At 44.3% G+C, this 144,179-nt stretch overlaps 1 protein-coding gene across 2 annotated transcripts; it reads right to left on the reverse strand.

Annotated features, from left to right (window-relative positions):
- Nucleotides 1-52,890: 52,890 nt before the first annotated feature.
- MAF (MAF bZIP transcription factor) lies at nt 52,891-116,227 on the reverse strand. 2 transcript variants are annotated; one of them, XM_049806365.1, is made up of 3 exons: nt 114,255-116,227; nt 103,501-103,567; nt 52,891-53,988 (listed from the first exon to the last, which is right to left on the reverse strand). In XM_049806365.1, the coding sequence occupies exons 1-2, from the start codon at nt 115,385-115,387 to the stop codon at nt 103,534-103,536; spliced, it is 1,167 nt and encodes a 388-aa protein (XP_049662322.1). In that variant the 5' UTR covers nt 115,388-116,227; the 3' UTR covers nt 52,891-53,988; nt 103,501-103,533. The 2 variants fall into 2 exon arrangements, with proteins under 2 accessions (XP_049662322.1, XP_049662323.1); XM_049806366.1 differs by lacking the exons at nt 52,891-53,988; nt 103,501-103,567 and adding an exon at nt 101,497-101,507 and having other exon boundaries at nt 114,208-116,227.
- Nucleotides 116,228-144,179: the final 27,952 nt, after the last annotated feature.

Consider the following 144,179-nt stretch of genomic DNA (forward strand, 5'->3'; position numbering starts at 1 on the left):
CCCAACGAGACGTTCAAAGAAATTGCAGCCAACTTTGAAACTGAGTTGGAAAAGCTGCTGGCATGACCCTGGAGTCATACTCCACCTGAAAAATATTCAGGAGAAATATTTGAGTTCATGCGGGAGTCTTGAGGTACCTTCCAGTCTCAGAGAGCTCTGTAGACTAGGTCAGAGAACCAAATTTTTGTGCAGTTCAAAGGGAAATATCCCATTATGCATTGCCTAATTTTCTGCATTGCAGAGACACGGCAAGGCAAATGGATCTGCCATTTCACCTTGGTTTTGCAGAAGATTGTCTCTGCCTGAACAGCAGTGCCAGAGGAACAGCAGTAACCTTCCCCTGGCACCACTCACCAAAAACCTCTCAGCCAAAATTTCTCATCCAAATGAGCTAATTTTAGATAGGAGTACTTTAAAACAGAGAAAACTAGTCCTGCATGGTTTATGTACTACCTTTTTCTCCTGTTAGCTGAGAAAATTCCAAATCTGAATACATATAAGAACAAATAATCTATGCATGCTTTCCAGCACTCATTTGCTTTGAGCTTGAAGACAATATTAAAACAAATTCAGCAGAAAAGTACAGAGCTCAAAGATACCAAGTAGTTATGATTTTAAAAGCATATGGCAAGGTGGCATGGAGACTCTCAGACTGCCCCTTCTTAATGAAACGTTTGGGATTATGAATATTCAGCTGCGAGAAAAGCTTCAGCAGGAACTTATGCTGTATTAGACACTGGCTATAAGACGCACGGCATTCATTCCCCTCCTGCCTGAGCTGTTTTTTTTTTTTTTAAGCTGCTGTGATTACAAATTATACTGCTGTACAGACTGGAAAAGGCAGGTCCACTCCGGCTGAGGGACCTGCCCAGGGTAAACCTGAGATGCTCCGGTGGTGGGTGCCAGGCTGGCACTGAGCGCTCCCCCGCCAGAGGCACTGCCATACCAACCCTCTCTCGCTTTTATGGGCACAGCAATGGAAGACTCAAGGCCATGAGGGAAGAGTCTGTCTCAAGTTGTGTTATTTAAGTGTCAATGTTTCCCTCATGTTCCTTTCCTTAGCATGAACAGTCCTCAAATTTTTTATATTATTATTTTTGTGTGAAAACCCTTGGCCTCAGCAATGGCTCTGTAGCTGTTACTTTATTGTGTTTGTAGAATAATAAAAAAAAAAATCAGTTCTCATATTCCCTGGCGACACTTTAACCAATTCCACCATATGTGCTTAAACAGAGTCATGTGCTGTGACTCCATTTCCAAGCTTGATAAATGGGGGCTGCCCTGTGACTTCGAGTCAGATGGGCTGGGGCACCGAGGTCATGGGCAGTAAAGCCCCGTGGTCTCCTCAGGTACAGGACACACACTGGAAAATGGAGAGGATTGTAAAGCTGTTACGCTCCAGAGCCAGTTACCAGTTAATTCCCATGATTGGCCCGTTAGGCTCGTCAAAATTCCAAGACACAGACACTTGGATGTGCCAAGGACGCAGAGCAGGGATAACAACATCCCAGCCTTGCTGACGGAGAGGGGACAGGGTGGTGGGGACACCACACCTGGGTGCTGATCCAGCTGCTCCCTTGGCACTTGACGCACCCATCCGAGAGACTCTGAGATGCTTTATGAGCAAAGAGAGCATCCAGCTGCATCTTGGACAACAATATTTATGTTTTCTCCAAGTGTGAGGTAAAGATTCTTTTTTAATGGTTGAAATTGTTTTGAAGATGAAAAATGCCTTAAAAACATCAATCTGTTCATTGCTTTCTTTGTTGACGTAATTGCCGCTGGCAAGTGGCAGCAGAAGAGATTCGTGTACCTTCATGCTATGCACAGGTTATGCATGAACCACGTGATTTCCTATTTTATCCCTCCTTATTGGGCTCATGTTTCCTGTAAAGGGTTTTGACTAATTGTGGTTTTGACAAGAATGGCATCACGTGCTGCTTTGTGAGCGAACAAGCTCAGGTCAGTAAGTCAGACGGTCAGTCTGGAAAACAGATCCATACTCCTAATCCTTAAGGCTGATATAAAGCAGAGATAAGTGTATTTGTGATGTGGAGGTTACTCTGGGTAAATATCATTTGAGAGAAATGAACTCTTGAGAGAGAAGAACTGGAAACAAGATGTCCTAGTAACAAGGATTTCTAAGAAGTGGATCATCTGATTTTTTTTCTTCTTCTTCTTCTTTATTACTTTCAGACTTGAAAGCAACTATTTAGCCTCTCAATTTATGCTCAGGTTTATGGCCTTCAAGTTGTAAGACTTTTTTTTATTTATTTACTCCTCTGACCACTCCTCCACAGAAAGCTGGAGGTAAATAGGTTCTCAGCAGGAACCACAGAAAGATTGATTCTCTGTCTCTTTTCTTGCCTGGCCTGTGAAAAGCCTCCAACCAAAGCAGAAGAGCCTCCTGCCTTGGAAGAAGTATCTTTCCAGTTCAGCTTGTTATTCAAGCACAAAGTGGATAAGCTGTGTTTGAACTTTGAAACACCTGAACCTGAACTAAGCTTAGGAAGTTGCAAAGAGCTTGCAACTCACTAGTCTAATTCATATTTGGCTCAGTTACGTATTTTCCAGTTAAGGCATCAAATACCACATGACACCATATAATCTATCTTTCAGGCATCTTCTGCGGCAGCGCTCGCTAGTTCCTCTGCTTCCTCTGCTCATTTTAGACCTTATTAAGTACATCTTCCACCAAAGCATTTAACGGCAGAGAGATTTTCCAATAACTCACAACATGCAAACTTAAGACTCTTGTTCAAACAACTGCAGGCAGTTACAATAGCCCTGTGATCATTCTGCAGCTATTAAACTTTAGATCTTATTGTCTGATTAGCAGCAGAGGTATTTCACCTCCGTTTTTATTTCTCTCATTTTCCCCTCTCATAATAAAACATATATCCTGTTCAGCCACTCAACTTTCTACTTAATATTGATCAGCTATAGGGAAAGATTGATTTTTATATATATTTTTTGTTTTTAATTTCACCTGGGCCTTCTTGCTCCCAGTGCCTTGCCACCCCCACCTTAGCATCTTTGTCGGGTGTGTTGTGAAAGCCCTCTACAGCAATGCCTTTGAACTGCAGTGCTACCTGCTGCCAGCCACCGGGGGAGCTGGCTCAGCACCCTGAGGACCCTGATCCTGAGCACCCACGGCACACACACCACCACCACCGAGAGTCCCAAGAAATTAACGTTATTCTTTCCATGGGGAAAAAAAAAACAACAAAACCCCCCAAAAAACCCAGAACAAAACAAAACAAACCACTATTGTGTAGGGGGTGCTGAGGAATTGGGTGAAAAAGAAACTTTAAGAGCCCACAACTCAGCCCTCTTCTGCAGCCAGCTTCCGTAATTTTGCTCTTCACCATTACAGCAGTTCTGCTGCCTTAACGCTTCGTCATAACGACCCAAAAAGACCTAGAGAAAAGTCCACCAAATACTGAATCAGCAAATCAGATTTCTTCAGGGATCCATCTCTGTAACTAAATGAACTCCCTAACTAACCCAAAGGGTCTGAGAGATCAAAGTTTGAGCATGGCTTTGGAGATAACCACAGGGACTTCCCCCGGCCGGGATACCTGGATGCTGCTCTGGGCAGGGAGGTGCTAGAAGTGCAAACCACAGGGAAAATTACATGAAAGTAGCTGACAAAAAAAGAAAATTAATTACACAGATCACATCCACAGCATACAGACTAGGTGTTACGGGCCTATTTCTACATGACTCAGGGGTGCATAGTCATGAAAGCCTGTATAGGGCTGGCTCCTTCCTGGCAGCTCACAGAAACCCTGCAGAGCATCAGTCTCTGGCCCTGGGAACTTAAATACGTGTTTTAGAAACACAGATTAGGTTTGGATGCCTGCAAAAACCGAACTTTGGCATTACAGTGGGTCAGGGTGCCGCTCAGCCCCTCCTGGCTCTGCTACTCATCACACACACTGCAGTTCCCTGTATCACAGCAGAGCCACGGTGCCGCTTGCCATCGTACAGTTGCTCTAGAGGACAAATGATGTAAAATACAAACTTTCCCTTCATTCGGACAGTTTGAGTCCAAGAATTGCCAACACTCATGTGCTCAGTTCTAGAGTAACTCAAGTTTAATCGCTAAACGATTCTTCAGCCTGCAGATTTGTTTCTCAGAGACCACCCTCTTCTACAAATGTTTTAACTTTTTTTTTTTTTAAGGCAACAACTTACTGCAGGTGTATAATTTATTAATAAGTGCTTTTCTTACCAGGGAGAGTTAATCCAGGTTATCAAGGCTCTCCAAGGGAAGAGCTCAACTGAACCAGAGGCACTTCCAAGCACAAGCACCATTTATATAAAGTATCGCACAATATTATTTTATACTTCCAGTTTCGAAAGGCTGTGTACTTTTTCCCATTAGACTAACAAATTACAGCAATTGTGGTCAGTAGTGTGGAGGTTTCTCTGCAGAGCATTTGCCCCCTGGGAGGAAGGAAATCAGAGGGGTGTTAAAGCAATATTGTGCCTTCCACTCGGTGCGCTGAGTTGCCTGATAATGGTTAGCTAAGAGAAGCCATAAAACTGCCATTACTGCCACCAGTGGGTGTTACTGTATCTCAGTAACCCTCTTGCAAAGGGACAGAATAAAAAAAAAAATAAAGAAAATCAGAATAGGAAAAAGAAAAAAGGAACTAGGTGAACAGATAGGGGACATTTAAAACACCATTCTCTAGCTGAACTTGTTATTCCTATGGATTTTTTTAGAAGTACATTGCTTTGTCTTTAAATTCAGGTGCTGTTGAACCCGCTCAGGAGGAAACATTTCCCCAAGCTCTTCCCCACTGAGGTCCAAGCAGATTCAAACCCTTCTGAAGAGGCTGAAGGGCCCTCTTGTACTTTGATTTTGGGCTAGATTACAGCGTAAGAGCCAAAACAGCATCAAGGGGCTGCTATTCTTGGTTTTCCCAGCAATCACTAACAGCTGGAAGCTGGTGAGAAAGCCTGTTCTGGTGAGACTGTGGGTTCTCTTTCCCAGATTCAGAGTACAGCTTGACGGCTTAAATATTAGCTGAAGAACAACCACCCAAACACTTGAGTGCTGGTCCTAAGGTTCAGTTTGGGGTCCCTCATCTGTGTTTTGCAATACAGGGGCTTCTTTTCACTTTTGTTATTACAATGGGCCTGGCCGATGGGCTGGTCTCACCAAGTTTGCAGTGCTCATCTTTTTCTCTTCCCTAAGGGAAAGAAATCCCTTGCGTCTTCTCTGCAACGAAAAATGGATACCTCAAGAAGCTGTGGAAAAATTAATGGTTTTTCCCTTTCCACTGCAACACAACATTTTTATGACCCCATCACAAAAATAGAAAAGCTTTGCAATTTTATACTTGGTAGCCCAGAGATTTTGTGTCATGTGCATTTATATTTGCTATGTACTATGTATGGCACACAGCTTACAACATATGTATATTGTATATGATTGCAGTACTATACCAGGTACCTAAATGTCTCAATGACAGCACCTGGGTAGCATCTGTCTAAACACTAGACAGGTTCAATTTCAAATTGCTGCAAGTTTCATGTGCATGCAGATGTGTGGTTTCACTTCTGCTGGATCTCATTGCATGTCCTGATTTCTGCTGGGATAGAATTAATTTTCTTCCTAGTAGCTGGTACAGTGCTGTTTTGGATTTAGTATGAGAATGATGTTGATAACACACTGGTGTTTTAATTGTTGCCAAGTAGTGCTTATCTTAAGTCAAGGATTTTTCAGCTTCCTATGCTCTGCCAGGTGCACAAGAAGCTGGGAGGGAGCATGGCCAGGACAGCTGACCCAAACTAGCCAGAGATATATTCCATACCATAGGACATCATGCTTACTGTATAAACTGGGGGCAGTTGTCCAGGAGCCCCAGGATCACTGCTCGGGAACTAGCTGGGCATCGGTCAGCAGGCGGTGAGTTATTGCATTGTGCATGACTTATCTTTCTTGGGGTTTATTTCTCTCTCTGTTTGTTATCTCCCTTTTCATGACAACTATTGATACTATATTTTGTTTCAATTATTAAACTGTTCTTATCTCAATCCACGAGTTTTACTTTTTTTCTGATTCTCCTCCCCATCCCACTGGGGGCAGGGAGGAGTGAGCTGCGTGGTGCTTAGCTGCCAGTTAGGGTTAAACCACGACATTGCAAAAGCAATGTTACAGAACAGGTGTGAATCAATAATATTATTGTATTGCCTCAAGTATTAGAAAATGAGAGCATTTGAAATGGCACAGAAGTAAACAGGACATTTTCATTACATGCCTCACTACATGTTTCCTTGTTGGGCTATAAATTAAGTTTTGTAAACTTTTGTGTTGGTTTTTTTTTTCCTGAATATGTAAGAAAAATGCCTGCAGCAGTGAACCATTGCAGTCTCACTTGTAAATGAGAGAACATGTTTTGAACATGTAAATTATCCTGCTATAATCCATATTTATCAGAGCTATTCCAAGCTTTTAGATAAAGAAGTATGCACTACATAAATGCTTGTGAACACTTGCCCTTTAAGACATATCAAAGCATCATTTAACCACAGGAAGTTTCTTTTGAACAAAAAAGTGTACCAATATATACTTCACAGAATATACCAAAATATACTGGCATATACCCCATAAGATATACAGAACACAGACAAACAAATTCATTGTACTGTACAAACACGCAGATAACTTGTATCTCGCACAGCGACTATTTCATGTCAAAAAATGTTGACGGGACAAGTTTACTCACAATAATCACTTATAATTAAATGCATAAAGTAGAGGTGATTTTTAGATAATGTGGATAATGTCAGGAGTCTAATAAAACAGCAAAGGTCTGAAGCTACACACTTTGCAAACTTTGTTACTCTGGGTGCTGTTTGCATGCAGTGCAAGCTCACCTGGACCCCATTGCTTGCAGCCAAGACGACAGGTAGAGGAAATAAAAAATAGCACCTCTGCCGTTATATTTCCCCGAGTCTCAGGTCCATGCCTTCGAGCAACAACCCTAGTCTAACACAGGGTACCCGAGATGCAGCCAGGAGCTAAACACAGCTTTCCTGCATGCCAGCCTAGCAGCGACTCTCTCGCAGCACTCCACATCGGCACAGATTCTGCTGCTGCTTTTGAAGCCTGTGGAAACCCTCGTGCAGACATCAATAAGATCATGAATTTACCCTTCTCCTAGAGGTGGATTTCGGTTCTAAGAGAAGCAAATCTAGGTTCTTCCTCTCATTTCAGTGCCACCCAGCAAGGATGCTCGCTGGGCGGGAGGGATTCCCTCAGCCTGCTGACACCAGCAATATTTTGCAATTCCAGCTCATGCTTCATAAAATTTACATGTTACCCACGTTTATTATTTGGCCCCATTTCGGTGTCTCCGAAATTCTGGAACTAAAAATTACCTTTTATTGCCAGATGTTCATATGACAATGTGAAATGCCATTCCTTACCTTATACCCTTTTTAACATGATCTGCTTGATCTTTTCTTTCCTTTTTTTTTTTTTTTTTTTTAATCTGAATATAATGAAAAGCAATATTTTAAGTAACGTGTCCAAAGAGTGTGGTAAAATTGTCAAAGTCGAAACATTTTAATGGACTGGGAATTTGAATGTCTGTACTTGAAAGCCTGGTTTATTTTGACAATATTGCTTTTTCTCCATAGTTACCTCTGACCTCCAGTATTACTCTCAGTGGATTATTTTTTCACTGAGGGAGATGCTTAAGCATGGACCAGAGTAGATAAGTGATATGGTCAAATCGCTACTGGCAAACCCTGGAATTACTGACCACTTTAATAGCTCCTGCTGACCTCCAGATGAAGCTTCACCTTTAGTTATTAACATGTCTCTCTACTTTTATGATTTTTTGGAACATAATTTGTCACAGTTTTTATCTGCACAGAGCAAGCGTTAGGCTTTTAAAAATGTGAGTTATCTTTTTACAACTGCTAACAATTACACATCGCAGAACAGACCAGTCCGAAAACCAATTATGAAAAGACCTGCATGGGAAGTGCATTCGGTCTTGAAGTTTGAATTATAGATTTCTGAATTATAACTACATTACAGCCCGCATTCAGGAACTGGAAACCAGAAACCAAACTTCGAAAGGGCTTGTAAGATCAGGGAGATAAGATAAGGGTGTAGAAATTAATTGCCCTTGTTTTGTATTAAAATCTGATAAAGAGCCAGCAACGCTGCTCGAGATCAGAGCAAATGGCGGGGCCAGGTCTCCTGTCACAAATTAGCGTTTGCAATCTCAGAAGCACCTGGCTCTGCGCGCCGCGGCACGCGGTGCGGCATCCTTAGGGCGCGGAGCCGGGCTGCCCGGGCGTCAGGCAGGCAGGGCACCCTCCGAGGCTCGGGAGCTTTCAGGGAGCCCTTCCCACAGATGCCGGAGGGCTTGGCGCTGGCCCCGATGATTCAGAGCAATGACATTTTGCAACCAGATTGTACAAGTATGAGCAACTAACCTGAGCTGGGGAAATCGTGCCAAAAGGCTTTCAGATGATCAGAGCAATATGCTAGTCAGTTAGAGGTCGATTGACCAATTAACAATTAGATTTGGAGAGCAGGCATGTCATTTCAGATCATTATTTGCCAAAAGATCAACTATGTGGAAAGTTTTAATTTAAAAGAGGTAATTTATTTTTTATTTTTTTTTAAATACATACTAGCGTTTCTAACCCCAGCTTCATACCATGAGGCGCTGGCAGTAGGTTGCAGCCCCAGGGACCGATTGCAGCTGGCAGTGTGACAGCAGCACTTTGACAAAGCCTCCAGGAAACCAGATGGGGCTTCCAGTTTCGTTTGAACACCACTCGCGCTGAGCAAAAAAGGCACAAGAGCTAAATAAGAGCCGAGGAAGACTTTGCAATGGGATTGGGGATGAAGGCTTTCAAGGTGAAAACTCATCGGCAATTAGCGATGAGAGGCACCTCAGAGCAGGGTTTCTTTTCTACTGGTGCAAGGTTCAAAGCGGATGGTGGGAGTTTCCAGCCTCGTCCCTATCTAATGATAACCAATTAAGAAAGAATTAAAGTATCTTAACTCCAGCCCTGAAGACCTACACTTGTTCAGTCTCCTGTAGCAGTCTTGTTAGCTAGAGCCCCTAAATGGTGTTTTTCTGGGCAGGAAAAGTCATCTCACCTGCCCTGCCAGATGGATGGAAGACAGGACTGGCATCAGCTCACAGGTACTTAACAGCCTTCATAACAAACCCCAGCTACGGGGCAGCCTTGAGCCTTCCCCAAAGTCTTGGGTAACCCTCTGTTATCTTGTTGTCATATAGGTAGGAAACCAATGCTCTGTTCATCGAAAAGAAAATTTACAGTAAAAAGAGGTTATGAGTAAAACTACAGAGGTATCAATGTTATGGCAACCTTGCTTAGAGTGATTTTATTTGGGGGGGAAGGGAGTACTTTTTGGGAAAAAAAGTGCTCTTACAAGAGTATCTTAGCATTCGGGGCCATATAAATACAGGGGAACATGGGATTTGAAAGAGCTTTGGTCACATCTGCAGTGGGGAGGGACTGCTTCTTTGTGTAGAAATGTTGTTCTATGATATGTATGTGCAGTGCAAAGGCATCTCAAGTGATGCCATGGTGAAACATCAAAGTAATGGATGTGGTGCCACATGCAGTAATTCTCATGCTGTAGCAGCTCTGTATTTTTTTTCCAAAACCGTACTGATCCAGGGCTCGCAGGAATGGAGAAAGAGTCAAAAAGACAAATGAAATAAACACTCATGAAAGCGGTTCATGTCTGAAACTGAAATTTGTGAGTAACATCCTCTGAAAGTCTCTGACAATGTTATAAGCATTTTTTTATACAGTGGGAGAATACAAGAAACTGAACTCTGAAAGTTATAGTTGTTTTGGGTATCTGCTCTTTCTCCAACTTAGACCCCCCCAGCAAGGGCAGCAGCCTAGACCCTCCAAAGCATCAGGGCATCTCACTCTCCTACATAAAGTGAATCGCTCTGAAGATGCGAGCCTTCAGGCTGCCAAAGCAAGGCATTTCCCAGTGAAGCTTCGCACATGGCCTGGCATCATTCTTGACACTCTCTGCGGCAGACCCAGGCTGCTGTAAACCAGATGAGCAACAAGTCTTACCAATCTGGCCCCCTGTATAAAATACATTTTCAATCTGATTTACAGTCCAGAAAGAGAATTAATAGGAAAATCACCATGAAAAGCTATGGAATGTAATGGAGAGATAGTAGTTTGCTTTAGAATATTTTAATTGTCCTGTTTAGTTGAAACTCCCTGACTTTAGCCTGAACCTTGCTTCTGCCAGGTGATTAAAACCAGCCCTTTTGTGAAACAATTATACAACATGTGTATTGAGAATAATTTCTAGGAATTCTATTAAATCATAATAAATCACAACAGGTTGTGACAGGCTAAGCTTATAAGTGCCTGAACACTATTCATCCTGGACGTTTATAGACAGCCTCGCACACGAGGTCTCGCTAAGCCATACCCAGGCAATAACCACCACTGCACTTTTCCGGGAGGTAAAAACGTCAGTGTTAAATAAGATATGAGATTGGTGCATGTCCTGCAGCAATCCCTCTGCAAGCCACGCGTTGGCATGCTAGCCGGGGCAAGTGTGGCCAGCAGCGGGCCAGGAGCCCAGGAAACGCCACTCCGCTTGAGTAGGTGGTAGTCTTCCTTTGAGTCAACACTGAAACCTGTGTGCTAACACCACGCTTCTTAAGGTGTCAACTTGTGGATATAAAACTGACATCCTGACTGCCTCCGACTCTGAAAGGTTTCAGGTTTGAGGCTTTTTTCTTGTTTTGCTCTCTCCAAGCATACGGCCGCTTAACACAAGTGTTCTGGCCAAGTTCTGATTTGGAGAGTGACACTTTCCCCTGGTGATCCTTCCTGCCGCAATGTTGGATGCACAAGATGAAGTTGGTCCTTGTCCAGTGGGCTTTTGCTGCTCTGCCTTGCCACAGTGTTTTTCCCTAGACAAGTCTGCACGCAGGTACAAGGGACTGTGACTCCTTGATCTCCTTGCAGCAGCTCAAACACCCTCTTACTACAGACATCATTATTGCCTTGAGGGCAGATGTTGTCCCTTAATCCAAGTCGATGACCATCATATGAACAATTTCTGATATGTTAAGAAGCACCTTTATTAACCATGGTAACCTCAAGATTTCAGTGACTTCCAAAGCCCTCCAAGAACGTATTTCAAGATGAGGTTTTGGCAAGGGGCCCAGGCAGTCATTGCCACCAAGCCTTAGCAGCCTCCCACAAACATTCAAGGAGTTTCAGTGCCCGACGTCCTTTGCACCACTGTGCTTTGCATCTGCTGTCAGATATCTAAGGCACACCTTTGGTTTCTTTTCCAGAAGAGCAGTGGGGACAAGGCAGGAAAGCAAGACAGAGGAACAGAAGGGGGGTTTAAGACAAAGTGATTGGAAAAAAGATACATACATCTTAAATTTCATTTCTCTTAGCAGGCAAGCAAAGTTAGAAGAGTCAGGACTACTTAACCAATACTTTTCTGTCTAACCACTGATGTGTCTCTAAGTCATATTGAACTGGAAATCTTTGAGAAGCTGTGGTGCCCATGCTCACTTTTGAAAGCACTTAACACTTTTCTCCTGTGAGGAACCCTGGGCCTTGAGAGGAAAAAAAAAGTAGACTTTGAGAACTGAACTTACTGGTAGCACAATACGTAGGGAGATATGAAAACGATGCTACTCTGACACCAACAGCGTTCTCAGAAACTTCACAGACAGCGCTCGGGAGCGGTGATGCACGCCTGAGCTCACGTCCCAGTCAGTCTGCACCAAAAACTGCCTCCCACCCCGGAGCGGGAGGCTCTGCCCGATGACGGGCAGCAGCGAGCGCCCAAGGCCGGGATCTAATCTCATTTGCAGCTATGTAAATCGACAGGAGCTTCACCCACTTCAATGGAAGCCCTCTGGATTTATGCCAGAGCAACTGAAATTAGAAGCTTGCCCTAAGTGGGCGGGAGCTCATTATAAGACTAAATAAGGAGTGAGTCATTTTCAGAATTTTAGACTGAAAGGAGCCGCATTTGGCTGACCTCCTTTTTTTCCACACTGACGGCTTATTAGATTACAGCAGATAAGAACCGTGCTTTCTTACTGGTTTTTCATGGTGATGTGTTTGTGTCACTGACAGAGGTGGAAACACTGGTTTAAAAAGAAAAAAATCCAAAGCAATATGTTTAAATAGCATGGTGTTTTTAACTAGGAGTCAATTTTGATATCTGAGGAGGCAAACATTGGCTCAACTTACTTGTAAGTGTTCCCTTTTCATCCAGAATACATCAAGGGACAAGTGACCTGAGATGAGCTGAGCATGAAGAGACAGGAAATCTCTTAGTGCCTTTCAAGAAGCTGGACACTGCTTGGAGGAATGATTACCAGTCTGAATTATCGAGTTTGATAATTAGTTCTTATTAATACTGCTATTAATGACATACTTCATTAAAAAAGAAAAAAGAAAGATGAACAAAGAAAAGCCAGCTACCCTGCCCAGCTCCAAAGCCCAATTCTGACTCCTGCTCTGGTCTCCCAGGTCATAAATCAAAGTTCATCTTCATCTTGCAACCCTTTCAAGGAGACTTTCAGGCTCCTACTGCCCAGGTATTTTAAAAAGATGACTCTTACTGATGAGATTAGGCTTGAGAGCGAGACAGCCCCCTAAATCACGTTTGCCTTTGCATCACTCGGCAAAGCAGACACAAAAATTTCCAGGCAGAAAAGGTCCCCAGGGTAACAATTCTGAGGCTGCTTAATTTGAGATTCCAGATCCACTAAACCTTGTAACGTTTGGTTGAATACTCATTCGCCCAGAGTGAGATTGTATTCAAAGTAGTGGCAAATGGAAGAAGTAATTACAGCTGTACCACAAATGAAAACACTAAAGGCACATGAAGGAAGAGATAAAGGCCAGAAAATTTCTCTCCATCAGATTGGAAGGATGTGAGAACAGGGTATATAAAGTTTGGTGAACCTTCCAATACATTTTTAAACTAGGTCTTGAAATCAATCATGATCTAGAAAGCTATTGAATGGGATTCCTCTGTATCAAGGGCCCATTTCCTGCAGTAATGATTGACATAACCTGATATTGGCTCTGAGGTGATTGTAACCAACAGCAATCTGGGGAGGCAGTAAGGACTATGGGATTGTTCTCATTCACTCTTATGACCACAGTGCTAAACACCAGTTACATCTGGCACAAGCTACCTTTTCACAGACACCCTAAACAGAGATCAAAGATTGATCTGAAGACCTGAAAGCCTTGTTCCCATAATTTAGCTCAAAGTTTAGGAGGCAATTTGAAGATCCAGAAGGACCTACATGGGATATTTCTGACGCTCAACAAAGAAAAGCAGAACGCACCCCACGAGGCCCAATACATATAGATAAGAGGTAAATGCAGTTTGTTATCCTGCTATAACAGGACCAGATACCTGCCTGGAGTGTCATTTCTGCTGAACCAGAAGGTTGGGGACCACCTCTGAGCAGACCTGGCTGCCTGCAAAGACATCACAGATGCCAAGAGCTGAGCCCAGGACAAGGCACAGGCCAAGAGGATTTTCCCAGCCGTCGGGTAATTCCCCCAACACCACGCTCAGCTTCCTCATGGAAGCTTTGGGCTTTGCCTTTAGAGGACATTTCAGTCAGTTCCTAAAACACCCAAAGGTGGGTGGTTTAGGAATCTCCTCCTGGTTTCTATATATAACTGATGGTGCAAGCATTGCCCAACACCTGCCGCTGGGGAAGAGGGAGCGGTGTAGATGGGGAGAGCCATTTCTTGGAGGTTTGGATTCCTTACAGCTGGCACCTTCCAGCAAGCCTGGGGCTTTGTGGGGTGCACAGCACATGTGGGGAGGAACGACTGTATTTCACATCCCCAGCCCTTTATGGGTGTACCCACCTCTGATGGGGCCGTGGGGCTGCTCCAGAATGATGCTTAGATTTCTCCAAGTTATTGCTAGATTTCACCAAGGCATTGGGCAGCATCACAGAGGTATCTCAGCCCTCTACTCCTTCCCCAGCCTCCTTTCTACTAATTCCACCACAGTGCTATAGAGGCAGCATTTTCCTCCTCTACCAAGGAGAGTTGGGGGCTCCCCTTTCTTTGCAGCTTATAACTCCACAATTTTCTATCTCTTGCTGCAAATGGGAAATTGCTTTTGATTGGGAATTACACACAAAATGCTTCACGTCCTTTCTCCCTGTAATCTGAAGCGCCCCGTTCCTTTTGATCTTGGCAACAGGTCCCCAAAACCCCATAAAAACACAGCCCCGCGCCTCCTGTGGCCATGCAGAGCAGAGCTCCTGCCCCAGCGGAGGCATCGTGCTCGGAGCCCCGGGTGCTGTGCACCAGCCACCTGCATCCCGGGGGACATTTTGGTCCTTCCTATGGTGCCTCAGCCCAAGCAAGGTGCTGGCTGGGCACATCACAGCCAGGGCGAACACGTTGGCTTGGTCGCCCAGCTGAGGAACCTGCAGAACTTGCCTGGCTGCTGGAGGAGCGGCTGGAGACAAACTTTTTACCTCCTGGCATTGCTGCTTTTGATTGGGGTTGGTTTTGTAAGCGAGCTTTGCTGCTGACTAATAGCCTTGGGCAATTGGCAGGGGAAATGAGACCTCACTGAATGGCAAGGTATGGCGAACCGAAATGACAAGATTATACTAGTAGTTCATTAAAGCAGATGAGAAAGATTAGAGTGCTTGTTACTATGATAAAGCAAAATTGCATGTGTATGAAACATGCCTAGACAGAGCTTTTAAAAAAGTTAACATCACAAAATGCTACCCTTTTAACTAAAACCAAGAAAAGTCTATGCTGGTAGACGTAGAATTTTGCCAAAGGAGGAGGTTTTGGTATGAAATGCACCTGGCATATAAGACAAATTATAGAAGACACCATTTCTCCTCCAGTTTGTGCTTCCTCTCCTATAAAAATCCCCTAGATGGAACAAGCAAACTAGATCTGCTCTCGCCTCTTTATTTTTTGAGAACCTGTCATTTCAAAGAAAAGCAGCAGGCTCCACTGTAAGTGGACTGAAGCATGAGGGAATACTTTCAGTCACCCCTCCCACCATGGTCACTTCAGCCCAAGCCCTAAGTGCTTCGCCCAATCTTTGTGCTCTCAATCCCACTTTTATCCTCCCTTCACATCTCTATTCCCTCCTGCAACAGGACGTGGAAGTGCTACTAAGGAAAGAGCACATTGCTTGAGTGCTAATGTGTGGGATCCCAGCTTGGTGAGCCATCCATTAGAAAGGGTCAGGAACTAGCATAAATTGGCAAAAACACTTTATAGTACTCTGAAATAGCCTGTTGTCTCAGCGTACAGGAAAAACAGTTGTCAAACATGGCAAACGCGGCAAGCGCAACCATTTTCTCAGTAGACAGATACATCAGTGACCAATCCTTGGGGCTGAAAATCCCAGCCCAGGGTTTTGACCTTTCATTGTTATGATACAACCCCAACTCAATTTTTTCTAGAGTTTAGGGAGCTTTAAAACTTGGCTCAAGCCTGTATCTGATCTTTGTGATATAAACTGTCCTTCTTGTAGCACGAGGCAAACTGTAAGGCACAACCAATGCTTTGGGGAAGTTTGAACTGAGACTTGATTTCAGATCTGAACTTTGTCATTCAGGCCTATCTCTTCCCTTTCTTCTTTCCCTTTGTGTTAGCAATACGCACCGACTTTGTAGATCAATGCAGAAGGCTGTAAATGATGCATGAAATGAAAAATCCCTGTCCAGCCAGCACACAGAGAGAATACAGACAGTGCTATACTGTCATTGCTATGGTATTTGCCGCAATATTCACAGCTAAAAAGCCCACTAAGTCCCAGAACAATGCTGGACTATTTTAAAGTCTCAAGCTCTGTTTGGAGGGGGGGGAGAGGAAGGGAGAAATTAACTCCCCCTTACACCCACCCTCTTTCTTCCTTTGTTTCAGGAAGAGTTTTCACAAAAGCAAACCCTGCCCTCCCATACGAATATTTCATTATTCCTCTCCCCCCTCTAAATTCCTTCCCTTTCTCGGATGGGGTGGCAGGAGAGGAGGAAAGAGGAAAATAAAGAGATCATATCAAATAAACAAGCACTTTCATCGAGCCAGCTCAGAATGAATCATCAGCTATGCTGCATGGAGACTGGGACTTGCCCCTCTCGAGCAAAATACTCCTTGGCCCAGGCAGCGGCTGTGGACCACCAGCCAGGAAGCCCCACCAGCCAGTCCCAGCTCCTTGCCCTCAAGCACAACGGTTGTTTATGGTTGGACTCAATCTTAAAGGTCTTTTCCAACCTAAAAGATTCTATGATTCTACAAAGGAGGACGGCTGTGCTCAGAGGTGCTTGAGCTCATTCCGAGCATGCTCGCCCCATTCCTCGCACCTCTAATGCCCTGCACCGGCACCAGGGATGATGAGTGCTTGGCAGCACTATTCTTCATATGGAACATTAAGCTGAGGTCTTGCACACTCCTGAAGATTAAATATCCCATGATAGCCATGAAGAAGAGCTACGGGTTTTATTAACCTCAGTGTCCTGGACACATTGCGCTAGGAAAGTCATCATTAACCTACCTTAAGAATACAGGCAGGGGCCCTCTTTGCAAACTATGCTCAAAGAGCTACAACCCTATGAAACACCTTTAATAATTTAAAGCAACTACCAAATGTTGCTATAACAGATATAACCTCACCTCGAGGAAGAAAATCTGTAAAGACTTTGACACAGTAAAGCGCTCACAGCATTCGGGTCCAAACCTTGATTCTTTTACTAGTCAATGCTTAACCATCGCACCCAAACACTAATGCTTCCCATCTCCCCCATCCCCTAGCAAAAGCTGGTTCATCTGGGCTTTCAGATATTTTTAAGATACCACTTGCATCTCAAACTGGGGTATAAACCATTAACAACACTTCAGCACATGTTGAAAAACTCTTCTCAGAAGGCTTAGGACCAAATCAGATGATCTCCCACAACATAAATGTACATAATTCATTAAAAAGGTGAGACAAGGGTTTTGTTTGTTGGGTTTTTTTTTATAAAAAGACTGAGAAATTAGGTTTACTTGCTTGTGCCATGTTAATTTAAATACAACCTGATTTAACCCAGCAACAAATAATACTTGAGTGATAACAGATTTCAGCTGACAAATGTTAGAGGCACTCTTACATCAGTTGATTTATTTATAATTTGTGCCTCTAACACCAAACTCCAATTTGCCGTCAGTGCATAGGGGAAATAAAATTACTGGAGGAAATGGAAGAAGGGCAAAATAAGAAGCTCATGGTGTACCAGGACTCCGATGCCTCTGCTCAGTATTGCTTTGTGAACCAGCTTCTGCAAAGAAAAACTTTAAGGAATAACCAGTTAGATGTGTGCTATTTGCCTTGCCTGAGATGGATTCAGGAGGGACCCCACGCCTCAGCATGGGGATTTGCACGCTCAGCTCTTGAGGACCCCAGGAGCCAGGCGCAGAGCGCACATCCTGCGGCACCCGCAGCGGGTTGTCTGTGGAGGCAAAGCTTTGCCCCCACAACCCCCTCCAGATAGCTCCGCAAGTGTCCACCCTCCAATTTTCTTATTTGTTCTGTTTGCTGCAAAAAAGTGTATTAAAACGTTATTTTTGCCACTGAAGTTGGCAACTGTGAGCGAACAGATAAAGGGAGCAGAACTGAGGAGTAAGGACGTCCCATTTGCAGACTTTTTTCCCCATCTCCCAGAAGCACATCACACTTCTAAGGACTGTATTTTGTTTTTCCCTTCTCCTGCAGCAGACACTAAGGGTCTAACACTCAGTGGCCACACACAGGCACCAGCCAGTCAGGGAGGCACGTCTTATCCCTGGGCTTCAAACTGCAGCCACAGCCCAGTGACACCGGTGCCACAGCTACAGATCCCATTGACATCACTGGGAGTCAGACACCAAAAAAGCACACCTGGTTTCAGTCAACCTCCTTAAAATTTGCCCTGCCAGGGCACATCAAGGCAGAATTTGCCTTCTTTTTTGCAAAGTGCAAAGGGGATGTGTTTATATTTACCAAGATTAAGAAAGAACTTTTTCTACTCTCCTTCATTAATGTACTGTTGCCCGGAGTGGAAGGGTACATCTGCGTTTTCTTACAACAGCAAAGCATCCTCCAAACTCACGGATGCAGGAGGGAGACCCACGCTGGCAGCTGAGCTCCCGACACTTGGACAGGTTATTTCACCCCTCACCTGCACAGCCAGATGCAGCAGCGAGGGGATTACTAACAACTAACTATCAAAGGAAACTGCCTCTCTGGGCTCAGAGGGGGGAGAGTAGGAAGAAGAGAAAACAACGACCTGCAAAACCCATTTTCCATCCCTGTCTCACCAGATCCCAGCCATGGGCTTCAGGCAGCACCCAGTGCCTTGTCACGGGGCTGACGAGGAGGGTCCCTTTACAGACACCAGGGAAGGGTGGTGCGAGCCCTCCATGCAGGCAGGGACAACATCTCCTTCTGTGATAAAGCAGCGATGTTTCAGGTTCGAAGTGTTAGCACTTTGAAATGGTAAATCACAGAGTGCCTCTGTTAAAGCCTTACCCCACAGAGAATTATTGTAAAGTGCCGGCTGCTATTTACATTCTTTTTTTTTTTTGCGGACAGAGTCACAAAGGGAAGAGAATGACAATAAAAGCAGAGATACATCATAGGGGGGAAAAAAAATCCCAGCCTCGACCACTACATGCAAATGCAGAGCAAAGTCTGGTGACTTCACATGGGTTTCAGTTGCTGTTGCTGAAACGCTTTGGTTCCATTCATGAGCAGAAAGATCTAACAGACACACGTGATTATTAGACAATAAGACTTCTTCCTGTGTCTCTTTCAATTTGCCTTGATAGATATGCAAAACCAGGGAAGGAAAAAGCTAACCAGGCCTCTCTTATTGACAGAAGACAATTTCCAGACCATAACCCAGCTGCCTTTCTTTTAAGCTGCCTGGGAGAAAAACACTTAGGCTGGGTGCAGAGGCAGGAGGAGGGATGCTGGGAGGGAGATGCATGAAACACGGGAGTACCTGAAGGTCTCCTTACGGTCTGTCACACTGTTGTCCTGTTGCGACTGATACAAAGGAGAAGTTAACAAATGACAGTGCTTTTTAATTAGCACGCAGGGAATTCTCACCATGCAATAGACACGTCAATGCAACACTAAGGAGGTATTAAAGAAAAGAAAAAGAGAAAAGCGACACCACCACCACCAGCCTTCCCGAGACACAGCTTCAACTCCAGGCGCTGTAAACGGTGGGAGAAGTTTTTCAACTGAATTTTTTTTTTTCCAGGGGCTGTTGCTCACATCTGGTAAAGCTGTCCCTGGGCTACCGCCATATGTAAGGACACAAGGTTTTATGACTTATTGTCTGTAAGATTTATGGAGATGATCTATGATCAGCAATTTTTCATATTCTTATATCCTGAGCAAACACACAGAGGGCCATTCCCTGCATAATAGGAAGGCATAAAACAACATGGTCTCAGCACAGCAGGTCCACCAGCACAAATACCAAGCTCGGGGACCACAGTGGCAGCAGGCATGGGCCAAGGCACAAGGGGAGCTTCTTGGTTTCCATTCCCTTCAAGACAAACAAGGGGCAAGAAGAGAAGCAGGAAATTAAGGGATTAAGATGAGCTACTCCAGCTCTTTTATGATATATTAATGAGAACTATATTATCTGTATTTATTAAGTTGAATTCCAGAGCATCAGCAGCATTTCTCCAGGAAACACATAAGCTTTGGTGCTAACAAAAAGCCCAACAAACCCACGTGGCTTCTCCATATTCCCAGGGGAATCCCTGCAGGTGCCGGGGAGGGGGGGGGGAGCAGAGCTCCCTGACCCATGGCTCTGGGGCTCTGGCACAGACCCTGAGAGATAGCCTTGCCCCAGCCTTTGTGCATTTTAGAGGAAGGAAACGGCTTATCACAATGTTTCACTGATATGCTGCCCCGGTTTTCGGTGTTACAAGCCTTCACCTTTCACTTACATTGGGACCCGCACGAATAAGGAGATTTAGTGAAAACAATAAACAAGAGGAAGTGAAAAATCTGCCAAGAGTTTTAGTTCGCTGCAGCCATCAGTGTCGTCTTTGACAGGTAGTTTGGCTGTTAACGAAGGACAAGACCTCGTCAACATTAGCAGGGCATCACAGGAAGAAAATAACCATCTCCATCGATTGCTGTGACTGCTAATGTGCTCAGCACCTCTGTGCTTACCATCTCCCACCCCAGTGGTATTTTTCTCCACACACACATTTCCTCTGCTTTCAGCAATATTTTGCCTTTCAGGGAAAGAATAGTTCCTCTCTACCACCCCCCATCTGCTCTCAACCCCAACCATCAGTGTCAACTCATACCACCCACCTCCTTGGGACAGGAGGATTATAGCTAATGAACACAAGTTGTAATAAGAATAATAAGTAATTATCAGATTCTTGCAAAGTAAAAAAATAAACCTTAGGTCTATAATTTCCAAAGAACAAAGCACTGCACTGGTAAAGTGCAGAAAGCATGGTTGTTCCACCCATCATTAACACTGAAATCAATGGCCCAGTTGAGCTGTAACTTTGTAGTGTCATTCACAGGCATAAGGGCCAGATCCTTCTGCAAGTACCACTGAAGCCACTACTGATATACACCTGATGACAGCTAGTCCCCTGACTTATGCACCTGAACAACTACTTATTTTAAAAGATCATGTTAAATGCACTTCCCTTGTGTGCAAACAAATCATTTAACAGATATAATCAATTCTTTGCAACCCAAACAGATTTGCTCCTTTCCCCGAAAAAAAAAAATGCAGATGACACCATTAAAAAGAAAATTTAAAAAATGTACAGAGACCTGTAGAGGTACCAAAAGAATGGTATTAGTCCAATAAGGTACCCGCATGTTTGGAAAATGGTCTAGCACTGTGTGATCATTTTGACCGAGGCACTTGAAAGAAATCAATGAAATTGATCATTCAGCTGCACCGTTTATAGATGTGGATCAGAGTTCTAGGATAGCTAACAGTATTATTTTTGCATAAAAGTGTGCAAAAAAAAAAAGGCCCATGGGGACACAGAGTCCACTTCACAAGTTGGGGTGGAAGAGAGCCTACGCTAAGCAGTAGGATCTTCCAGCCAGCCGTAGGAGCGTGGCACGGCAGCAAACTTCCTCACAGAAAGAAATGGGCAATGAAGTGGAGACTTCTCCTGCCAAAGGAGCTCTCAGCATAAAGGGCTGCATTGGGCCCCAGCAGTAAAAATCCTGGGTGGAAGTGTTAAACTCGCCAGCCAGGCGATTAAGAGAAAACTCAAGGTTTAGGCCTTTTAATAACAGTAGGAATTGGTACCCTAATTCTCAGAGGAGACTCTTTCCTGAAACAGTTCTCAACCTAATCTTTGTTGAAACCACAGTGTTTAGCTGATATAAATTTGTGCGCCGACTTCAAGATGAGTTAAGCCACCTTGTACCCATTGAGGATCTTACCCACCATTTTTAATATGGTATTTTATCTTTAGCGGCTTATAGCAGAGATTATGCCACCCTTGCCACACAACCACCTCGCTTCTGGACCTTGCAAAATGATGCAGTTTCTGGGCAACTTTTCAAGGTGTCCTTAGGCCGACCTAAACTCGGACGGCAGTATTCTAGCTTTAGTCAGACCTAAATTCAGACAGCAGTATTTGAGCAATTATGACTTCCACAGTCACGCAGAGTGCCTCAACTTCTGTTTCCTCCTGGATCTGGGAAACAAAGGTATTTGGATGACAATTCGTCGGAGAAACTCAGAGAAGTACCAACTGTGTAACCTACTACACAGGACGGTCACAAGTAGTCCTTCCATCGTGTTTGCTTACTCTATACCATCCCAGTACAATGCAGTAATTCCTCTGTTAACATGCACCTATTTTCTTCTCTGCCAGTCACTGTATCATGCAGTACACGATGGCCTCCCCACTCTATCAGCACTGAGGACTACACATTTGCCATCTACAACGGTAACATTTAATACAGCAATGCCCCATTCTAACACTATGAAAGATTGTATCTGAACAGAAAATGCGCATTTGAAGTGCAGCTCACTTCATTCACTCTTGGTAACTACCTACTACAATTATCAGGAAATGAAAAATATGCACTTCACAGCCTTCTCTTTTCACATATTAAAAAAAACATATAAAGATCAGCACAAACACTACAGGATCACTCATGCACAAGGCAATGCTTTGCACTGTTTCCATGATATATTACTAAACAGACAAAAGTCTGGGGCTCTACGAACGTAGCAGAGAATTTCTAATAATCACACATTGTGCATACATGTCCACACACCCTTTCAGAGCAAACTGAGTGAACATAAAATCTATAACAGTAATAGACTATCTTTACTTTATGGCAGAGTTCTGGAAAGTTTGAAGCAGATACTGTCACCAAGTTGCCATTTAAAAGGCATTAAATGCAGAAAAATAAGAAAAATCATTATCCTTGCTGTGGATTCTTTTGGAATGAAAAAATTATAACTGTGGGAGTCAATGCATTTAGAAATGTTCATGGGGTACTATACAGTATATATACAATGACCCACAAAGTGGGAGTACAGATATGAAAAAGGGAGTGTAATACAGAATTATAAGAGAGGAGCATAAATAACACACAGTGTAATAAGCAGGGAGTCATTATTTTAGGGAGTCTATATATATACACCTTACCTTCCCCCCTCCCTCTCACAGTGTTTTTAACATTGCTTTGAATTCAGCCTTCCTGGATAGTTATTTAAACAGGAAAAGCTTCAGGTTTGTTAAGTAGAAGTATTGAAATTGGCAAAATACCTGATTTGGTTCATGTTATGTGGTTTATAACATTGTTAAGCTTCATTAGGATGTTGAGGCACTCAAATAAATTAAGACATATTTATTATTTCATAGGCTGCCACCCATTAAAACTAATACTTCCTCTGCTAAGAGGTGCAGACAGCAGAACCCACGATGCTCAGCATTTCTACCGTAGGTATTGTGTGAAACAGCTGGACACCAGACTTATAGCCACCAGATTCCTGGAAAGATCTCCATTTTACACAGAGAATGAGAAAAACACACCAAGCCAGTAAGCTAGATCAGGCTTGAATTTACACTGGTGTAAATTAAAGTAACACTGAGGCAAAGGGAATCCCATCAGCACAAATCTGGTGCAGGACCCAGCTCAGCCCAGGTGCCATTCCCACCACCAGCGAGATGCACACATGGGCTCTGCGCCAGAAACTCCTTATCACAAGCATAACGCCATTTTGCAAAGCCAGTCATTCATGGTACAAAGCAGTTTAGTTGTCTCCATCCTCTTACAGCAAAAGAAGCAGCCTAAAATTGGCCTTACCCAACACTCCCTTGGCAGAAATCATGCAGGAACGTGGCCACCACTGCTGCTCTGGACATCTCCTTCCCTGCCACGTATGACACCTGCCTTGGGGACACCTGCCCTGGGGACACCTGCCCAGCCTTTCTAGCCATGCTACATCTGTCTTGGCACATCACACAAGACTGGAAGTCCACAAAACTTTCTTATCAAGGAATTGTTGGGAAGTCACCTTCATCCGATTTCCATTTGGGACCTTTCTCTAAAAAGGAGAGCTGTGCACATTTCAGGTGCATCCGAACATTGGCTTTAGCACTCCCCCAGCCTCTTACCTTACAGGTATGATTCACGACGAACAAAGTGCCGATGACATCCGTCCTTCCTGGGCCAACTGGGCTGCGAAGCTGATGAGCCCCACAACTCCCTTCTCCCATCACCTCTAACGGGTGCTGAGCACACCCTGGGCCTCCCCACTCCCACAGAGGGAGAAGGGAGATTTCTAGTGCTCCTCACACAACAGCAAAACCCAGAAATACTCCTGTCCTGGTTGCCAATGGGGAACCACAAAGCTCACCCAAGCCTTCAGGCTGATGATACAAAGATATTGAGTGTATTACATGTCAAGGCTCAGCTCTGTCACCTAAACACAAGAAACCCCATGACTGCTAAAATCAGGTATATATAGGGACAGCATCTATAGGCATGAACATGGCTCCCTACAGGGAGCCGATGGAGAAGAGGCAGCACCTGCACCCAACCACCGCACCCACTCACACCAATTCCCTGCTTTACTGTAACACTTGCTTAATTGATGCAAGGTGTGATCAATTTATGTGGGACTTTAGCTGGATGCAGACTTCAACTGGACTAGCAGCAAATCTTGCTCTAATCTGCAGTGACTTGAATTTTCTCTATTCACTGCTCTTTTCCGGCCTGCTACAGGAAAAATGTGGCCTTGCCTCAATTGACTTAAATTTAAAACCATTGACATATTATATAACTCAATAAAAATCTTGCTAAAAAAAGGTACATTGTACTCATTCTCCTTACACATGGTAGGGAGGAAAATGGGTACGGGCTTCTTCTATGGCTTTTAGTTAATTTGCTATCAATGCCCAGCTGCTTTAGAGTAAATACAGGAACAGGGTGTCATATGGGTATCCTGAAGCAAAAGAAGAGAGGTTTCCTATTTCTTTGTTAGCAAGCAAAGATGGTATGCATGTTATCCAAAGATAATACAGGGGAAGAAATCAATTCTCCGTGTTGTTACACATCCTTGCGTGCAAATGTAAACTTGGGGGGAAAGGAAAAAAAAAAAAAGTACATTTCTATTATGCTGAGGTCATATGAAATCGTTAGTGCAGGCTGATATGATCATCAGAAAAAAAATAAAATAAGGCTTCTCCACGTGAGGAAAAGTGCATCAGCTAGAAGTTTTGGTGGGTGAAGGAGCGAAGGGTTTGCTCTGTTCAGCTCTGGGAGAGCCCGGATCTTTGGGGACGCAGCACAAGTTGTGCGCGGTGGATTTTAGTTACACTTCGGGGTTTGAGCATTAAACCCGTTGATGCTCCTCGCTGCCGTGCTCGCTCCAAACTGAGCTGAGCCTGAAAGGGGTGAGCGGTGTGCCGGGGATCCTCGGCAACGCGAAGGCGAGGAATACATCTCTGCCGCGGCTGCGGCATCAGAGGGCTCCCTCGCAAAGGAAAATTCGGATTATTGTATAATGAGTCAACGCAAATATCATTATCGCTGCTCTGATACCTGCTGGCAAAGGCAGGGCTGCGATACGGCTGCTGGCCCGAACACAAGCGCGCCGGGTAATTGATGGAGCGGCGCGCTCGCGGGCTGCCTCGCTCGGCTCTGCCGCCCCGCGGGGGTCCCGCGTTTCCAGGCCTTTCGCAGGAGGCATCCTCTCTGAAGAGAGACTCCCTTCCTGACGCAACAACATTAAGCAATTTGCTTTTAATTAGTACCGCAGTCATTTCCAGACTAAGCAGTGGAAAGAATAGAAAGCAGACTGTCTCTTTAAAGTTTAAGTGGATTCAGTGCACACAGTGAATTCAGAGCCTGCTGTTGGAAAAGTTCAGCTTTCTGTCACCGGTACTGTGCTCTCTGCTAATTTTTACAAGAGTTCAAGTTGTATGCACCAGTTAGCAGAGACGTTGCAGGGGGTAAAATGAGAATAGAAAGCGTGACCCCTTGCTGCCTCTGTTTATAGTCCCTAAATTATATCCAGACAATGCTCCAGGTCTCCTCCCTCGCTCTGCCAGGGCCCTGTGTGCAAAGCCTGTGTGCTGTTCCCCTCTGCTGCCGCCCAAAAAAAGGGGGGGCCCTTGGCAAACCGCCCGGGAATGCCCTGCAATAAGCTACAGGGAGACGAGGGGAAGAAAGGTTTGGGGGGGCTGGTGGAGGAGCAGCACAAAGGCAGCGGGAGAACATGAAGAGTGGGAACCCCCAAGGAAATTAGGGATCCCCAAAAGTGGACGCCTCACTTTCACCATCCTGGATGTCCGAGAGCATCCCAGCACGGTGTGCCAGCCGGGGTGCTCCCGGCTCCCCAGCCCCACGTTGCACGGTCCTGGTGTGCACTGGGAGGAGGGAGGGAGGGAGGGAGGAGCTGCAGCTTCATCTGCAAACCAGCTAACACATATAAATAATTGAATACCAAATTAAAAAAAACCCTTCCTGGCCAGGAGATGTACTTTTGGCCACTGCTTTTCTCTCCAAAGGACCTCAGCGATGAAGAGCTATCTTTCAATCTCTGAAGAGACGGCATAAATACCCACTCCTTTGTCCATGGCTCATCTCTTTTGCAAGCTCCCTGAAACATTAGCATCGCTTCTTTCCAAACATGCCCTAGCAAGAGCCCTTCAAACAGAGTGGAAGAAACCACTCCAAAAATAACAGTCCATTCAAGCTCCTGCTCCATCTGTCCCACTGCCAGCCTCTGTCCTTTGGGCAGCAAAGCGTGCGTGCACGCAGGAGCCACAAGGCTCTTTGTGGGGCTCACATCAGCCTGCCGAACCTATGGCTGCTGCGGCCCAAGCGAACACGCAAAGAAAATGGGATTTTTCCGCACATTTCTCGACGGTGGCAGCAGCGGGGGGGGGGGGGAATCCCCATGACTGGGACTGGTGCTATCTGGATGATTAGTATCTGGCATTCCTCTACCTTCAGCCACAGATGGTTTAGATTTGAGCTACTGGTTCATTTAGATTTATGCTGTTGGTTCAATAAACAAACACAGTACATAGTCCATCACGCTAACTGCATAAAAAAGCTGCTTACCTCCTTCCAAATAAGTAGCTTTTATTCATCTGTTCCTCTTTCGTTCCCCTCTTTCCCTCTTTTCTCCCCCTCATCAAACCCAAACCCAGCATTTTCTTTCTCTCCAAAACTGGACCCTATCAGAGATCAGATAATATCTGAAGTCTCTCTCACAGGCCTTCAAACCGGGCTTTGCTACAGAATATTTCCAGAAGTTGTCTGAGAAATTACTGCAAATACATGACCTCCTCAAAGGAAGCTGGGTTATCGTTTTACCCTGGCGCTTTCTATGAAAAACCCAGCTCTGAGCAAAGCCCCAGATTTCTTCCCCAGCTGCTCAGCCTTTGTGAAGGGCTGTCCAAAGTGGGGTTCGTGGGGGCTTTCAGGATCACTGGGGCACAACAAGAGGCCAGTTTCTTCCCACTTCCACTTGTTGGAAGGAATTATCATGAGGCTGGGAAACAGAGAACCTGCACACAAACCTTGGTTTCAAGACGTGCCCGTTGTCTGCCAGTGCCATCCACAAAGTCTCCGCTTTCATCCAGAACGAAAAACACCCTTGGATTTTTGCAAAATCCTTTTAAGTTGTTCTAATGGTAGCAGCTCTGAATCTGGTGAACTGCTTTGTTATCAATGCTGTGCAAATTGTTCATCTATTTCTCTCCTACAGTGCTTGCCTCCACTCACTCGCCTCTCTAATAAATTCGTTTGACCGCAAAGGGTGCTTTATGACTCTTGTTTAAAACGGCTTCCTAATGATGCTTGACAACATCTCCTGCCTTTGAAAGAGCCTCACTATGCAAGGCTCTAATCCCACAAAAGGAGGGATTCTTGTTAACCTGTGCCTCCGTCCTTTCTGTTGAGTCACCACCTTTAATGAAGCACTGAAGGGGAACCAAAACGCAGCTGGGAAATTATGGCTTTACATGATCGTCTCTTGCTACAAGAGAGTTATTGCCCAAGACTTAATCCTGTGACTCAGCCCTCTCCTTGGACCCCCTTTAATTGTCAGAACCTGAGGAAATCCGGGCCGAGGTAAATAACACTTCAGCAGCAACAGAATAGATTCACTTTAGGCAATGAATTTTTAATGAGCTGAGACTGCAGAGGGAACGCAGGGCCGAGATCTGTGCTGCTTATCTGATGGGGAAGGTCAGGGTCTGAACGGAGGGAGGGCATGGATGAGAGAACAGATCTGACAGGGCTCTTCAGCTGAGATTTCAGCTTGTCACAGCCTGGCATACCTTAACATATTAGGACCTTCTCTTCAAAGGAGCAAGTTACACATGCCCATGCTAACAGAAACGGCACAATATTTTCCCCTGGTAAAGGCAACCCAAGGGTTGTACTCTCGCTTTCTAAAAAAACAAAAAAAATGAAAAGCAGACAGAGAAAAAAAAAAAAAAAAGAAACCAAACCGAGAAAGATCCATGCAGACAGGTCATGCTCTTCATGGAAAATCAGGTAACTCTACAGACAACCTGCAAACAGAAACACGCGTAAGACTCTGAGCAGCCTGTTAGCATAATATCACTTATTAATTAGGTCAGCAGGCCCAGCTGAAGTCCTCACCAACACAACCATCAATACCAACTGGCTCAATAAATCTCAGCCATGGGGACTTCCATTTACAAAGAGTTTGGACTTCATACAACCACCCTCCAGCGCAGGTCTCCTGTGACGTTGGCCGAGAACAACACCTATCCCTGCTGTTGGGACTGACTGATCCCAGGCCCTTGTTCTGTCTCGGAAAACTCAAAAACCATCTAAACCACGTCTAACTCCAGGCACAGGTTTATCCTGCTGCAACTCAAAGCTCCCAAGCCTGGCAGCTCCTAGCTCAGCCTGGTTCAGCAGGGTTTGGGGGGGGCCCACCTGGGCTCAGCCCACCCAGCATGGTCTCACCCCATCCCCTGCGATCCCCAAACCCCAGACAAACACTGTTGGGTGGTCCCAGAGCCAAATGCTCTACTTCTGCCAACGAGCTCCTCTCCAGCAGGGCATGGAGCAGGTAGACAACGTCCTGGGAATTAGTCTGTACCTCCAAGAAAACCTACAGTTTAGGCATGGGCCGTAACAGCAAACTTTTGAGCCCAGACCTTACTCTCAAGAAATCTTGGGTCTGAGCAGCACTTTTGAAATTTCCTCAAAGCAATGAACATTGACAGAGACTTGGTTTCTTGCACACCTAAAAAATTTTTTAGGGTTTGTCAGAAACAAAAAAAAACCCAGAATATTTCTGCCCTAGGATCCAGTCCTTTTCATTTGCTGGGATTTCTGTTTCTTATGGGAAAAAAAAGACAGTGTTTTCTGGGGAAAGACTTTGGCGGGGGGGGGAGTGGTATAAAACATAAACAAAATTATACAGCAGAAAGAATCTGAGCAGTCCAAGCCTGTATGAGAAATTACTGAAGTAAAACTGCTGGGTGAGGCTGATCACACTGCCGCATGCAGGAGAAAAGGAAAACTGATTGACAGTCCTTCCAAAACATCCCCCCAACTTGTCGTCTCCCTGCTATTTTGATCTGTGTAAGGTGGGAAGCGGCCTGCTCCCACTCCGGGCTGCATGTCCTCAGGTGTGTCCACCACGTCATGGACCTGCAAAATGTGAATCGGGACATTTAAAGGACATACCAGCAGGAGACAGGATAATTTATGGGGAGCCAGGTCAATGCAAATTTATTGTGAGTAATGGACAATGGAAGGGGGGGAAAAAGCTCCCATAGGAACAAAGGCGAAAGGGTGCTGGCTCTCTGCTCCTTGCAGACATCCAGGATGCTAATAAAAACCTTGGTGGACAATGAAAAGCAAATACCAGTTCTGGGGAGCAGATTTACCGCAGTGGTGGAACAGGTCAGTGCAGAGGGAAGTGGTTTGATCAGAAAGCCAATGAAATTCAGATGATAATTATGCTCAGTAAGAGGCAAAATAATCCTTTCATTTGCTGCGAGGTTTCAGTCATGCACTTTGACCTTCATCCTGGTGTTTCATTAATAGTTTATATTAACAATTAATGGTTGCTTTCATTGGTGTTCTGTGCAACTCACATTAGAGTTAATTTTCAAGTTGGATATAATAATACATAAGTCTCATGGGATACTCATATCATGTGACAGCACATTTATTTCAACCAGGAGCTAGGAGATGAAAATCAGGCCAAACACCAGTCTCAGGCGTTTATTACTTGTGTCCAGTCACCCCGCAGAGAAGTTGGATGTTGCAGTAGCTTTCGCTATAAGGCCCTGGTGGAAAGCTGCCCAGACCAACCAAAGTCCTTGATTGTAAAGATAATTTGCCTTTGGGATGACTTTAGATGCATGGTTAGTCTGGTTTACTCAAGAATCATAAAAAAGAGCATCTCAGCTTCACTGTGGCAGTTACTTACAGGGTCCACATAGCTATGCTAATTTTGGCTTTGACAGCACTTGCTGGAATAATCCTAAAGAAAGGCCTGACCTAAGGGTCAAAGTTCAGGTTTAGGGTTATATTCACAGTTTGGTCTGCTATGGGGTAGGACAGTGAAGCAATGTTACACCCAGAGAGCACTGGAGAGCTCAGCACAGGGCTCTAGCTGCAGTAGCCACATAGAGATTTTTAGTTTGTTGGGGTTTTTTTAGCATGATATGATTTGCTGTTTGTAGCTTGGTTTGGTGTAGGTGAGGGATGCTGGTTCTGAAGGAGAAGTTTTGCTCCTTGGTTTAATGTTGCTGCCAACATGCTTCCCGCAGCACTGCCTGGCAGGCGTTGATCGTCTGCTCTGCGATAGGGGCTGGAGGGCAGGCTGGGTGCGAGGGCGAGGGCTGAAGCTCAGCCCTGCAACAGCGGTGGGTTTCAAGCAGGCTTTGAGTTTGGGGCTAATACTTCCAGATACCCCTTTAAAAAAATTATTTTTAAGGGAGGTATGCATCCTGCTTTAGTTTTAAGGACACACCTGATGTTGCTCTTCTCATTGCCCCATACATTTAGAACATTGAAACGTTGGGATTATACCGTTTTAAAACTTGGCACAAAAAGAGAATTGGGTCTATAATATTTGGCCTGAAAACTCAGCTAGCCCTTTGCTTTAGAAGTAGTTGGAGGAAATGCACAAGGTTTTGTTTAAAAATCATGGGATCAAAACTCAATTACAATTGAATATACTTCATACCACAGTTTGATTATACAACCATTACTATGGCAGGAAAATATTAGGCAATTCACCGTGACAAAGTTTGTGGAGACACTATATATTTGCTCCTATTTAAGGGACAAACTAAGTCTTTAGATTTGGTGGTAGTTAAACTGCGAGAAAATAGGTGTTCAGCTCCCTTGAGTCTTCCCCTGCAAATAGCTCAATTAAGGGACTAATTGAAGTGTAGAGATGTCCCCCGCAGGGTTGAAAAACGCCTATCTGGCATGGTAGTGTCATCCCTGGGAGTTTCCTTCGCCAAAGACATCGTTTCTCGAGAAGACCAGGACAAAACCAGCAGCACCCTGGGCCCTGTGGAAGGCAGCTGGCCCCGCGGGCAGCATCCCTGGGCATCCCTGCCCCACGGCCAGCGAGATGCCCGGTCCTGCTGCTGGCGATGCCGAGCTGAGCTCTGTTGATCCACCTGGCAGTGCCCGCGAGAGGTAATTTTACAGAATAGCGATGAATCAAGTCATCAATCACTGTCACATCTAGTAGCAGGAGCGTGTGCTCAGAGCCCGGGAAAGCCTATGCATGCTCAGGATTAGGTTGCAAGTAAACTCAGCAGTGCTAAAATGCTTCCCTAAGTAAGTACTGGCAAAGTCCCTGCTGAAACGTGTCAGAGTTTGTGCACCGACTCCAGCAGAGCTTAAATCAGGCCCTATGACTTCAAGTCTGCTGACACTTTAGCACACAGTTACTGCAAGCAGAAATACTCCTGGCAGCAAAGTTATCCATGTGCATAAGTATTTGCAGGATCAGGGCATAGCTGCATCATCCTTTGTTCCTTTCATCATGCTCGCGATGCTGAATTAAGCCTTCAGCTTTGTCTTTTTCTTGTACACAAGCCCTGTTGTATAGTTACATCACTGTAATAAATGATGAAAGAGAGGACCTGTATAGCAGAGGGAATATGATGGGAATAATTATAACAATAAAATGTTAATTAGTGTCTTTTCTTGAAGAATCTTCTTTCTGATTGCAACACGATTCTGTTGAAGAACTGGAAAAAGTCAAAAAAAACCAGAACTGTTTTTGAATCTTAAGGCTGTATGGACTTGGAAGTGTTTCGTTTTGTGAAAAAGCCTGAAAACACGGCAAGAAAGCTAAAAATGCTCTGTCAAAAACATAAATAGCACGAAGAAGTTTTTGACCAGCCTTAATCACCATGAAGCGGGGGAAAGAGCATTAGGAGGAACAAAGGCGTGGTTTCGTTCTTGTTCTCACACTCGCAGCTCGTTTCTACTTCCCTTTGTGCCAACTCTTTCTTTTAAATATATATTAAAAAACTCCACTTTGCTGCCTGAGCGCCACTGCACGTCCCACTGCCGAGCTTGCTGCTCGCCGCTGGCCAAAATGTTTTGGTGAGGGAGAGGACACCCCTGCTAACGGTGGACACGCGCTTGGCGAGCCTCTCTCCCCCCGCCTCCCTGCAGCCCTCGCCCTCCTGAGGGGCTGCCAGATGTGTGCATCTGGGCTGGGTGCAGGGCAGGACGGACCTCCCTGGGTCCTCCTGTTTTACCTCTTCTTTCCTCCCCAGTTCTTCAGCCCGAAGATTAAGAGACCACAATAGAGACTGGGACCTGTACTGTTTAAAACATATGTATGTATGTGTGTGTGTGTGAGTGTGTGTGTGTAACTATATATTTTTTTACACTGCAATTGAGCGAAGCTGCTTGAAAAAGACATTTCTGCAAATTCAGATTTCTCTGAACATGTGAACTCATTGAATACCCTTTTCTGTGCCTCTGTGCAGCTTCAGAAGCACTGCTCTGCAGAGGGAGAGAAAATCCTGCTCCGGTATTTGAGTCGTCGCACACAGAGGATTTGAAATTGTGCATCTGCCTCTACCATTTGCATTTCATCACCTAGTGCTGGAACAAATAAAACCCAATGAGTAATGATCTGATTCGGCGGTCTCGCTGTTGCTGCTTTGCCAGGAATTATCCTGGCTCAGTGGACACAGTCCTGGGTAGAAGAGCGATGTCTGTTTTCTTCTCTGCCACTTACCTGCTGGATGGCCTTAGGCAAGTCATTTAACTCTCGCTGCCTCCCTTCCTGTGCTTAATCCACCACCACTGACTTTCTTTGTAAGAGTTTTGAGATGTGTTAATGGCAAAGAGTATTTTAGTGCTATTCTGAGAGCAGAATGGGCTGGCTACACTCCCGCAGTATTTAAAGTCCCTCTAAAAAAAAAAAATTACACCTTTTTCATGGATCCGTGGTGGTCTGTATGGTGGCTCTCTGCTTTGGGGTGGCTTTCATTCGCAAAGGAAAAAAACTAAAAGCACCGAGCTACTCAGAACCAAATTGAAGCAATGAGTGCATGTGAGAATACTGCCATTTGCTCACGAGCAAACAGCAGCAAGCAAGAAATAAAAGTCAATATAAGAGGCACTGGTGCCTATTCACTGAGCCCTCGTTTACATACAGCAACTCGTACTCAGGAAATGAGTGTAGCACTTGGAAACAGCGATCTCTGTCAAGCAGGGATGGGCGAGCGCTGTTTCCGATGAAGGCTGATGACTGAGGAAGTCATAAAAGCTATCGGAGAGAGGAGAGAGGCAGGTGACATGGGTAAGAAGGCAAATATTAAGGGGATGAAAGGGATTATAAAGCAAAGCTGAAAAGATGTAAAAAGCTGATTAGGAAACCAAATATGACAGAAAGAGAAGAATTGCCCATGGGGTGAATAAAAACAATGAAAGATTTCTTTTAAACAGGTAAAGGAGACAAGATTACCAGGGAGGCGGCCAGACCACTGAGAGGTGGTCGAGAGAGCTTAATAGCACAGGGAGAGGGACTGAAATGAGGGAAATTAAATTATTTCCCCTGACTGGTGCTCATGGGGGAACCTGGAGGTAAGATGACAGACACAGAAGCAAAGTTTCCTGTGACAGCCAGGCAGGGAAGAGCTGAGAGCACGAATAATCCCCAAAGCAAACTCATACCGTGGAGGAGGAGGCAGGGCTGAGTGCGGAGGACGTACTTTTAGCCCACACTGCTTAATGGAACAGCAGGAGAGATTAAGTGCCCAATAACAGAGGTTTTGAGACATTTCTTGGAGATAAAAAGAGGTAAAGAGAAACTGATATAAAGCAAACATCTTTGAGCATCTATGAGAAGAGATAGGCAGAAACCAAGACATATTTGCAGTAGATTATCAGCTGATACGAATGCTCATAAAAACTGATGCGCACACAGGCGCTCACTCCCACCAGCTGAGAATTTGGTCCCAAACCTGCAGAATGTGGGCTTCTTTTAAATCAGAGTCAAGATTTTAGAGATGTTAGCAGTGGTGAGATCACCCAACATCTGGAGAAATATGAACTGATAAAAATGTATCTGCCCAGCTCCATAAAGGGTAAATCTTGTCTGACAAATCTGGCAGAATTTGTTTTAGGAGCTAACGTGAAAAACAGGCAGGAGCGAAGCAGTGGAGCTAATCCACATAGATTTCAGAAAAGTCATTTAAACGCAGCCCGGGATGGTAGACTAATACGTAAGGTTAGCAAGTATGGCATAAAAACCATTGTCCTTGAAAGACTAAGGAAATGGTTAGGTGATTAAGGGCAGGTTGTAATGGTAAAACTTTATGGGTCAGAGAGGAGGACGGTGATGTGGTGAAGACAGCTATATTTGAGGTTATTATGATGACAGTTCAAGGCATCAGATGGAGACTCATACTTTTTACTCTGTAGAAAAACTATTCTGAGTAAAGTGCTACCCTGGGCGGTTCTAATCCAAAAATCACACCGAAACCAAGACCAGTTCATCTTCTGGGGGGCATTTGCCTTTGTGGAACATCAAATCTTGCCAGGTCAGCAAAGCATACAATTCACAGGAATGAAATCAGGCCCAATGAGCCCAATAAATGAAAAAAAAGCACCCCACCCTAGGCCAGGGTAAGGTCAGGTTGGCCAGAAGGATATATATTACGGCGATAGGCTTTGCTGAACCAAAAGATCACAGAACAGGAAAAGGATTTAAGGCAGACCCAGGGGCTGTCAGCACACACCATCAACGTGTTTACTCCTGGATTACATTCATACCTTATCTTGACAGATGTGCAGTTTGGTCCAGGTCCTCCAGGGTGATGGTGGGCAAGGCACAAGATAGGAGGACTCTCAGTAGCAGGGGGAAAGCAGAGAAAAACAGGCAGGACAGGATAGAGGTGGTCCAGAATACGACACCGAAAAAGGGGCAGGTGGTTCAGAGGACGCAGTCTTCAGCTGTGTAACCCAGCACCTCGGTCGAGCCAGTTTTACTAGAAAGCAGAGCAGATGCTGCTACAGTGTTGGAAGAAACTGCGTGCAAGCTGGAGACTGCAGTAACGTCCCTCAGCGTGTCCTCTACAAATTCTGGACCCTCTGAAAGCGCCCATCCTGCACTGAAGGTTCCTGTACCTGCACTGGTTCAACCCCGTGCCCCTGGCTAGAGCAAAGCCCAAGGTCCTGCCATGCTGCTCCGCCAGGTCCTCGCCGCCTGCCACCGGGAAATGCAAAGTCTCGCACCTGGCAATTTAGCACAGGGACATGTCTCCCTGCTTTGCCTGTAATATCCACAGTCATACCCCTCCCACTGCCCCCAAATAAGTGCTCCAGGGAATGGGAACACCCAAGGGTGCTCGTTTCCCTGTGCAACATGATCCAGACTCCCCGCTCTCTGTGAAATCCAGGACCACCTCTGGAGCTAAATTTAAAAAGTCATTGAGTCCCTGAGTATAGAGCTGGGATTTTGCCTGCTGCCCACTCAGCAGAAGTCCCAAGGTCTGGCATATCTAAGCATTTAAAGAACTTCAGGTCTACCTGAACTTCACCTGACCTACCTGCATCCCTCAGGCCAGCAAAATCGGGCCAGGAAAGTCACCAAAAGCCTGCCATAAAAAGTTCGCCCACTCTTGGCAGCTCTTTTTTTGCTGTGTCCTCTCTAGGCGCAGGCAAAACAAGGCATCACCTGGAGCTACGGGCTGCCGAGGGGGCCAGCAGAGCCCTGGGCCCCCCACCAGCCCATTTGCACTACTGGGAGCCAGGGGACCCACTGGGGCCACCGCACCCCTCACCTAGGAGCATCCTTCTGCCCCCCAGCCCCACGGCAAGGCAAGCCAGCACTGTCGTCCTGGCTCTGCAGGGGACGGGGCCAGCAAGGTCCTCATCTGAACGCTTCACCGATGCTCTTGTGCTCTCCAGGCACTTTGGGCTGCAAGAGGCGCCTGTGGCACCAGACCTCGGTGGTTCCAGACCCCGCCGTGGGTCGGGAAGGGCCCCTGCGATGGGGAGGTGAGAGGCGTTTGTGGGATCGCTGCTTACAGTATCCCCCCACGGCACAGCAAGCTGTTTGTGGCACAGATAGGGATCGCAGATTGATTAATTGATTAATCACACCTGCTAATTACATCAAACAAATAGGCAAAATTAATATTTGATGTAGGTCTCTAAAGAGACTGTATGGATCAATTTTCCACAGATAAGGCAGAAAAGTTCCTGCAGATGATACACAAAACCTCAGCAGAAGCTTCCTGGCTACAGATGACTCTGTCATGCTGAAACTAATGGAGTGATGACATCCCACGAAGCACCGCTTATTACTTACGTCCGATTATTCAGAGCCCTGACTAAAACATCATACATGAGTAGTGTTTGTTAAGGCATGCACACATGCACATGTTCAAAGCTGGTTTTGGTGCCACTTGGCTGCTGTTCTTATGAGAACTGAACATCAAAAACACATCAAGATAATAAAAATAACAGATCAGCTGCATTTAATACATAAATCATTATTATAAGCACTGCTCTGCAGCTCGAGCCGACTTCAAGTCAAGCTTCCATTAATATTTAGTAAAAAATTGGTGTTTTTCAAAGGACTGTAAAACTCCCCTTGCAAAACTATTCTGATTGTGCACCCAGAGCACAGGGCAGCTTCATGCAGCGAGACAACCCCGGGCTGAAGCAGCACTTTCATCCTGTTTATGCCCTTAAAAGGGGAAACTGCTTTCTTTTTTTTGTTGTTCAGCCCTTTGCAAAGAGAGGCAAAGTTCACCTCTCATTCACGTGCGTGCTGACCGTGGGCACGGCACTCCGACTGGAAACAGAGCTCGCGTTTCCTGCGATGCCGGGGGTCTTTTAGATGAAGGCAAGTTCGTTCCAGTGACCTTGCCAGGGCTGCTCCGGAACCCCAGTGTCACTCACTGGGATCTCGTCGCCCCAGAGCCACCTCCCACGCTGATCTTTTTGGAGGTTCTGGATTCCTTGGGGTGAAAGCTACTACTTAGATATACGTTATTGTTATGTATTTGCCATTGGGTTTCTGCGGTGATCTGATTGCTTTGAAAATGGACTTTAAAATGGATTTGTTACTGTGACAGTGAATTTCTTTCGTCTTGGCTTAACGTCTAACTATTATCTAGTATACATAACAGACTTTCTGCAAATCTAATTCCAGGTTTTTGTTTCATATATCTTTACTAATCTAGAAAATCTGGTTGTATTAAGAAACAGCATCAGAAAGGAGTTAAACCAGCATATCCTCATAAAGCTGAAATAGGCATGAAATGTAATGAGAAATCCTACTGCAAACAGACAGTGTTTTCAGTCTTGAGACTTTATTTATTAAACTTGCTTTAGGAAATTCAGACAATCTACAAACATTTTGGGGCCTGATGTGTTTTAGGCTTATAAAGTAATCTTTGGAGAGCAAAGAACACCTTCTGTTTTCGCAGCAAATATTTCCTGATCTGAAGAGAGGGGCGTTTTGATGCATGAAAAAACCACTGCCTTTATTTCCATAAGGGATATCAGAACTGGGAAGGAGCCTGGCACCGGACCAGCCAGCAGATGCACGGAGCAAGAGCAAAATCAGATGGTGGCGAACCAGCTTTTGGCTTAGGCAGGTACTTCCCAGAACCTTTTGAAAATTGAACCTTACCTTCTGGAAGAAGAAATGAATGTATCTAAGGTTCTTACATGGTCCTGTGACTGAAGTGCCCCAATTTTGAGACTGTGCTCGACTCCTCAGCGTGACTCTGAGGCAGGCAAGTGCCTTTAATGCCGTGCGCTAACACAGCACTAAGGCCAGGCTCCTAAGAGGATGGAGGTGCCCACCGTGGGAACGGGGTGGAATAAAGCTGCCCGAGTTCAAAATTGAAATCCAGAAAACTTCTGTTCAGCTGCCAGCAAACCCTGAATCATCTAATGTCCGCAGACACATTTCCCGTTTCTTTTGAGTGTCCTGGGTGCCTCAGTCCAGCTCCATTACAGATCAGCAGCTCTCCGCCAGAAGCAAAGGGTGCAACAAGGACTGGGGCTGATGACTCAGTCCCGTCTCCAAAGTGGGACCTGTTTTACCTGCCTGGACCCTGTTAAGAAGACCTAACTCCACTTTTATAGAACATAAGTTGCTTTTGGTGCAGGATTCTTGGATTTTACTGTGCGCTCTGACCTGCCTCTGGTGGGATGGGAGTCCCCAGATCTGCCCAGAGCTCTGCTCAACATCTCCTCTCCTAAACCAACGTACAGGCCAGAATCTGCAACATTAAAATATCTCAAACTGCTTTTCTGAAGGGGGAGATAACAGGTGGACTCTCATCTAATGAATCAACTTACAAACCATGGCTATCACCTGAAATACTGAATTACTGCTGTGCCCGAGGGCCAAATGCCACTCGGTCCCCTCTCAGACTAGATACGGACAAACTCGCTGGTAGACGTCCTCACTGCTGGCTCTGTCTGACAGGCACAAAGCCTGCCTGCCTGCAGGCAGCTCAGCTCAAAGCAGAACAACCCTACAGAAAAGCCAGATCTTAGGAAACAAGGTCACGCGTAAATTCCCAGGCATCGCACCGAAAAATCACCTTCGGATGGATGTGGCCTGACTCTCGGCTCTGCTCGGCACTCGCAGCTCGGAGTCAGTTTAAGAAAGTCTGTGACCCCCCTCCGGCTGCCCAAGCAGGGCAGAAAGGAGCGGGGCTGGCTTCTGTCGTAGCGTCAGGGAAGTTTGTGTTCAAGGGTGCAAGCACTGCGTCCTAGGAATGCAAACTTCTTATGGATAGGAAATTCCTGGAATTCATGCTCTTACGATGCGAGGAGGAATGTGCCTTTAAAAATTCTCACAGTCACTTTAGTTTCACAGCCTGGCAAGGATTTTCTTACGCTAAGGGGAAAGGAAAGCACAGCACACCTTTAAATGAATATGGATACTATTTTTCTATTACCCTGATGGTTATCACCTAAATTGCCTTGTAAATGCTTAAAACTGTTTATCCCGGCAGTGTTTTGACACTGGAGAACTTTTCCCATCAGGGACAAGTGAGCGACGACCTGGCAGCAAGGCTGTCGGTACCAGAGCACGGTGGGTCACGGCGGAGCCGGTGGATCACACCGAGCCCAGACCTCATCCTAATGCTCGCGTGCAAGCTGAAGAATTTGACAGGAGGCCATGAACTTTACCAGAAGCTGGCTCATGGCCGGTGCTTGTTCCCGGCCCTGTTGTATGACATGTCCCTTCCATCATGGGACCCCATCAGCTACCTATAACAAAGGGCCTGGTCCAAAGACAGATGCCACATCTTCATAGCCAAGGTAACTGGAAAGGGCACTGCAGCTGCTCAGATGTATAGAGTCGTGGGATAGGGGTGTTTTATTTATCATCAGGGCATCCTTTGCCGGTCAGCTCCTATAAACCTTACAGTGACACAAGATTCTTACTGGCAGACAAAATAGTTAGGTGTATACACTGTTCTCGGGGGAATAACGTGATTTCTTGTTCTTTTTACCAGCATTGTTTAACCAGGTCTGACAAACGTGTTTCTAAGCAAATGGAGTGCATCTGGGTCTAGCAGAAGCGCTTGCCTGAGCATGCACGCGCATCGTGCATCGGGTGGGTGTACGTCCCTGCCTGCAAACATGCTGCCTTCCAGGATTTCCTCCGAAATGTCTAAAAATTACCAGTCAGGGTTAGGGTTAAATGACATTTGGTCTTCTGAGATTTCTTTCTGTAACTGACACAGAGAGCAAGAAAGAGAGAGAAAACCTGAATAATTGAGAGGGGAGGAGGGAGAAAGATGATTTTTTTTAAAAGAAAAGTTCAGTTCTCAGTTGGCAAGAGGAAATCCCACCAAGGGTATGTGGAGATAATACTGAGCTGCTATTATACGACTGCATCCCTCTGAGGAAGAAGTTATCTCTCAATGGATCTGCAAGGATGTTTTAAGTGAATCAGTAAATGAACCAGTCTGGGGACGTGAACAAAATATGTGTGTTTTCCAGTCTCTGAATATAAACAAACAAAAAATAAATATTCAGAGATTACTCCAGTTAGTCCTCTCGAAAACTCTTTGAGCAATAAAACAAATAATACGGGTGTTTGCAGTTCAGAGCAGATGATCTCCGTGGGGGAAAAGGCAGGAGGGGAAGGAGCCGTACTCCTCCTGTCCCAATCTTTGGTGATTTACTCACCCATCACCGCAGCCCGGCGCAGAGTGGTGTCCACACCACATAAAGCTCAGTGCTAACATACGACACACATAATGGACCTGCTTGGAAGTCTTCACTCGAGGATTTATGAAGAACAATCTAATTATTCAACTCAGTGCTGCTCACTACCATTATTGCTCCTATTTAAAGCCTCCATGGAACAGGCCATTTGTCTCAGGGGACAGACCTTGTCATAGCGGTTTTCATTGATAGAAATATACTCCTCGGTTTTGATAGCAACCCAGCTAATCCTGGAGGGACTTGGTAAACATATCTCACACTTGATAGGCCCAAGGAATTAGGCCTTGACAGCCCAGATTTTCCAGGAGCAGAAAAATGGGGTTGCTTTACCAATAAACTCTAATTAAAGAGGAGCAAAGACCAACCCAACCCTCCGCAGTAAAGACGCAAGTGCTTGCTGGCTTCCTCCCATGTGTAATTCTTGCAGCATCCCGAAGGAGGGAGGGGGCTGTCAGCTTCCCCTGCCTGATCAAACGGAGGTGGCTCTGTTATTTATAACCCTATGATATGTAACAGATGAGAGGAGTCACCTTGGCTAAGCAAGTCACTCGTGTAACCTAACCTTGGGTGAGCTACCTCTTGTGCACAGCAGCAAGACAAGGATGTGCCCTGATGCCAGCTCGGCAGGACAGAAAGGGAGGCACGGCGAGATTTCTCATTCATATCCACTGCATGGCGTGACTTCAGTTGATTCCCTCATCTTCAGTGGAAAGTGGTTTTTAATTTCCCTGAATATTTATTCGTTCTATTTGTATGCCAAAGAATAAGCGTAAACGTCCTTTGTTCCTCCTCTCCTACCAAGAGTTAGTGAAGGTTTGCATTTTCCCCTGCAAAATACTTAAATGTAGCGGGGGGTAATGAACATTTACTAAAATGCATTTGTGGACGGTCACCAAATTCCTCTCATTGACTGCTGGTACATGGCCAAACACTCCCTGTAACCAAAGAGATGCTGAAGAATAAGAGTGCGCAGCTTTAAGCCGGCCAGCCTTAAAGGGAACATTTTTTCAGCCTTTCGCATTACAAACCAAATGTTGTCCTGAGTGCAACCCCCTGCCTTCCACGGGCTGAACAACATCAGTACATCCACCAGGATTTAAGGTTGTGATATTCACAGGGGGCCTCAGGGAACTGGTGGTCAGGTTTTTAAAGGTATTTAGATACCGAACTCCCATTGATTTTGAGACTGGCTACATGTGTGGAAATCTTGCTATTGCTTTTGCTGTTTTATCTTTCTTTGCTCAAGGCAGTGCTAAGAATGATAGATGTGCCATAATTAAAAATATACATGGAAAGTGCAACCCACATATCTCTATTCTTCTTTATTTGCCTTCCACCGAGGAAGTCCAGAGCTCTTGCACTAGGGTAGAAACTGGAGTATTTCTTCCCCTTAGAGAAACTAGCCATTTTCCTCCATCATCCATACCACTTTTTGAGGTTCCTGGTCTGAACCTAACCACCAAGCTTTGGTCTTTTGAGCATTTCTCAACAGGACCTGAAGACCACTCTGCTGGGGCTTTCTCCACAGGTTCATTTTTGCTTTCATCTCTGCCAGTTTTTGAAGGCATAAAGAGCAAAAAGTGCTCACAGCCTTGGCAGGCAGCTCAGAGGTGCTAGGACTGTCTGCATGGCAGTAGGAGGGCACGCAGCTCCTCAAAACTTTATTTTTGAGGGCGTAATCACAAACGCAATGACTTCCAGGACGCAACCGGCAGCTCTGGAATATAAAGGTTAAAAACGTGTGCTTTTCCTTCAGACACAATGGATGGTTGCAAAGGGGTTTGACTTGCTTTGCCCTATGCATAACACAAAAGCCTGGCTTTGGCTACTTGTGGCTAGCATTAAAGTGCTAAATGTTGCTGTATACTCCCACACGCACATTGTAGCCTGAAACAGAGGCAGTAAGTCATGGTATAAAAGAAATAATCTGATTTCTAATTTGCTGACTAGGGCATACTTGAATATTTGTACTGCAGATTTCTTCTCATGCTGAATATGGTAAAGGGTAAAGGAGCTTTCTTCCTCTAAAGGTTAGAAAGACCCAATTTAAACAGAAAAATGCAGCTAAGGCTTGCTCAGCATCCCTCAGGGATGCTTTACAAGGGGTGAAATGGGCCCAATTCTGCTCTGCTATCAGAGCGGCACCAGCATGGGCTTCAGTCATTTTTTTATTTACATCCTTCTTACGGGAGGCTTGGGCCAGTGTTTCTGTGCTTCTCTGGTTTTAATTACTTGGGGAAAATGTGTCATGAGATCCAGAATCAGCCACCTGTTGGACTGAGCCCATTTCCATGCAGAAGCTGATACTCGACAGTCCTGGGTGCCTGTCAGGTAGGAGTCACTTTGCAGTGAAGGGTGCAGAAAAACTGTGATGGTTATAATACAATACACTTGTGATGACATTTTTTAATGATCTAAAGATTAAGCACCAAGTCCAACTTCACTTGTAGTCAACAAGGAAATCAAACTGCCTCAAAAGGGGGATTGAGCCCACCCAAATATGGAGGGATTCTGCATGATGGGCATAGAGGAGATGGCTAATTTCTGGACAGCTAACATTGAGGGAACAGGTCTCAAGCAGTTATGCTAGAAGCCACCCTGATCCTACACATGCATAAATTACTGCAAGCTCATGTGGTTGCTGAAACAACGTGACTTGACTGTAAACATTGCAAATAGAAATCAGTTATTTCTTTTTAAACACGCTGCACGAAAACAAGATGAACGCAAGCCAAAAAACCATGTGGCTCCGTTATAGATCATGCTGTATCACAGCTAGCAAGAAAAGGCTCATTCCTGGCTTCAGCATGGATGCTTGCTGCTGAAGGTAGTAAAAGTCCAGCTAAAGTTATTTTACTAGCTTGTAAGTAACAGCCCTCCCAGAACATAAATTATTTTCCTATAGGAATTTACTCTTCGGGGTAAGATGAACAACTCTAAAATAGTCTGGTGATGCTGTCTAAATAGATTTCCTTGCAGGATCAGGATCTTACAGCGGGGGGGGGGGGGGGGGGGACGACTTACAGTGTGGCTTTGCTCTGTACTCCCACCTTCCTTACAGGTTACACTCCCCAAAGTAGCAAACTGGCCAGGGCCTAATCCAGTGTGTCCCAGTGAGCAAGGTGGCATGCTGAACAACAAAGGGAATTCTAGATCACAAACGGTCAACTGAAAAACATGGCAAAAGCTTGGGCTGCTCCTCAGGACATCATTTTCTCAGGCCTTATTGTGCTTTTTGACTGTGAAATAGCTTAGCTGGAACCAGCAAAGACATGAGGCAGCGGAGCTGAAACCCAGCTGCTGCTGCTGCTGGGAGATGGGGTAAGCAGCGCATGCTGCTGCAAACAAGGTGCATCAAAAATCTAGCAGTTTATTTTTTTATGAGGAGGGCACAGCAAATCCCTAGCAGTCAGGACTGCCCATTTTAACAACGTCTCGTGGTGCTTTTCCCCATGCCAGAGCAAGGGGTCATTAGCTCACCCCGGCCACCTCTGCAGCACCGCGCCACGCTGAGCTGCGCCCACTTCTGTGCACCGCAGAGGATAACGCAGCCCCAGTCCAGAGAGAGGGGGGAAAGGGGGAGAGAGAGGTGGAGACAGAGGAAGAGAGAGGGAAGGAAGGAACGGTAAAAATGATTTCTCAAATGATCCCTCAGCAAGTTGGACCAACTTACAGCAGTCCTACCTATGAAAATCACCCTTGGAGGGCATTATATATCAGGGCTTAAGCATTAAAAAAAACCTAAAAACATTAGTTTAGCAGTAGGTTACTTCCCTCAGTCTGTTCCAAGGCACAAGTACCTCTTTCTCCCCTGCCTTCCCCACACACAAGCACAGACACACACACGCACAGGCACTGACACCACCCCCCCACCCCCGCCAACCATCCATGAGGTTGCCCTCTCGCCCGGAGCAGTGGGTGTCTGGCAGACCTTACGACAGAGGAAGAAACAAAATCCGATGCACACGGTGTATTTCAGCAGAAGAAACTCTGCAGTATAAGGTATTTCAGTAGTGAGACACAAATTTGTAAAGCCACCTCTTACTCACAACAAAACCCAAAAGGAGACTCTTGCAGAACAAACTGCCTTTCCCCCAAAATCAGCTCCATCGCGTCCTACAGCCTGCCTAAATCTTTTGGCACATTTCTGAATATTGCTATTCTAATGAGGTAAGGAGCAACCGACATCCAAATAAATTCCAGCAAGAAGTTCCAGTTTACTTTAAAGTCATTGACTCTCTTATAAGGAGGTCAAGGCAAAGTTATTTGGTTGTGGTATTTCTTTTGCTTCCTGTTTTAAGTTACTGAGTTCATGTACCATCAAAAAGCTGCTGACTTCTACCCCTCAGGTGCCTGTGCTAAAGTGGAAAATGAGCTGCTCTTTCTTCTCCCCCCTCCTCCTTTCTGCCTCCCTTCCTCCCTCTGTGCATTACTTTGGGGTTGTCTGAGTGACAGGTACACAGCAAACGGCCACCAGAGTGTCCTTAAGGGAAAGAACACATAGAGATTTTACAGATTTTAAAACACAGCTGGGTAAGAAATTGGCCTTCTAAGGCTCCCCTAAATACAATGAGCATATAAGCACCCCACGTAGCCCAGAGCCATCTACAGTACAGACCTGGAGACCAGAAAGCGATGCCTGAGCCTGCAGAGCTTAGAGCCAGGCTGGGATTTCTCACCGTCCATGTTGCGATGGTGTTAAGATGTGACAAATTAGTTTGACTTATTGAGACTATGGCCACAGCTGCAGCTCAGATGAAATTTGGGTTCACACTTTTACAAGTTTGAAAATGTGGATTTTTTTTTTTGCCTTGAGTCATAAGTCTTTAAAGGGCTGTGTAAGACCCCAAGGCCTCATGGAAAAGTCAGTGTAGAATAACTCCCCTGAATAAGTTAAGGCCTTTCCTGACCTCACTACTAAAATATTTGAGGCACTAAATGAAACAAGGCAGTAAGAGGAAAAAAAGGTTCTGTGGACATGCTACAGCATCTCTTTATCTTCACAGCCTGAAGAGGGTGGAGCACAATTAGCTCATCTGTGAGAAATTTGGGCAGGCAAGGAGCTTCAAAAAGTGATAAATTCAGCTCCAGACCAGGATCCTGTTGTCCCCTGAAAGGCAGCTTAGAAAGCAGCAGTTAAACTGGGGAACTCATTGCTGGAAGAAGCTGTGGTGGCCAGAGGAGTGAGTGGGATCCAGAGGGGACTAGAGAAGCCCCGGAGGACAGACACCTTGGTGGCCATTAGATTCAAAACCCCAGGTGCAGCCACTCCTCTGCTGATTTCCAGAACAAGGAGCAGGTAGCAAAGGGAAGGATCACACCAGCAATGCCCCGTTCTACAAATGTTCCCCTACAGTGAACATCGGAGAGAAAATAAAGAGAGCTGTAACAGGTTTTGCACAAACCCAGACCTTAGCTCCGTGCAACTCTGTCTCTCTGAGGAGTGACACTGCTGCACGGCTCCCTTGCCTGCCTCCAGGATGGGGCAAAGCTTTCAGGCTTGGTGTAGGTACGTGGCAAGCCCCAGGATGCATCCTCACCCAAAACAGGTTTTCTGAGAAATGGAAGCAGAAGAAGATATTCCCAGGCAGCTGGATGTGAGAGTATTTCAATATCCGCTCATCCAAGCTTTAATCTCTAAATTGCAAAAACATTAACATTATTGATTGATCAGACATCAATCCAACAGGAAATTTAATTAAATTAAAATGTGTCACTGAGCAGTCCTCACTGCGTCACGTATAAATCTTTGGTAATAAGTTGACAAAGACAGCAGCGATTGATACCGTGTTCCCAGTTTAATTTATCCCCCACCATTTTATTCTCCTGCGCTGATAATGAGTGTGCTCGCAGACTCACAGGGGGACAGACTCATCCGCAGGGCATCCATCCCACGCACACCAGCACCAAAGCCCCCCACATCCGCGAGACAGGGATTATTTACAGCAGAATGGGCTCAAACCAGACAGCTTCTGGGGCAACACCTTCATTCAAGGCACCGTCACGGGGCTGAGCACGGCTTTCCCATTTCAGACCATCTCCTCCTAATAGCAGATTTGTCTCCAAAGGCAGAAGGGTCCCGGAGAAAGGCCGCGAGGTCCCTCGCATGAAATCAGTTTATTCCCAGGGCGAGCACGCACGGCCCCAACCCCAGCCCGTGAGCAGGTACCATGCACGGAGGCAGCAGCAGCTGATGGTGAAACTACTAGAGCAAAGCAGTGCTGGAGCCCCCGCCAAAGCACAGACACATGCGGATAATAGCAAGATGCTAAGACGGATGATTAAGAAACAACTCCGTAGAGCAACTTCTTTGGAGCATTATAAATCATTACAGCTGGCTGAATAATACAAAAAGAGATTAAGAAATATTTTCTCCAATTCATTTCTGAACAGCAGTGGGTTTGGTTTGCTGTCACTTGTGGCAGCATGATATTTACTGTAATTTATTATTATTGTTGCTGCTTGCTGCTATTCAGGCGGCCACTGGCTATTTATGAAAAAGTTTGAGAAGTTCATGTAGGGTTTTCTCGAAGCTATTTTTCGTACCTGCTGGGGTCTTGTTTGCTCCCCAACATTCGTTATTCTCGTTCCCAAGTGCCGGCGTCTTGAGGGCAAGCCAAGGGGCCGCACGCAACCGAGCTCACACACCGCGGGGACGGGAAGAGCCAAAGGGAAGGAGTCAGCAACCAGCACTGGGCTGAGATGGCTTCGCTTTCAATAGAGTGTGGGGAGGGAAGGAAGGGAAATCCAAATCAGTATTTATAGACATCAAAATCCAGCACTAAGCATTTTGCAGAGAGAAGGAAAACAAAGATTACGTTACCCAGATGAATGTTATTCACAGTCAAATACTTCCACGCTCACCAAGGAGCATGCAAACTCCTGCGGTCTCTCTGCCTGCCGAGCACTAAGCTACACATGAATGGTGCTACCTTCAGAAACCGCTTCCATTATTTTTTGGGTTGCTTTCGTTAATCTTACCGAATCCAAACTCCAATTCCATTTCTTGAGAGCCGTCCTCAAAACAAATACCGAGGTAATACTGATCGGCTTGTGACTAGATGTGAAAATAGAGCTGTCTCAGCACAGAGTCCTACAGACAGAGCACAGATTTTCTCTGTCTCCACCTCCCACTTGCAGCACAAGTACAGTTTTCATGCCTTTGTCAGAAGTGCCAACCCGGGGAAGTTGCAATGCACAAGTAAGGAGAGGAGCGAAGAATTAACTCGACAACGTGCACTGCTGACAATAAATCTCTTAAGAATTTGATCCATAAAGGTTTACTTCTCCGTGCTCCATGTTAGGAGTGACTGTTCTCGAGGTATCCAGCAGCACGTGGTGTGTGTTTCAGCTCGGATGTGTATCATCTGCTTTGCAAAGGAAAATCCCCGCTGCACAGAATGGACAAAGTGAACTCAGCTGCACAGGGAAATGGATCTGGAACTGCATTCAGAGGGTGTGATTTATATATAAATTATAAAATGTGTAAATTCCGGACACCCATTTAGAGGGATTTTGTCAGACCCAGCTCTGGAACGTGTATTGCCTGCAGAAACCATCCGGAAAACCTAAGAGGCTGCTTTAAACCCCAACGTGTGAAAGGCCCCAAACCAGGATTTAATGGATTAGTACGGCTGAAAAGGACCATCATAATCATCTGGTTTTGTTTCCTATGTAACACAGCTGAAGAACTTCACCCACTCGTTTCAGCATCAAAGCCATAACTTCTGCTGAAGCTATTGCATATCTTTAGAAAGACACTCATACTTGATTTAGAGACTGAAAGTAATGCTAAATCCGCCACATTCCTAAGCCAACTGTTCCAGCCGTTAACTACTCTTGCTATTAAAAAGGCACACTTCCAGGGCAATTTTCTCTAGCTTCAGCTTCCTACAGTCTGATCCTGCTACGTCCTTCCTCACTGTATTAAGGAGCAGATTACAGTCAGGTTTAAGTTGTGGGGACTATCCTACGAATCACTGCACACTTTCTCTTCTTGGATAGTCTTGGAAATATGTCACCTGAGAAGATTTATGAATGGACAAATTCATTGAAAATATCATCTGCAAGAGAATAACCAGAATAGCCCCCCGTCTCTTCTGATGAACTTCCGTGCATTTTTGTGTGTGTATTTGTGTATTATTTTGCTTTTAATCTGGTGACTCTGAGCTGGTATGGGCAGAGAGATATAGGTAAGTGTGTGTCACACTCAGAGCTCTCCCTTAGCATATTAGTCAAGGCGTAATTCTGCGCATCAAAGCAGTAGTCTGTGTCACATCCAGCGCAGACACTGAACAATGTCCCTTTAGAAAGGGCAGAGGGTGAGAGTAGCTTTATGACACTATTGATTTATTCTGTGCCTGCAGTTAAAAACTATACCCAGACAGACAATAAAAATAACTGCTCTAACCATATAACAGCTTCCTGCTACTAAAATGGATTTTACACTTAAAGTCATGGAGGGCTTTTCTTACTTTCTTTTTTAAGTCTCAATTATGATTTTTTTTCTGAATAAATGGAAATGAGAAATTGTCAGGGCTGGTTTAGTCCTGATGTTGTCCTTTTTTCTGCTCTCCTCAGTGTTTAAAAAGGCCAGGATTATTTTCCTGTTGCAAAACTGTGAGTGCACTAGTAGGCACAATAACCTGGTCTTAATCAGACCAGATAGCTTGGCGCACAATTCCTACATGAAGAATTATGCAGTGGGAGTGGTAATCTGGAATGGATTTAGCATACAAAATAAAATTGATTATGGTCTTTGTGGTCAACTGGATGAGCCGGGATTGAGGTCTCGGCCTTAGATTTGAATGTTAAAATAATACCTAGAGCAACAGGATCATCTCCTAGAAAACCTATTTTCACTCAGAGGGCCCCATAGATTTGCATGTTGAGATTTACACAAGCTGCAAGTGCTTTGCTACGTTGAAACTGCTGTCTCAAGCAAGTTGCTAGCAAGCTTCTATGGTAATTAGCAAGTTTCTATGATAATAGGGAAGGAATCTTAAAAATTGAAGCTCTGTCTGACTGTGTGGACATGAATGGATCAATGAAATGTTTTAAGACCGTATAACTCCTCATGAGGTCTCTACCAAAATCCCTGAAACTGCTGAAGAAAATTGAGAAGGTAGTGCAACAGGCTCATGACTGGAGAGGTCCCGTCTCTTTGTACCTACCCTGACCTTGTGTTAGTGCATTTTTGGACAGAAATGCAGTGATTCAGATCAGGGAAATTATCGATCTGAAACTTGGGCTTTTTTCAGATATTTTTTCAGCAGGATCAGTTCTTTGCTCCAGTTCATTAGTTCACATAGTAGAACCTATAGGCACAAAACATGGACAATGAGGTGAAATAAATGAAAGCTGAGACAGAAGGGAAAATCCCAATCTCTATATAAGGTAGTGTGAGAGAGGATGAGGCAGTCAGGTAGAGCAAGAAGAGCTGTACATCACTGCCTGTTTCTCTACAGAATGGAGATAGCATGAGGAAGAGTACACTGGGCTGGGAAAAAAAGTGCTCAGAAAAAGGAAAAGGAGGAGGAATCTGCTATTCAAGTGCCATTCCCCTTCCACAGGTTTTATGATTTGGGAGATACTGCCTGAATGACATATCATGTGAGATATTGTAATGTGGCCTCCTGTCCCTGGAGATGCTCTCAGAAATTAGATGATTCCATCAGCAGGGTTTTTATAAAAGTGAGCAAACTTTGTAATAAATGAACCCAAAGAATGAGAAAGTCAAGATAGACTTCACATCTGACTGGGGGATTTTTCCCACTTACTTGTGCTCTGTGATAAAGCTTAGATACATTAATTAACTTGCTTTAAAATTGACTTATTGAATATGTTTGCAAGATATCTTTTTATCTTAATCTGTAAAACATACAAACAGGAATGTTTACACAGAAAATGACCCTGTGGAAATCGTGTGCTCTCCAGTTCAGGGAGAGAAGACAGAAGGCTTTTTTCAGCTTTGCTTTCACATGTCCTTTTTGTGGTTCTGGCATTGGAAACCTTAACTTCAGTTCTTGCAGCAGGTGGCATTGTCTGTTGAAGTGCTCAGGTGGACGTGACACTGGAGACAGGGATCTTTTTCACTTTCTCTGATTTTCATGTAATGGTCAGCAGACAATATCTAAGATGGAAGTTAAAATTTTCCTTTAAATTACAGGGTTGATTGTTAATCATCGTATCTTCAACTCATCTGGACAAACCAGGATCTGGCCCTTACATGCTTACATACACCTCCTCCTCCCTCACACAGGATTTGCAAGCCAATTTTGAGAGTACAATTTCCCGATGAATCACTCCTCTCTGTTCCTTATACCTCACTTTCATTTTTATTACTTTTTGAGAGCATGATTATTTTACATCCTTTCAATCATCAGCTTCTTCTGAGGGCCTCAAACGTTTGACCAATTTGAAACCTACAGAATTATCCAGTTCGTCTAGCAGCCCAGTGAGCCATTCCCCGACACGGTGCCATGGGACCCCCGTGCAAAGACATCATGGATGGCTCCCTACAGCCAGCTGCACGGATGGCTGCTCTCCGTCTCCCTCCATGCCTGCATGGCTCATGAACAGTTCAGACAGAACCCGTTCTTAAATGGGGGTTCATGACCCATCGCAACAAGTTGCACCAGAGCTTCGTCAGCTTGGGGTGAAATATTGACCTCTCTGGATGGGAAGCTTAACTGGGAGAAGAATTTCTCTCTGAAAGTCCTAACAGCTCTGCAATGTTGGAAAAAATCCTTATGGGGGAGTGATCCCTTCTGGTGCTTTTCCAAGCCTGCTCTTCAGAGTAGCAGATATATTTATATTGGAGGTGGGTTGCTAAGCACAGTAACTACTATACAGGAGCTAGGCACAACAAACGAGCTCCCCAGGTTTGACTCTGTGCTTGAGTACAGCTACACGTGTGTAGATGGCTGCACAGCTCAATAATTGTGATGGAACAAAAATCCTGAGTAGGAAATTATTTAAGGTAGCTATGGCACCTGAGGGTTTGCGCCGTGAAGATGCTCAACGGGAGCTGGTCTTCCCCAGAAGTAACGAAGAGGCTGGCAAGTTTTATGGGGAAAGGAAACCATTCTTGATGTCTATTGGCACAGGTCAGAACACAGGGTACATCTTTGAAGTAGATAACGGGTCATGAAATATCCTGACTCAAAGGGGAAAAGGCCATGTCTCACCTGATCTGGTCCCATGTTATAGATTTACCACACTTAAGCAACTTGTGCCAACGTCAAATCCTTGAATTTGCATGGTTCTGGGATTTTGTGCTATATCCAGGAGGTTGTTTCAACATAGCTTCCTGGAGGATGGAGCAAATGTCGGCTGCCTCATCCATTGCCCCTCCAACACCAGTGAAAGAGCAGCAGAGCATCTGATGTTCTGCATCTTTCTGCACTTCCAGCTGAAAGTTTCATTTGGGAAAGAAACAGGCTAAACAGAACAAATAGGAGGGAAACCCGAAAGATCTGAGTGGATGTTGCTGTTTGCAACTTAGCAAGCTGGTCTTTGAGAAATACTCTGTTCACTAGCTGGATGCCAATTGCCAAGCGATGCTATCAGTTGATTAAAACACAGCCTGCCAGCTTCCTGCTTGATAAAACTAAGTACAATCTGATTGGGAATTCTCAAATCCATTACCGAATGACTAGTCCATCACTTAAATCAGCGCACACCATTTCGCCATGAATCATCAACATACTTTGCTAATATATTTGCAGCAGCTAAATCCTGACAAAAACCCCGACAGTTCGTCAAAACGGTCCCTGAGTGCCGGATTCCGGGGAGTGGGAAATGGCAGGAGCTTCGGACCGTGAGGGTTTCCTGTTGTTCCCTGCTCAGCTGGGCGAAGGTCATTTCCTCTTCTCTCTCACGCAGAAGAAGCTGAACCCCCAGCCCTTGAAGATATGTCGGTGAGCTCCTAGAAACAACGGCCAGCCCCTGCAAGGAGCCCTCTCCTGCACAGCCACGCTGGTGAGGGCAAGATCACTCCCCAAAGAGAGGTGCTGCTCATTACCCTTGCCTCTTTGGAGGTAAATAAGGTGATCCTGGGCTGCAGAGGAAAAAAGTGCCGTGAACTATTACAAATCAGTCTTGCACTTTATTTCTTCTGCATGCTGTAACACAAAAAAAACCCAAACAACCCCAACAGGGCTGCAGAGCCAGGCCAGCATTCCTGCAGCAGAAGGAAGCGGTATGCTGCCAACACATTAAGGGTAATCCACTAGTGGGTTGGGGTGTTTAAAAAAAAGCCCTCTTTTGTTGGCTCTTTGGAGGGTTTTTTATCTGCTGAGTTGGAGGTGGGTGCCCAACTCCAGATATACATCAGCATTTGCACATCAGCTGCAATGTATGCTTGATCATCGCGATGTGATAGATGGAAGTGTTACTTGATGAATTGCTGTGGGACACTTGCTAGCTAAATAACAACACTGATATACCAGAAGACCAAGTTAACCCCGGCAGAAACATAAAATCTTCATGCCTTAACAGAAATAAGATCTTATGGAGGCGAACAAACTGATGCAAAATCTTCTAAAGAAAGTGAGAAAATGCAATAAAATTTGAAGGCCATTTATTACTTATCACCTAAGCAGCAGATTATAATGAAATGGTGAGGTCAGAAAGATAATAAGTCCTAACCATGGGAATTCTTAGATAATGCATTTATAGCCAGTGCTATCCTCCAACTCCACCATACCCCATTTGTGACCTTCCACCTTCTCTCTCCTCCATGCCACTCCTTTGGTTCTCCCTCCCCTCCTTTTTTTGTTGCAATGAAACGTTGCAAGACCTACTTGAGAAACGTACAGATAATACAACACTTCTATGTAAAATGTCAACACAAATTCTTATCTGGTGTAAAGTCAGTGTAACTCCATCTCTGGTCTCAATACATTTTATTTACAAGAAAATGCATAAGCAGAAGACAAATATCTATTGTTTGCACAGGTTCAAAAAACATAAACTATAACATAAGGGGTAGTTTGTACTCTCCCTTAAACTGCTGAGAGTCTGGGAAGTCTTTCCAGAAGTGAGACTAACTTGGAACAGGTGTAATAAAGCAGAGATTCACAGGCACAGTTTCTTCATTTAAACTAACACAAAGTGAGAGGACAAAGAGGCTCCCAAAATTCTGCCCTTGTGGTTCAAATTTGAATATATGTTTTTAAAGCTGGCCAAGCAACTGAAATTAAGCCTCATGTAATTAAGTTCCAGTAATTTGAGCAGAAAGTAGTCCTGGGAAAGTTAGCACGCTGAAAAAGTTATGGCAAAGCAGATATATTGAATTTTTTTATGCCATTCCTATCACATCAGAAGTCCACAAAGAGGAAACTTAGGGTAAATCAAGAGTTTCCAGTCTCTGGTGTGAAAAACCCAGAGGTCCATGGACTAAACCAAACAAGCAGCTGGCTGGGTGGTGTGTTCCCACCTGAAGATCTCTTCAAGCTTTCTGTACAGGACCATGACACTGCCCCAAAGTCTCCATCCTCAAGAACGCCGCCTTCATCTTCTCGAATGCATGTGGCATTGCTCTCTGTTCCTTACACCCACCAGCAGTCCTGGCTTACCTCCTGCTGCCGAAGAAACTTTTGGCCTCTTCATGGTGCAGATTTATAAGCAGTGTGATCTCCTCTGCATCCAGGCGTCACCACTCCAGGTCTTCTGGGAGACTAAGGTTGGAAATTGGAAAAGGGATCACAAAAAGTGATAAAAGTAGAAGAAAAAAGGACAGCAGCAAGGAGGAACAGCTACAGAAGATGGGGCAGTTAATAAACAGAAAGGGTAACGAACCAGGAGAAGTCTTGGTGGAAGAAAGAGGAGCAGCAGTCACAAGAGCTGCCAGTCACCGGCAAAAAGGGTGTCACGTAAAGCATTTGACCCTCTCTATAGCACAAGCTCCACTCCAGGCTGGCATGGAAGCTCTGGGCAGTTTGACAGCCTTCCTCTTGCGAAGGAGGGTTATATACACCCTGAAGGACTTTGTGGTGGTGTGGCTGACAACTTGGATCAGAGCCGCATGTCCCACCAAGCCCTGGCTTGCTTTTGGAGAGAGGTCCCCACTGGGTCTCCTCTGGAAGGAATCTGTGGGCACCAAAGCTGCTCTGCAGCTGGACTAGTGCCCAGCAAATGGAGACAACCAGGGGATTACTGCAAAACCACCCCAGGCTCCAAACTGAGACACTAGTGTAGACAGAGCTGCAGTGTAACCCAAGAGAAGCAAGGCTGCTGTCAGTCGCCTTAAATTCACTAAATATACCTGGGGGAAAACTGTAGGGGATTTAGAACACAAAAAAATGTTGAAAACCACCAGAAGTGTTTTGTAACACTCTCCTATTTTACAAGGTCATATTGTACCTTCAACATTTCCACAAACTGCAGCTAACATCAGTCAGATCTTTACTTAAGGAACAGTGAAACGCAGTTTGCCCAATGATGACTAAATTACTTGGGAGGAACTACAATTGATAAGACAATGATTTATGGACCTATTGTTTTCTAGGTTCTCGTAAATAATCCTAATTGGTGTTAATCATCCACCCTCTGCTTTGTGTTATCACCAAGCAGAGTACACTTCCTAAAGTAGCTATTTAGGGGCATAATCCTTCTGAAAGGCAAGACAGCTATTGACTTCAACAGGATCTGGATTAAGGCGCTCAGAGAGAGGAAAGCAACTCTGGAATATGAGCAAAACACATCACACTGTTTTTTCATGTCTGCATTGAAAAGTTTCTTTTCAATATGCTCATGGTAAATTCAGTGAGTTACAGTAATCCTTTCCACTTGGGCTTCTTGCAGTGACACTTCAGTCTTTCTACCAGCTCAGAAATGCACCACACGGGATCTAAATTTACTGATGCTATTACTGCCAGTTTGCAGCTCCTACCCGCATCCCCTTGCAATGGGCTGACGGTGTCGTATCTGAGAAAGACTGCTTTGGAACAGCAGACACCTGCACCAGGACTTGGTGTCTTTCTGTCTCTGATTTTATTGTTATCCCTGAAAAAGTACTTTGATCTTTTGGTGCTTCGCCATTTGTCATGCCGTACCCTTGTCAGGAGGGAACTGCGGAACTCGAGACCTCCTTGCTTGCTGGTTTTAGGTGTAAGGTTTGGTGGGTTCAGTTTTAGCATACAGATGAGCTTGCTTGACCTTAACAGGTCTGCACTTTAAATAACGCTTAAATAGCATTCTAGAGGGTACAGTCGCACGCTGCTTGCTTATGGAAACTACAAGGAAACCAGACAGCTTTTCAATTCGTGTATCAAAGAGAAGGAGATTTACACATAAAAGGGTGAATTATTTTGATTTGTAGTTTTCAAGCCACTACGCATTCTCCAACATAAATGCTCCCTTGTCTCTGGTTTCTGATAGTTCATATCAGGTTCAGTGGCCTAGATTTTCAAAGGTGGTAATTTTGGAGGCCAATATTTCTCAGTGCCAACTCAAGGTGCCTTAAAGAGACCAGATATTGCTAAGATACTGCATACCTTGGAAAATTGGGCCATTTTACCATCTCTCAAACTAGACACCCCAAAGTGACAGCGTGTAAAATCATCAGGGGTGGATTTGCCAGAGGAGTAAAACCCTTTCCCGCACCACACCGTCCCCTCCACTGCGCTGTTCACGCCGGTCCTCACAGCATCATCCCCCCATCACCATTCAAGGTCCCTGCAGAGTCAACATTACCAGTCCTTTTTGACATTCTCAACCACCAAACATCCTACATAACCTATAAAAAGAGCTCACTTCCTTAGCTACTTCATCTTTTAAATAGCTATCAGAGAAAAATCTCCTAAGGCCTGAGTCTGGGGAGCTAAAATCTAGCTATATGGTATTTGAGGAAGAGGAGGGGAGAAACCCTATCCCATTATCTGCATTATCCCGTTACCCTTGGATGTCTTCCATGTACTTGGAAGAGCAATGCCCCACTCTTGAGGCTTCACGTTGCAGCCACTGCCTTTTTGGCAGAAGAAGGGTGGATGTGGATCCCTTCAAAGTCAATCAATGTCACATCTTTAATCAATCGAGAAGGTCACCACTGTACTTCCATCAAGAAAAGTTGGGTACAATTCTCGCTGAGTACTAAATGTTTATGGGGGACTCAGGTTGCAGTGGGTGTTGGGAAAAGTCTTTTCTGGTCCTGACCTCAGCACATCTTCTATTCCTAAATTCTTTTTAAGAGTTTAGGATCAAAAAAGAATTGTATCCGGGACTCTGAGAGACAATGATGCAGAAGTATGTATAATGAAACTCCAGATTACACAAGGCTGACTTAGTTTTGTGTTTCATTATTGCTTTGAAGACATCCAGTTTTGCTGAAAGGCTCGGGGAGCTTTTTTGTGAAGGCAGGTCACATTTTGAGCAAGCTTACAATGATATTGAGTCTCACATCATAATCATCTACAAAATTTCATTGTTCAGCTGGGATGCCTGTTAGTGGTCACAAAACAGAAATTTATTGCATTTCAAGGAACTGTGACTAGGAGGGAGGATCAGAGCAAGGCATGTGTGAAAACCGTTCAAACTTGAAGTCAGGACCCCTTGTATAAACAAACCTATCAATACAAAATGCTGAATCTGTTAAGCCAGAAAATTCTTCTCCCAAATTGGAGTCATTTCATTACCATTCTGGCACAACTGGAGCAGGATCCAAAGCCCAGTAAATTCAAGGGTAGAATTTCCATTGATTTCCAAGGAGCCTGGATCAGATCCTAGATCACGTTGTCACACTGCAGCAAAACCCAGCCGTGTTGCAGTGTACCCACCTACTCTCTAAAGTCTCGGCTCCAGCCGTTCAAATTCATTGCAGGTACAATGTAGGTTATTCCAGCATTTGCCTGGTGCAATGCTAAATAAATACTGTTTTATCAAAATCAGCAAGGCTGAATACCGCTCCTCATTAGTAAATTAGGCCAACTAATGAACACTTTTTCTTAAGAGGATTTGTCTGCTTAAATCAAAACCAAGTGTCAAACATACTTATTCTATCAGTCAGACCGGTGCCCTCCTGCACCAGCTGTGGGCTAGGGCTGCCTAAAAACATACGGAAAAAGTGAATGAGGACCTCACAATATTTTTTAATGAGGTACTTAGGCTTCTTTTACAACTGGGAACAATCCAACATAATCTGGTTAGGTAAGGGATCAGCAGCTTCTGTGAACACAAGAAAGAAAGAAGGGAAGAAGGAAAGAAAAAAGGAAGGCAGGCAAGAAGGGAGGAAGGAGGAAAGGAGGGGAGGAACACTCTGTGTTTCATTTGCTAATACTTCATGTTGACAAGTCACAAAAACACCAAAAACCTTCTTTAACCTCTTGCCTCCTCTTGAAAAAATCATCCACCTACAAATTAAAATCATCTCCAGTCATTGCTGGAATTATTTTCCTAGGCAGTTCTGTAATGTAAATTGTTGTGTAAACTAAGAAATTATTTCAGAAATAAGACATAGAGATTTTTTTTTTTCCTCTGCAAATCAAAACAGAAGTCCGTATCTGAGAGGAATTCCTGGGAAGAACAAATAATTCTCTGGAGCTGGTACTAGAGTAGGTGCCCTAAACAAACCTACAGAAGGAGCATAATGAGGCAATGATTTATTGCGTGCTATGCAACTCTCACTGCTATGCAGTGTGTTGTAAGAACCAGCAAAAGGGAGAGGCAGTAATGATACAGCTTCCTCCTCCTCACGTGTTTCTGGATATTACCTGCTCTGGATATGACTGCGTGACACTGAAACGGGGCTGCAACCACCCTGAGCTGCAGGATTGGCAAATGATCTTCGTGCTGCAACACTTTGTCTAGTCCTTAAAGCTGCACCATCTCCCCCTACCTAAAAAAAAAATTTAAAAATCTATATTTGGATACTCTGAAGCTTTGTACAAATACAAAATGTCATTTGTGTTGGACGTGTTATTGCTCTATTTGCACAAAAAGGATTTTCAAGAATGTTTCCATCAGTAGGTGGAATCCTGGATCTTCCAAAGTCAAGGGTAAAACTCCCCTTGGTTTCAAAAGGGGCAGCATTTCACCTATTCCATTTTAAATGCATTAGGGACTAAATACAGATAGCAAATTCTGCATACATAAAAAAATTTGTAAGAAAATCTTGGTCCTAAAGAATTACAATCAATTAAATGAGGAGCAGAAACAGGCAATGTAACCGGTATTGCACCAATCAATACAGTTCAACATGAGTCTGATCTTAACTGGGTTGTATTTGCAATTAGCCGTTCTTTTTTGCAATTTAAAATTCATTTGGGTTCGTATAATGACTGGTGGGTTGCTTGCAGTTCTGCCCATATTCCTCCCAATTTCTCCAATTTCAGACTACAAAAAATTCTCCACAACTAAGAATTAGTCTTCAAATGTGTTTCGTGAGTTATTTATAATAAATAAATGTGAAAAAAATTACCTGCAGATTACTTGTGCTCAACTTCCCCACCCCCCCCCCCCCCCAAAAGGCTAAATCAGTGAAATAAATTAATTGCTATGAATTATTCAACTCTACCTGTGGCAATGAAAAATAGCAAGAGCATTAGGTTTCTTCTTTGTGTACTAAGCCTCTAATTTATAGAGAATGCATATTAATAAAACACAGGATATTCATCAATATTCAAGTCACTGACTGCCTGGCTATTTAATCTAAAATTACCAGCCAGCTCAAAACTCTTACTAGTTAATCATGCAATCTAAGCTATTCTGATATTGATGGTTAACATTAATTGCCCAACTGCCATTTATAAAATCCTCTCCTACATCTTCCCTTTGCCTAGCAGAGAGCCCTTTGACATGTTTAACTTTACAGACAAGCTGGAGAAGGCCAGGTCATCTGGGCTGTTCTTCAACCCAAAATGTTTGCGTGTTTGTTTCCCATGAAAAGGATGTTGTCTTCCGTTGTGGTTTTGCATTTTGAACATTATCAGTAAAAAATGTTCTTAGTTATGAAGATCTTTGATAAGTTTCCCTACTTCTGCAGATGTTCTGCAGGTGATGAGAAAAGCCATCTGGTTTTCATTCAACTGTACAGAATATTTTATCCTTTACAATGGAAGCAAAGGTGTTCAGACCAGGAAGGCCGAAACAACTATCAGTCTCAGTTGCCAGACATGAACTCCACAAAAAGCCACAACAGCGGATTTCCTCCCCAAAACCTGACTTCACACTCCCAAGGTGACGGCTGGCAAAGAGCAGTGATACCTTCAGACACTGCCAACCTATGCTGCTTGACTTGCTGTGCACCCATTGAGGTGCAACAGGAGAATTTGGGGAACATTTTCACGTGCTACAACTTGGCCAAAGTTTAGGCTTAAACTCCCAAAGTTTATCATACCAGTAAGAGGTGCTGATGAAGGGGATGCCAGGGACAGCTTCCTAAAGCAATGCACCGCAATGTCAAACCTGAGTCAGTCTTGGTATTTATCACCTATAAATTTTCTTCGTACTTCCTCCTTTCTCTTTTTTATTAACTTAATCAGATCAAAGCAAACAAAAACCCAAACAAATGGAAACTTTTCAGTTGTTCTAACCACAAAGTTAAGATCCTGGAAGTTAACTGTAAATCAGCAAATCTGCAAAGAACTCACTGCCCTCACTGGACCAGAAACTTCAAACTACAAACTTATACAGAGAAAGCGTCACGTAAATGCTACTGCGTAATAAATAAAAGGATTCTTACAAACATCATTCTTAACCACTTTCAAATGATTTAACCCTTGTTTCATTTAAGCTGAAACTTAAGAGCCAAAGAAAGATTTTGTAAAAAATGTTTTCTGAGTAAAGACCGTCCCTTTCTCTGTATACAGACACTGTCTGGAACAGAGAGAGAAATTTTCTGAATTTTATAGTTTTGTCCTTCTGGAATTCAGGAACCACCAGCAAATCAGTAATTGTATCTTCCCATGATTTGAGGACTGCCAGTTAGCGATGACTGGTCAGATAAGGCACGTGGTATTGCTTCTACTGCCCAGTTGCTCTGGCACAAAAGTGCCCCCCTGGCCTTGAGACTTATGTAAGGGATCCCATCCATCACAGCCATGTCAATAAGAACTTGAACCTGAATGTTTACAGAAAGCAAACACTAAGAGTGCAATAGCAGAGCCTACCCCAATTCATTTCAAAATTCCAGTAAATATTTGTGAACTATGTTTTGTAGCATTCGTACAGGTCCCATTGGCAATTAAACTCAGCTTCAAAACACACCAAGGCTCTCGGTGAATTCCGAGCTGCCGAGAGGTAGCAGCAGGCTGACAGCAAGGAGAAAACGATGACTGCAGAGTGAAACACAGCCTCGGAACAAGCAAAGACTAAATAAACTCTCAGCATACCTCGGTAATTCTTTGTGGCATAAGAAGTGGCTTGGGCCTTGTCTGAACTGGGCTTTTACCTAAGTTAGAAAACCATGTTTAAATTAAATTTAAAGACCATTCTTCTTAAAAGCACTTCTACAATGCTTTGGCTGGACAGTGTGTTTTTCTAACCAATGTTTACATAGTTTGACCCATTTTCACTTCTTTGCTTTAACTGAAACTATTAATTAGGCTATTTAAAAATTAAATCGAGTATATGCCTCCTTTGGACTGGATCTCAGGCTTCATTTAATTGTTGGTTCTTGTGCTGAGTTTGGCTGTGAGGGTGTGTGAATCTGTCTCCATTTGGAAATGAACCCAAAATTACAAATATATTTCATACAGGCTAAAAGATTGAGTAAAATGCTGAAGACATGCCCTGCTTTAATTGTTTTAATTGTTTGGAATATATCCCTGTGATATTAAAAATTACATCTCCAATAAACATGGTGACATGAGCCCAGTGCAACTCACTGTCGAAAACGGTGTGCATCTTTAAATGGCTGAGCTGGTGTTAGAGGCATAAAACAAAGTTTGATTTTGTGAGCATGAAAACATTCACACATCGCATTTCTTGTGATTTATATGCCGTAATCATACTGGATTTTCAAGTGGAAAGGGTGCCTAGAAATTACTGAAGAAGGGTCATCTCTATTTTTCTATTTGCAACTAATGTAATACAGGGCTTTCTGTCATAAAGGGGCCCGATGTGCATACCAAAGTCTGATTTAGATTTTCCCGTTGAATGGCTTTTCTGTCCAGAAATCTCATGAAGACACACTGATCCTTTAAACTTCAGTGTTGATGTTGAAATTATGCTGTGTGTCAAAATTACATCAAACAACTGCACTTATTTCCACCAGAAAAATTTGATTATTTCACTCTCATTTACATTACATTTTTTCCCCACTATAATGCTGACTTGGAAATTCCCTTAGGTCTGGACACCTCCAAGTAGACTTTCTCAGTAGAAAGAAAGCTTTCATTATATTTCATCTTTTTTTTTTTTTTTTTCTCCTTGATTTGAATGTTATAATTGGATTGGAGAGATATTTATTGCGAACTTCATGTTTTGCCAGGCTCCACGAGCGGCATCTTTTAATTTCTCTCTTTTCAATGAACCTTTTGACTTGATAAAAGTGGCTCTAAGGTATTTTTACAAAAGAGGCCAACAGAGCCAGTTCATTTTAAACCCCTCTCTTTAAAGTATCTCATTTCCTTATTATTTCTTAATAGAGGCACTATCCTGCAATGTCATAAAGAATGCTGCAGTTGACTTCAGTGGGATCAGGATCACTCCCTACTGTAATTAGTTCTATATTTCAAAATATTAGAGGTCATTTTCTTCCTTTTTTTTTATCTGCGAAAAGAAAACATTTTAAAAAAAAAAAAAAAAGACTTTCAAGGGTGACTGTCAGTAGAATACTAAAAATAAGTTGCACGCATTCCAGTTGCTACAATTTATGCCTCTAATGAAATTTTCCTCTTCTCATTTACTGCAAATTTTTAATGTGAGCTTTTACAGCCATTGATTCAGTATCTTTAATCTTCAGCCAATATTAGATAGAAATGGAACTAACTAGGGAAAATCCATCTGGTTATAAAGCACACTGTCTATAAAGCTGTTCAGTTCATCCAGAACTACTTTTTTTTCCCAGTGGGTCGGATATTATGAAATTATAATATTTTGAAATACTGTTAATACTATTCAGAGATTAATACACTTGTAATTAATAATAAGTTTAAAATATTATGACGCCTCTGGAGAAATCAAAGGATCCAACGTCAATCACCCTGACTACCAGGGATGGGCTAGGTCCCACAGTGCCAGGTTCTGATGTTCTTAATTACGCTCAGTAGCAAAACCTACTCTCCGAACCCAGTAGGTAAAATTCAGCCCCAGCCCAAACCGGGGAGGGAGCACATCATTTCCAACTACTCATTTAGATGGGATCCGTCAGGGTTTGCATGAGCAAAGGTCTGTGAGCCAGTCTCACAGGGAGAAAATAGCCGTGCGCCCACACCCCAGGTCGTGGCCTCTCCGTCCTTCCCTTCGCCGAGGGCTCACCGCAGGCTCCGCCGGCACCGCGGTTGCTCTTTTACAAAGAGGGTTGTGCTGGTTCACGGGGAGCTGTTGAGTTCCCTCCCCTGCCCCAAGCTCCTCTCCCCAGCCCCATAACCACTCCAGAGCAGACACCCTTTGTCCACACGGTCTATTTATAAAACCCCACTTCCAAAAACGTGTTTCGGCTGGCTTGGGTCAGCTTCACAACACCAATTACAGCAGCCAAGCTGTGTGGCAGGAAGGTGCAGCACCTGAAAGAAATGGTCCAGGGCCAGTAACAACTTGACCCTGAGCAGCTCTAGCAGAGTGGCGTGTCTGACCGTGCCCTCCAAGCAGGGGAAAAACAAATGCTTTTCCCTCATGATCATCGTGTCAGTGCTAAAAATATAAAGCACTTCAACCCTGCAAAGAGTTCAACTGTGCCCGGTGGACAGTCCCTTTAAAATCCATGGGTCTATAATGCAGAATGAAATCCCGCACCCGCTGAAGTGAATGGAAAAACTCTTCTGCCCTGCGGGGTGCCAGGAGTTCCTTCCCAGGGCAGGAAAGTTAAGGACATGTGTAAGACGTTGGCAGGACAAGGGACCTATTTTTGGACACTGCCTATGCTAGGTATTTCTACCGATCCAGTTAACACTGTACCAGAACATGTGGTAATCATTCATGCATTTACTAATCATGAAATGAAAAAGGAAGATTGCCCAGATTCCCCGGAGGTGGGTCTGTCTGCCCGGGGGCTACTCCCACGCGTGGGCTCTGGCAGGGACATGGGGATGCCACGCAGCCTGCAGTGGCAGGGCACGGGGGTGCAGGTCCTTAGCCACCTCTTCTGCCTTTTGCACGCCCATCTCTTTACCCTTCCCACACCTCTGCCCACCCCTCTTACTTCTCTTCACATGCAACTTCATGGCCGGGATGCTGAAGAAAGACCTGCCAGGAAAAGATTGGTTAGTTCACACACTTCCAGGGCTTTATCCAGCAGCACGTGCCAGCCTCCCAGACAAAAAGCTCACTGCTGCTTCCTACAACAGATTAAAATGTTTCCTCTGCACTGGCCACCATGGAGTGGAGCAGCAGAGAGGTGAGCAGCCTGCATGGTTCTGGCACACGGAGTCCCCCAGCCATGCGTAGCCATCCTCACCACCTGGGCTGGGCACGGCGGAGATTTCAAGGCTACGCGCACGTGCATCTTTTCTCCTCCATCTTGTCTATATCTGGCACAGGGAAGGAGTGCGATCTCATGACAGTGCGAGAAAAAGCCTTAATTATTCTGCCTGGAAGAGCGTTGCATGCAGTGAAAGCCTCTCAGCTCTCACGTGCTCAGAAGAGACATTGTTTGGGGTGCTGACGGATGAGCCCCCGTGGGTCCCCCCGCTATGACCGGTTACCCCCAGACTGCGGCCAGCAGAAGGAGGCATGCCTTCATATCCACCGCTCCAGTGCAAAGTCCAGCATCCTAATACTGCCCACAAAAAGTCGGTGCCGAATTTCGGCGGGCCGGAGGTGTGGGCACACGCTCCCTTCTGCTGACTCGGCTGAGCTCCGGGGCCCCTCAGGGCCGGCGGCGGCGGGGGCACTTCTGTCAGCACTCTGCGGAAACAAGTTAATTGACATATGCTAACACGCTGTTAAACATAACACAGTTGTGTTTAAAAATACACTAGCTAGTCGGATCAAATGCATTTTTAAACATGCCTGCTTCTTTTTTTCCAAAAAGGAAGAGGTTTTGGTTAACGTGCTAGTAAAAACACTTTTGAACACAGTAGAGACGCAGGAGATGTGAGAGTTACAGCAAGTGTCCTGTGGCCAAGTAGAGTCTGCAGAGAAAGTTGACTTAAAAAACAGGTTTTCCCTGATAATGTTAATTTGTTTACATTGTCCAGTTCACAGGATTTCAACACGAACACACAGCAAAATGTTTATGCGCAGCATAATACCCATGTAATCCATCCACAATGTTTGTAAATTCGGCCCTAAGGCACTACTGCAATAAAGACCATCGTCACGTAATATGATAATAACAACTCCCCAAAAGCATTACAACTCTTCCTGCCAATACAGGTATCTCTTTAATGACATGTTAAAACTGAGAGCAGAATTAAAACCGTGATGTAGTTTTGTGTCTTTAGTGATAGTTGTAATATACAGCCAGGGAGAGGACTACTCCCTGCAACAGAAAGGAAGCCAGTTTCTGACTCTGCTCCACATTTCTTTTCTTTCTGTAAATTGCTACTGCTGGAAAACATGTAAACCTTTCCTCTTTGCATGCTCTTCCACTGCTGGCTGGTCCTCCAGGTCTCTTAAGACTAAGGAGTCACCCACAATAGCTTTTTATTTCTAGTCTGAAGCCAGGATCCTTGATACGATCATTTCCAGCGAAGCTGTTCGCACCATCGCTGGCCAGCGAGTGTGATTTTGGCTGGTGGACAAAATAGCAAGTGCAAGAGAACACTAAAAGACAAAAGACTTTGCTTCCATGCAAATGTAACATGGGGCAGCAAATGGAAAATGGAATAGCAAAATCTAGGTCAGTGAAAAGCTTACTGGTATGAAGAGACAATAAGCAGAATTGCCTCTAAATATAACAAATACTTACTCAGGTTTTTACCGAAAGCATTGAGGGTTCTTTAAACAATATTGCTGGGGCCTGATTTGTAAATCTGCACCCCCAAATATCATGGTGCAAAATGAAGTCGAGACTCAAAAAATGAAACCGTACATCAAACCCCTGGCAATGAACGTACATGAATATACACTGTGATCACCCTTCGTCTGTGCCCGAGCCCGTGTAACTGCAGAGTTGCACGAGGGGTTTTAAATCAGGCTTTGGGGGGTGAAGTGCAGAACTGAGACCCACCACTGTGCTGAAATCACAGGGGCTATGGAGAATTTCCGCCGATACCGTTAAGAGCTGACATTTCTGTTAGAATAAGTGAGGCTTTTTAAGGTTTACATTGTATTTGTGCGCAGGGGTTAAAGCACAGGAGAAATTAAGACAAAGACGACTATGGAGAACAAAGGCACCTGAGGGGGACTTCAAAGCAAGCCTGTCGATACCGAGGCGTCTGGGCGAGGGTCTCCCCGGCTCCAAGAGCTGCTGCCAGATGTGACAGCAACCTCTGAGCTCAGGGTGCCCATCCTGGGGCTTGACCCCTGGCTGACGGGCACGTCGTCACAGAGCTTGGGCCGAGATGTGCTGCAACCTGACGCCGTGCCTTCGTACACCCGCAAGACATGGAAGGCGAAGGGAGGCTGAGGTTGGAGCTCGGAGCAGGTTGAACACATGCTCTCAGCGGTAACTGCTCCCGGGAAGAGAAAGGAGGAAAAAGAAAGGAAGAAGCCCAGGCCGAACTTTTATTCCAGGCTCCTACCCTTTCCACGCTGTGCATAAGAGGATGTCAGACGGCTCCCCTGAGTGGCCCTGCCCTGGGGCACATGCTTCTGGTGAGAGGATCTGGTGAAAACCTGTAAGGTCCTCTGGCCATGCTCTTCCCCAGAGGAGGTGATATTATCAGATTAAAAAAAAAAAAAAAAAAAAAAAAAAAAAAAAGAAAAGAGCAAGCAAGAGAAAAGCCTGCTAGCTCATGAAGTTCCTTGATCTGAAGCTCCACGAATTCTTTCCATGGTTTTGGTACAGCACCTTATGTGCAGGGTGGAAGGGGAAGCTATTGAGTGTTGAGTTACGGAGGGGAAAAACATCTCAAATTCCTTTCTATTTATACTCACAACTTTTCCAAATCATTATACACAAATCCCCTAGCCTCAGCTGAACTGCTCACGGGTTACAGGGCCAAGAAAGAGGTGGAGCCTTCATAGCTTGCGCTAAGCCTTTCAGAAACTTGGAGAAAGTTCCCAAAAAATGAAAGCAATGAAAATTACCATGCCAGGCAGAGAAGATTTAACCTCTACAGTGCTCCACAAGCACAGAATTAATATACATGACAGTAGGAGGTTGCTTTCATAACAGGGAGCATAGGTTGCTTATTTGTGAGAAGTTTTCTGGGACTACCTTCATTGTTAAGCTGAGGCTGACACCGGGTACAGAGAGACAGAAATTTGACAAAAACCTTGAGCATTTGGGGGTATTTGAGAAAAAAGTCTATTCTGGTAGTCCAGACACTAGGCTGGGACTTGTTAAGTTGTGAACTTGTTAAATTCCTACTCCACCAACGGCTTCCTGCATGACAAGAAACCAAAGCCTATTTCTACTGGTACAAATTCTCCTTGACTTTAAGAGACACTGTGGCCTTCATGTTTCAGCTCCTCACCCATAAAGACATTTGACAACTGCTTTCCCTCCTGCTGCACAAGCTCCACTGAATAGCCATGCGATGCATCAGCACACCAGGCAGAGAGGGGCTTTAAGCTTAGGGGACAGGTCCGGGTGCAAATCCCAAGAGATGCATCCTTGCATGGTGCTTCTGCGCCTCCTCGTACAAGCCTGCATTTGGGATGGCTTAAAAACCTTATGTAACTCATTTTTTTAATTCCTTTTACCTCTGTTACAATCAGTAAGGTGGATGGTTTTCAGAATTCAGTTTCCTTGTTATTATTTAAGGTGTTTCCTTGTCTTGCCTATGTTCTGTTCATTGTTTTTAGCCAAAACAGTGAATTAGGGACACCCGTTTTTACTTCTCTTTCTGGTCTATATTCACTTCATGGCTTTCAAGTTATAGCAAAGTGCTCTTACTTTTGGATTTCCAACACTGAACAGGGCAATACAGATATTAAAGTAAGAAATATGCTAATTGGACTATATAATAAATGTAAAAGATATGAGAATGCTCTACTCACATGAGATTTGGAGGCTCCCATCTCTACCCTAATTAAAAATCTCAGGCCTGTATGGTTTAGCACAAGGCTCACCAATACAGCTCACACGTACAATGTGCAAGAACTAAACACCCCATGGGCTCCTCCAGAGGGACTCACGACACCTTACATGAGCAAATTTAAGGTCTTAAATCACAACCATGTATCTTGACTTTATAAGCAGGAGCCAGGAAACTCCACCAGCAGAAACAGGGATGTGGACTCCAGGACTGTACCTGGGCTCCAAGGAGGACTCATGAGAGCCTCAAGAGGACTGAATGAAAACATCCCATGGGGTGATCCAGAAGGGTGGTTTCTGTCCTCATACCTTTGGGGGGGGAATTGCCGGAGGCTGATGCACACATCCAACAGCCCAAACTCTTCCCAGACTATCCGCTCCACCAAAAAGTCTGCGGACGAGAGGAGCACTGATGGCCAGGGAGCTGGCTGCTCTCCCACCTTCTTCACGTGGGAGGGATGGATCCGGGCTCACAGCTTCGCTGCCATGCACAAGTTGCCGATGGAGCCAGCGGGGTTCAATGAAATGTGCAGCCACTGTACTCTGTTCTGTTTATCCACACCCGAGTGCTTTTTAAATAGGGACTGCTGAGTTACCCAAAAAGCACCGTAGCCAACACGCTCTCAGATTTCCAACCGATAGCCCTTAAAAATAGAGTGGTGGCTGTTTCGCCCCCGTTAAACAAGTAAATATAACATTACTAGAGGTCTGGAGCCTTTTGTGCTGAGCTTTGACCTACAGCAGTATTTCCCTGCTAGAAAAAAGCAGGCTGGAGTTGGTGACATAACACCAAATATACAGATGGGACCACACTATAATTAGCAAGGGAATGTCATTCCTGCCATCTTTGCTTCGTTTGTAACTGTGCCTGTAAGCTCTGGGGAATGGTGTGCATTTCACACAGTCTGCACAAGAACGAGGATTGCCAACTGTCCCAGTTCTGGTGGGATACCCTTGGTCCTCTGCCCCGAGGCTTGCAGAGATGCCAGCAGCGTCGCGATGACACCGCCGGGACCCCTGCTCCCGGGGCAGAGGGGAGGGATTTCTCTGCACGGCAGCAACAACTCAGCTCCCTCCAAAATACCATGTGCTCCCAGCCAGAGGAGCATCACCCATTGCTTCTCGACAGGCTCCCTCACCCCCCCCCCAAAACCATCCTCTTGCCTATCATCAAGCCAAACGCACAGCCTTGACCTAACAACAGAGGCCGATAACTCTGTTCCCTTTCACACTCATCTTGCTCCCAGGAGGGAGAGAATTTATTCAGCGCAAATACGGGGATTTTCACTGGAGCTGTGCTTTTCAGCATGTAACCACTATTTTTAAATCTCTCTATTGGTTCCAGTAAAACACCAAATCAATGTTTAAGGTTTTACTGCTTATTTTAAATGTACTCAATAATATAAGTCCAGTTGTCTTTTAAACACTTTGTCATCCTCTGCAGGCACTTAGATGAAAAACTTACTGTCAGCTCTGCTCTGTCTATGGAGTCAAGTGAATTTGTCCGGTTTTTCACCAGGCTGTACAATCTGGTGAAATCAGCCAAGGGAACAAACAAACTCATAATGTAATATGTTCCTTGTCTTACGCACAAAGTTCAAATCAGCTTACTCAAGGAGGCTAATTCATCCTATTGAGTCTAAAGGGACCTTGCCTCTGAAGATCTCAAAGCATGTTAGGAACATTAAATTGCACAGATCTTTAACCCTGGGGTTTTTAAACAGAACAGACCCCTGCGATCATCTCATCGGTTCCTCCTTCATGACAAATAAATAATTTCCCTGTGTATTTCTTGCACGAACCTTTTGAGATAAAGTAGAACATATTTTTTCTGGTAAGGACTTCAGCCTTGATGAAAAACTTCAAATGATGGTGAATGCACCACATCTCTAGATAAGATTCCCCAATTTTTCATTCTCTTTGCCATAAAAAATATCCATCTCCCCAAGTCCTCCTGCAGTGCCATCGTATTAACCACATAGGTGGGTAAACTGAGACCTGGAGGAGCCAAGGCTTCCCTAAGGTCATACAATGACGAAGTGCATTTTCCTACTGTTATTTTGAACTCATTTCAGCTCAGGCTGCTGCCGAATGAGCCTTCTGTTGCGTGCTGCCCGTCCCTGCCTGCACCTTCCCACGGCCCCCAGCCCACGTCCCTGCTCTCCCCGCTCCACGCAGACCTCGCAGGCTGTCCCACACGAGGACGAGGGACCCCCCCCCACCGCTCCCAGCGCCCACCTGCACCCACGGTGGTCGACAGCACCCACAGGGCCGTGCTACGCGGCACCGGCAAGCTCAGAGCCCCCCAGCCGTGCCCGGGCTGCGATGGAGGAATAAGGCAGCTCCTGCTGCCAGCTAGAGCCGGTGTCCAGGAGACTGGAGACCTGGGGTCTGCTCGCAGCTCTGCCACCGAATTCCTGCAGATCTGTAGGGAAATCACCGATTTCCCTGGGATTTCCCCAGAAGTTTGACAGAGTGCCTCGAGGTTCCCCAAGGAAAGGCACTGTTCAAGTACGAAGCTTAATTATGATTGTTATAATATAGTCATGCCACTAATTCCCACTAAGAACTGCAAATCGCTCCCATTCCGCTCCTCCATCCCCCATGCTTGTCAGTGCTGGTGGACAATTAATTCCCCCAAAAGAATATATTAAACACATGTGAAATCTTTCCTATTCGCAGGACATCTATGAGCAGATTGCAGTTCCCCTCAAACATATTTGTGATTCGAATGCATCAAGTGATGTATTTCCATATATTTTTTTTTTTAACAGCTTGACAGAATTTATTCAAAATTCAAGTTGTGACTGGCCAAATAAATCTTGCAGCATCCTCCCCATGCCTGTGATCAACCAAATTTTTCTACCACGTACAAATTTAAAATTCACTTTCTATAAAGCTTGCATAGTTGTTTTTAGAAATCATATTGAATGAGCTGCTTCTTCCCCCCCCCCCCCCCCCCCCCAGTTAAATTTAGTCATTTTGAAATCCACAGGAAGCAATCTCAGGAGGAGTGTAGAAGGTTGAGGTGAGTTCATTGAAAACCTCAAATGAATTAAGATACATTGAAAATACCTTGCATTTTTGCCCTGCAATAAACACCCGGGGCTGCCACAAGAAACGTATCGGCCTCTCTCAGCCGAGCTGAGCAGCAACAACTGCAACTTTCCGTAAGCCTAGGGGTTAATGAAACCCATGCCATAAGGGTTAAAGGATAAACTCAGCTCTACGACCACTGCTTAGGGAACATTTGAAGGGCAGTTCGATATCCCACCCACAAAAATCTTCCCCTCTGCTGTCACCTCTGCAACCAGGACAAGGAGTTCTGAGATCTATTTGTGTAACACTAGGCCTGAAAAAAAATTATGAGTTGTGATGAAATTAAAGACATCCAAATTTTTAGCCATTCTCTGCTGATAAAGGCTCTATTATTACCGTTTACAAAGGGGAAACACAGCCAATTATAAGCTACTTCTGGCACATGCCAGGCCTCAAGTAGAAGATAAGCCAACACAGCAGAGCTTGCAGCTGGAAGCCCAGAAACCTGAAAATGAGCTGACTCATGGAAATATCCTCATATAAAATATCGGATGGTTATTTTTCTCTGCCTCCTTTCTGTGTGTCTTAGAAATGATATATGAATTGCCTTATTTACTTTGTCCCATAAAACTTACATTTTTTTATTAATGCGCTGCCAGCTCTGAGAGCAGTAGGTGTGGGAGCGGCTGGAGGGGGGGGAGCAGGGAGGAGAGCTGCTCTTTTGGGGGCACAGCGGGGGAAAGGTCCCCTGCAACACAGCAGGTCCAAAAGCAGGCAGCAAACTTTCAGCTGAGCTTTGTCCTGCTCCCAGAAAGCAAGCCAGCTCCTCATTCTGCCCTGATTTCACCAAAACGAGGAGGCTACCTGCACTGACACCACACTGGGGAGAATTTGTGCAAAACGAGGGTCACAGAATTTATGTTCCTACCAGAAAGAGCAAGAAAAGTGATTGCCTCTGCTTATGCCCCGTGCTGCCTGTCCCAAAGCCCAGCTCCAGCAGCAAACCTGATGCCCAACTCCTCTGATCCTGCTCTTCCCCAGCAGGCAGGGGATGCGACTGGCCGTGGGCTGCCACCAGCGTGGATAAAAACTGAACTTACCTGGTCCCTGACACCGACGTGGAGCTTTTTCTTGCACTCACTTCAATTTTCCTGAGGACTTTGTAATGTTTGAGAAGCCATTCTCCTTTCAAACCCACTTCCAAGGCACTCACAGGTTGTTAGGAGAGAACTGGGTCCAGGTGTGGTGAGATGCTCTTTCCTTAGGAAACGAGGTTAAAAAACCCTGCCCTCCCCGCTGTTATACTGCCCTATTGAATTAAGGATGCGGATGCTCATTATGAATATAATTAAAAGCAACAGCCTCATCTAACAATCTATTTTTGTCTGCTCCTCACCTAGGCAAGCAGCAGAAGGAATTAAAATCTGAAGGGAAGAGCCACAGGCGGGGTCAATTGGCAGGCTTTTGCTCTTCACGGTCTCGAAGCATGTTGAAAAAGATTTCGGTAAGACAACCTTCCTTAAAAACCACTGTTCAAAAAGACATGCTTTGGATGCTTTTTCCCCGGGAAGCCCATGTCTGTCAACTACAAGGGCACAGATTGGGAGTGTATTTCCATTTTATGAGGGAAGAAGGCATGAGCTCTGCAGCGTTTCTTGCACCAGCTGCCGGCCTCCGTGGTGGCAGGGTAGGTAATTAAAAAGGACGTCATGTAACAGATAAATGCAGGATAGTAAGTAGTCATTACTTGATATATAGTATATCATCTATTATTAGGGGCTAATAATTCTCTAACCTATTCATGTTAGTCTTTTGTCCGTGCAGCTAGCCGTTTGGCATGCTCTAAATTTCTCAACATAAAATTTACTCGATGTTACAACTCATATCTAATCCCGAATTTCTGTGCATTTCACTGCAGTATATCATGTAGCTAGGTAAAACCTCAACACTAAATCCTTTGCAAAAGGAAGACCAAGCCAACAAAATTCCATGTTTTCACCTTCCTGCCAGAAAAAAAATGGTATAGCGAATATTTTTCTTAGTTGTAATTTTAACATTTATTTCCACCTTTAGAATGCTGCAATTCTAGAGATACTTAGCTGTACTTTACACAGCACTCAATAATGCACTTTTTGCCTGACATTTTTACTCTTGTTGAAATAACCTGTATTTTAAATACATTTATACATACATTTAAATACATTTTAAAAAATGCATTCTAAAGGGAACCAAAGGAAGTGCTATTGTGTTTAATCACAGGGAGCGAAATCCTCAAGTCATGTAAATCATCGTTTCACAATCTGCTCCGCAGTATCCCAATTTGGAAAGTGTATCATAGCAAACAGAGCTGAATTTATAAAGGATTCTTTACACGTTAAAAACATTCATGTAACTTCGGGTGTCAATCTCCCTCAGCTGTCCTAGATCACTCCAAGAAATAAAAGTGGAATTTATTTATTAGGAACTTTATTTCTTTTCTTCTAACTATGGATACTTACGCTTTTTTTTTTAAATTTCATTTTATTTTACTTTATTTTATTTTACTTTATTTCCAAAGCCCAGTCTAAAAACTTAACTTGTGCTATAGAAGAACCCGAGCCACTCAAAGTACCCAATTACAGTGTCTCCAGAAGGTTTAGAAGTCAGAACAGCACTGATAAAAAAAGCCACATGGGATGAAGCAATAATACTGCGTTCGCCTGCAGGATCTCTGCTGATGAGCAGCTATACAAGGACTCCGCTGATAAGGGTTTACAGCTAGAGACTGTAGTAGCTGCACCAAAAATGAAACCAGATCTCTGCTTCTGCCTTCTGCAAATTGTTTTCCAACGCGGCACTCTTCTGGGAGACAGGAAACATTTGCCGTGGGTTATCAAAACCTTACGCTTTCGGTTAACCTGGCCATGCTGCCAGCCAAGGAGTCGCTCTGAAACACGGGAAGGAGGACAAAGTCTGCAAACCGCCGGCAGAGGTTAGAGCAGACCTTGGGAGAGGAGCAAAGGGACCCTCCCAGCAGTTTCACATGCAAATCGCACCCAATGGCTGCGGATTACAGCAGAACCCAACTCCAGATTAAAAGGACAGTTGGGTAGTGGAGTTAGGAGCTGACACGGCCAGGAAAATCCTCTCCTAGGGATTATGAAGCATTTGCCGTTCAAAACGTGTGATATATTTTTTATGTTGTTTGTCTTGTTTACATATCCTTCATATAAAAGCAGGATTTTGTCCACCAAAGGCTACTAAAACCTACAGGCATTTTTGCAGGACTGTGCTGTTCATTTTTGTCCATCAGCAACATTGTGTGTGTGCTCATTTGAATCCCATTCCCCATAGTTTCGCCCAGAATTGGCACTAGTCGGCCTCTCCTATAGAAAGACTCTACACGTTGCGCTATAGCTGTTATACTCCACCCCAGAGATCGCCACAGTTCGGCTCTGGAAGATTTGCTTTCAGGCTCCCTGCAAGAGTACAAGTATTTGGGGTCCTTTCATTGTTTTAGAGAGGGAATAAACACTGTTTGTTAGGACTCGGAGCAGAAATACAAAGGTTCCCATCATGAGAGGTTTGGGTCTGGCTCTTGGAAAGATGCAGGGAAGGCTGAGCACACATGAGCGAACAGCCGGCCAGAGCACGCCGTGCTAATGCGATTACAAAGGCTGATATCTAAAAAGGAAAAGCTTGGGCTGATATTACGGCGATAGCGAAGGAGGAAAAATCCCTGTCAAGTTTCTTAAAAACACGTGACCCACTTCTGTGTAAACCTACAACCCCCCCGCTTTTCCCTGAGCTCAGCCGCCACCACCCCACGTCCCTCCCGGTCTCTGAGGACCTTTGGTAACTTTCTCCTTGTTGTATTTAGGGGACGGGAAACGTTTTCCTACAGCTCAAACCTCTCTTAAACCAACCGAATTAAAAAAAAAAAATTAAAAAATGACTTCACTTTCTAACAGATGCACAAGTGCACCTTGGGATGAATGTGTTACGGAGGCCAAGCTATCGCCACCTGCCTCCCAATTACATTTGCTGCATTGTCCCTTGTGGTGTGCACCTGTGACATGTTGGCACAGAGTGGGGACGACTGGAGTGTGCAGGCGTGGACCGAGCCACACGGTCTTTTGCTTTGCAAGAGTATCCCAGCGATTATTGCCACGCTTTCTTAAAGCTTAAGGGACATTCTGCAGCAGCCGATTTTTTTTCCTCCTTTCGATACGATGAATTAACACGGGAAACTTGCAGTCCTGTAAAGTGGCAAAGCCATGAAACTATAATTTAAAAGACTCCTCACCTCAGGATACCAAACGTCCAGCTGGCCAGGGACCGATCTAACAAGGGAAAAGGTCATTTGTGGGCTCCCTGCTACCTCGCCTCACATATACACCTAGCCAGCCAATTAACTAACCCTAGCAGTAATTCCCATCAAATTTCAATATGATTTTTACACCTGAAATAATAGAGGAATCCACAACACTGTGACTGTTTGCTGCAAGAATGATGTACAAAGGAAGACTTCCAAGGTTTTAGGCTCATTATATTCGTTCCAGTATATCATACTGGGTTTTCTTTCTTCTTTCCCCTGGTAGCGTTACAGCTCTGTAAGTGGCTGAACAGCATCTGCACCAAGAGGACCACATGATGTGAAGCAGAAGCAAGAAGACATGGCGTTATGCATATTGTAAGGGTACACTGAGCAATGCACTCACAGTGACGTATATACTGACAGGATTAATTTGACATTGGCAAGTGAAAACTTACTTTGTCATTAAGCTATCATAATTATACCATATCCAGAGCCAACGGATGCCCTAGCTGAGATCCCTACATATGCTGTCTTTGCAGCGAGAGGCTAATGCAGAATTTTAACATCCATCTATTTTTGATGGGATTGGTACAGGAGCACAGATTGGGACGCTGCTGTTTCATAAGTGCCCCACGACTACCTACGGGTAGTCAAGGTGACAAAGGTACTAGAAAATGGCTGAGGGGCATTTGCAGGCTGTTAACAGAGGTCCTGCTACCCAACGCCTAAAAAGGCAAGAAGACTTCAACGAACTCTAAATCCTTTCATAATGCAGGCTGTCTAAACATTACTTCTGATTCATATGTTTTCAGCAAAGAGGGTATTTCCTCATAAAAGAAGGACAGAAGCTACATACAAGAAAAATGCTCTCTAGAAGACAGACAAACCATGAAGATCCTTTGCACCTGATAGATATTCAGAAAAATCAGCCTTTTGTCCCTGCCCACCCCTGTTTATTTGGATGATTAGATATGCTTAAGAATGGAAAAGCCAGAAAGATACCAGGACAGAAGAGCTGCGGCACTCTTAAGGATGTGCTATTGCAGTATTTATTGCTGCTGAGATAGAAAAAAACAATGGAGCATCCAAAAAAAAGATCTTAATGTTTGCAGGGTTTAAGTACAGCAGCTTTAGGTTACCTTAAGGTGAAAATTTATAAAGAATCAAAATTGTGTAATAAGTTAAGCAAAAAAATAGGTTTCATTCTTAGTTCATGAACTCCCCTGCCAATGACAAAATATGCTATTAGTGGCCTCAGTACGATTGTGAAAATATCCCTTACTTACAATTGAACGTGCTGGGTGTTCGGGTTTTTTTCTTCATTGTTGTGTGTTGTTGAGCTAAAAATGACAAAGCCCTGGATTTCGTCGTTCTTGCAATCTATTCTTTTCCCCTGACTTCCTGTTTTCATGAAATTTTAATCAGGCATTTAAAATAAATAGCTATGCAGAGTCTCTATGCCTCTTTGAATGCTTGGGATGGATGTTTTGGGTAAAGTGATAGTCCAGAGACCTTGAGAGCATTTAATCCCATTCTAACTTGGCAAGACAACAGAAAATTAAACCACTGCTCTCTCCACTTCTAGCAACTCTGGAGAGATTTTCGGGGAGGGATAGAGGCAAGTCCGGTGTGTGGGACAGCTCAATGAAATAATGGGTCTGCCTCTCTTCCCCTCTCTTCAGTATGCTACGAATACTGACAGCAATCAGACTAATTTCGAAAAGTCATCTCTCTAAAAGAGAAGAAAAGATCACCTCTTCAAAAAAAAAAAACAAAAAACAAACAAAAAAACCAACCCCCAAACCCAAAGAGATAGGAGCGATACACGCTGCTTTCATGCCTTTTAAAGGTCAGGGTGTAAGGCACAGCCCCTCCTTGAGAATCCCGCACCCCTGGGCGGGCAGAAGCCCCGCTCGGCTCTTCACCCTCACGCGATGCTAGTTGTACAGCACCGACTGCACGACACAACATGGGGCAGAAAACACCAACGTGGAAAAAGCCAAGAACCAGCTTAGAGCAGAAAAGCTGAGAAGCAGGGAGGAGGACAGGTCCAAATCCTCGGCTGGTGGGAATCACGCTTCCCCTTAAGAGTTTGTAGCTGACAGAATAAAAACTCCAGATTTCAGGAAATTGGAGGAAAGCTGCTTGAGTTTCAGGGTCAATGGTTCAGTTATTAATGAAGGTGACATGATTTGATATGAGAGTCAATGACTCCAGATCACAGCTAAGCCTGATCCCTGAGCCTTACTCTAATTTAAACTTCTGTGGGATTCTTATTATCATGCGTATTAAGAGGTAAGACAATAAAACAATAACATACAAGTCGGCCAACAAATTGTTACCGAGTTAAACCTCTTCTCCGGGACTAGTCATCTTCTCCTGGTCATGGTTTCCTGGATAACTGTGTTTAAATTGGAGGGGTTTAAAGGCAGTCACATCTCCAGTCGCCTGTGTGTTTTGGAAATGTCTCACTTCCACTGGCACGGGGGTCAAGGTTTTTTGCTTGAACCAGGAGGAAGATAGAAATGTTTACTCTGTAGTTGTGTACACTGCTCATTTCTAACAAGGAAGAAAGACCTCACAATCAGCCAGCACCTCCAAAAAAAAGAAGTGAGAGCAGCTAAATCACGAAGCAAACTTACAACAGCAGCTTATAAAAATGTGGGAGATGTAGCCGCTTTAGAAATGTGAATGAAAGTAAGAGGATTATGGAGTCCTCTTGAGAGGAGACATACTTGGCAGGGCTCACGAGATGGCACAAATAATATCTTCTGTCAAGAACAATACGAAAGCATAATGATGAAAACTTCCAGGAGTCCGTGCTTAAGGAGTCCTTCCCTATTTTGGGGGTTGCTCTTCCTTGAATTCTGCTTGACTCTTGTTTCACCCCAGCTACTCTGCTCACAGCCCTGGCAGCAGTTTTTTCTCCTCTTGCCGTGCAAACCTTTTGAACCCTACTCGTAGGTGCAGGAAGCATCGTTTACACAGTGGGATACATATTGCTTCTGCACACCACTGTGAGCCATTGCAGAAATCTCCACGATGGCCAGCTCGCCAGCCTCTCCTTGGCATAGCCCCTGACTTTCATATATCAAATGAGCAAAAATATTCCAAGCAAAGCAGATCAGAGCGAATCTTGGCTCCTTGTCCTTTAACATACATATTCAATGTGCAGGAAGCTAGGAAGAGCTATTCATGGGGTTGGCTTGTTTTTGTTGGTTTAGGTTTGGGGGGAGGGAGAGCATTTTCAATGCACACTGCATCCTCCACAAATTTTAATAAGTGCTTTAAGCCACAGTGATCCCTTTCCCTTTCCTTTTTTTTTTTTTTTTTTTTTTTTAACAGGGTTTAATTTCTGCAAGGACATTTCACTTTAAAAGGAAGAAAGGGCTGCACCATAAGGGCTGTGCAGTGCAAAGCTTTTTCTAGTCATTTCCAACAATATATTTTGGAACTGTTCCCAGTAAACAGGCCAGATTAGCTGCCTTTGGTTCACATTTTACATTGTTCGCGAGATAGGGAAGCTCTGAAAAGCAGACTCTGTCCATACTGTTTCGTTGCAATAAAGCTAATTCTATTCAGTCCTATAGCAGTATGATAGCACTTGTGTAGGATTTCCCTTCGCTTGCATATTTATAGGGTCTTGTAGAGCTCCGCTGTAGCTCAGTGCCAGCATGAAGAAATCAAGCTGTCAGTAGTTTCTATTTTTGTCCCTACCTATAGTTTCAGTAATGACAAGTGAGTGAGGCAACATATGCATTTCCCATCTACAGGAAAAAATTACTGTCTTCCTTCAGTGTCTTACATCTGTGCTACAACCTATTTTCCTAGGGCTTCACATTATGTTAGCTGATAGTTAACATGTATAAGCGTTGGTCAGGTGCAGTTGATTCCAGACACTGCATTAGTTGAACCACAAGAGGAAAAGTTTCAACGATTCAAAGTTCCTGGTGCTCGTCCTTTCTGCTCTTAAAAAGAGGGGGGGAAAAACCCTCTTCCTGGGAAATAGCTTTTACTGTATGGCATCCCGGCTCCTATCACGCTTTGATCAGCACACACATTCAAGCAAATGAGGATTCTCCTCCTAAGATTAAGAGAGCTGCTGATTATATTTAATGTCCTCTTCTTGACCCCAGATGGTTAACTCGCTGCTGCAGCTTCTGGGGGAGTTGTTTCAATGGGAGCAGATAATACCAAAGCCGAGCCGTGGTCAGCAACGCAATGCCACGCCGTTTTATCAAAGCAAATGGAAGGGATCTGGGGACCGGGCTCCAATGCTAACAGAGAGACAATGTCTCCCAAAAGCTGCTTAATTATTAAGGCGACGCCTGCATCATTCCCAATCTTCCCTCTTCACCTGGTAAATACTAATTCTGTGTTTACTAGTGGTTCAATGACACCGGGGCATGGTCACCCCATGAATGCCACTGAATCCAGGTCAAAATTTGGGCAATGCTGCTCATGAGCCCCAGCAGCTGGAAGACTGACTCTGAAGGCAGTGCCAGGGGCGGCAGGCACCCACCCTCGCTCGCAACTGCTTTGGCTTGACAGCATCAAGGCATTTACAGCCTCTGACATGACTGCATCAGATCTTCAATGACAGCTAATAAAACGGAACTACACCCCACTGCTTTGAAAAGCTGCAACTCAAAACTCCTTCAGAGATTATACTTATTTAAATAAGAGAAAGACACTGGGCTTTAACAAAAGCTCATAAGGAAAATAGCTCGACAAGTTTGATAACAGGGAACACACTCTTTTTCATAGTCTTTCCTCTCTTTCCCAGCTCCATCCTCTCCTTGCCTTCCCCACAGCCTAGAAAAGCAGATATTTACCCCTCGCTTGCTTCTGCTTAGGCAAGACATGGTGCTTGGAGGGGGATGTGCACACCTCAAAGTTCAACCTTTATCCATGCTGCTCCTCCACCTAAACTGACATTTTTTTGGACCCTGCTGGGGCTCCAATACACCAAAAGGAGCAGGCAGAATTAAGATAGGAGGGGAGGGAGACAGGGGACAAAGCAGGAACTGTTGCGCTAGGTTGTAAATAAAAAAGCAGAAAAAATATGTTAAAAAATACAAGGCAACGCTATAAATCCCTCTCTCCTGTGTGAGCAAGCTACTGTGTTACAGAGCTGGAGGGGCTGTGAGACTTCCCGTTACTTTATAGTCCATGACGATCACCCTCTTACAGTGCCACAGTATAACAAGCAAATGTCCCGACTCCCATGAAGCCGCTCATAAAAAGATGCACTACAGTCTCTTACAGTCCTCACAATAAGAGAAGCAGAAAGAAAGGCTATTTTTTTCCCCCCATAAACTCGTTACTTATTTTGCTAATTATTTTGTTCGAATCGTGTGCTGGGGCAGCGGGTGTTGAAAGATGGGGAGAAAGAGAGGGAGAGGAGGAGGAGGAGGAGGAGGGAGCCTGAAGCCGGGGAGCCTTCCTGCTTGTTAGTACACAGGCAAAATGATATGCACATACACAGCTCCGAAAGCTACCGCGGGGAGGGAAGTAACACAAAGGAGCCATTTATTGCCTGAAAACTGTCTCTGAACAAACCCATTGTGTTAAAGTAATACAAATTCACAACACCTTCCTGCCTCTTTTTCCATCTGGATCTGGGCTAGTTTTGGGGGAAAGGACCCCTCCGCCCGGCACAAGCCCCGCGCCTTCGGACCCCGGCAGAACCGTGGCTGCTCAGCATCCTTGCAAGGTCCCCTCTTAGGGCCAAATGCCACGCTGATAACACAGAGGTGAGAGAGAGGGAGGAAGAGAGGGAGAGAGAGAATAATTTGGCCAGGAGACTCTTAAAAATCCATCAACTCATTTCTGGCCAGGCTGTGGGTTTATCTAGAGAGGCAATTTAAATCCAAGAACCAGAAGGAGGTATCTTTTGATGTAACATTTTGTTCTTTTTCTGAATACAAAGTTATTCCAGGCAATGCAGTTGGCCTGAAACAGTTATCAGTTGCAAAACCAGGACTGCTCCTATCTCCCCTCCTTGTGCAATGCAAAGAAGATCCTCCCGCTGAGCTCCAAAGTAGGGGAAAAGCTATTAATTAAAAATAATTCTCCACGTTAAGGCTTGCTGCCTAAAGCTCAGTTAATATTAAGAAAATTCCAGCCGTTCACTCCCTGCTGCTGGAGGCTTTTCTTTCTCTATTTTGTTTTGCTAAGCTCTTTGAGAAGAAGGGAATATGGATATCTCCTGGACGTCTCCAGCCCCTTCCCTCTCCTCCTCGAAACCCAGGCTCTGCTCTTCCCCTCTTCGGTGAGGACCCAACCCATCAGACTGGACCACCCCAGCAGGAAGCGCAGGTTTATTCGCCTTCGACCTTCTTCTCGACCCGAGGTGAGGACGGGGGATGTCCCCTGACCTTCCTTCCACCCAAGTGATTAGCACCAGTCGGAAGAAAGACGTTTTTCTGGCTCACAGCAGGGCTGCCCCCCGTCCCTGCTCCAGCTCCGCGCTCCTGCCGAGCATCACAGCTCCACTTCTCGAAATACCTGCCCTAAATTTTCAAGCCTCATGCACACCCTCCTCAGCCATGTTCAGGCATCGCCTCTTCCAGAGGAACTGCTCATGTCGTGCAAACCAGTATCTGCTTCTCTCCGGCTGCTCCCGGAGCCCCACGGACCCTCTGCCCCGAGCCCTGAGACACAGGACCCAGGTGATAACATGCTAATATGGGAAAAGTATTTTTCTGTTCTGCTTCTTGATGGCAATGTATTTCATCCCAGTGATGTTAAGCACTGTGGAAAACTTCTAAAAAACCACTTAAAACAAACTTCTACATTTTATCGGGCATTGCCATGCTGTTTGGGAAATGCAGAAAGAGTACAAAAATGGAAACCTCAAGAAAACAAGAAACTAATCAAACTTCAAAAACATTCTTTTCTGTGCTGGGGAAAGGTTGAAATTACATGTTTCACTATGCCTAAATACTAAAGAACTACAGCAAATAAGCTGATTTCAACAGTGATGATAATACTGCAAAATCCCTGCCATTACAATATCTCAAAGTATATTTTGCACTCTTACTTTCTTAACAGCTGCACACAGTTAAAAAAATCCACTCCATTTCCACGTTTTTTTCTGAATTCATGCAGCATGCAGGAGTCTTTTAGAGAATGGACCCCCAAAAGCTTGTTTTATCAAATTCTAACTTTTACCATTTCAAACCCCATCATGCTGAAACTTGATGTACAAGCTGTCAGAACAAAAGCCTCATCTCTTCAGTGCACATATTTTAAAGCCATTACTTTCATTTTTCAAACAGCAACAAAAAAAACCCACACAGAAATACCTTCAGAATTTTTTATGATTCCCAATTTCTTTTTGAAGTTCCTTAAGCCTCAAAAAGGTGTAGTTAAAACAATGTCTATGTTTTCAGGCAGTAAGTTTTTAGCGCACATTTTAAAGTGTGCTTTTCTAAATGTTCTTTTCTACTGAGATAAAGGTTAGGAGAAGGTAGTGACAAAGACAGTATATGATGGGGAAAAGTATTTCATACACCACTGTGAATTTACATATAGCTGTAAAATGTGTTATGCCAAAAAGGATTCTACGAGGACAGACAAATAATCTCTTCATTCTTGAGCATTAGTCTTACTAAGATGTGAATTTAGATCCTGATTCATTAAAGTGTTAAGTCCATACTTAGACACACATAGCTGAGTCTTACTGAAATGACAGGGGCTGGAGATCAACTTAAGTTTTTATTTACATGGGGATTTGGGTCCACTAAAGCAGCAGAGCCAGCACTGGAAAGAGCAAGTCACCCATCGTATCCATGCTTTCTTTCAAAACCATCACCGCACCACAGTCCTAACACACATCCAGCAAGCACAGATGAACGTATTCCCATGGGAATTTCTGCAGGACTCCAAGCACTGATTACCTGGAGTTGACTATGAATCTCTGTTCACTGATGATGTGGGATTCATACTGAATAGGCACCTCAGAGCTAAGCTAAGAAGGAAAGCGGTGCTTTAAACTATGTCCCAGACAAAATATGGCAACTTATTTCTGCTGATTTTCAGCATGGTGATGATGTGGCCCATGATGCTGACCCCTTATGTTACCACTGCCACTGCCCCTTTCGCAGAGAAAATTAGTCTCTGCTTTATTACTACTATGTAAATCCGTTATTAATACTGCCTTGATTCATCCATAGCACTTGAACATACCTTTCGGCCAGTCATGTAAATTGTAGTCTTGATTTTCTAAGTCCTCATCCTTCTTTTAAAACTGACTGTTTACCCAGCCTGAATTCACACACATTCACATTGAGTGTCTCAGTGAGTAATCCAGGTTGTTTCACGGGCCATGTCGATTCATCAGCAAAATGTTAACGTGAGCTCTTTAGAACCAAAAACCACAGGATGTTTTACTTGAGCTGCACAAACAACATCTTTCCCAAATCCTAGCTGAAGGATGCAGTGCTCTCTGTGAGCAGAGGAGTAGCTAGTCATGCAGATTCTTACTCACTTGTCTTTCATGGGAAGCTCATCCCAAATGCCTGCAGGAGAAATTACTGAACACAATACCACTGCCTACCTCACTTTATTTATATTGCAATAAATACAAATCAAACACCAGTTTTGATGTAAAAGCTACCAACTGAGAATTTCACTTCCATGTGAGGCTGCTTGCCATTTCCTACAGTAATATTAATTTCTAATTTTTCCTCCTGTCTCTGCAATTACTTTTTAAGCTCCTCTATTTCACATCATCAATCCCACTCGTAAGACTGCAAGTCACCTAGATGCCATCTGTTGAAAAACAGAGTGATGGAAAGTCTGAATAATACTCTGAGTCAGGGTTATAGATGCTACATTTTGACATACTCAGAGGCGTAAAACCGGGGGGAACAGATTAATAATTACTTTACCTGAAACTAAATCAGTTGTTCTTTATAGGCCTGACCACAGGCTGAAGCTAGTTCTATAAATACCTTGGTTTAGTCTGGACTAATTCAAACAAACTAGGTATGCAAATATTCAACACTCCAACGGCAAGATGCTTTCTCCGATAGTTCTTGCTTTAGCATGTCAATCTGAAACCTTGATTGCTTTTCTCACACTTCTTTGGATGAAAGGACATAAACAGCTATGAAAACCAGTTCTTTAATATGCTACTCTTCAATTCAATTCTAACATACACTTATTGCAAAAAGAACAACATGAACTGAGAAAAAAAAAAAAAATCAGAATGGAGAGCACCATAATGTAATAGCAAATGCAAAGCAATTTTCATTCCTGGATCCTGGAGGATGCACGTACAGAGCAATTTTTCTACTATACAGCAAAAAAGGGTTGAGGGGGAGGAGCACATATTTCCAGTAGAAGTTGGGGACAGCTTACGAAGGACTGCTTTTTAACTTAAATACTACATTTTTGCGAGCTTTTTAAAACCACTGCTAATAATTTATACTTGGTGTGAATGAGAGTGTATACATATTATTGTAGAGGACAAAAAAGTCCTAAATCTTACCAGCTTGGATTCTTTGACCTCAACAAGTTTAGTCTGAAAACATTTGTTACATGATGAAAAGCTTTGTGAGAATGCTAATAACATTCTTAAAGGGTTAATGATGCCTAACTGATTGGCACTAAAAACTAGATTTCATTTGGTATAGTGACAGAGAAACTCTGCCACCAGGAGTATACGTTCATGCCCACATTATTATAGGACAATTTAGGTCATCTTATTTTAAATTTCATGGCTCTGTAACACAGATGTAAATCAAAGTCAGTGAGGCAAATGATGATTTTTCCATAGTGAGATTTTTATAGTCTTGATCTTGAAAATATGCTTTGGGCCCAAGCTGTCTATCAAAATCCTTTGAATTAGCCAAAGGAGTTTGTGTTGCTGCTGGTGTACAATCCGAATCGGAAAACAAAAGCAGAAAGCTTTCAGAACAAGGCATATCTCACCATTTTTAAAATCTGGGCTATATTAAAAATTACCATTTTTAAAAGAGCTGGAATCATGAGCTGTTCAGGTTGAAACAGAGAGATTTCAAACTGAAATCCTAGGTACACCTAGGAGACTTCAGCAAATACTCTATGCTGTTAGTGTGGCTCAAAACACTGCAGAGACAAGTGTTTACTTTGTGTACATATATACAGGCACGTGTGTGTACACCTGCACATATAATTTGTTATTTAAGGATTTCAAGTATTTATCTGCATGATTGTAGCATGAAGATTCAGTCACATACAAGCAATTCCTTACTTTAACGAACACACCGTGCATTTGACATATTGGTTGTTTGCTTTTTTAGACCTGATTTATCCATCACTTCTATTTCCAGATTTGATTTATTGGTCAATTCCTTTTCAAGATTTGATGTATTGGTCATTTTCTTTTCAAAATTTGATTAAAGCACATTGCATAAGTCCTTTCAGATTGGTTTCTAAATATTACACATATATCTGGTATGTATGCTTATAATCTTAATTCCCAAACTTTCTTGATTAATAATTCACCTCTTCCTATCTTGGGCTAGTCTTTGTTATACATGAATATAACCTGAATTAGATGAAACAAGCAATTACAGTGGACATAAAATACAATAAGTGTAGCTTTACAATAAATTGCTTTCTATGAAGCTTTAAAGAGAGTCTGGAGATTTAATAAAAAGCATTAACACAAGATAGGTAAAATTCGCATTCTAGCATCAACATTTTTATGCTCTAGAATTACATGCTGCAAAAGCAAACAGAAGGGAATTCGTGTTGTGCAGCTGCGATTGCCCTGGGGATACCACAGAGGGAATCTCAACGTAAGGTAGAGAACTTTGCTTGCCAGGATAAAAGGCACTGGGGCGAATCTTTGGGGAAACAAGGCAGGCGCAGAGTCCCGGGAAGGGTTCTCTGGTCCCAGCTCTACACCCACTTAAGCCAGACCAAGGTGCAAGATCATCCCTTGAACGGGACGAGAACCTGACAGAGTTACAGACTCCACGGTGAAAGCAATGAAAGGAGGGAGGCGAGCCTTGACTTACTGGCCAAGCTCCAGCAGAGGTAATTAAATTCTCTCTGGCTAAATTCTCTCTGCACCCTCAACAAGATACAGGTTTGTTATCTACTTCCTAATCTGCCCCAAACTGCGGGCAGTGTTGTTTTATACAGCCAGACAGCTGCTTGGTTCCACTGGTGCGTGAAAAGAGCTGTATCCATCCATCTCTTATCTGCCTCGCAGGGGTGTTTTGAGGGCTAATTAATAAATATTTGGAAAGATGAAAAGCACCCAGGAAGTGCAAGGCATTATTATTTCACACTCACCTCTGAGCAGATCTCTAGATAAACCGTATGACCTAGGAATTCAAAGTTACATGAATGTATTTCAGCATTAGGTCCCCGAATGGTTCACCAAAGAGAAAGGTCCCATCCTGTCCAAGGCTGAGCACCACCCAGGAGGGGCTGAGCACCAAAACTCCCACCAAACCCAAGAAAAATCAAGAGTGCTTCTTATGCAGCAGGAGATGCTCAGCTACTCACAAAACAAGGTTGCCTTTGAGGAAAATTCATTTGTGCTTTAACACACGTCTTCTATGGTTTTGGTAACAGCTCAGGACAACCACCATCACAGTCAAAAGAAGGTTTTCCACTGGGTTTAGCGTGAGTTTGATTTGATCCTGAAAGAAGGAACAGAAAGAGCAGCGTGCGGTTGGCAGCGGCTGGCTCTGGGGTCTTTCCACAGTTTCTCTCTACCCACACAACTAGGCCTTAAAGTAAGGAGTGTGCAGAGATATAGAGGAATATGACATGGAGATGCCAGGGTCAGAGACGAAGATGAATGTCCCTACCTCTGGTCCTGCAAAATTAATAAAACAGTAATAATAAAAATGGCAATAAAGAGTACAAAACTGGCAGCTGTTGCTACAACACTTGCTGTTAATCAAACGCCAGCAGAGATGCTCTGATAAGGCCACGGGGACCACGAGGATATAGTTATTGCCAAGGCCCAGAGATCTCTGCTCGGCTGGGAGGAAGACCTCAGTGCTTCTGACTGTACAATTTCGGGAGACCTCCTTCCTGATGAGAAACCGCACAGAGGCCATTTCACAGCAGGAATGATTGGGGTTCCTGGCCTCAGGCGGAAGACAGAGCTCTCCATTAAGGTCAATCTGTGCTGTACTTGGCAGTTCATCTCTATTTATCAACAATCCAATGAAGGAAGCTGGCCCTGGATGACCTCATCCCCTTGGTTTCTACCTGGTACCTAAAACCCACCATGACACTTAAAAAAGAAAATAAAGGCTTTCAATTTTAAACGAGCTTCCTTAAAAAGATCTGGCCTCAATGCTGCCAGGGCCCCGGTGCAAGAAGCTGCGAGGATGTCCATGCAGTTGTTCATGACCCTTCCCGTGGTGGGCTCCTACGCTGCGCTGACTGCAGGTCACTGCCCAGGAAGCACTTTTCCTACAAAGATGCTTCTGTGCATTGCCTTTGCATATACATTTCCCAGATATCACGGGCCTGAGCATGATGACAGTTGCAAGGAAAGGATCCACCCAAAGCCCACTGAAACTATGGAAAAGAGGGATTTAGGAGGAACCCCTACATCCAAACACTATCACCTCTTTTCCGCACGACAGCTCATGAGCAATGTACCCCAGAAAGCTGCATCTTGGCTGGATGACTCATCTGCCTCCTCCATTGACTGAGTGCAGCACCACTTTATGTGGACAAGAAGAAAGCAGAGAAAGCTGTTTAAAATTATACCTCCTCATATTCCGTTACTAAGCTGCAAATAGGCAGCAATTAAAAAAAAAAAATCTTGGGATGGACTAAATGCTACTATTTCTTTCATCATCCAAAATCTCATAGGATTTTTGGTTTTGGGTTTTTTAAATATGGTGATACAATGACAACATTACTCATCCTTTGGACAAAATAGAGATTTTAGAATTGCTCCATGAATTTATGTACTTCTGTATATTAAAATCTAGTGTAGCATCACAGAAGCATGCAAAGTATTTCTCCATCCTTTTCTAGAAGAACTAGCAAGGAAATTGCCTGCTCCCCACAGCCAGGTACCTTGAACTTGGTAAGGCTTAATTATTCATTTCCCATAAAGTAAAGCAGCCCATTTCCTGGCCCTATGAAGATCTGAGTGAGGGCAAACCACTCCCACTAAAGGTCTTGAACCTGAGGACTCAGAAGAAGACACCATAAGATAAAAGGCACACCTACACCTCAGAAGATAACCATAAGTGCAAGAGCAGGCAGATTTCAAAGGGTGGGATAGTTTGGGCAGAAAAGACCTCTGGATTTTCACTGACCTTTTTTAATATCTCTAAAATGATCTGAGCTCTCTAATTTTCGTGTGCATCCAGTAATGACTTCCTGTCTTCCTCAACCACTCCAAAAGTCAATGCTACGCTGTCCAAGACAAACTGCCCTCTTAAAAGGAATTAGGAAAAGACTTCTGCCCCAAGTGAATAATATCCAGCCCCCTCTTACTTTCCCAGCAGAGCTTTCCCCTCTCTTTTCCACTATGCCAGCATTTCCCAGTTTCCCACGCAGCGCAAATCCACATGCGAATACTTCACACAGCAGGGAGCCAATTCTCACACCACGACACGCCAAACCCTCCAGAACACTTAAAACAAACATGTTGCAGTTTGCATCCTGCACTTGTTGAAATGTAAAATGGGTCTAATACCTTGGGTTTTATCTGCTGGCTTCTCTCTGAGACAACGTTTCAAGACAAACAGGTTGAGCGTGGGTAAAACGTGGAAGTGGTTTCAATGAGGTTTTATACAACCTAGTTCCCACCACGGCTCAGAGAGCATCCGAGTAGCCTCTGCTTCAGAAGTGTTTGGGGTGGTGTGAGTGGCTCGGACAAAAGATGGGGATTTCATTTGCGCTGACTGGGCTTCCAAGAAGTGGTTTACCCCTTACACTACTCTGCAACAGCTTACTCTGCTACCAGCAATGAAATACAGCATCAGAGCCATCAACTGTAACCGCTCCCATATCAATGGAGCTCTGAACGTGCTGCCACAGGAAACTACACAATTATACTTTCCAAAAATGGATAGGGCTTACGCTGTTAATTGGAAGAAAAAAAAATAAATCAAAAAAACCAAAACAAAACACACACCCCCACCACCAACAACAAAAAAACCCAACAGAAAACAAAAAACAAAAACCCACCAAGAGTACCGCTATTGGCTCTCACTCTGTTCACCTATTGCTGTACAAAGGGCATTTACATCTAGAGGAAAACAAGGAACAGATGTTGGGTGATTGAAAAACTTGAGCCTTCCATTGTTTTATTGACTTGTCACCACAGAGAAATTTGCTTTAATTTACTTTAAAAGTAAATTACTTGATCTTCATAAAACTGGTGGCAAGTCACAGTTCTTAATGAGGATGTTAAACAAGGATTCTGTTTAACAACCAGAGGCACCAATTCCAAATGCAATGCCTATTTGAACAGACACATCTATCTTCTCTTTTGAAACATGCTGGTTTATTTTCAAGATGTTCAACATACCCAGGGAAAAAAAAGAAGCCTCTGAGCCCTTGAAAGCCAGTGCAAAAGCTTTAGGGTTTTTTTCCCCCTTCATGATACTTGACTGTACCAGATTGTACCAAGTAACTTCCTTTTTTTTTTTTTTAAAAAAAAAAAAAAAAAAAAAAAAAAGAAGAAGTAATTCATATCTAAATAGAGACCTTTTGAACCCTACTGGCTTCAAGATAGTCTACAATGTAACTTGAGGAAAAGTGAAAGAAGAAGGAAAAAAAAAAAAAAGCCAGGAATCCAGGGACTTAAACAGGCAAAGACACTCAACTTTCTGAAAATAAGCTACCAACTACTGCCAGTCCTGGCTGCAAGCCTTGATGTTTTTGAGAGGCTGAATTCAATTCCCCAGACCCAAACTCCAGTATTGCCAGTCCAAATCAAGCAATACTTTAATGACTGCGAATGGACATGGTGTCACCTGGGTACTGGAAAGTGAAAAGTCTTCCAACCACCTCACAACCATCATGGGGGATCACTTCCCACCACGGCCATCAAGAATACGCCCATGGAAACAAGAAGTCTGTGAGGAGGGAGGTCTTAAGAGATGGGAAATTAAGAAATTTTCTTCACAAAGAGATAATACAGAGTTTTCAGAAGCTAGAGAAGAGACTGTCACCTTTATCACCTTCACATGTCCTCACTACAAAAGGAAAAAAATTCTCTGGAGCTCCTAACCCAAATGTGTTGTTCCCAGAGTTTGGCTGCAACAGGCTTTAGCCGAAGTCTGGAGTGACTCACGATCTGTTTCCAGTCTTTCTTTACTCTACAAAATTCATACAACTATGCAAGAAATTTCACCTGCACCTTTTTGAAAGCAATTTGCAGCTTACAACTTTGAGCTGTTACTCAGCTTGGGAGTCAGACGAGCTTTCTACCAACTAAAGTGGCCACACTCTCTGTCTCAGTCCCAAATTTTGTGCAGAAGACCCCAAGGAAGACAAAATAATGATGGACCAAGAAGTAAAGATGCCTGAGTGCTCTCTGCTACTGCCAAAGCAGCTGGTGCTGCTCTGAAGAAGAGGCTGAGAGTCACGGTGATGGGCAGGAGCCTTGGCAGAGGGAAAGAGTTAAGCACAGCCGGGAGGAGAAAACCCAGGACATGGGAGCTCCCCTGGCACCAACACACCGTGCTACTGCCCTGCACTGGTACCTTCTTGCTGATCGGAGAAGCATGGCCCAAACGGACATCTGTGTGCTTGGGTACAAGATCTCTTTTCACATCACACCCTCCAAAGGTTGGGTGTTTTCACAAGAGTAACCCTTGGCACAGCATTCAGGCAGAACATACATGAACTACTTTAGCACAGAGGTGCGATGCTCTTCCATGCATGTTCTCGGAGAGAGGGTAGGAAAAAGAAAGAAACTACTCGGATTCTGGTTCGGCTCAGCAACAGCACTAACACCGGAGTACCAATTTCCCTGTGATTCAGAGAAAATGGCTCTAATTAGTCACAAGCACTTCTTCCTGCAGCTCCCTGGAAGTCTCTCATCCAGGTATAGACAAGCCCTCAGCAGACTCTGGTACCCTGAGAAAAGCTGAGCCCGAGGTGTTAACGGCTGTGAATATAATGCAGTTAATTTAATTGGGTTGTCCATCCTTGATATTTGAAAAGTCGCTTTTAAATGTTACAACTTTTTTTAAACAACTGAGTTATTATTTTCTCCTGAACTTAATTTCCATTTTAATGCTGATGTTCGGTTTCTTTTGCAAATTGAGTGAAGGTAAAACTCTCCCAGTAATATACCATCCTTTTGAACAACTTATTTCCTTTTGGTGCAGTTTCAAACAGATAGAGCTGTAATGGCCAAAATAAATTTTATCCCAGAAATGCAGAAAGCTAAAAGTTAAGCTTAACTTATAAACCTTTTTTAAGAGAGACAAAATCATGCCAGCCTTATCACCGTGACAGTCACAGTTGTTTAGATTTATTATGCAATGGTAATCAGGCTATACAATAAATTCACTATAGTAATACATTAATCACTTTGCAAAGAAAAATGAACTACTGAAAGGAAGACAATACATTTTCCTTTCTCTTCTTCCCTGTGGTAAGAACTGGTCCCTAACACCACTCTTTAGAGAAGGAAGCATATATTTTCACTTCTGCTGCTATATCTCTGATTTGAGCCAATGGCTCAGCAAGGTCACTCTCATCTTCCTATATAACGGAGCTCCACAAATATTTCTCAATAAGATCTTCCTTTAGAGCTAGAAAATACTTGGGCTAAAATGTCTACGTGACTTGTTGGCTGCTTTTCCTGATTCTGCATACTCTTCCATTGTGTACAGAAAGTTTATGCTTTTGGGTGAGACAACCGTTTAAGTTGATTGAGATGACCACTGAGGGGATATAGATGTCTAAAAGGGTTTTATAAGAAAGGGGATGCTACACAATGCAAAGCAGAGGTGGAACCTCAGATGAAGCAAGAGAGATGGAATCACGGACATTTGTATCACAAAGGGATATTTTTATATCCCCCCCCACAAAGGTATATTATGAGTGTGAATACTCCAATCGTGACCCTCCTTCAGGGATAAACTTCATCCATTATTAGTAAAATCTGTCACAACTCATCTCCAGAACTGGTACGTGGTCTATACGGGTGAGGTGGCAGCGTATGCCACTGTGTCCCTGTTAGCACCTTTCAAGACAGGGTTTGGTTAAGACTTCGGTCAGGAAGCCAAAATCCTGCAAAACTTAAAACCACCTCCAGGCGATGCTTCCTGGTATTTTGCTGTGCTGTCTAACCCCACTGAGGGGCAATTTGTACCAGCACGTCCAAGAAGAAAAGTCCCTGGGGAATATTTTCTGGCAAGTAAATACTTCTGTTTTGCTCCAGGACATTTCCGGACCAACCTCCCAGGCAAGGCAATGAGAAAAGCAGAATAAGCAGGCTGTGTTTCCCCTCATTTTTTCCAAGGAGCAAAGTGAATCTTCATCGAAAGAGCACTAATGTCTTTTCCAACATGTAAAAAAGCAACTTAGAACCAACAACAAAGCCCAGGTCTGTGCAGATGGCTGAAAAATCCTCTTTGGTCCACCTTCATCTCTGGCATTTTGGGGAAAACTTCCTTCTGTCACAAAGGAAAAGCTGGATCTACCCAAACCTACATTAAAGCTGGAAGCTTTTGAAACACTGGAGCTGACCGGCAACACCAGCAGAGGGAAAGGTGGTGTGTGGAGGGCTGTGGCTGCTCAGCTGCTGTTGAAATTAAAGAAACTCATGTGACAAAATCTGCATGTAGCACCTTGAAGGTCCACCCCAAGGTGTTACCTGCAACCACAGAGGCTGCATCTTATCTCCCGTTCTTACTTTTATATATAAAATTATAAAATGTCAAAACACGTTTCCTAAAGCCTGTCAGTAAACTCTGGCTGTACGTTGCACTACAATATTCCTGTTACCAGGGTAAATTCATGGGGAGGCGGCACTTAACACTCCCAGGTAAAGAAATGCTCCCTACCCTCCATCCCGCAGAAGAAAAATTATCAGAGCAAGAATTAAATTATTCCCCTTTCAGACATTGTAAGGCCTCCAGGCAGCATCCTCACAGTTCTTTTCAACACAGGTAAATTGAATTCCAGCAAGTTTACTGTATGTGGACTTTTCAGATGAGATATTAAATAACAAAGTCATGACCATAACCTATGAAGAAAGACTGAAAAACATGGAGTTGTTTAGTCTAGAGAAAAGGAGGCTGCAGCAAGCCATAACAACAGCCTTCAAATATGCAAAGGGTCAGCGCAAAGAGGGAAGGAACGGGCTGTCCTCGGTGACTGGGACGTAAGGGACCTGTGCCGCGGGTTAGACAAGGAGAAATGCTTTTGAGAAGGGACGGTGGTGAAGGTCTGCCAGGGAGGCTCCAGGGAGGTGTCACGCTCTCTGTGGGGGGCTTTAATGCCAGGTTATGCAAATATCTGTCAGGGATAACCTAAGTCTGTCTGACCCTGCCTCACGGCGCAGGGATGGATTACATCGCCTCCTGAGATTTCTTGTAACCCTACTTAATTTATGATTTTATACGGCCAAGCCCCCAAGGGTAATTCTCCCCACTGCCCAAGCTTTTCCCTTATTTGTCCAGTGCTGGCACATCAGTTCTTCCCACCACCCGATTACTTGATGTGGGATGTGCTCACGTAAATGAAAAGGCTGGTGTCTGCAGAGCAGCCGGGCTGCGGCATGGGCTTACACCACTCAGATCTGTCACCTGATTCTTATGGAAATAAGTAAACGAATGGGAGGGTGGTTGGTGTAAGAATGTAAGAATTTGGGCCGAAGTTTGAGGATTGCTTTGAGACTAATTGTGCTGCAAATATGTAAATAATTCTAAAATTTTGGATGGATTCGCCTGGCATCTTCAAGAGCATGTGGCTTGCTGCTGTTTGAGGGAAAGTCTGAACAGGGCACATTGCTCGGCAGCCCTGCACCCAGTCAGGCTTTTCTTGGTGGGGACGGGGTGGGCATGGGACGGGGTTACATGCAGCAGTGTAACCAGCCTGCATCCAGGTCCTTTGACTGCTCACCCCTTGAACTGTGCAGATGTGTAAGGAAGCGATGCTGGCTGCATCCCTGTGACTATTTGGGAAGATGTGGGACTGCCCCACAGAAGCCGCGAGGAGGGATCCTGTCCGTAGCAAAAAAATCTGTTCCCCTGCCACCAGTACCCACGAGCACCACAGGAGGGACTGACCTCAGGCAGACCTAAACGCTGGCACTTCAGAAGGAAAAGCCTTGTGATGTGAAGGCCAGCTCCTAAATCCCCTCAAGTCTGCAAAGCCCCCAAAACCAGGAACGCAAGACACTGGGTCGGGATGCGCTGCCAAGGAGAAGTGAGCCTCCACACGTGCAACGGCGACAAAGCACCCTCCCACATGCGGAGTTTGCTACGGGGGGGAAGCAGGGGCTTTTGGGGGTTGGTTCTAGCTTGCTTGAGTTAAATTCAATTTTAAAATGCATAAAGTTTCAGTAACTGCAAAAAAATCCCTTCCAAAAAAAATGTAAAAATAAGTGAAAAAAAGTGAGCCAATGCCTCTTCCTCTTTAGCCTCCCCAGTTTAATTTCTCGCAAACTTTTTTCTGCCATATATGCTGTGGCAACCCATAATCTAAACCTTTCGGTGCATTCTCTCACCAAACTGGAGTATTTATTTCGCAAATTAAATTAGGTTTCTTGATTGCAAACTGGGAAAACTAAAAGTATATAATAAATTGTAAGAAATGCTTAAATGGATGATATGTCAATAAATAATCCTTGCACTTAATCTGAAAACCATTAGGTAGTCGGAGTGATGACTGATTTAACACTACCCATTTAGTTTACCTGTGATATATCAAGACTTTATATTAAGCACAATCTGGACTGAAACCTTCATTTGGAAATAATTGCAAAACTTGAGGGTTTTTTTCCTTTTCTTTTTTAAAAAAAAATATTTAATTAAAAACACAAGATGAAATAAATATTTTAGGCAACCAGCAACAAAATGGGAAAATACCATGTGTTTGGAGTTTTAGTGCCCTCTGAGTGCTGGAATTTATTTGCAGCAAGCAGAAAATAGACAGCAAGCATAAAAATTCAGCAGATTCCCGCTAGTAAAATTATTTATCAAGCTAACAAGGGAGGAACCCTTCTAGTAGCAACAAGCCAGCAAGGAAAAGACGTGCCTTTATATTTTACCTTTGGGTTAGCACACCAGTAAAAATGCCAACTGACAAGCACTTCACATAAACATTTCTTTCTAAATGAGCTGCCTTGTTAGAAAAAAAATCTAAGCAAAGGAGCGCTACAGTCAACAGACAGAAAAACCCAGGATGAATACTACATTGCTCCAGATTACAGGAAAATATAAATAGAGACATAAAAATAATGTTGATGCATAAATGAATTTAATAAATTAACACTTCATTTTGCATTTAAAATAACTACTTGGGCTATAAATCTATCTCAGCTTCAATTCTACCAAGAAAGAATACATGCCAGTTATCTATTATTTAGATCTTTCTTACCTCTGGAACTAAATGTATACACACACACTCAAAAAACCCCTATGTGTGTGTGTGTGTATACGCATTCACTGTGTTGTTGTTAGCTGTGCTACTCAAGCCCCATTGCAATGTTTATCGTATATTTATTTTATGACTGAAACCCTGTAGTCAGTTTTACAGTTTAGTTTAACGATACCAAACTTTGATTATAAATCATAAGTGGCTTTATTGCAGCCTGAAGAGGCAAAAAATTTGGAGACACTTGATTGCCTGATCCCAATTAAATTTTAAAGAAATAGTAAAGCGACACACATTGGCTGAAATAGCTGAGCTCCAAGGAGCACGGCAAATTACTCCTGTCGGCTGTACAGCGGGGCTATACCCTCCGAGCACTTCTTTGCTAGAATGAACATTTGACAATTGTCAGCAAGCTTTAAAATAAAACCAAACTAAACAAAAGAAAACAAAAACCTAAAAATCCCAAGGATCTTTCTCAAGCATTATTATTTTCATTGCAGAAAAAAAATAGCTCGTGGGAGGGGAGGGGGCAAAATCAGACTCAGCATTTCAGCTGATTCTGTAACTCAGGAAGTAAAACCTGCCACAGTTGTTGACAAAGAGGGAAAAAAAGGAAAGTTTTACACTAAACTGTGTGGTCAGATGGATGCACAGGTTGGAACAGCATTTCTGACTGATCTCAGATGATCTTCTGGCCACAGTTACAAGCCAGACCCTGTATTACTCACTCAGAACTCCAAAGGCAGGCAAGAGAGATGGGGAAAGGTAGGGAAAAAACCAACCCAAACAACTGGGGGGGGGGGGGGGCGGGGAATAAAGTCTTTTTTTGAGCTTTTGCTCCCCTCAAAGCCTGGCATTCGTCTCGCCTCTGCAGCGGCTCACAATGCAGGGAGAGAATGCAGCATCTCCCACTCCCTGCGCCAGCGCCCCGGGCTGCTGCTCCAGCCGACCCTGTGCATTTCTGGGGCTGGGGGAGAAAGTCTCCAGCTCCAAAATTCTCCCCAAGAGCCCGATCCTGCATTCTTCTCACACCCAAAGAGTCCTGCAAAAACAATGGGATCTTTGGGTGTGCGGCAAACGCCGAATTGAGCTGGCGTTTGTTAACTGCTGATGGATTACATTAATATGAATATTTGTCTGTAGGGGACAAACACTTTTGAGAAGCGAGCGCAACATTATGGGCAAAACATCAGCAATAATAATAAAAAAGGGTAGAGAGAAACATCATTGATGTAAACCATGAAATAAATAATATATGTCAACTTTTATGTTTCTTGCCTTTGATCTGGGTACAGCTGACATTAAGTCCAGGAATTGATACCTTTTTAGCTGAGAAGACACAAGATGTCAAGTTGTATTTTTTAGCGCAAGGCCAACATGTGAAAACAAAGCTAAAGGAGTTGAAGAAGTGAGGATAACAGAAAACATAGAGATTATCTCTTGTCACGGGAAAGAAAATGATGGGAGTTTCCATGGAAGCTGAGTGGTTAATATAATGCTGTTTTCGCTTTGCCATTCTCTCCTTATTAGAATATAATTTGGGTCCAAGTGATACGGAAAGAGATTGTTACCGAGCACGGCAAGGGAGTGCTGCGGGTAGAGCCAGTGCAGAATGAGGTCTACAAGATGTACATGCGTATGTATTCCTCACTCCCTGCCTGCCTGCCTGCCTCTCATTTTAACTCTGTCATAAAACTGTTTTTGAAAGTGGAAGCTGTTTGGAAGACCACATAAAAGCATCCATTAAAAGGCATTACATTAAAACTCCATCCGATCCTGCCCAAGTGATAGGGAGGCGAGCTGGAGCATCACCACAGAGCCCAGGGAAGCTGCGCCTGCCTTGGTGGGACTGAGCAAACCCGGCCTTTGTTTTACTTTCTCGCTTGCTTTTTGCTAGCACCAGCCCTCTGGTGCGGGTCTAAGCCCAGAGCCTCTCCGTCAGCTGCCCCACGCTCCCGAGCATTTTCACCAGGGAATCGGGAGCAGAACGTGGCCCTAGGTGTCTATACCGGAGCTGAAATTGGGTAAGTGGGTTGTTCCCATCCACACTTACAGCTGTTGCCGGCTAAAACCACAGCCAGAAAATGGCAAGCACGAAGGAGAAATGCCACGCGTGATTTTCTCGTCTTTAAAACGCTCACCCCTCCCCAGGGAAACAGCCTTTCCTCTGGGAGGCTCTGGAAAGGCTACCGTGCGCCCCTCTCCTTTACAGCCTGGCCTTGTTAATCATTTACATAGCTTCACACCCTCCTTCCTTAATTTAGCCTGGGCCTTAATCTTGGCGACTTCGGCAGGCCAGTCTGCGCACAGAAGGGCAGGGGAGCCCTGCTCTGGGACGTCAATAACCCAGCACAATGCCTCTGCACAACACGAAGCCAGCTATTTAATTACCTATCACCGCTAACAAAAGCTCTCTTTATTTTGATTAACTTTGAGGGAACAAGATTCCCCACCATCAGAGTATGTTTAAATAATTACACAGTACAGACTAACATGCCTGGAAACACAAAAAGAGGGGGAGTGGGGAGAGGGGAGAGAAGAAAGGGAAGACATAAGCTCAGCTTTACTTCCCAATTTAAACTAGGAATGACCTCAGGGTCAATTTTTCAGAGTATCTCAGATCAATTCAATTCTCACCTCCGCTGCCTACCTGCTAGCAAATGAACTTACTGTGCCTTCCAATAGACAGAAATGACTAAAAGGAAATCGCATTTAGCTGCATCTGAATAACCATGGTTATTAGATGATGCGTGCAGAGGAAAAATTACCATTTCTCTTCTCCTTCTCCTCCTTGTGATTGTCATTCTCACCTCACTGGTGATTAAGATGTAGGATGCTCTCACAGATTGTTAATTAGGTGTTAATATCTGCAAGGGGCCACAGCAAGCTCCTACACCTGAGGTCATTTCTCAGAAGTCAGGCTGTCTCCGGTGACAATACCTGTAATTCCCATAGCTAGTTTGATTCCCACTCAACAGCTGGAGCTAGTGTTTCTTTCATGTCTGGTTTCATTTCCTATCTGAAATTATATGAGTGCTAATATCTTTATTATCTTTCCTGTAGAAGTGCAATGCTGGAGCATGGCACAGCGTGTCGTTCATAGGCTTGGGGTTGTGGTTGTTGTTTTTTTTTTCCCACGGCATTTTCAAAACATTTCAGGCAAAAATCTTTACGGTTAGCAAATTTACAGCTGAGGACTCCATTATGGATCGGGAGGGGTAGAAGGTAGGAGGGAAACAATAATAATTTGGGGACGGAAGAAAAGAAAAGCTGCACAACTGCTGAATGATAATGGCTTGAACCTTGGGAAATAAAGGTAATGGCAGGAAGGGGAGGAATTACAAGGACAGCGTGACCTCTACATGTCTTGCAGGTGCAGAGGAGTTATTCCATATATGTGTGTATACATATAGGTATTAAGGATACATTGTGTTTAAGAGAGAGAGGGGGCACATAACTGAGCCATGATTTTGCTTACGTTTTGACTCATTCAAAATCAGGGTAAAGCTACATTATGTGTAATTCAGAAAACTACCATCTCCCAAAACACCCCATCTTTGTACTCGTGGCTTGGTGTGCTCAGACTAAATTCTCATCCCGTCAGAAATGGTGTCTGGGACTTGGGCGGCACCAATGTTTTCTCATCCTAGGGTATGAACTAAGGTGAATGACAAGTACTTCAATACACCAGCTTTCATTAAAAGGCTTCAAGGAACATTACAGCTATTTTTTAACTCCCACAAAAGCCTAGAAGGTAAGAATTAATTATCTAGGTTTATAACTGTGTAAACTGAGATATAAAGAGATCAACGGTAACAGACCTTTAGAAGAAACCTAAGATAACAAGTTTAAAGTGCTGGAGTATTTTGCTGAATCTAGAATCAAATAACTGGGTCAAAGTCTCACAAGTGAGTCAGACTGTAACTCCCAGCTCCCGGTTTCTTCACTCTCTAAACATCGGGACTATATGTGGAAGCCTGAGAAGTAATTTTATATGTGGGATGTTAAATCAGTACTTTTCCTGTCTCATCAATCTCCTGTATTTTGGTACAGTGTGAATCATTCAGTAAGTGGCACAAATTAGAAAACCCAGAAGAGATGTTAAAAATATTTCCTTTTTTTTTTTAGCACTTAACTTAAAATCCCCTATTAGAACTAAACAACAGCAAAAGCCACATCACTGGAAAATATTTTAGAGCTAAACACAGGGAAAACTATTAAATTCATCTTGCTGGGAATTTGTGTAAGCTGTCACATACGGCATGTACATTCTCTTTGCTCATAAAGACTCAAGATGTTTTCATACTTCAAATTCATAGGAATGAGCTAGAAAGGGGTTTGAGACATAGTGAAGTTGTGCTTTTTTTAAATACTTGAGAACACTTTTTTACCCGTGTAAAATGACCTGTAAATTGTACAAAATACGTTTGAGGAGAGAAAAGAAAGGGAGAGAGTTTACTATCCATTTTTTTTATCAAGAATAACATATTGCATCCCATTTGAAATAAAAGATTCTCGTTTAGACTTAATATAGCACATCTGCTTGAAAAAACACATACAAGGCTCCCATTGACCACAACGGGAAACTTGCCAACAATATTTCATGGTAGTTATCTTGATATCAGCTTCGGAAAATAAAGTCATTTTAAAGGAAGCGCTAATTCATCAATGGGAATTTAAAAATAAGTCACTCATACACAAAGAAATTTGATTGTTTACACAGTTATTTGTTTTAATTTTCAATTTTACCAGATGAATGGTCTGAGAATAAAACTTAGGCGATAAGGTCTAGTTTACAGTGAAGTCAGGTGGTTTGACGTCACAGGCTGTTGCCATGAAAGGAAAAATGATGTCACAAACAACAGTCTGACTTGATTGCACATCAAAAATACACGTGAACAGTAGGAAGATGCAAAAGGTCTGGCACAAAAGACAAATCTCTTTTAAAAATGCATGTGTGAATGCAGGAAGAGCAGTGAAAAGTAAGTAAATGTATACTTTAAGAGTGCCATGATTTCCCCTGTGTGAAAGGTCTTAGAGGTAAACTGGAAAAGGAACAGAAAATACATTTCTGTTCTTTATTGCTCCTTATTCTCCCCTTAGTTTTAGGGCTCATCCATATGGGGAAATTATGTAGTAAACTATACCACAGTGCTATCCATTCCCTGGGTGGACACTCCTACTCTAGAGTAAAAGCGGATTTTCCTGGTTAATTTATTTTATTTTGAAAGCAGCTTAAGCTATATCGGGGAAGAGGGAAATCCACCCTTACTCCCGAATAAGAACATCCATCCAGGGAATTCACAGCACAGCTACCGCGGTATGAGTTCAGACCTTGCTTTTTAGTAGCATGACCTCCCCTGTAGACGTTCCCCTTGTGGTGGAAGTGTGGGCCCTGGGAATACAACGGGGATTTTACCAAAGCCTGCAGTGGGAGCAGGAGCCCACCCAGGACCTTTCCTCTCACCTGAGATGTAGGCAGGATGCGGTTTAGATCCCAGGGTCCATCACTGCCGCATCCTGCCCTTGGAGCTCTACAGAAGTCCCTCAGAGCCTCTTTGAAAACTGAAACATTAAGCATTACACACAGTGATAAAAACCACCAGTTTTTTTTCTCACGCTTCAATTTTAAGAGAAAGCCTGGCTACAGTTTTTTGTGTCGGAACCAAATTCTGCTTTCCAGCATCACCACGCTGATCAGGAAATAATGAGAGGAAGATTTTGTTCCTGTTGGTTCTGTGATGTTGGAGGATGGAAAAGCTCTTCTGCACTGAACAGAACACACTGAAGTAGGATAAATTATGCCTGGGGCTACGTATGTATTGTGAGGGACATTCACCGGAGCTGCCAGGAGATGGAATAGGCCAACACACGGCCCTTGGAAAATAACAGTTGCCTTGTAAAATACCACAAGGTACCCTTGGTGGTATTTTATGGGAAAGTAACTAATTTTGGTTTTGGTATAATGGTGTATATCATAAACACAAATTTCACCCTGCAGTGCTTAGTCTGGAAACTCCCAGCAATCTCCCCAGACTCAAGGGCATGGAACGACGGCACCGACTGACCTCCGCGAACTCTGCTGCCATCTGTCCCGCGAGAGACATCATGGTGAGAACCTCTCAACCAGCAACCACCAACTATTTCAGTCGCGCTCATAAAATGAATTGCCTTGAAATCCTAAAAGTATGCCAGAAATAACATAATTCCTTCAAAAGAGTCGAGTTAGTAAGTTGGACCACGGAGACTACTGTCCACTACTCTAAATGTACCATCTTAAATTCCCCCAACCAATCCACCTCCATGAATATCAAGTAAGCGCGCCTTCAGACAGTGTGGAGGATTGGAGTTTTCATATCTAAGCTTATTATTCCTAATATCACAGAGACACTTCCCTGAATTGTCCTTCTCCTTCCCAAATTCCCCATCTGACCAGATGTCTTTCTCTCTCTTGCTTTCACCTGTCAATCATGTTCACAGCTGAAATTTGATTTCTCTCCCAACAGTAACCTTAGATGAAATATTACCATAGGGGTCAGAACTGTCTGAACCTTGCCATAAAAGTTCGTTAACTCTTCCGAGACCTGAGAGCTATTTGCTTAAAAGTAACAGATTTTGCTGCTGTTTTTTTTCTTTTCTGTAATACGTGAAAGCATAGCCACAAAATATTGGAAGGAAGGTGCAAGGATTTGTCCCGGAGAGCAGCCAGCTGAGCAAGGCCTGAGATCACAAGTGTCTATCAGGGACAAAGCTTTTGCTTTTTTATTGTATGGATAACAAGAATGTGTATTACTTATAATATTTATATAAATCTAACAGTCACATATATAAAATACAGGAACCACAAAAGTTTTCCTATGGGATTACTGAAATTAGAACCATTGCACTAGGAACAAGGTGATGGAACATGTGCTGCACCTTTGCAATGAAAATATGTACTTAATGTATTTACTCCAGCTGAATTGCTCTTTGGCTCTGTTCTTGCAAAAAGCATATTGCGCTTTAAGCTTGCACGAAAACCCAAGTGGTCTGGTTTCCCTCTCATTTACAGTGGTGAAACACAGAAAGAAATGCATTGCAGGCAAAACCCTACCTGGGGTGTTCCTCAGCGAAGCGAGAGGAGCTTCAGGCTCAAAATGAACCTCTTCTGGAGCTCCTTGAGAAACCTATTCCCGCAGCCTATACACCAACAAAAACTCCTCTTGGTGCTATTTAATGGAGAGTCTAGAGCACCGAGTACATCTTCCCCATCCTCACTCAAATTTTAAATAATAAAAAATAATAAGGAGTAAACCAAGCTTAATTCCACAAGCCAGTAGAATTCAACTGTTTTCTAACAGCACGTGACTGCTGATGAAAGTGCGGTAGGCTGTATGGCAGCTTGTGTTCTTAACTAAAACAGGAGGTTTCATAAAAAAAATTCACACAGGAATCTGTCACTGCAACCTTGGTGCTCATTTAAGCCACTTAGTATTTTTTATAGTCAAGGTCAATAAAAATCAGATTCCACGGAAAAAATAAAGGGCCTGTTTTAGTCTAGCAGGGGAAGGGACTGAAAGTTTAATTCCCACATTTTCATTAGCGGCATATTTTTTAGTCAATGTTGACAGACTGAACGAACACAAATTTCCAGAGGAAAGCAGTGCTGTGAATTAAACTCTATTGTAATTTGTAAGTACAGAAGTCATCTAACACAGACTCATGATTTTCATCGAGATCTAAGGGAGATCTTCAGAAGACCCATCCTTAATCCCCGTAGCTGATGTCTGAACGCTAGCATTTGAAGAAAAAGAAAGAAAACATTTGCAAAGGATTATATATGAGTTGTGGGACACGGGAGAGCTGCCTGGCTGACAAAAGTACAAAGCCCCATCATCGCAAATGGTTCGTGTAGGCACCTGAAAGTCAGCCTCATCCGACAGCCCAGGGAACTCCACCACAGACTGTCACCAGCTCCCCAGGGTTGGACCAAAAAGCACTGTCTTAGCAGCAGAAAACAAAGCAGCCAAATTACCACCCCTGCTGAAATATGTCAAATTGCTAATGAAAATGAAAACATACCTTTTTTTTTTTGACCTCAGGTAACAGGGATTTTCACATCACCGTTGTAGATGATTCTCTCGGGTACCTAATTTAGTAAATATATTAAAATAAACCATTATTAAAAGGAATTTTTAACATTGTAAAACACGTCTATTGTGCCACTATGGTACAGAATAGGACCTTTTATATTCAAATCCTAAATTAAATTTAGAAAGTCTCTTGTACCTTTTATTAACTATGAGTGAGTGAAAAGAAATTAACACAGTTTGAAGTGAAACATTTCCAGCTCACCTATCTAGTCTTTACTTTACATTAATAACAGGAGACTCTTCCTGGCAAATTACCTTAAAAACACATATTTTTGCCTCACCAGTGAATATCAGCTTCTAAGACCTGAAAGCATGTAGCTTTCTGTATTTCTTTCTTAATGATTGTTATTAGCTGCACTAATGTAATTGGCAAAATAATAATCAATTTTTGTACACACTCCATTATTTTCCAGACAGTAGTTTAATAACAAAAGCAGAGCTGTCATTTCTCCCTGCGGTTACTCACACTGTACAAATTCATCCTGTCAACACATATTTAAAATCTAATTTAAAAAAAAAATCAACATAGAGTGAGTCTTTGTACAATAAGTGAGATAAGTCAGTGAGTCAATCCACATTTCTTAAATATGGATATTTTGGTGTGTCCCTTAGAGTTAACTTTCTCTCCCTGAGTGTGCACACACAGGCATATACATATATTTTCTATAAACCGCCTGCAGGAATGCTTCAGCTCCATCCATTTCTTGTAACTATACAGCATAATCAGAGCAAGAATAAACCACAAGTCTGATCGGTTTGAATAAGAAAAAAAGCAAGACAAACTATAGGCGCTTTTTCAGCATTTTGATTGCACATCAGCTCTGCAGCTTTGAAAAGTCCGCTGCATGTTTGGTGCCAGCTGAATGATCCCTCTCCCACATCCTACCCAAAGGTGGGACAGGCACTCTGAAACGGTCCCGCATGCCACTGAAAGCAATGTTTCCTTCTTTTTTTTTTTTGCTTTTCCTTTTCTTTTTTTTTTTTTTTTTTTTTTTCCTGAGAAAGGGGATGGTACTTCCTTAAATGCAATACTTGGCACACGGCCCGGGATCTCTTAAAGCAAATGACTCCCGTAGACCTTTGGTGTCATTTTCCTCAAGATGACCTCTGCTTTCATGCCAATCGGTGAATCCATCCTGTTATTAATGCATGGGGCCGAGCAGAATAGGTACTCAAGCCTCACACCTGAAGAGCATCCAGAAAGCGATGCGGTCAGCCTGCTTTTAGCAGTCTCAGCCTTTGCTGTGGCCATCCCTGCTCTAAAACCACAACCATTCAGCCACATCACAGGAGACCTGAAACAGGATGGCACCAACCCGCTTTCACCGGCAAGGCGCATTGATTCATTTAGCGGCTTTATTTAACTATCAGTTTATTAATAAGGAAAGAGTCAAAGAAAGTAAGACAGCATGAAGGCAGCCAGAGACACTAAGCAGATTTATTAATTTAAGAAGGCTGATCACTTTCCTGCGTTTTATCTGACAGAGTTGGTGCAAGAGAGTTATACTTCAATAAGTTTTCTACTCTATACTGTGCTATTTTAAAAGGATTTCACAATAAAGGAAGCCGAAAGACTGTGCACAGTCTGGAGATCATATCTGGTGTGACATGAATATAGTATTTTAACCAGATTTAATCTTACAGTATTCCCTCCTCTACAATGACTTTGCAGGAGGAAACCCTACAGAAAGGAAAATCTGTTCATCCCACACCACAAAACACTGAATCGCATTGCAAGCTCCAGCAGCTCTTCCTACGTATTAAAATGCTTTCCTCAGGGAATTTGGAAGCAGTTAAGTTGGGGGGGTGGGGGGGTGCAGGGGAGAGAAAAAAAATTCCTAGGTTTTGTTTGGTTCACTTTAGGGCTCATTTTCATTGTCACTAATGTTTCACTGCAACAGCTCCAAGTGCTTGAGGGAGCAGGGGCTGTTTGCAGTGGAGAGCACCACAGCTTTAGAAGCTGATATCAACAAAAAACCCTGATTCTAGCCCCAGCCCCTTTAGCATCATGACAGCCCACTGCCAAGGCCTTGGCAAGAACTTTTGTCTCCGAATTGGAGAAGTGGGGTTCAGGCTGCAGGAAAGTGAATCTGCTCACTTTCTTACAGAAAAGGCCCTTAAGCTTAATCGCATAAACATTCCGAGATACATCCACATAGACTTGGGAAACTCAGCCTCAGAAAGTCTCCGTACTTCAGATTCTTTAAAAGCCATGAAATGTAAATCCTGCCCCCCCTGCCCCATCTTGCTCCCTGCAGAGATCTCAGGGCCTGATCCAAAATGTCATTTAAAAAGCTCCCTTTGATTGCAGTGGGGTTTAGATTAGTCTCCATGTGAGCACAGGCGAAAAGAAAAAGAAATGAAAAAGAAAAGGAAGGGAAGGGAAAAAAATCAAGAACAAGAAAATAAAAGAGAAAGGAAGAAAGAGGAAAAGATGAAACAAGGAAGAAAAGAGAAAAGAAGGGAAAAGAAGGGAAAAGAAAGGGAAAGAAAACAAAGGGAAAGAAAACAAAGAGAAAGAGAAGAGAGGAGAGGAAAAGAGAAAAGAAAAAGAAAAAGAAAAAAGAAAAAAGAAAAAAGAAAAAGAAAAAAAAAGAAAAAAGAAAAGAAAAAAAAAAGAAAAAAAAAAGAAAAAAAAAGAAAAGAAAAGAAAAAAGAAAAGAAAAGAAAAGAAAAAATAAAAGAAAAGAAAAAAGAAAAGAAAAGAAAAAGACGACTATGAACCAAAGAGGAGGGGAAGTGCTCTGTGAACATACCTAGGGGACGGTCAGCCAGCTGAAGCCGCCTGGGTGACACACCGGAGCTAAGCTTTGGATGCCCCGACGGATCCTTTAGTTACGCACAGACTCCCCTTTTGTTCCAGGAATTCCATTTGGAAACAAACAAACAAGCGAGCAAACAACCAACCAAAGGATGCTGCCCTCGCCCTTCCCCGTCCCTCCCGGCTCCCTGCCCGCCCCCGCCCCGCACCTGCCTGCGGTGGGACCCCGGGGCTGGGGGCAGCCCCCCAACCACTGTGCGTGGGAGCACCTCCACCCGCCCCGGGGGACGTGGGTGCCCGGAAAAGGCCGGCGCCCCCCGGCGCGGCGGCCGAGCCGGCCTGGCGGGGGCGGGGCGCGGGGCAGCCCCCGGCCGGGCCCCGCCGCCCCGGGCCCATCCGCCCCTCCGGGCTACCGAGGTAGCCCCGGACTGGCCGCCCAGCACCCCGCGGGTGCTGCTGGAGAGCTCGTCGGGGAAAGGGAGGGGGGTTTACACCGTTATAGAGGGACCCCCTCCCCGGGCCGGGTTATTTGCGAGCTGCTTGCTGGAAGCAGGCGTTTAAGAAGCCGTGCCAGAATTCTCCCGCAATGTGCTGCTCTCCCCGGGGCGAGGCAGGTGCCGGGAGGGCAGCGGGGAGGCAAACGGGTGTGCCCCCCGGTCCTGGGCACCCTGCTCTGCCCGACACCCCGCAGCCCTCGGGGACGCGCGAGTTTAACACCAAAACCCAAGGGATGAGGGGCAGGGAGATGCCAGAGCTCCTGCTGAAATAGGGTGTTGAGCCTTAACGCCTCCGTACGCAGTCATTGACATTTCTGCTTCAACGGGGGACAAGCTGCTGAGAACATTTTTCAGGACTGTGCTTCTTTATGAATTAACAATTGAGAGTGGCAACCAGGGACGCTCCGTTCCCTACCCCCGCTGGAAACTTGAAGACACTGCTTGATTTGTTGCTTGCTGGGTATTTTTTTTCTCTGCGTGGCGCAGAAACACCACTTCTAGCAAACTTCTGCTCTGGCTTCGATTCCCTCCATGCAAGGTGATTCATAGGGATGGATTAAAAAATAATAAAATAAAAAAAAGCAAAGGAGATCACGTCACAAAGGCCACAGGGCTTCAAACCAAGCAAGGAGAGAGGCAGGGCAGTCTCCATCCCCGTAACTCACTGCACTACAACTACAGGCCTGCACGCTTCACTGCTGTCGGAAGTGGCTCGGGTTTAAAAGCTAGACTTCAGGGGAAAAAAAATTGGGTACGGCAGCAGTGATAGAAAATGATCATTTCAGCGAGCAATAAGATATGAGCAGCTTGCATCGGGGGCACTGAGACGTTATCACACCGTGCCGGGTCAACCTGATACGGTGGGAGATAGCCGGGGCTGGAGCTGGAGCTGCCTATCTGCTGCTACACCAGGCTACAGCCTCGCGGATCCCTGGCCTTTTGCTTTTCACTTGAAAAGTTAAGTCACATCCTGGACTATTTTTGCATCGTGTTGGCTTACAGCTCACAAATCTGAATGCACTCAGCCCTCGGAGAGTGACAAATGTTATTCTCGGTCCTCCCCCACAATTTCAGGCAGTCAAGAATTAGATGCAGCAGAATGTACAGTATTTTAATCTATTGATTTGTATCTGCTGCACCCAAAAAATTCATTAGAGGGGCCTTAAAAGTGTGAAGTGGTTGAGTGCTCAGGTCCCTCCCGAAAAGATGAATTCTCTCGACAGCCGCTCACCTCTGCCACGTCCCGGGGTGTGCTACCTCGTGTTATTCATACCAAGACCTGCACTTAAAGCAGGTATCTGAAGCATTTGACTACAGACGGCTCGAGTGTGTGTGTGTGTGTGTGTGTGTGTGTGTACAAGCAGGATTGCTTTTTGTCCTGGCTGAGCAAACAAAATCTATCCCACTCTCCATAGCTACCCCTGGAATGCCCAAGCCTCATGGCAGCCGCTCACAACACGGCCATTCGGAAAGAAGGAGGGAAGAAAGTTTATCAAAAAATCTTAATTCCTAACATTGAAGTATGTAGGATTATTATTTTTTTTTTCCTGTGTGAAATTTTAAATTCAGCCATCCGAACAGGTGTCAGAAACAGTGGGTCCATTTAGCTCCTCTGATGATCGGAGTAATAAATATAGAGGATTTCCTTTCAATGCAGCACATGCTGAAATGACACCAATGTAGTTCTGGCATCTGAGCAGATAATTCTGATATATGCATCATTTCCTCCCTAAATCCAGGAAGCAGCTACACTCTCTATCTGATATTAGTATATTATGTCAAATAGAAATTGGTATTAAAATTATGAATGATTCTAGATCAAGAACTTCCTACACACTACGCAGAGGGAGGGGGAGGAAACAGCTGCGCAAAAGCTTTCGGAAGGGAAAGGAAAAAAAGAGCTGGCAAAGTTCATTTTTTAAACAAAAAATTTGCTCCCATGTTTCACGTGGGGGTAGTTTTCAAGTGGCATTTTGATTCAGCGCAGGCGTTTTTGTTTTAAAAGGGTGAAGAAGACTTTCTAATAAATAGAAGCTCTCACCGCTCCGTTTGCAAACGGGCGCTTCTCGCATGGTGCCTGCCCAGCGGTGGTGAGAAACTGTTCAAGAAATAAATATGCACTGGTGTGACCGGGATATTTCCCTCCCTTCTCCCCTCTTTTTTTTTTAGGATGCCATCCAGGATGACATTTCTCGAGCAGGGTAAAACACCGCAGCACAAACACAAAAATACTCTTGGACTCTGCTCAGCAGAAGCCTGGAGGTCGGGCGGAGGGTTATGTTTCATTTTAGGGGGGGAAAATAAAAAAGGCTTAAGCGTAAGGTGGGATGGGGAGGGAGGAGAGGGCTGGGCCACAGCGCACACCATTTCCCAGCCAGCAAAGGGCCGCTCTCCGTGCACGTATCTCCCGGCACCGGTCACATGAAAGTTCTTTGTAATGTAGTTAATAAATGGGAAAGCACTGTAGGACTATGGGAGAAATAGGATGTTGTTAGTGATGGGAAGATTAAGACCACGCATGCCTTTTGACACACGATTGCCCGGCTCGGGCAGCGTTCCCCCTGCTTTAGCCGGAGAGGTACCTGCGGGAGAACGGTGGGATCCTGCTCCCCTTTGAAATCCCTGGGGATTGCACCTCCGAGCTCAATGGGAGCAGGATTGAGGCCAGAGTCAAGCGAGGGGTGATTAATGAACGTAGGTTATTCAGAGCAGAGCGGTTCCAATTAGTCCTCAGCAAGCAGTCCTGCGGCAAAGGTGGGCGCTCCCCTGCAATGATTCATACAGAGAACCCCACTACTCGCTTTGCTTTAGTGAGCATTAAAACGTGCATCTATTTTTTTTTTCTCCTTCAGTTGGGCAGTTGGTGTGTTTCAGGCTGAAATTCAAGTGCAGCCTAAGGAAGGCTGCATATTTTTTTTTTATTTGCAAAGCAAGATTGCAATGTGTCATAACGATGCCAAACTGGGAGAGAGCCTTTTTTCCCTCTCAGGTTGGGTGTGTGATGGGAATTTTCCCTTTTGCACTCAGTCTATTTCTAGGAAGGATTTCTCTTATCGCTGTTCAAACAGGGTGGGGGTTTTTTGCCTCCGAGAAAGAAGATACTTCAAGGAGGCAGCGGTGCTCCCCTCGCTCTGCGCCACTGTTTAAAATACTAGTGCCAGCTCCTAACTTTGCCTGCAAGGAAACCCGGAGCGCCAGAGGGACGCGGGCACCAGGCTGGACCAGAAGCGGGTCCCGCTGCGGGGGCGTGGGGCTGGGCGCTCCCTCGGGGGCCGCAGCGTCCCTTTGGTGGGGCTTTGCCGAGGAGAGGCCTCGCTCCTTCCCTTCCTTAGGGCAGGGCTCCTTTGGGAGCTCTCGGCAAGGGCAGCGGCAAAGCCTCGAAGAAACCCCCTGCAAAAAAAACCCCGGGCATCAGTAAAGGCTCGGCCGGGGAAGGGGAGGTGGGAGAAGAAGTAAAAAGCAGTCCTGTCTTTCCCAGCAGATAATTCTCTGCTCAGCCAATAGCAACCGGTTTACCCACAGCTTACACATTAACCAGCAAATGGAACTCGAATTAACCAGAATCTGGAGCTTGAACCATTACTCAAACCCTGGTGCAACAGCAGGTCAGATGCCAAAGGGCAGGTTGGTGCCCCGGCACCGGGGAGGGGCGAGGCGCAGCATCGGCATCGGGAACCACGGCCACCAACGCCTGCTGTCACCCACGGCGGGGCCGGCTCTCCGTCCCCTCAGAGGGACCTCAGCGGGAGCAGGTTGACCTCCAGCAGCACCCAGGGCCCACTGACGCAGGTTCCCGTGGGTGCAGGCACCCACGGGGGGGGGGGGGGGGGGGGGGGTGCTCGGGGCCGCATCCTGACCTCAGTACACGGAGCAGGGTCCGAGACGTGGACTGGTCCAACCGGGCAGAGGAACGGCAACAGGTCCTCTCCTTTCAGTGCCACCAGCACCCGGGAGGGATGACCTTACAGCTGGGAAGAAGTTGCACCAACAGTAGTGGTGGTGGTTGGGGGGAATATAAAGGAAAAAACACCCCCGTGCTGGGTTTACGAGCCCGGGTCTGGAGATAAAACCCCCATCCTAGAGCGGCTGGAGCATCCTTCGGAGAGCCCTCCGCTTCTCAAATAACCTGGGCGGATAATCGCATTCAAAGAGCGGGAGAGGGCTCTACAAACGGATGCTGGAGGTTCTCGGGGAAGGTGGCTTTAAACGAACCGGGTGGAGGGTTTGAGGAGCCTTTCGAAGTCGAAATGCCCTTTGACATGGAGAACTGAAGTGAAGAGGGGCTCGGAGACCTGAACGTTTCTAGCACGTTAACCTTTGGATTGACTGTTTAGGACAAATAACTCTCAAAAGTTGGAGGAAGTCGTTTGAATTTTTTTTTCTCTGCTCCTCAGTTCTCCCTGGGCTTTCTAAGGCCTGTAGCAAAAAGAAAAAAAAAAACCAACAACAACAACAAAAAAAAACCCCACCAAAAAACCCACCATGGGTCAAACAAAAGAAGAAGGGAAGGGGGAAAGCAAAGCGAAGAAAAAAAAAAAGGAGGCAGTATGGACCCAAATGGCAAGAAATCTTTCGATGTAGCATTAAGTGGCTTTGTGACGAGCCAAGCCTGATGTGGTGTCATCTCTTACTAGAGACAGGCATGCTTTGCTGGGATCAGATGATAAGAGGATGTGAAGTCTTCCCTTTCACTTCACTCCATCATAAAACAATCAAAATATAGGGCTGTATCATGTCATCAGGTTTTTAAGCAGACCTCCCCTTTGAGGTCTCCTAAAACCTGGTGGGATGATCTGAGTCACTGAAACTGAGCTCAGAGCAATACTGAGAAGTCAGAAGCAGCACCTGAAAGCTCACGTTTTTCATCTACCTGAAAGATAACTTGATTTCTAGCGGGCAACAATTTTCCACTTTACAGGGAGCTATCCTTTCCCTTCTCCCCTCCTGAATATTATCGAGTCCAGCTCTTGTATCAGCATCACCCCTTTGCCAGGCAGTACAGTGAAGTACTTGCTCTCGGAGTTCTTGAACTTTAAACTACAGACTAAGAAACTGAGTACGGAATCAAAAAAATGCAGTTTATTATTGTAGATTATTCTCTCTTTTGATATAACCATAGAGTCGAAAATGAAAGAAAAGCACATAGGAACATCACACGTGGTTAGTTAGTAACTCAAGATATAAAACAATTTTGCACAGCAAAATATGTAAAAGAAAAAGTAACTGACAAGATTTTTTTATATTTATTGTGGTAAGATTTACTTTCCATTTTTTTTTTTTAAAAGACAGGATATCAGTCCCTGAAAATAAAATTTACTGATTATTGCCTTTAAAACTGTGGAATTTTTGAAGTTACAGAAAATCCAGTTCTGCACCACAATACAACTGTAAAAAAATCTGCATCATTTTAAAACTGTGCAGTAATGCCATCTTTATAACTGCATAAATTGTATTAGCGTTCTAAACAGGTTCGTAATTTTTTTTTGTTGTTTTTGTATTATATGCTTGCAGGTTATATCTTAGTGCAATTCAGTCCCAAATACTTCAATTTTGGAAAAAAAAAAAAAAACCAACCAAAAAACCAACCCATACATTTTGAATGTAAAATACCCCTATAGATATAAACAGGGGTGCCTCCCCCTTTTAATACTTTGGTTTTCAAATACAGTCAGTGGTATAGCAAGGACTACATATACCCAACTTATATTTAAGTTGCAAGCACATGCTGCATAAACTACTTTTTAAAACAGTCCCGTTGCAAATTCTACCCCCCTTTACATCACGACAGTAAACAATTTAGTGCATCAATCTTTAAAAAAAATCTACATCTAAACAGACCTAACTCTTTCGAATTTATCTATAACATTCCTTTATCTGTAGCATACATTTTAACTGGGCTAACAGATGACAGAAACTAGAATTAAATTATATACTAGGAACCCAGAGCATTCCACATTTGACAATGACCAAATGCAAAAGGAAAAGAAAAAAAAAAATGGGGCAGATCACTTAAAATTAATTTTTAGACTGTTTTAGGCAACAGCATGGTTTCAATGTCCCCCCCGAGTGGGATGTGAATTTTGAACATCTTTCCAAAGTTCTTTTTGTGTGTTTGTTTGTTTTTTTTAATATATATATTTTTTTTTTGCCACATTAGGTTATCAAAATCCATTCTGGCGGGTTTTTTGAGAGGGAATGCTTCAGTGCATTTAAAAGGAAGTCTGAAGTTTTGAGTAACTCAAAGCAGTTTTAGAGCAGATGCAAACTTTAATGGGGAGGAAGAGGAGGAGGAGGAAGATCAAAGGTTGCACTTTTTTGCTTTCAACCCAAAAAAGTGATGAGGCAATAAAACAAAAGGATGAATGCCATGCCATAATAGTCTCCAAAAGTCCATTTCCAAGCAAAAGAAAAAAAAAAAAATAATTATACCGTACATGACCAGCATGCAGGGTTTTTTATTAATATAATGTCTCTTTTTCATAGTCTTTCGAAACAGTTATAGTTCATTGTTGCTAAGACAAAATAGCAAGCGTAATGCATGAGATGAGTATGGGATTCTAATGGCAGACTAAAGTCTCACGTTTGGCAGATTAAGGCCAAAACTCACATGAACACACCGAAGGTTGATGCAGGCTTGATTTTGGCAGGTTGATCTAGGCATATCTCTAGTTTTGCACAACAACGCTAAAAACTGATGGAACTCAGCAAGCTGGAGTCTAAAAATTTCACATTGTTTTTGTATTTTTTTGTTTTTGTTTTGTGTTTTTTTGTATTTTTTTTTAATTTTCTTTTTCTTTTTGCAAAGCTCAAATCTCATATGAAGAACTCAGGATGGCAAAAAAAAAAAAAAAAAAAAAATCTGACTTTTTGGACACAGCAAGCTCAAAAGAAAAAAAACCCCTCCTGAACTTAAAAATATATATATATATATATATATATAATGTGGATGGCAGGTTTCAAAGAAGAGCAAGCTTCATATGAAGAACTGAGTTGGTGGCGAGTTGGATCTTTTAAATTTAAAAAAGAAAAAAAAAAAAAACAAAACAAACCAAAAAAACCCAAAACCACAACAGCAAGCCCCCACAAAAAAAAAATAAAAAAAAAATAGTAATAATAATAATAAACAGAAAAGAAACTCATGTCGAACTTTTGGTCGGCCACCACGGAGCCAGCCCACCTTAAAAAGCAAAAAAAAAAAAAAAAAAAAAAAAAAAAAAAAAAAAAAGCAAAAGGGAAAACAAACGAGACCCACCAACAAAAGCCAACCCCAAAAGCCAAGTTTGTTTTAAAATTGTTTTGAGTTTTCGCTCTTTAAAAAACGCGCTAGAAGGCGGCAAGGCGGGCGGTCGCTCTAGCAAAGCCCCCAACACCAACTCACTCCCGGGGAGAACTTTTAGTTAAGGTGGCAAGGCTGTGGGAACTCACATGAAAAACTCTGGAGAGGAGGGGTTGTCGCTGCTGGATCCGTTTTCTCTGAAGCCGTTGCTGACCAGCTTCTCGTACTTTTCCTTGTAGGCGTCCCTCTCCCGGACCAGCCTGGAGATCTCCTGCTTTAGGTGCTCCACTTGCTGCAGCAGCTGGTTCTTCTCCGACTCCAGGACGTGCCGCTGCTGGACCCTCTTGAAGCGGCAGGACTGGGCATAGCCCCTGTTTTTGAGGGTCCTCCTCTTCTGCTTCAGCCGGATCACCTCTTCCTTGCTGACGCCCCGCAGCTGCCGGTTCAGCTCCCGCACCGACATGGTCACCAGCTGCTCGTCGGAGAAGCGGTCGTCGAAGTGGAGCCCCCCGCCGCCGCCGCCGCCGCCGCCGCCGCCGCCGCCGTGGTGCGGGTGGTGCAGCCCCCCGGCCCCGCCGCCGCCGCCGCCGCCGCCGCCGCCGGAGCCGCCGGAGCCGGCGGCCGAGGAGGCGGAGGAGGGCGGCGCGCTGCCCGGCGGCGCCGCGGCGTGGGGGTGCCCGCCGCCGCCGCCGCCTCCGCCGCCGCCGCCGCCGCCGCCGGCGCCGTGGTGCGGGTGGTGGTGGTGGTGGTGGTAGTGGGGCGCGCCGCCCTGCGCCGCCGCCGCGGCGATCACCGCCGACACCACGGCGGCCGCCGAGCCCATCTCCTCGGGCGGCACGGAGCCGGCGGCGGCGCCGGCGGCCGCGGCCAGCTGCTGCCCTCTAGCATAGCCATCGAAGGCGCCGGGCAGCGGGTGGTGGCTGCTGTTGATGAGCGCCTCCACCGCGTCCTCGGGGCTGAAGCCCAGCGCCTCCGGGTTGAGCTGCTGCGGGTAGCCCGTCATCCAGTAGTAGTCTTCCAGGTGGGTCTTCTGGTCGGTGCCGGAGCCGGGGCTGGGCGCCGAGAAGCTGGGGGACGGGGGCACGGAGCTGCAGGGCGTGCTCATCGGGGTGGAAGAGAGCGATCCCCCGGCGATCAAGCGGCCGCACTGGCTGATGATGCGGTCGGTCTCCACCGGCTCCTTTTTCACTTCAAACTTCATCAGATCGAAGTCATTAACATATTCCATGGCCAGGGGACTGGTGGGCAGGTCGGAGCCGCTCATCGCCAGTTCCGATGCCATCCTTTTGCTGCTGACAGTCCTCCAGAAAGGGTGCGCTCCGGGAGCGAGGGGGCTGCTCTGAGTTGCCACCGGGTGAGCCAGCTTGATTTCGGGCGAGCTCCGCGCTCCTCCGCTCCGCTCCGCTCCGCGCTCCTCCGGCTCCGCTCCGCTCCGCGCCGCGCCGCTCTCCCCCGCCTGCGCCTCTCGCAGCCTCCGCTCCGCTCCGCTCCGCTCCGCGTTAGCCCTCGCAGACTCTCCGCTGCCGCTGATGCATCAGAGCGAGGGGCTCTCGCTATTCGCCTTTTGCATAAAGGGTTGGTTGCTCGGCTTTTTTTTTTTTTTTTTTTTTTTTTTTTTTCTTCCTTCCTTCTCTCCTTTCCTCCCCTCTCCCTCCCTTCTCTCTCCTCTCTCTCGCTTTCGCAGCTCGCGAACTGCAGCTGGAAGTGGGAGCTGGCGGCGGTGCGAGGAAATTTGTTGTTGGTTTGTTGTTGTTGTTGGGCTGGGTTGTTATTTTTTTAACACTTCATGGTGCCTTTCCTCTGGGCTTTCTCATGCAAAGTGCAGAGCGAGGAGAGAGGTTCATCGGGGAAGGGAGGAGGGAAAAGAGAGCGGAGATTTTTTTAAAAAAATAAAAAAATAATAAAAAAAGAAAATCAAAGGCGATATCGCAACCAAAAGACTACTACTAATAATAGTTTTTTTTAAAAAAAAAAGAGAGAGAGAGAGAGAGAGAGGAAAAAAAACCACACCAAAACTCGACCCCAAAGCTACAGCGAGAAGATGAAAAATATTTTAAAGGTTTCATCCAGCAGGAGAGTTTAAAAGCATTGCTGAGTTTTATAGCGCTCCTGACGTCAAATGGGAAATTGACTCGGCGGCCGGACCAATGGGCGGCCGCCATCCCAGCCCTCATTAGCATAATAGTATAGAAACAAGGAAACTTTTCGGAGCTGTCAATCAGGGCCCCATCAGCTGACTGTCAGCTGGGGAGCGCCTTAACCCCTTCCTGCCCGCAGCCCTCCCCGGGGAAAGCGGCTGCGGGACGGGGCCCGCTCCTCCTCCTCCTCCTCCTCCTCCTCCTCCTCCTCCCGCTCCCGTTCCGCCGTCGCACCGGGCCGGCCCCGGCCGCCGCGCTCCCCCTTCGGCCGAGCGCCCTGCCCCGGGGCGGGCTGCCCGGGAGCTGCCCCCGCCCGCCCGGGCGGTGCGGGCACCTGAGGGCGCGGAGGAGCTCTCCCTCCGGCCGGGGAGGAAGAAGAGGAGGAGGAGGAGGAGGAGGAGAGGGGAAGAGCCGGCCGGCCGGCCGCGGGGACCCGGCAGCGGAAAGCGGGGCTCCGCCGGGCCGATACCTGTCCCCGGGCCGGTACCGGCTCCGCGCCCTCGCTCCGCTCCCCCGCAGCGCCCCCGGCATTTCTCTCTCGTTTTTGGTTGGGTTTTTTTTTGTTTTGTGTTTTGTTTTTTTTTTTTTTTTACGGGGACGGGGCATCTGTTTCCTCCATCACCCCCCGCCCCCCTTCCCCCCAAAAAAGGGGGGCGAAAGCCCTGCAAGTTTGCAAACCCTGCGCCCGCCGCACTTGGCCTGCTGGCCCGGCCTAATTAATTGAATACATTTAGAACTAATTGTATTTACTTTAGCCCCCCCCCCCCCCCCTCTTCCCTCGACTCCCTCCCTGCGGGAGGGGGCCGGCTGGGGGTGGCCGTGGCAGCGGCGAGCGGGCTGGGACGGCGGAGCGGCGGAGCGGCTCGGTTTAAACCTCGACAGCGCCATCTCTCGTCCAAAGGTCAGTGCCGAGGCGGGCCCCGGCCGGTGCGGAGCCCCGGAGAGCCGGGCCGGGCACCCCCTCGCCCTCGACGGGGCGGTGGTGGTCCCTGCTCCGGTGCCGGTGCCGGTGCCGGTGCCGGTTCCCCCGCCGCGGGTCGGGGAAACCCGCAGCCGCCGGAGCTGGCAGGCTCGATTTTCCGAGCGGGCTTTATGGGAATATCGATAGAATTAAAGTTACTTGTAATTCCGTGATAAATGAGATGTCTCGAGTAAGTAAGATTAAGTGCGGTGCTATAAAGTTGTTTATCTGAAAAGTAATTCTCAGAAACCTGACTTCTGACACTTGGTCATATATTAAACCGGCTTCTTGAACATTGTACTTCAAATCCTCCCTTCTCCCCTCGCCCGGTCCCTTCCCCCTCGGAGTTTGCTATTTATAACGCGCGCAGGGTATTACTCGGTAGGTGCGGGCAAGCCTCTGGGTAATTTTTCACCGACTGTGAAAATCATCATTTGCGATAGCCAAAGAATCTCTGCTGAGGAAATAGTACTTGGCTAGTGGATTTACGAATGGATAACATCTTCTGACTATGCCATTATCAGTACGAGTGCCAGTACTAACATCTGAAAGTCATACAGCGTGTACTGTTCCTGGCAGCTAAAAACGGTAGGGCACACTGCAAATTTAGGAAGATAGCTACAGCTAGAAATGATCCTAGAGGCAATTCTCTAAAGCTAAAGAAACGCTACCAACGTCGCTAACGAAATTAAAATACACTTCTGCACGGTCCTGAAACACACCCGCACACGCACAGCCGCGGACATCTGCTAGCTTTATCTTCCGGACTGCGATTCCCGACAAAGTTAGTGCAACTTAACTACTCGGGCTGGCTTTCCTATTTCTTCACGTCGTCGGAATCAACAAAACTTCCAGGCTCGCAGCATAAATCCCCCCCCCAGGACAGCCCAATTCCCTGTATTTGTTTTTTCCCTGAGCAAGATGAATGTGGTACTGTATATCATTTAACATGCTCACCTATGAGAGACATAAAAACGTGTGCTAATATTTTTAAATGAAAAGGTTATTGCTTTTCAGAATGTACAAATGTAGTATTTCACTTGCCCGCTTGATAGATGGATGTGGAAATGTGGCTCCAGCCCCATAAACTAGTTTGCTTGGACGTGAGGATTCAAAGTGCTACATTTGCAAACGAGTAAATTTCCTGAGTAAACTCTGAACTCCAGACAAAGAGTATGAAATTGCGTGAGCTAATGGGGACCGTCTCTTAATTGATACCAATGTAAGCAAGTGCTGCAAATTAATTGGAGCTCTGACCTACCAGAACAGCCGGTAAAATTATTAGTTGTACGATATTGTTCTTGTGTGATTGTTACACAGGACTGCTGCACCAAAGTGTCTCTGCTGTTCAGCGCAGCAGAGAAAAAAAAAGATTATTAGCAATTTTTGGATAACCTTCAGAAGCAACATTCTCCTCCCTACGCTATATAACTCTCATTTTAGTAGTATTTTTCTTTATTATTTGGCTATTCACAATGGGTGTCTAAACATTTACAGTCCTCTATTAACAGTGTTTCTTCCATAACAATCACACACTTTCATTTCAATTAGAGCTATTCAGCCTTCAGTTTTTCCACAATTATCGCAGGCCAATTCCCCCAGACTGCTCCCTTTTCCCAGCACTGCTTGTAACAATCCTGCCCTGAGCCAGGCGGAGGGAAAACTCCAGCGTCCCCCTCGTAGCCTCCCGCTCCCATTTGTTTTCAAGCATCCCTGTTCGACGACAGAACGTGGAGCCTTGCTCGCTCCCGCTTGTGCTGCTGACCTGGCTCATGAGCCTTCACACTAACGTATATTTATCGTGGGAGAGTTTTCTGACAGATCGCGCGGGGGGACGTGAAACATTAACTCCAAATACACTCGGATCGCCCCGCGTTGGGACGAGCACGCCAGCAGCGTGTGCGAGACCTTCCATCGCTGAAGTGTGTGGTGTGTGTGTGTGTGTGTGTCTGTGTGTGCCTCTGTGTGTATCTAACACAGAAGACTTAGCAGAAGCGAACGTGCAGGTTATGAGTTATATGGACTCGGAGTGTAATTTGTTATGACTTAAACACGTATCAAGACCAACACATTAAGTGCAGTTACTGCTCCTTTTGTTTATCCAGTGTCTTATTTTATGGTGCAGAACTAAACAGTGCCCGCTGAATTTAACTATGAAACCAGCCAAATTGATTTCAGAAAGACTTCTTCAGAGTAACAGAGTGATAAGGCATATACTGCTCCTAGGTGCAGTGCTAGATAAATCCTTTTAACAGTCTTCAGATCAGTTAACAGGGTAAGTAAATCACATATCACTGTTAGCAGATTTATGGGAGAGAATTAATAGAATCAGACGAGATAATCTGGTAGGGATAAAATTGCTGAGGAAACAGTCCTGCCTTATATTGGAGGGTACGAAACAACAGTCCGATTACTGGGAGTCGTTATGGATTGGTGAATTACGAGCTAAACCATCATAAGAGTAATTCAGTATTTATTAATTCTTTTCTCTTTAAACAACTCGCAGACGCAAATAAAAGCCTCTCTCTCTTTGAAGACACATTCTTTATATATTTTTATTGGATGTAATTTACTATTTGCATTACCTGTATTTACTTCATAATTGAACATTTTGCATTCAAATTTATGTAATGCATTATGCTTGAGAATATATTTCTCCCTTATTAGCATAAATAGTCACTTACCTCATGAATTACTAACAAAGTTTATCTGAAAATACAGGTATATTTTTTATTAAGTGGAACACAAACATATGTACAATAAATTCTGATTTGCCAGAAGTGTTACAGAAACACAGAACAACCCTGTATCGGAGATGAGGGAAAAGAAGCAGCAGCAAAGGAACAGAATCAATTACGACGCGTAGGTATGTGACAATAATTTCTTCTGTCAATGTTTTGTTTATTTTTAATAAAGAGCGAGTGACTCAGAGGTTTACTTTAGAGGCAGCAGATGAAAAAGGATCTCCACACTGAATTTCTTCTCTCTGTTCCCCCCAACACTTTCCGATGGACTTGGCTAACCGAGGCTGTGCCACTGCAGTCTTTGCTCTGGCTGAGTTCCTGCTGACCCGGTGCGCGCCACGAATGTATGCTGCTCTAAACTCTCTCTCACACACATTTCTCTCTTTCCCCTAATCCCGGGTTTACGCTTGGCTTTAAATCCAAGTAATCAATAGAATTTAGGCCCATTCTACAGTATTAACGCAACCTCACATGTGCAGAGAAAACCCCAACCCTACTGACTTCGAGAACTGCAGGACTGAAGCCTTGATCCCATTGAAATCAACGACAAAACTCGTATTGATTTCAGTGGAAGCAGGATCGGGTCCTTGACGTTAGCAATTCGTTCATGTCAGGGGGCTGGCGCTACGAGAAATGAGAGGCGTCGGTGGATCTGCTGGCAGGAAATCAGGTCTGCTCCCCAAAATTCCAAGACGAGATTCCCAGTTAACTCGTGGTGGGATCTCCTTTATGCTCAGGTTTTACCATCGTGATACTGCGGGCCAGGATGCCTGTATGTTTTGTCTGGACGCATAAAACCAGTCCTCCCGGGAGCATTCGAATGAGCCCATCTATAAATGTAGAGCAGCAAAATGAGCTACTTTTGCCACTCTCGCTTTTACCGAGCCTGGTACAATCCATTTCTGTGACGACAGTTTTCTGCCCCGTACGCATCTGATACTGCTCTTTTATTTTAAGGCTGAGAAAATCTTCCCTTTAAACTCACGCTGAGCATCAAATTGGACTCCACTTGCAGCTGAACATCTTGGCTGTCTCTTCCCTTCCTCCATCAGCTCCAGTATATTTTATGTCGAATTCTCTCCGTTAATGAAGCTTGCTTCTCTTTGCTCTTCACTTCCCAGTTTTGCATTAGTGTTACCAAATCCACCAGACTTGCCGCGTTTCAAAACTGTGCAAAAGGAGAGGAAAAAAAAAAGTTTTCTCTTCCCATACAGCCTCCCATTGGGCCATTCTGCACAGACCCTAAATATACAACCTCTGTTCATTTGTATGTAAAGTTTCTGTTGCTAAATGAGAAAAAAGTCATTTGAAAAGGCAGGCTTAAACACACATTTCGGTCACTTTCGTGTCGTGTCTGAGAGGGCTTGTGTTTTAGCTCTAGGAATTGCGACGTACTGGCAGCTGCCTCGGTTTTATTCCCCTGGAAGTGCCTGACAGTCACTAAATGGAAGAGGCAGCATCGGTGCTACACCCGAGTGCGTGAGTTTGCTCTATCTACCCCGAGTCCGAATGAAGTGACGGCTTCTTAGCAATCAGAATATTTTAATTGCTTGCTTATAACGTTCCTAAAATGCTAGAAAGATTCCAAATAACTTTGTATGGTCCAGAAACAATTCCTCTATCTGAAGGGAAGACAGCACCGAGGTGCAACTGAAAAGCTGCAAGTGACTCTGAGACGTGGCTAAAGGTTGGTGTCACAAGGTTTGTACTGTGCTTGCTTCATGACGCGTGCCCTAATTTAGTAATTTTCATGAATGGCTTTGCCTAAATGTAAAAATCAATGAAGACATTTTGATGCGAAAAAAATCTATTTATCTAAAAGAAATAAAAACTGAAATTGCAATAAAGACTTTTCTCAAGTGTTGTGGTGGAATTTATCATTTATAACTTGGATGATCGTGTTCGGTTCTATAACGTGGTGTTTGCTCTGCAATTAGCTGAAGTGGGTTAATAGAGAACCTGGTAAAAACTTGTGCACAAATTAATCTGAAAACCCTACGGAAGCGGAAAACTAGTATTAGTTAAGGGAAGAGAATAAAGCAATTACATTAATGTTATGTATCTGAGCTGTCCTGATAATGCCTTGTGATATGCACACGGCATTTGTATCTATTTTAGCTCAGAAAAATCATTGCTGCTTTTCTCCCTTCTGCTCTGCATTAGGGTGTTTTGACGGCAGGGAACGGTTGCAGCGGCAGCATGAAAAATAAGTGAATTTTGTATGCTATCTCTTTCTTTAAGCCAACCGTCAGTAAGTGGTGAGGAGGGCATGATTCTGACGTGATGTTTTGATATGTAACTGTGAAGGTTGAGGCGGCCTTTATTAGAAGTTACAAACTTCAGTAAATTTTAAACAAATCTGTGATTTAATGTCTTGAAGCGCGAGATGGCACGGACTCATTAATTTTTGGTGATAAACTGCGCCGCGCGCGATGGGCTGAGTGCCACGCTCTGGGCTTTTTCAATGTAAACAGTAAAATACGATAACTGCTTCAAGTAACTGATGGGGTCTTTAGCAACACAAGGTTCTTGGCTTGCATGACCTAAAAAGGTTGATTATAACAGAGGAGGGCTGGCGTCGAGCCCTCCCCCGGCTCTCGCAGCTCTCTGTGCGGGGAGGGTCCCTCGCGGCGCGGGGAGGGAGGCGTAAAGCGAAGCCGATGCCCAGCGTCAGCCTTTCCCCCCGCCGTGCTCTGGGCTGGTGCTGATCGAGCTGGTGACGGGAGAGACATCAGGTCAAAAAGGCTTTGCACGGCAGCGGTAAGGAGAGACGCTGGAAATAAAGAGAGATGGGGGGGGCTGATGACCGCGGCGCAGGTGAGAAGGGAGGTCCGAGTCCCGCACCCCCCTGGGAAGGACCTCTGGCACTCTCTCTGCCCATCTCTGGAGTAGGCAGAGCGCTCGCCCGCACGACAAAGATGCCTCAGACACGAGGAGAGCTGTAGGACGAAAGGTGGTTATGAGCGCAACGTATTCTAAATCAAAACCCCAGGTGAGCTGTACGTATAAGAGCACATAAGGCTCTTGCGTTACCTCCAACCTTTAATTATCTGGCTGAATCTGGCCTAACCTGCTTATCTTCTGAGCATTACTCATCGAGCTCTGGCAGAAGGAGGTGTCAATGAAGACGGGACAGGTTTGGAGCCAACACCTTCGCCAGTTGAATTGGCAGGGGTTGAGGCTTAATCATGGGCAGAAATGAGAGGGGGGGGGGGGGGGTGGTGTTTCCCCCTTCTCAGCCTGCCCCTCCGCAATGGATCCAGCTGATTACATCTCCTGTCCTCTCCAGCCAAGGTGAGCTAGCTCCCCTCCCAGCCTTTCCCCTCCCATTCCCCAAATTCAACAGCCCAACTCCACCTCTGGTTAACGACGCCAGGTTTGATTTCTGTGGCAGAAGCTTGGCTGCTGGAGCTGTCGTCTTGACTCTGGAGGTATAGCAGCATCTGTCAGAAAATCTATGTGAAAACAGTACCAGTGCCAGCAAATGGAAACTGTAGCTTTCTAATCAGCTACATTTGATTTGGGTTGATATATTTAACTTCTCCTTTTTTCTTCCGCTATTGGCAAATGTGTTATTCTTCCACAGAAACAAAAACAACCTGCAATTTACTGAATTGCTTTACCGAGTCTTGGTGCAAGGAAGTGTATGTATGTCGTGATGACACCTCATATCTTTCAGTGTCGGTAACTGTCTTCACCAAGTGAGGGATGGAAAGTCTTATACCCCATTTTTTCCCCATTACGGGAGTGCTGGGCAGGCCCGGTTCAGATTTGTCTCCATCCGGAGTCTGGGTCATTCGGAAACTCTAATCTTTAACTAAAAGGAAATGATAAAAATACCCATGAAATTAATTTTCACACCTGCAGTTGGAATTAATAATGGCAACCAGAGTGGCATCCTATTTCAGCTCCCTTGAGGTGACTAACAGTCCTGGTCATTAATATAATCCCAACCACCAGAGGAATTCACTGTCTGAGGGATCTACCATGAAAAACAAATGATCCCCAGAGCTATGCCTGCACAATGGAAAATGGCTTTAGTCATGTATTAGTCATTTTATCACAAGATTGTATTTTTGCACTGGGAGGTTTGCGCTCTGATATTAAAAGAGAACAGAACAGAACAACAGCATTTGACTTGGTAATTTGCACACAGGGTTTGATTATGTTTGAGCTTCCTTGCTTTAGAAGGATGTGTGTAAATGACTAAGAGCAATAAACGAAGTCTTCTAAGTATGAGGCTTTCTCATGCAAAGTTCACACGCATTTATTACTGTCTGTGCTTAGCATCAGTCCCGCATATATCTGTGGGTGATGCTTGTACTTCATCTCGATAAGGGAGTGGTCTGTTGCTAAAATGCCACTTGAATTTTTCCCCCAATTCTGCTTTTCTCCCTTAATTGCAAGGGCTGAAATGTGTCAAGTGTCTGCTTCACACGGCTGGGAATCACGGTACTGCCTCTGCAATTTCCCAGCCTTCAAAGATGACATGCAGCTAGCAAACTATAAAGCTAAGCGACTGCACGGTGGCTCTGAACTGCCTTCAAAAGGCATTTGCTTCTAGCGGTGGAGCAGCACTAGTACTTCAAGCAGGGCGCAGAATAGGTGTGCACTTGAATCCTTTTGCAGAACCATCTTTCAGAAGGAATTTCTCTAATTATGTTTATTTAATCCTGCCCTAATGGTGATATGCTCCGAGCGTCTGAAATGTAACTACCGATTGCAGCTTTATTCTCCTCTGCTCTTAAGACCAGCTTGGCTCTTGAAAAGCAAATACTATTGCCCGTGCCCCAGGAGCTACCCGCCCAGGGTGTGAGCACATTTCTACGACTACCTGTATTCATAACAAAAAGAAGGTGGTCTGTTGCCTCTTCCTAATGTAAAGCCCGAGATGTTTTTTTTTTTTTTTGAGACAATACACAGCTATCACACACTCACTGCGTTTATTGTTCTGGGAAACAGTAATAACCTCATGGTGCTGCTGGGGAGGTCTTTCCATACTTGAAGTTGTTTAATTTGTATGTCATACAAAGGGGCTTAAAGGTCTTTAGCAATGGTGGCTCTTATTTATTTGCACAGCACTGGAATTAGGCTGAGAGCTGGAGATACAGACTTGTCTCCCTGCAATTTGTACAGAGATTTCAGCCATGGCTTTTTTCTCTCCATTTAGAGCATTTACTAGGATCAGTTACTGTGAAAGTAGCTTGCATTATTCCCTGTGGAGTAGGAGACAGGTAGGGCAGTTTCTCTCTTTATTCTTTCTGTCCCCTCTACAGATTTACACCTTTTATAGCTGTTAAGGTAACTACCGAACTACTTAGAGATCGGCCTCGTGTAGTGGCAGGCTAGCACTTTCTGATGTTAGTTTAGCCCCAGCAGGTTTAGATTCCATCCCCTGCAGTCTCTTCTAACAGGGTTTTATTTTTTTATCATCTGCCTGAAATGCAAGGTTCAGCCTAAAGTTGATTCCAGCAGCACTTGGCTATGTCCTTTTGCAAGTGATGATCCAAAATCAAGCGCTAGGGGCCACCAGCAAGAGGGGTTATATACCATAAGGTTTCTATAGTTTTCCAGATGACCCAAATAGCCTGCTATTAGTAAGTGTACCCTTGCAAATTTAAAGGAAAGGTATCCATCATGCCACATTATTCTGCAAGTACAGCTGGGAATGCAAGGCTGACTGTAGCTGGGTGGGCACTGTCACAGTGAAGAATCGGGCTACCAACACCTTCATATCACCAAAATTAAACACGTCAATGCAAAAAGGTGCACTTAACTCCACAAAGGTCATGTAGTGCCTTGAGTTGTATGGGTCAAGCTACCGCACGTGAACCCTGATGTCTGGTCACTCCACTGCTACATAACATCCCTGGTATCAGAAAAAATTTGCACCACCATGTTAACTCACGCCAGGAGTTGCCAGCTGCAAAGATTAATTTTTAACCTCCTTTTTGTTTTCCAGGGCTAAGGCAGATGCGTAAACACTGCACCAAGCCTTAGCTGGGCAAACTGTTGTTAGATCAGTGGACGTGACTGTTCCTGAGGGTCTGTCCTTTCATTTCCCTGGAGCACCCCTCTTGAGAGAGGATTTTTCTGTCTGCATAGAAATTTCATTCTGATTCCTAGCCAGAAACCCAGCAGGAATTCCTGCCATGCCTATTTGCAGCAAAGGTGCTGCTAAGCTGCGGTCACCGTAGTGGAGTAGGGCTGCTACAGGATTTCCTCCTGGAAAAAAAAGTAGTTCAGTTTTAGGCTTCTTGTGGCTTCTCTGAAAGATAACTAAACTTTACATACATCATTATCTGGAACTTGATCTTGGGGTCAAAGTACAAGCATGTGAAGAGTCTGCATAAGCGGAAATGACTCGTAACCCCTCCTAGTTATCTTCCCTATCACCTGCTTTTAACAATACACAGGTTTGGAGACTGTCACCCTCCTTCTTTAGGCTCGGATGGCAGCTGGCAGGACTAGAAGCAGGGCTTCCAATCAGGAGCATTAGCTTCTTCATAATTTTAAACATAAAAATGTGGTTCAAGCCTAACATGATTTAATTTCCTCAACGGTAGTCCTGCAAACCCCGGCTGGGAGTCTAAAAGCCAACAGCCCCTAACGTTGCCACCCAGCCTGAAAGTCTGTTGACTAGAACTTATCAGAGAACTATCTTTTATTAGTTAGCAGATAACTATTTATTGATGCTACACGAGAATTTTGCTTCAGCTGAGGCCGAAAATAAAAGCAGAGGGAGTTTTTCAGCATTTGGCCCTTCCTTTGGGAATTTCAACTAGTAACTCTCTGTCCTTCCTCGGCGTCACAAGTCCCCTAACCAATATACTGGGATGTGTGGGTTCCTATGCCTCATAGCCAGAGCTGCAAAGTCCAAATCCAAACTTCTTTAGAGGTTTGGAGTGGTTGGGGCAAGGGCAAAATTACAAAAATGACGGCAAGATATGGGAGACTTGCTCTGAGGAGGGAACATCCGTAGCCTATCAGTGCTCTTCAGCATCAGCAGCCGGGTAGCAGTAAACAGACACAAGAAAAGTGCTTGCTCCATCAGTCTTTCTGGTGAGGAGCAATTTTCATCACCGTGCTTCCAAGTTAATAGGATAGAAAAATAATATTGCAATATGCAGTATCCTGGACAGGTGTAGCTCTTGGTCTTACCAGAAAAACCTAGCAGAAAGCTCAGGGATGGGAGATCAGTTAGGTGAGCAAGCTGCAGGACAAAACAAAGAGGAAATGAGTGGTACCTGCTACCTAATTTTACCTCATTTTAGGTATTCTTTCCTCACAGTTCATACTGACAATTAACTATATATTTCTGGAAAATATAAGAGCTAGTTAGAAGGAAAGAATTGTCATCTGATTCCCTTTGCCTATCAAACCTACATAAAGCATATGCTATAGAGGTTTAATGAAGCTTTTCCCTTAGGACAAAATACAGACTGTCCCAAGACCCTCCTGCATGGCAGAAGAACAGCATCGGCTTTCCCTTCACTCGTGTCCAGTCATGTGCAATTCAAGGACTTTGTGGTAAATGCAACATCTGTAATGCAGAACAATTAAAGTCATTCCCACCACAGCTGAGCTTGGCTCATTTCTGAACAGTCTGCAGTGAATGTTGTATCAAGACTGTGATGATCTGACGGTTTTAGGAATAAACCTTTCAAAGAAGAGAAGACATTGATACAAAATTGAGGTGCCACAGAAAAGGCCAGATGTTCAACATTTAGGTCTTTATAGGGCATGCAAATTTTTTCTCATGACTGAATGCGCGTATTACCCATTGATGTGATCACTTATGCAACCAGCTCATCATCTGAATAGGCAAATATCGTATCTTCTGCAGCAACCATACTCAGAATTTAATGCAAAATTCATTCATTTTGAAAATCAGTCCCCTAGAACACAATGGTAAATCATGCACGATGAAGTGATATGAAGAGAAATGCTGCACCCTTCTTCTGAGGTCTTTATTTCTTTTCTCTAGAAAAATGTCTCCACCTTCATGCTGAAAGCCACAACTATTACTTCTTCATATTCACACTGTGTTACTGCTCAGTGGCTCACATCATTGATTTGGCTCCATTATGCTAAATTCTAGAATGCCCAAAGAGCTAAGTATAAAGCAGGAGGCAACAGATAGATAGAAAAATAGATGTGGACCGCAAGGTAACCATGAGCCACAGTAACACCCCGCAGTAGATTTGTCTTCTGAGGCACAGTTAAACAAAGCTGGGGTGAGTCAGTACATGACAGGAGATCACAAAGGATGAAGTTAGTGGTGGTTCTCACATCACTGAATTACCACCATTAAAATAATTATCCTGCCTTGTGTTAGACAACATGGCAGCTTTCATGTAACCCATGATTGAAAGACATGCAAAAATGAGGGTTCTGGTCCCTAATGATGAAATTACTTATCCTTCTTTTTCTTTCTTCTTTTCCTCTTAACAAAGGTAAGACTAGTCTCCCAGGAGCAGCCAGTTCTCAGCTCTGCCATGGCATTTTGCCTTGCCTGTCGTTTCCTGGAAGATCCAACCGCTATTGAGTTCCTCACTCATTTCCTTTCCAACCACGTGATGTTTATAGTTATTGGGTTTGAACAAATGTAATATACGTAATATAATATAATATAATATAATATACATGAAATGCACTTTACATTTGTATATCAGCTTGTTAGTAGACAGTACTGACCTTAACAAGAATTGCTTAGAATCCCATCTCCAGGCACCAGCATCTGTGAGTCTTTTTGGTACAGAAATATGCTTTCCATTCATATTATGACCCACTGTATTTAGCTGTTCTCTCATACACAGCGACAGTTGTATGTAAGAAAAGATATGTAGGAAAGCAAACCTGCCATGATTATCAGTCTCTAAAATGAATGCTTACTCAGGAAGACAAAATACTCTTCCCCTCGCTAGGAAAACCCAAGCTATATTATGTACACAAATAACATGCCTGTAGTTTTGGTGCCATAAAGCATAAATCATAATTTAGCCCTCTGCAAATAGCCTCTCTGCACTGAACCGCTGTGCCACGTTCCCCGAGGTCCACCTTCTTGGAAAGCGATGAGCAGAACCGGAGGAGGTGGGGAGAAGGACTGCGGTGCTCCTAGGGCCGATCTTTGCCCCTGCCACCCCTCATCATTCCTGCAAGCATGAAACTGGGAACAAACTGGGATGAAATCTGAATGTGTTTTTTCAGGTGACGTCAATGCAATGCTCGCTTTTCTTGGTTATAGGAGTTCTGGATCTGTGTCATGTCTGTGATCCCCAGTGCAGAAGGGAAAAGGATTTTTAATGAAAACCAGCTTCAGTTGTGAATATTTAATACAGTGCCCAAGTGGTAACAGGATGATAAAGTTTTGATAGGGCTGGTATTGGCTTTTATTTTTTTAAGGGGGAACTCCTCTCTCACTAACGGAAAAAGCATTTTTAATGCCAACATCAATATAAAGTGCTGCTGGGACTTTTATATCATTTCAATATCAGGGCTGTGTTCAAGGAGCAAAAATAAATGCAGTGTTCACAACCATTTGATATTATAGCTGAATAGCTTTCAACAAGCTCTTACCATGTTTTTATGCACAAAGTATGATTTGGAGGTTGGGGATGGAAAATGAGGGAACTGGAGGGGAGGGGAAGCTCTTTGTTAATTTATGGACGCTAGCTGAAATGTTTAAGAGCAATCTTACCAGGGTCACAACGCGTGGTGCGTAGATCAGGTTATTTTGCAAATAGCAGAATTTCCTCTTTTTTCCTTCTTCTTTTTCTGGCAGCATCAATAAATTTGTTTGATGCACTTTAAATGTTTAATTAAAACATTATGTTAGCGCATTTACTGTAAGTGATAAAAACACTTTGGAGGTGGTCTTAAAGCAATTGGTGGCTCTGAAATTGCTAGACATGCACTAGTAAATCAGATACAAAGTCCATAAATTGGAACGATTCTCTTTCAGGCCTGTGCCATTTCACAGATATTAAAGCTGCTTAATTTAATTCCTCAGTAATGTGGAATGTGTACAGCAGCTGATGTGACTTCTTCAGACTGATTGTTTAAGGTCATATAAACTCAGGCCTACAGAGCACAGGATAGAAATTCCCTCTTATATTAATACTGTTTATAATTCAGTTCTCCTTCAATCCCTTAATCGGAAAAGAAATGTTTGTTGTGTGCTATTGCTGTAAAATAAGTAGGAATTGTAATGAGCATTTGAAAATGTAGAGGAAACATACACAAAGTCATAGCTATTGGTACCAAATGTCTCCTCTTTTTAAGCAAGTTTGTTCAACTTAAAAGGAAAACTTGTTTTTAATGCAGAGCAGTCACTTTTACATATGGAATGCAACTCTATTTTGAAAAGTACAAAGTACAAAGGAGAAGTCAAAGCTACAGTAAACTGTTCCTTGCAAATGACTTTGTTCCTCAGCAAGTAACACCACCCCATATTTACTAGATGAGATCTATACCCAGCTGAAGTCAATGGGAGTTTTGCTGCTTCCTCCCATTAGAAGGGCTCATGCTTTTAGGAATTGCATAGGTAGCATCTTTAGCAATATGCAAGGGATAGCGTCTGCTGCTCCACTGCTGGTTTAATACCTGTATTCAAAACACAATAGTAATAAAAGCTTCAGAACAAATTATTACGATTGGCTTCTTTGCCTACGTTGGAAATCTTTACTGAATCAAATTAATACAGAATATAAATATCACAATTAGATTTCACCAAGATGAGCAAGTAATGAATCTTTCTTCTTCAGCTAAGAAAGTAGATTTTCTTGAGAAATATCTGAGTCAGCATTTCTTGCAAGATGAACCTTTTTCCCCTTCCCCCAACAATGTCAATAGCTGAGAAGTCAATGATTTCCAAGGATGTCACGGATAACTTGCAAAAGGAAAGGTAAAAGTTCACTCATTTTGATGTGTACATAACCTATTTCAGTCATCTTTACCAATATGTAACATGAAATTCTTAGCATGCAAAACTTGACTGAATGTCATGTCCCCTACTCATAAAAAAGCTGTGTGACAAGTTTGTCCCAGGATGCACAAGAAAAATTAGCTCCGTTAGAGGCTTGACTCCAGAGCAGCAGGAGCTCTTCATGAAGAAGCCTGCTGCAGGAGCCACTGGGTAGACAGTTTCTTGACATGAGGGTTTCCAGGGCTGTGGACACTTCTTTTTATTTTCTGCAGTGTCTAGTACCATGGAGTCCTGGCTTGTGCCCGAGATCAATGCCATGCAAAGGATAAAGCAGCAGCGTACGACACACGCTGATGTCGGTGATGGCAGAGAAGCGTGTTGGTGAAAATGATACTGTCGTCTTTAGTGTGTTTTTAATTCATATCTGCTCTCTTTCCTGATGAAACCACGTTTTTACCACCAGCATGAGGTAGAATGGATTTTTATCTCTCATGCATCAACAGAGTTATCAGCACGTTCTAATTACACTGTGTTGTGAGAAGCAGCAAGAGCACAGCTGGATTTTCCGATTCCAGATCCGAGGTGTCTGCGAGGCAGACATTTAAGAAAATAACTAGATACTGAGGCTCATTAGACCATGTAGCATTTAAACTAGGGTTGAATTTGTCTCATGAACTCTGTCCTGTGTGGTCAAATTCCAACTGCATGTCTGCCTGCCCTACTATTAATCACATTTTGGATTAAGAGACAAAATCACCTCTCCAACATTCTTAAGCAAATGTGTTTTTTTTCCATAAACAAACAAAGAAATCAAAACTATTTGTCTTAACTTGTTGATTTGTCCAAGTTATCTCATCCCAGATCTAATGACTGTCCCAAATATTAACAGGAAAAATTCTCCATAACAGCTGCACCTCTTTTAAAGCTATTATTTTCTTCAGTCCTGTGTTGTATTGGTTGCAGTCTTTAATGGTTAAAAAGAGTAGTAAAGAAGTAAAGCCCAGGCAATCATCTCACCCATCTTCACCTGACCTATTTTAGATTTTCATAACTGTCAAAAGAAACAGAGAAACCAACTGTTGCCATACATAGTGAGGCCTTCATTAATAAACTCTGACAAAACCCTGTCAAGCATCAAAGTCATTTTCAGCAGAAATTAATAATGTGTACTGGAGTCATTTTCAGAAGAAATTAACTGGGTGCACTGGAGTAATTTATGTCACCATTTCTGAAAGGAAGAGTAGTTGATTCTCTATTTCTCATAAAGAACATTCATAACTGAACACACCCCCCCCGCCTCACTAGATTTTGGCCAGTTCAAGTTTGGTCATTATGCTTCCTATAAAGAAAAAAAAACCAAAACATTTAGTATCAAATATCAGTCCAACCCGAGTTTTAAAGTACCTGTCTTGGACAAATACCATAAGGTGTGTTCACAAGTCAAGAACATCATGCCTAGCTACCGTGAATTTTGATAACGTATAGGCATTAAGCCCTTTATATTTGTCATAGGTTAAAATGCTCCACTTAGCCATACATATTCGTATATAACTAGGCAGATCAGTCCTCAAGGTAAGCTCAAGGCCCTCAGGATTTTTTTCCTTTTTTGTGTGTGGAAAACTACATTTTTAAACAGTTTTGATATTTCATAATATAGTTTGTGACAGGGCTATTTCACCATTCACTAACGTGGGCTGCGGTGTCATCACAAAGTCCCTAACACTGTGTCAGTGTGAGTCTATGGAGAAGACATCAAGATGTCAACATATTCCGAAAGGGGAAAGAGTGTCAGTGCAAGTCTACAGAGACACGGTGGTATGTGAAAAGGAAGCAAAATGAAATTGTATCTGTGATTGTACAACGCTGCCAGACAAAGACACGCTCAACCCAGAAGCCTTTTAAGAAGCAGTCGCAATATTCAAGAGGAAGCAACCAGGTAATTGTGATATTTTCAAGTATTAAGGAAACTTCAGCTCTGAGTAACTCTTCTGTGCTAAAATACCTCATCTATAACCAGAAGTCTCACAGTAGTAAGAGTAGGTGATTGGAAAATGATACAGTAGTGTGTGTTAAACAGGAGGACAGATGAGGGTGCAGCACCCTCCTTAAGGGTTTGCACAACCTGTGGGCAGCTCAGAACAGCAGCCAGCAACGCCAAGGTGAGAGCCTTCTCCTCGAACCAAAGGCCCATATATGCCACAGCGTCGGTACACAAATAATGCTCGTGGTGTATGGTGGTACCCGCTGATTTCGTGGAGTTGGTTTGCACTCATTACAGGCGGATCGAAAGGTTCATTTATGTTTAAGCAACTGGCCAAAGCCCTCAGGGATGCACAGCTCCACTAGTCTCTGCAAGCGTTTGTCTTTCCTCACCCCAGCCACGTTTCATAAAATATTCAGCCCTGCAACTCCCCTTCCCACGTGCCGCCTCTTCTCCCAGCTGTGCTGAGCACCATCCAGTGTTGTGAACGGAGTGGCTCCCCATAGCCCCCTTTCCTGCATGCCCTTGGAAAGGACACCCCACCATTTCAGAAATGCAGCCCTATAGTGTTGAGTTACATATTTTTAGCCCAAACGTCTGGAACGTATCATCTAGGAGCCAGATTTGAGGAGTATCTTCATTTTATGCTGCCTGCAGGAAGGAGGAGGGCAGAGGCTTCACATTGCTGCAGCACAGACGAGCTCTAATTCTTTTTTGCTTGATTAGAGAGTGGACAATGTAAAGATGCACGTTAACGTGTGGTCCACCAAAGTCCTTTCTGACCCTCAGTAAGGAAGCTCCTCCATCAACCTTTGTTGCATCAAGGCAAAACTGAGGTGAATGAATACGGATACATTCTTGCTGTGACCTGAATAGGGCCAGGTTTCCAGAAGTACTTCCATATTTTAGGAATGGAAGCTTCTTTTCTTCACGAGTTCTTGAAGATCAATTCTCTAAAGTGATTGAGGCACCTAAACCCCTAAAATTCATAAAGCTTTAGGCAGGGCAGGATCCAAAATCACCCAGGTGCCACACTCTTACTGGTAGTGCCAATACTTGTCAAAATAAGGTGCTCTCTGCCCTCCCTCCAGCTGAGAAATGGCACTCTGGAGGTCCAACCACACTACCGGGTGTTGTGAAAATAAGAATAAAACCACTACAATAAGTCTTACTGCATTCATTTATCAGTGCAAAATAGAAAACAACCCAGCGTTCAGCACAGCAGAACAGATGAAAGATGCAATTGTCCTGACCTTGGGTGGTTGGGGGGTTTTCCCCCCTTTTGCTCAGTCGTGTGCTCTGTCTTTCTAATGGGGGGATTTTCATCATTACCACAGGCAAGGTCAGCGTGTGCCGTCTCCTGGGCATGTAGCTGCGGCTGCTGCAGAGCGCAGCAAAGCCAAATCCACCGCTGGTGCAACTCCACCAAAGCTCCCAGCCTTACAGAAGGGACTAATTTGGCCTTGTGTATTTTGAATAAATTGTTAACTCTTCTCGGCATGAAGAAGTGATTATTGAAAAGTTTGCCTCCACATACAAATGCAAATGACAGTCGAAGAACACGTGAATGTTAATCTTCCAAACCAAGTACGTAGACAAATGCTAGTCATTAGAAACATTTCCGTGCATTTATATTAGGCTGTCCTCTAAAAGACTTTTCAGACAAATATGTCATCAAGATATTCAAAACCATGTAATCTTATCCAAAGTTTCATCTATCAACAGTACAGTTTTCATCTCTCGCAGCTGTGTGTCAGAATGTGCAGGCAGATTAGCCAGCTGATAGCAAGGGGGGAAGGGAAAGAGGGGCTCTGTCTTCATCAAGAAATACTGCTGGGGAGAAGAGACTCTTGCTGTTGATTTTTTAAAAATCTCCCCAAGAACCCTTTCCATGCATGGAGGCAGGGGGCATTTGCAAAGGCTTTAGTTTTATGATGGGAGTTGGTGCTCGCCTCTGCTCGAAGCCCTGCTCCTCCCGTTTCCCCTTCCCTGCAGAGTGTAAGTTCTCATAATAAAAAACATCCTAAGCACAACTGTGTATCTGGTATCTGTGGCAAAGCATCCCCCCCACGGCAGATTAATTCACCAGATTTCTCGTGCTTTCATAGGCCCGGAGAGAACGAGATAAAGCCCAAATCCGGATATTTTGAACTCCAGCTGCACCCTTCACCTTCCTCAAAGGGCAAATCCCCACACAGGTCCCCTCTTCTCCTAGAGCCAGAGGGATCACTTGGGAAAAAAAAAAAAAAAGTTTACCTCAACAGTCTTCAGCAAGCAAATTCTGTAATTCTGTTGTTTCAAGGAGAGAGATGAATGATGACATATATGGGCTTCTGATAAAGATGCAAAGAGATAGGACTAAAACATACAGTAAAGTACTGTGAAATGATTCCTCAATATGAGATTCAATATGCTGCAGTTGTTGTCTATGAGACATTGTCTTTGAATCCATGCATATGAATCCGTGCATAATCTTTGAGCGTATTCATTTTTAAATACATTCTTTCAAGTGAATTTTAGCATTACTGAGGAGCTCTAGCTTGACAGCATTTGAAGAAAGTGTTTTCAAATTTGGGGAGAGTGGGAAAGATTTTCAAAACCACAGAAAAGCAGTTAGGACTTATCACCTAAAATAGGCTTGTGATTTTCTGGGTATCTTTGAAACCTCTTTTTGAAGCGAAGCCCTAAATCTCAGTGTTCAGTGACACAAATCGCGTGCCTTGATTTTCAGCGTCGCAAATCCAATTTGTGCTGACTGTGCAGAATATTTGGCATCTCTGAATATCACCTGTCCCAACAATCCCAACTTCCTTTTTGGGGGTTACACTTTTCTTCTGTCCTTTTGGTATGAAGATGCCTCCCCCAGGGACAGACAGAAACAAGGACAGTGCTTAGCCATTTGCCAGGGGCTCTGATCTCACCTTAAAGTGGTATTTCAGCAGAAAGGAGTCTATTTTGGTGGAGAATCCTATGATGTCAGTGCAGTCACCAGACAGTCTGCAGGGATCAGGGTACGAGTTACCAAAGCCCTAACTGAGGGAGCCGGCCACTAAGGGAGGCAGAGCTCCGTATCTTGCTTGTGTTCCCCTGAGCTTACCTGTTTCCCTAACTTCAGTATCAAATCAATCTTTTTAATGGGAGCGTAATGCTTAACCCATTTCCAGAACTTTTCCTTCAGTCTCGGAAATGTGGTTTGGAGCAACTCGACTGAAAAAAAGTCAGAGCACAGAGAAAGAGCCTTTTGGAGACAATACGGAGGTGCCCTGTCCGCTAAAACACAACTCTTAAATGCAAAAGCGAAATTTAACATCCCTGGAAAAGGACCCCCAATATGGTATTTCTTAAAGCTTCATTTGACAAGCCCTAATTTTAAACTCAAAAGCATTTTTTAAAGCTTTCAAATACCCATGTTGTTAGTTCCTTGCCTGGAAAAGTACCTTTGTCTCCTCTGAAGAGAAACAGAAAAGAAGTGAGGAGCAGGGTGGGAAGGGAAAGACACATTATTTGATGAAACAAGACGTTGCTCCCAGCCTGGGGCTTGCTGTCCTCCCAGCAAAGCCCAGCCCACCGGCTCGCTGCCCAGGCACACACGCCTGCCTGCCAGCCAAGGTCCACCAGGTCAAAAATCTGCCTTATAGAAAGTGCCCTGAGCTAGTGTTTACTTAAAGGAGCCATTGCAGCCTCTCAGGAAATAATCCACATTTTCAAATGAGCCTGTGTGCCCGAATATTTATTTGCTAGTTAGATGGTAATGGCTCTAGAGCAGTTGTTATGGTCTTCTGGGGACAGCATGCAACTTGTATTGCTACAGAGAGTTTGTGTACCCGATGAGGTATTAATCTGGTTAGTTGAAATACTACGGCCTGTCCACAAATCATTAATGTTGGCTGCAGTACTGTATGCTGTTAACACATGTACTTCAGGGCTGGTCAGTCAGTCCAGTGCCACATAATAGCTATTTAGCCCTGAAAGGTCTGCAGACCTTTCCCAACCCTGTTCTTTTGCTGGCCGTGCTGCCAGACCAGCAGAAACTGGTGTGAGGCATGGGACCATGGGTGGAGGCTTTGGAGTTACGACTTCAGTAGGCAAAGGAGGAGGAGAGCGAGCCATCTGCCAAAACAAGCATGGGTGGTGTGGCTTGGAGAAGACAGGGGCATCGAGCAGCAGGGAGCAGAGCTTGCTGGAGTGGTTTTTAAAGATGGTTTAGGAAACTGGCTTTGATTTCAACAGCCGGTTCTACCAACAGAGACCAAACTGCCTTCGGCACAGCCCTGTCCTTTTTCTTCGCCTACACACCGCCACAAGCCACAAAGCACTCACCAAGACTGTATAACAAACTTAACTTCAAAAGACCAAAAGCCACAAAATTCATAATGTCCCACAAGAAGGGAGCGGGAGCATAAAGAGAGGTAGTAGTAGTGATCTCCCCAGATGCCTTTCTACAAAGAGAGGAGTGGGCAGCCAGGAGGTTATGTTACACTTCCACGTCTTCTCCCGGTTCCCAGAACCTCTCCAGCTCCGCATAAGGGTTCCCAGTTTCAACCCAGGCATACAGAATTGCAATGTGGACTCAAAGCATCCATGCAGAAGATTCTGGCTTCCAGTGGGTACTGGGGACCTCTTTCTATCCCCACTAGAGCTGTCCTACAGCAGCAAGCAAACAACAAACGGCAGCAGTGCCGTGCTCCCCATGGCCATGGCCATCTCCTCCTCCCTGCCAGCTCAGAGGGACATCACCAGAATCTGTGAGGACCCACTGCTAAGGCTGGTGTCTCCTCTCTCAGTCTTGTCACCAGACTTTTTTTCTCAGAATGGCTGGACTCAAGGATGTGGTCTTGGCCTTTGAATTTCCTGGCTTTTGTCAGCGATCGTTGTCACATAGGCGATGTTATTTGCCCAGCTGTGCTGATAGCAACTCGGAGATTTTGCTGCAGCTCTTGGAGGCTGATTAGAAAAAACTGCTTGCAGAGCTTGATGTGATTGCTGCGTGTACACCCCTGCCCTGTGCTCTGCCTTTGCCTTCGGCAGTGTTCGCTGTTCCCCTCTCACAGGAGAAGGGAACACAAAGGCTGTTCTTGAAGGGAAGGACATTTTGCCCCACTGCAGTTTCGCTACGCTTAGCGGAGTGTCACTGGCACCACATCTGCACTTTGCACGTCGCAAGCATAATCAAAACAGTTTTCCTCCTAACTCATAACAGACAGCATTTCACTGAGATGGATTTACCATTGGCTGGTTCCACTGCAGAGCCCAGATTAAAAACAAAACAGAAAAAAACCCTACCGCTGTGTGCAATCAGAGATGCGAACGCTAACCCAGAAGTTGCGCATCCCACACTAGACAAGCCAAGTCGTACAGAGATAACAAAAGTTCAATAACTTCTTCAGCAGATTGAGCTCTTGATTACTGCAAGCTATCTGCTTCAAAGAGCTGCAGCCTTGCCGGTGGGGATTCATTCACCCTTTCTTGAGCCAGGAAGCCACCTCTGATGCTGCACTGTGAGCTGGGAAGGCTCCAAACACCTTCAGGAACCCGTGAAGGTGTTTTCGTCCTAGAGAGGATGTCTCTTAAGACGTGGTGAACTCAACCTGCTTTCAGAAGGTTTTTCAGGCCAACAGAGGCACCTGAAGACTTAGAGAAAGATGACACTGCCAGATGGCACGGCCCAGGGGGAGGATGAAATGAAGGCTGCGGGGGATGCGTACACTGATTTCTCCAAAGACTTATAACCACGACGAAGAAAGAAATAGCTCTGCCACAAGAGAGTCTGATGAGAAAAGTCATTTGCTACTGAAATGTAATTTTAAAAATGTATTTAATACCAATTAACAACACAAGCCTGTAATATCCACTTATCTAAACTGCTTGTGGATTACTTGCTTTTCACTTACTAACCTACCCACTAATTTCTACAAAAAATAAAAATACAGGTCAGGCTTTTGCTACCAGATTTAGTTATTTTACTACCAGACAAAGATGAGCCAGAATGGTTATCAAGAAAAATAAGGGGGGAAACGAGAATTGGGAAATCTTAGACATTGTATTAAAACAACAGTTTTTAGGGTGTTTGATTTACTATTCAACTGTGCGCAGCTGCTGCTGTGAGAAATAGGAAGCATGCCAAGGGAAAGAGATGGGGGAAAAAAATTAACGGGTGGGGGAGGTTTGCAGAATCAACTGGTTAATGAGATATGAAAATTTTTATGAGTAAGCCCCTGCTGAAAAGCACTTGTTTGTTTGAACCAGCTTACTGCTTACCCACTGACACGGCAATTCGGGTACTCTTTCCAAAGGACTTAATCACCAAATGGGAAATTTAGATAGCATTTGGCTTTTTCATGCACTAGTTTAGATCCTCTGTGCTTCTTCCCCCTTATCTTGGAGCCACCTAAAATCTGCTGGGGTCCTGGCACAGGTTTCCTCCTCTCTGCAGGCTGCAGCGCTCTGTATGAAGGGGAGCATTTTCCACGGGGAGGGCAGTAAATGACTCCGTTCCTACACAGTCGCGTAGGGAGGAAGCTCAGCAGGGCGAGGTAAGAGCTGTGGGTTTGAATGCCTTCAGGCGAAGGACAGGAGGGAAGCGGTGTTCTCGGCACCCTGCCTCTCCCAGGTTGGTCCCACCTTCCCTCCAGCCCCGTTACGGGGCAGAGAAGAGCTCTTCTTTCTCCACTTCTGGGGGAAGGATTCAGAATTCGAATGTCCACAGAGGAGCCAAGACCAGGCATTTTTTAAAAAAAGGAAAGCTCTCTGCTTGGACCAGAGCAAGACCCCTAACTCTTTAAAAAGTCCACGCTTTCCCTTGGCATTTCGTGTAAGAGCACTTAGGCAGTCCCCTGCTGACTGTCCTCACCTCTATGAATCCCATTCCTGGGCACTGAACAATTTGCAGACACTTTACGTGGCAACCTAAGCAGCAAATTCAGGATTATTCAGCACCCTGAATTTAGGAGCTGCATTATTGCCTCTTAATCTCTTTTGACATAACCTAAACCTTGTTTTGTGGTCCAAGTGAAAAAAGACTTCAGCCTCCCAAGAACAAGCCTGACTTGTTTGTAATAATTTCTTGGATTATATTTTGCCCAGCTTCTTCTATGAAAAGCCCCATCATACTTACAAATGCCTTTGACATTGCTTGGTCTTTTTTTGTAAGAAGTGACAAAGGCTCAACAATTTTCAAGAAAAATAAATGTCCCAAATTCTCTAAAAACAAAACACAAACCCTGAGGCGCAGAGTTCAAGTTTGTACCAAACCCTGGTCTGTGATATTCCCTATGAGGAGGAGGGAACCGGCACCACCAGAAGTCCCGGCTTTCATCTTGGTTTACTCATTGGTGAAAATCTGCTGCTGGAGAAACTTTTCAACCTGAAATGCTCATTTGCAGTTGGTTGATAAACTCCCCAAACCGGCGTTTTATTGTCATGTAGATCCAACCATATCTACAGCTACTAGGAAGCTAATGGGCTTGGCCCCAGTCTATCCTAATGTTATTAATGAAGGGCTAGTTTCTAGAACCTGTTCAAATAACAAGCATTTAAACTAAGGGATTAAAGCACTATGCAGTCCTTCTTTACAACAACGCGCTTTGAATGCCCCTGTTTGCATCTGCTGCATGGCGAGAAGAATACCCATTGTGTCGGTACTCCAGAAAGCCTCACTGTAGAATATTAGACTTGAGAAATCATTTATTGGAATCTTATCTTGCATACCTAATTGAGATGTCAGGCCACTGCATTTAAACTATAACTTGCAGACTAATTAAAGGCAACAACTTAGTGCTTACCTAGGGATTCAGGGAGATTGCATGATGACCTGCCTGTGTTGTAAAGGGAAGATTAAACAGACTGAACTAAACAATGTTTTTATTTTGCTGGTGATGCCTGATTTGGGGGAGTAATCCCACTTTATCCCCAAACATAAAACTTTTTGTTATTTAGAGGGATATAACCTAGAGGTGCCTTACGGACATTTCACCTGGCTTTGATGTCCTAACAGTTACTAGCCCTAAGCCTGTTGTTTTCCTGTTTTATCTTTCCCTGAATTGTTTCCAAGCAGCTATCCAGTTAGTGGGAAAGCCTCACTTTTCTGCAGGGAAAACTGCAAATGAAACAAGTAAAGTTTTATATATGGTTTGCTTCCTTCCATTTGCGTATACATATCATCTTCTAACTCCAAATTCTAATCCTTGCATTGAATAACAGTACATGGGATCCTTGTGCAGAATAGCAGATCTGAAATGGCAAGTTAAAAGCTTAGGGGTCACTGCTGGGACAAGAGGAAGCAGGAGACATTTTTCCTGTCTTCATGAAGATGATGATGATGATGATGCCTTGATTTCACATGGTGTGGAAGGAGGGAGGCAGACACTAAATATAAAAAGCAGAAGGTTATTTGACAGTGTTATGAGAAGGGTAACTGGAGGCAAACATTTGACACTGACACGCTGGAATGCTGTAAAAATTTAATTAGATGGGCACATTAGTCATAGTTGTATTAGGGGGTTCATATACTACATGCAAAAATGCATGCTCCAGTACAAAAGAAATATTTAAGTCCTTCCTGTAAATACCATTTCCCTCATTATTGGGAAATGTGGCCTCAGTGGGACCATTGGCCATGTCATTGTATTTACAAAAGTATGGTTAGAATGAGATTAACAGCATTTATGGGAAGGGTTTCCCTACACAGAGAACGATGATGCCCATTATATAGGGAAGGTTGTGCAGCCAAGTTGAAGCAATGAAGTAGGCGTATGTGGCTGCTAGCTGGTTTAATGTAGGGTGTACCTCTATGCTGTTAAACTGTCTTTAATAGCCTTACGTTCCCTAAAACAAGGGCTACTGGGGAGCTGAGATGCATTGAAACATGTCAAGAAAGCCTCCTGCAATTTTGCCTGCCCCTGGAAACCACTGGGGAATGCTTTATGGCTTCACAGCTGTCCCAAGGAAAGCTCAACAGACTTGCTTGCTCAGTCTGGGTAGTTAAAAAGCATTTTCACACTTGGGTCCTTACAAGGTGATCCCTTGGGACTAGGTTTATTTGAGAAGTTCATCTGAATCCAGTGCAGATTGCAGCAGTTGGGGCTTCTCATAGCTCCCAGTATGGTTCTGCATGACTGTGATTAAAAATTTCGATAACTTGCAAGATTGATGGGGTTTTTTCTTTATTTTTAAACTGCAACTATATCCAAAATCTTGCAGGGAGATACCTAGATTTCAACAATCCTCTTCCACTTTATGGTGAATCAGTAAATCAGTTTAGTCCAAATATTTCCCACACGCTTGACATAAAGAACTGGGTTACTGTGGGGCTGCTCCAAAGCCTGCAGAAACCAAAGTCTTTGCAGAAAAGCTGTGAACATGAAGATCAAGAAGGGATAAGATAGTTCCAAAACCAAGAACTGGTAAAGCAGTTAGAAATCACAGTTGAAAGGATGTGCTCAGCTCTAATACTGCATACAGGCTGCTGTCTTCAAAATCCTCCCTACCTCATAGAATGTACTTGTGTCTGTCTTTGGGAAAAGTGCATATTTCAAGTCATTCGCAATGATTTCTTTGCAGAGATCCCTGCAGAAAAAGGAGTTTAGACCATTTCCCTTATTTTTCTTTCCCTTCAGCTTTACTACATGTGGAAAATAACATAACATTTTAATTTGACAATGTTCATTTAGTAGTAAATAAGCAAATAATTGGTCATGTTTTATTTTAAACAGTGTTTCAATTGTGGTACCACGTGTGACATTCAAAAGTAATTACCAGATTGAGATACTGGATACGAAAAGGATAAAAACAAAAGATGACTCAACCAAAATCAACTAATACTTTGTCCTAATCAGTGTTTGGATTGTTCTGATGAATTTGATATCAATTCTACAGGAAAGGAGAAGGCTATACTGGTGATCAGTTCATTTCCCAGAATTCAGTGAATTTGCAAAGAGGATACTGTTGACTGTAATCACCTGTAAGTATATAAAAAAGGAAGATGTGTAACTTCTGAGGAAGCCAATTGTGGCCCTAGAAAGTCACATGTGTAAATATCAGGAATTTATCATGTTGGGGGCGAGCGGGGAGGAGGTTATCCAGAATTATATACGTAAAATAATGAACAGCAACCTGTGCTTTTGATTGAAACATTAAAATGTGGATCAAAATTCACCTTCAGTCTGGTGTACTATTTACACAAATTGGAAGAAAATGTGTCACACTGGAAAGGGAAGGAAAATGAAGTCCAAACCCACAATTTGTATTAATAAGTCTCTTTCTTTTCTAAATCCCAAGTAGAAAATCATAGCCTCACAAAGAGGCTGTCATGTTGGTTGTATAAAATCAGTACATCAGTCAGACCAACTGAATTGCTCTATTATAAAGGATAAACAGCCAAATGACCACAAATTCATTGCAAGGCAGATGCATACACATATAATTTTTTTAAACAGGGGGAAAAAAAAGCTACCTTGCTCTAAAACACCTATTGTCAAACTTCCCCCAAATCGTTACAGTGAGAAGAAATTTGGGGCTGTAGGGATATTTTGCCATGGACAAAGGTGTCAGCTGATAACTGCATCTAACACAGCATTGGTATCTCAACAAATTTGAGGGATCTCTGCAGGAACAATGTTAGTGGGTAAAGGTCTCAAGAGATGATTTGATTCCAAGGACATATTTAACCACTGACACTGCTATACTCAGCAAATGACAAAGTGGGATTTTAATGTGCATGACTTTGGAGGAAAGGGAGACACCCAAGAAAAGCAAGACAGAGAACGGAATGAAATTAAATAAAAAACATTCTGGAGGAAAATCTGTAAAATTTCCAAATAGTAACCAATATTACACTGAACGATGGTCTTCAAAAGGAAGTGAGGCAAACATGCTGTTACATGGGCCTTTTGAAACCGAACAGAACAAAAGCTCAAGAGCATCTTCCAGGGCCATTATCACTATGATAAAGAAAACCTTAGGGTCCTGAGTGAGGTCCATGGCAATATTTTAACATGGTAACATTATCATAGACAAGAAATTGAGTTTAAATAGTACACAGCAAATTAAACAAATCATGAGAAAGACTAAAATGAGACTATAGCAGAGTGGTTTGAATGGAAGATAGGATGTACGATAGGTCACTTGTTTCGGATTGTGTGCTCACAGACACCACCTTGCCACTCGCCAACAGCACGTGAGCAGACAGCTGGATGAAATCAAGGTCCTTACACACAGTTCCTCATTTTACCTGTCTGTTAATCACGTTGATTTATTTTTAAGTTCAGCGAAAACTAAGGCTCCCACTAACATACCATGCTGCCGTTCTTTAGTGACTTAAGAATTT

This window comes from Accipiter gentilis, chromosome 7 (assembly GCF_929443795.1).
Source record: "Accipiter gentilis chromosome 7, bAccGen1.1, whole genome shotgun sequence".
Taxonomy (NCBI): Eukaryota; Metazoa; Chordata; class Aves; order Accipitriformes; family Accipitridae; genus Astur; species Astur gentilis.

Coding starts and splice junctions, on each gene's coding strand:
- MAF (XM_049806365.1), bottom strand. CDS start 115,387: ATGGCATCGGAACTGGCGATGAGCGGCTCCGACCTGCCCACCAGTCCC. Junction 103,568..114,254: donor TCCTCTCCAGAGTTTTTCAT/GTGAGTTCCCAC, acceptor TTACTAAATTAG/GTACCCGAGAGAATCATCTA.